The sequence below is a fragment of the Panthera onca genome, chromosome B1 (assembly GCF_046562875.1).
Source record: "Panthera onca isolate mPanOnc1 chromosome B1, mPanOnc1 haplotype 2, whole genome shotgun sequence".
Lineage (NCBI taxonomy): Eukaryota > Metazoa > Chordata > Mammalia > Carnivora > Felidae > Panthera > Panthera onca.
Genome location: NC_138342.1, coordinates 38,248,589 through 38,392,767, shown reverse-complemented (window position 1 = coordinate 38,392,767; position 144,179 = coordinate 38,248,589). Strand labels below are relative to the sequence as shown.

Genomic DNA, 144,179 nt, shown 5'->3' with positions numbered 1-144,179 from the left:
AAGGGTGAAAAGGAATTAATGAGGTAGAAAAATTAAAATTCAGAAAATTAAAATTAAAAAAAATAGCAAAAGTAAAAAATTAAAAATACACACATACACACAAATTCTAATAAATGATGCTAGATCCTAGGTGTGTTTTGTTCTGGGTGTTGACAGTGGTTTGACAGATTAGAGAAAAACTGGGGGTGAGGGGGAAAGGAAATCGTTTGAGAATTTGAAAAAATGAATACGCTGATGTAGGCTAAAATGAAATGATCGGAGTAAAATTGTATTTGAAAAAAATTAGACAAAAGTAAAGAATACAGTAGAAAAAAATAAAGAAAAATATTTTTAAGTAACATTGAAAATAAAAATGAATTTTTTTCTCTTTCTGTATTCAAGAAAAGAAAAGAAATGAAAAAGAGAAAAAGAAAAAAAGAAATTGTTTGAAAATTTGAAAAAGTGAATACACTGTAGTGGACTAAAATAAATGATGGATAAAACAGAATTGGGAAAATTTATATAAAAGCAAAAAATAGAGTAACAATATATTTTTATTAGAAATTGAGGGTGAAAATGAAGTTTTTCTCTTTCTGCATTCAAGAAAAAGAAAAGAAACAAAAAAGAGACAAAGAAAAAGAAAGAAAATCATTTAAAAGTTTGGAAAGGGGAATACACTGAAGTAGACTAAAATAGAATGGTGGAAGTAAGATAGAATTTGAAAAAAATTTACACTAAAGTAAAAAATATATTAAAAAATTAAAGAAAAATGTTTTTAATAAAAATTGAAAATAATGAATTTTTTCTCTTTATGTATTCAAGAAAAAGAATAGTGCAAAAGAGAAAAAAAAGAAAATTGAATAGATGGACTTGCTAACAGATTGAAATAAGAGTGAAATTACTTCGTTTTCCCCTAAAAGTGAGACTATGTAGCACTTTATAGTCCATAAACTAACTAGGCGGTGAGATTTGTGTTCTTGAAGAACGCGTTTGGCACAGTTGGGCGGGGCTCAGTGTAATGGCTCCATTCTCCACTAGATGGCCCTGCTAACCAACTGACATGGAGTGTTGTGGTGTTTGTAGGTGCATATGGTCATGCGCGGGAGTAGTGAAAATGACGTCACCCAGCAACCCAGTCTCTAGTATCAGAACTCTGTTCTCCCCAGTCAGCAATCATGCACCTGTCCTCTGTCTTCAGCTTTCATCCACTCCCGCTTCTTCACTGTCCGTGACCAAGCCCTAGGCAGTACCTCTTTCCTGAGTTTTGTCTCAGATGCAGCTGTTTTCCCTGGCCCCTTACTTCTGAAGGACTGTTGCTTTGACCTGTTCCACTCCTCTGTGGAAAGTTCTTAGTGAGCAATGGCCAGATGCTGGCTGCACCCAGGAATGCTTGCAGGACCCTGCTGCTGCCAGTGGCCCGAGACTGTGGCTAGGTGCCAGCCCACCACAGAAAAAAGTTCGTGAGATAGTGTAGCAGCAGCTTTTCAGGGATTATGGAAAATCACAACACACATCTGGCACCAGGCTTCACCCTTAAGGACCTTGTTCCAGCACCAGCGAATGTGGCCATTTTCTGGGGTGCTGGGACCAGGTGGCTTCAACGGTCTCTACCAAATGTCCTTCCAGCAGTGGAACCGCTTTTCCCCATGTGGCCCAAGAACCTCCCGGACCCCACTCTGTTCCTGGGGATTCGCCCTTCCCACCAGAGAGCACTGCCAGGTATGGAGCTGCGGAGTTGCAGCCTTTGTGCTCCCCTTGTTTACAGTCTTAATGGAATCTAAACACTCTCCTTTGTCCTTTGTCCTTTCTCCCTTTTTAGTTTAGTCCCTGTGGCTGTTTCCAATTTTCCACTTTCTCTCCAGCTGCTTTTGGGGAGGGGTGCTTTTCCCGTATTCTCTCCCTCCCCCACCCCCAGTCTCTGTGCTCTCTCCCCCTGCAAAAGCGGCTCCGTGCTTGCCGCCGGCTTCTCTCTCCCCAAGTTCTCCTCTCTGCGCCACTTACCTGCTGAATTCTGTGGTTCAGGTTGTGCAGATTATTGTGTTAATCCTCCAATCAGTTTTCTAGGAGTGTAGGATGGTTTAGTGTTGGTCTGGCTATGTTTCATGGACATGAGACACACAAAAAACTTCCATGCTGTTCTGCAATCTTGGCTCCTACCCCTAAAATGTCATTTTTTTTAAGAGAGGCCTCTCTAATGCCCCTGACCAAGTCATGTCTTATCTCTATTCTTTCTCATAGTACCTTCTTCACAGGGCATCAACATTTTAATTACAATTCATGTAAAATTTTATTCATTGTTTGACCCACCCACAAATATATCTAACTTATGGAAGGCTAAAAATATATGTTTGTTGTGTAAATAGAGGATAATTTTGAGATGCTTAGTTCAGTTTAATTATAACCTCATTGATTTTTTATTGACACATTTTTCTTTTTAAAAAACTTTTTTTAATGTTCATTTATTTCTGAGACAGAGAGAGACAGAGCATGAGTTGGGGAGGGACAGATAGAGAGGGAGACACAGAATCCGAAGCAGGCTCCAGGCTCAGAGCTGTCAGCATAGAGCCCAACGCGGGGCTCGAACTCAGAAACCATGAGGTCATGACCTGAGCTGAAGTTGGTTGCTCAACCGACTGAGCCACCCAGACGCCCCTATTAACATACTTTTCTAAAACAATTAAGGATTCCTGTCCAGTGCATGGAATCCATAATACATTTATTATTTAACACAGGACTTAGCAAGTCATTATATAAATTTTTATAGTATGCATAAAATTTCCTAATAACATTATTAATAACTCAATAAAATTTATTTCACTCTCAATACTGTTTCATGAAAATGTTGAATATGAAAAAAATAACATTTTAACTCATTCTATATTGAAAACAATTATAAAAGAAGACATGAATAGATACACAAAGAAATAACTTGTAGACCAGGGGATGCATCTAATATAAGACAAACTCAGTCTTATTTAATGAGGACAATTATTACTCAATATAATAAAAAATATGATTGTTGGGTTGCTTTTTAGAAGACTTTATTTCCTTTTCTTATTATAAATTCTGTAGTTCTCACTGGTCAAAAAGATGTGTGATATATATATATATTTACAATGGAATATTACTCAGTGACCAAAAATAATGAAATCTTGTCATTTGCAACAATGTAGATGGAACTAGAGTATATTATGCTAAGTTAAATAAGTCAGTCAGAGAAAGACAAATATCATAAGACTTCACTTACATGTTGAATTTAAGACACGAAACAGATGAACATAAGGGAAGGAAAGCAAAAATAATATAAAAACAGGGAGAGAGACAAACCATTAAAGACTCTTAAATACAGAGAACAAACTGAGGGTTGCTGGAGGGGTTTGGGGTGATGGGATGGGCTTAATGGGCAAGGGGCATTAAGAAGAACACTTGTTGGGATGAGCACTGGGTGTTACATGTAAGTAATGAATCACTAAATTCTATTCCTAAAATCATTATAACACTATATGTCAACTAATTTGGATGTAAATTTTTTAAAAAAGATGTGTTTATTATATATAGTTATTTTACTTTTAATGTTTTATAGGAAACTGGCATAAGGAATAGCAGAAAAAAAAAGACTTAATTTTTAATGTGACCTGCTTGGACGTCATTTGATATTACACCTCAAAATATTAACTATTACCTATTACCTCTACCTTAGTATGTGAAAAACCATGAAAATTTTAGATAAAATTTTAGGTTGCTGAACTTTCAATAGATTGATTTGAGAAGAATTAAAGTGTTCATTTAATGAGCTTAAGCAGTATAACAGAGTTGTGAGTAATACAGATTTGTAAGATGTACTTTGATTCAACTCTTGGCTCTGACCTATAGTGCCTTTGTGAAGGAAAATGAAATACACCTTGTAAATCTTAATTTTCTATGAATGAACAGAAAAATTAAATTCTCTTCCAAGAGCTATTTTGATATTGAATGCTAAACTAAATGCTAAACACATGGCCTGGGGCAATGACATATAAAAAATTAGCTTTAAGGAAGCTTCAAGAAACATGATTGGTAACACACCCAAGGCATAAAGAGTTTAGTGGGACATATTTTTCTACCTACTTAATTTTTCTTTTGCTTTGAAAAGACATGAAGACATTTATGGCAATATTAATACTTCATAAATATCACTAAAATCAGGAGTCCATTCACAAAGTAGCAAAGGCTTTATAAATCCTAAGCAGCCATAAGCTGGTGTGTAGAGCCTCTATGAAGAGGCTTATTAATCAGGTTTTCATATCTATCACACACGGATGTCCAAGTTTTCAAGATTTAGAATGTGTTAAAAGCCACATAAAATAAGATATCTTCTGACTATAATATTTCTTTATTTCATTAATTCTTTTGATATTTCATGTTATCTCAAGGAAAAGAAGTGATTAATTGCCATTGACAATTGACAGGAATTCAAACATTACTTTGCAGTGTGAGTAAGGAAATCCTAGTGCAAAAAGAAATCTGGTTAATCAAATGTTACAAATAGGTTTTATTGTATCTTAATTCCTATCTTTAGACTTTATCTTACCACAGAATTTCTGTAAGTTACATGACTTTTCTATGAATGACCATATACATACTTCTAAGTAGTCTACTGGCAAGTACAAACACATGTATAACTTCTAGACTTAACATAAGTAATAATCAAGATTAGCTACACAAAATGATGAAATGAATGCTACCATGGTAGGAATGAATTTTTGCTGACCATAAACTTATAGGAAATATAATCCTTAATGATTAACAAAACCTTGAAATATTTCTATATTTCATTAACACTGTTATGTCTAATGTTGCATTTGAATAATTTCCTATTAATATAATGCCTTATAGACTTACCAAATTACTCATACCTTGTCCTTTTGGATAGCAGACTAGATAGTTATGGATAATAATGCTATTATCCAGGGACAGTGGAAAAATGAAAATTTTATAATCAGGTTACCTCAGGTCAAAGTAAGAGAATAAAAAATTTTATGTTGGTAGTTCATGTCCATTAAATTCCAGATTACTAAGGCACTCTGATAAATTCTCTGTTGAGCAACTTTAGAATTGGGTCTAGATAATTAAGAAAATTATGTTTACAAGAATTGAAGAACAATTTAAAATTGTCATTCATCTTTCTGGAGTATATGTCTTAGGGGAAGCATTCTAAGCTGACGAGTAAATGTGGGTTTGTGCTATCTGATGCTGTGTGAGACTGTGAGAGACAAAGCATCTGCAGAGAGCTCCTAATACTTGGGAGTCTATTAGGGAGCATATTGCTTGCAATTTTATTGTTGGTTTAAAATTGCTTATTTAGATTAGGTCCTCTAAAATAGAATATGTTCACTATTATTGGAAACATAAGACAACATTTGAATTTAGATTATCATGCACATATTTAAACATAATTGTAACTTGCAGGAAATCACTAATTATCTTTCAAATTGACTTCTTTTTTATCCCTAAAATTCAATGCAATGAGTAGTGTTCAATGCTTATGTGTTCTGACATGTACTGGTATGAGTGGGCAGTTAAATACAGTGTTAACTCTTCAGGAAATTAATAGGAGGTTAACATGTATCATTCACAATATTTGTTCTAGTTTTAGCTATACTTGCACACACATGTATCTAGTCATAATTCACATAAAATGAACATATACTATTATGCTGATAGAGGGTATAATTTCTACCCTCGCTGCTTTGGTCTAAGTTATTTTTAACTTTTCCTTCAATGTCTATGATATCTTCTTTGTATAAATAAGAATGTCTTACATTTTATAAGAATGTACATCTTAATTTCACCATGGACCTCAGACACCTATATAATTAAGGAAACAGTAAATTGAGTGGCTAATGTTCATAATGGAAACATGAAAAAAAAGCAAGCAAAACACTGATTCATGACTTTACCAATTTTCCTTATCAGCTGAATAAATTATATGATGAAATTAATATAGTCAAAATAATCTACATATTATTAAATAAAATATACATTGGCTAAGATATTACCAATAGAAGGCACAGAATCTGGTAGAAGAAAAAAATAAAACTTCTTCACCAACAGGATTTAGAAATAGACATTAACTGAAAATGTTTGGAAAGGGTACCCAGTTAAGATATTTAGTATTCTCTTTTCCGCCCCCTGATTTTGGAGGGTTCTCTCGCAATAAGGACTCAAACTCAGTAAAATATGAAAATAAGAGTGAAATTCATTCACACCACAAACAACTATTCATTTTGCACCAATTATTGTCAGTAACTATTTTGGGCTCTGGGAACACTAAGATAAAAAAGACAATTAATGTTTCACAGAGCTGTAATAAGTAGACAATTGTTAACATAGTTCAATGAGTTCTTTGACTGGGATATTTTACATTATATTACTGAGTATTAAAAAGGGAGCCCCACCAACAATTGGGGTCAGTGAAGATACAGTGTGAGAAATGGCATAGTATATGAGACCTGCAGGATGAATAGAGGTTAGCCTGATAAAGAACTTGTGTGGGGTAAGAGGAAGTGTCTGAGTTAAAGGAAACAGTACGTACAGAAATATAGAAAAAAATACTGTCACATTCCCCTCTGATACCTTCTTCAGATTTAAGACATCCATCTTCCTCCCACTAAGAATTATCTACCATCAAATTCTCAATTCTGTATCCCTTCCTGGGAATTTCCATCCACTGCCCAAATCTGCCTTGCCTAGGGTTATACTGTCTCCCAAAGAACTGTTCATTATGAGTTGATGTGGCAATATCAACATCTAATCCTCCTTGCTACAGTTTGAGGGAATCTAAAGAGACATCGTAGCTCCAAAGTTTTCTACATTATTGGCTAAGAGCTCAGTTGTCATCACATCGTTGCTTAGGTTTTCTCTACTTCCAACTTTTGCTGGCCTTAACCCCTTACAGGTATATTCTTCTAGAACGCTCCCTAATAAGCCATTGGCACACAACTCTTCATCTCAGTATCTATTTCCAGAGTACCCAGTCTAAGGGTAGCACAGAAGTGGAAGATAACATGACATCTGAAACATGACTAACAAGGCTATGGTTTGGAGATTTAGGCAGAAGCAAAAGAAATGAAAGTGGAGAAGGAAGTGTGAGTCAGCTTGTCTTGGAAATCTTGTTGAAAAGTTGTTATAAAAGCAATGGAAAGGGGTTGAAGTGTTTTATGTAGAAGAATGACACAGTCACATTGGAATTTCATAAGATTACTCTGGCAGCTGGATGGATAATGGATTAGATAAAGACAAGGGTGAAGGCAAAGAGACTGGTTAAGAAGTTGCAGTAGTATTCATTGCAAGAAGTGACATCTGAACTAATGTGGGGACAATGGGGAAAGAGATAACTGAATGGGTATGAAATCTATTTTGGAGTTAGAATAGACAGAAATTAATGATTGGATGTGTAGGGAGACAAAAATGTAGTTTCAAATAAAGCTCATATGTGTGGCATTGTGGTTAAATGATGGTGCCGTTTACGGAAATAGAGGAGGAGTGGCCTCTGTTATCTTTGTAAGTAAATTTCATTTCACTAAGTTTAATATATGTTTCAGATTATATACATATATACATATTATATACACACAAATATGTATGCAATACCATGTAAAGAGTAAGGCCTTGATAACATTAGAATATGAATTTTAATTGATAGGTTTGGGTACAAAAAACCCTAAAGGGAAGGTAAAGGAAAATAATAAAGGGGCAAGCAACTTGAAATTCCTTGGAGGGGATTTGAAGAAAATGCATAGGAAGAATATTGAATTAGACCAGTTTAAAAAATATTTCTTGTATAACATGGAATCTGGGGGATTTAAAACATTGAGGCTATCAACTTTATAATTCTCCTGGCTTTCCCCTAAAATTATTGACTTTTGTGGATGACTGTTGCAGCATCATACATTATACTGGAGTTCAAAGATAATGTCTGGGGAAAGCATAAGATCTACTCCTGTTATTGCTATCCTTTTATTATTAATTTTTAATGAAAAAAGGCAAGTTCTCTACTCCACAAAAATTCATCTTACAGTCCCTTACCAAGAATTATAATATGTAGCTACCTCTAACTGCAACAGATCAAGTGCCTATCTTTCCCATTTTTAATAATTGAGATTTGCAAAGAGGAAAAGAGGTTGGGAATTGGATGGATTGGATCAATCATCCCAGTGTCTGCCACAGCCTACCCTTTGTATTCCTAATCTTTAAATATTTGCTCTTCCCACATATATCCATTGCATGAAAAACTTTGGCCTAAATACCATTGCATTACTTCATCAAACTTCAGGCCCGGAATCAGTGTTTAGCAATCTAAAAACTAAACAAGTTATTTGTCCGGGACATCTAACATAACAAGATAGAAAACATGGGATTCTTAACTGGATTTTTACTGAAAGGGCTTTACTTTGACAAAAAATATGCAAAGCCTTTTTCTTATCTGAACTCCAGATAAAGTTGATCCTCTAATATTAGCTTCAGCTTGAATTACAGAATAAGCTGGATTTTGAGACTTTAAATCCAAAATTATGGGACTCTTACTCAATTTAGTTTGCTAAAGACAGAGTGCTTTTCATGATTAAAAACATATTGTGTGTGATTTACTTTCAGACTACCATTCCTTTTTTGGCTGGAAGTTGCAAGAAATAACAAAGATGCTCCGATATTTTTTCTCCCTATAATTTTCTTTAATTACATGACATTGGTCTGCACATGGCCTGATTCAAGGCTATTGCATACCCTAACTTAAGCAAATATTTCATCACATAATAAAAGTCACCAACATTTAGATCAAATTGCTTGGGCCTTTGTTAACCAAATCTCTCTATCCCCTCCACTTAATTTGTTACATACAACATCTTGTTGTAGACATTACATAAAGGTTTTGCACATTTCTAATTAGGTGTATTCATAGGTATTTAATTATTTTGGTTGTTACATTAATAGAATCTACTTCCTCTATTTCTATTTTCCATGAGGATATTGCTGGGATAGAGAAAAGATGCTAATATTTGATTTTCATCTTATAGTCAGTCTTCTTGTTTATCTTCCTGAAATCATTCTTGATTTCGATAGTACCATTGCTGGTTCTTTTAGGTGTTCCAGGTCTAATATCATATTTCTTACTAATAACACTTGTGGAATATTAGCTTCCTCAGAAAATAATGTTTTTCAGTACCTTCTTTCCTACTTGAAATCTATTTTAGTTGTATAGCATTATTATAGCAGTTTTCTTTGTTTATTTAGCCTCTCTTAGTTTGTCATCTTCTGTTACTTTGGCTCATATTGAGTTCTACTTTAGTTTTTAAATATGGTCTAAAATTCTCTCATTTTAATAATTGAATTTCCCTTTTTCTCAATTACTGACATTACTAATCATTCTGGATTTAATTTGTTTTTTATTTTTTATGATTTTACTGTTTCTGTTTTCCTCTTTGTGAATTTTGTTAAAATCATAGTTTTCTCATTTTTTATTTTCCCTATATTAGATGGATAACATAAAGTATTTTATCACTTTAAAGACTTAAACTATTTAGGGGAGCCTGGGTGACTCAGTCGGTTGAACATCCAATTCTTGGTTTAGGTCCAGGTCATGATCTCACGGTTCATGAGATCAAGCCCGGAATAGGGCTCTGTATTGACAATGTGGAGCATGCTTGGGATTCTCACCCACCCTCTCTTTCTGCTCTATGTCTATGTCTATGTCTATCTCTATCTCTAATCTATCTCATCTCTATATCTATCTGTCAAAATAAATAAACATTTTATAAAAAGACATATCATTTAAACATTTGTGAAATTGAAATGTGTGTCTCTTCATTGATGGTGTCATATAATCACAGTCAAATGGAAGTCATGGAAGAGCTGTCCTTACCTTTTCATGCATGACCTTTGTCATATAATTTCATATTATAGGTAATGCAATCACTGGTACCACATATTTTTGGTGCCACATATTTATATTTAGTTATGTATTAAAATATCTATAAAAATAGGATGATCCCCACTATTGAGATGTAAAGTTACTTTGGAAATTAACATGGAAACAGTGAAGGGGAATAAAGTTGATATTGGTGAAGAAATATCTTCTGGTGGAGCAATGAAAGTAATTCCATATTTTCTTGATGAATAACAATAAATGATGTAAGGGATCCAAAAAAAAAAAAGAGACCTGAAAGCAGATTACGCTGCATCATGTTTTGTAACTGAGATATATACAAAGGACTCTTTATCACATACCGAAAAAGAAAGCACCAACATCAAAACTTGTAGGATGACTGTCAGAAGCTTGGAAGGAAACACTGGAGAAAATGCTATCATACCAATCCTTATGCTGGCACAGAATATGCTGTTATACATAATTAAAAAAAAAAAAGAACGGGGACTTTGAAAGTTCCAATTTAAAAAGTTACCTGAAAGATTTGGACTTCGAATGTGAAAATGTTTTAAGACAAACTGTTTCTTACATTTTTCTTGTGATGATGGTGGCAGAAAGATAGGATACAATCAGTACACCTAAATAATTCTTAAATATTTAGAATACATATATTTAGAATACATGTTTACATGCTAAGACATAAGTGTATTGTTATTGACAGCATATTTTTCTTTCTTAATCAAACATAAAGTATGGTGCATCTTCAAATTAATGACATAGTTTTGATGATTTACTTTTTGAATAATCACTTTTACATTTTTTAGTATTCTTTTGTCTACTTTTCTAACAAATTGCAGAGCAATTTGATAGGTAAAGTGTGAATATAGAAACAGACAAGAAATGACTATTTGATGAATTTTTAAACATTTTTAAAAGTTTATTTATATACATTTAAGAAAGTTACAATAACTTTTATAATTATGCAGTAGTAGCTGTCCATTTTAGATGTCTGTGTTGTGAAAAAAAAAACCCTTACCCACAACTCTTTCACTATAAATGAGTTGGTAGATTTGAGTTAAGCTACAGATTGAGTGTTTTATTGTGGTCTTTGTATTAAGAAAGCTTTTGCATATGAGGTGAGTGACAGAAGCCTCTGTGGTTTTCAACTGTTATTTTTCAAAGAGATGGATTCTTTCATGTAGTTAATCCCACCTGTCCTGGAAACAAGTTGTTTCATCTAATTGGAGGGACAAGTGTTCACTTGCACCCTATAATATGTAATAATTCTGCTTTTCAAATGAAATTCATGATCGTCCCTACCTTCTCTACAACTAAGAATCTATGGGACAAGAGGTCCCAGCTAGGGAAAAATTGTCATAGTTCCTGACATACATTCCTTGTTCTCTAAACTCAGAATTGTTAAGTGTTCTCCAACCATATTACAGCAATGTTTGTAAAGATAAATAATTTGCCATTACTGATTTGTGTATATAGATTTGGATTTCCAAATTTGCATTTCCCAAAAATACATTCTCTGTGAGAGTAGTTACCTTTCCACCTAATAGCATTCACAAGACCTGGAAGTCTTACTTTCAGTTTGGAACACCTACTAGAGTTACATTGCCAGGACTAGATAAGACTTGAAAATATTTTCCATTTCAAGATAGATAAAGCCTTCCCACACAGCAGGGTTCTACAGTAGAATCAACTAGTCCCCAAGGGGAAAAAGTCTTTAACACACACGTTACTCCATTCATAGAGATATTGAAGTAATCAAGGCTATATGAATAACTCAGATGGGACAAAATGGTCAAGCACAGGAACCAAAAACTAGAAAGTGGGATTTGCGAAGCTAAAGTCATTTTGGGTAATGTTACAGACTCCTAAAGTTTCCTCTTCAAATCAATGAAGACTCTACACAGCTTTATAACTAGCAATATGTATCTGAATAAAAGTAATATCCATACAAAACACACACAACTATAAATTCATATATATGCACATGTTATTTCATCTATAATATATGGAATATGTTATTACCTACACAAGATACATATATTCAGTGCATGTATGTCTTTTTCTGCTAATTCTTACCTGTAGTGATTCCTTTATTTCTGACAAATCACTTTTATATGTTGTAACTTAGTTTCTCTTCACAGGCAGCATTTTTTATTAATTCAGATGAGAAAAACTGAAAGATCATGAAACAAAAACCAAGATGTAACAATGATGAAATGAAGAGACTAAAGTGCTTTGAATTTTTTCTCTCTACTATATTGCTAACATTTATTATTGCTGAGGGCATGAGTACTGATGCCTGATCATATGCTTTAGGGCCAGACAATTGGTGTGGTAGGCAGGATATTAAGATAGCCCCAGAAACTCCCCTTGTGAACATGCCCGGTGTAATCTCTGATCTTTTGAGCACAAGAGTGATGGGATGGGATATATCAGTATGTCGGTGTATGTTGCAGATGAGGTTTTGCAGCTGTAAAGAAGGTCCATGTCACTTCTCTTTGACTTAAGTAAAAGGGAGATCATCCCAAGTGAGCTTGACCTAATCCCTCGAACTCTAAAACAGGTCAGAAAGATTGAAAACGAGAGAGAGTTTTCTGGAGGCCTTGCAGAAAACAACTAGGTTGTAATCGGCCTGTGAAGGGAATCATGTGGCAAGGACTTAAAGGCAGCTCCTGGGAGCTAAGAGTTGTCTCTGGTCACCAGCCAACAAGCAAAAGGGGACTTCAGTCCTACAACAACAACAGGGAACTGAATTCTACATATAACTGGAAGCTTGGAAGAAGACCCAAACCTCATGTTTTCAGCCTGTAAAGATTTTGAAGAAAGGACTTAGCTAACCTGTACCCAGACTTGTATTCCACAGTAACTATGAGATAATAAATCTGTTTCATTTTAAGCTATTGTATTTATGATGATTTGTTATTATCATGCAATAATAGAAAAGCAATTCAATTGGTAAAGCACATCATGTTTGTTACGTGTAAATAGAAGAGTGGTATGTATGCATGCATGTGTGAGTCTAAATTTCTACTTGTTTCTAATAAGAGGACCACTGTTATGTGTTAGTGTAAAATGTCCCACCTTTTCTGTCGTCTTCATTTCTGAAGAAATTTCCTTGGGAATTTTCAACCCATTTTCATTGAGTCTGGAACACTATGTATAATTTATCACACATTTTCTGTACAAAGGGCACATCACTTCTGTCATTTCTTTGAAGTAAATTGTGGATGAAAACTGGAATTTCTCAGGGAAAATAATCCCACAGGTGATTTTCTTTTTAGTCATTGACATTGCCTGAAAGTTCCTTTGATATTTTTTGAAACAAGTTATTTACCTTATTTTTTTTGACAGTTGTAATCTAATTTATTCCTTAGAAATAAAAGCAAAGATAAAATATAAACTATGAGACAGACAAAAAAAACAATAAGCCAGATTATCACACTTTATGCCATGAATAGAGCACCCAATGTGTATTGGAAAATTATGTACATTTATGAATAGTTAACCTTTCTTCTTGATGGGTCTCAACTTCCCTATGTACTTCTAGAAGCTGATCTCATCAAAATGGAGAATGGTGGGGATGGGCTAACTACTAACATATGAAAATGCAGTGACTCTGTCACTTGAGCTCTGCACTTTCACAGCTCCTAGACTGTATAAATGATGCACTTCATTGAAACAGGTGCATTTTTATCCTTTTTTAATAGTCAGGCAATAAAAGCATAGCCTCAGAAGTTTTCTAAGTATAGTCATGTGTGGAAGAATATAAAGAACAGAGGTAGTCAGGGGGATGGCCATCTTTCTTTTTTTTTTTTTAATTTTATTTTTTATTTTTATTTTTTTTATTTTTTAATATATGAAATTTACTGTCAAATTGGTTTCCATACAACACCCAGTGCTCATCCCAAAAGGTGCCCTCCTCAATACCCATCACCCACCCTGCCCTCCCTCCCACCCTGCCCTCCCTCCCACCCCCCATCAACCCTCAGTTTGTTCTCAGTTTTTAACAGTCTCTAATGCTTTGGCTCTCTCCCACTCTAACCTCTTTTTTTTTTTTTTTTTTTTCCTTCCCCTCCCCCATGGGTTTCTGTTATGTTTCTCAGGATCCACATAAGAGTGAAACCATATGGTATCTGTCTTTCTCTGTATGGCTTATTTCACTTAGCATCACACTCTCCAGTTCCATCCATGTTGCTACAAAAGGCCATATTTCATTTTTTCTCATTGCCACGTAGTATTCCATTGTGTATATAAACCACAATTTCTTTATCCATTCATCAGTTGATGGACATTTAGGCTCTTTCCATAATTTGGCTATTGTTGAGAGTGCCGCTATAAACATTGGGGTACAGGTGCTCCTATGCATCAGTACTCCTGTATCCCTTGGATAAATTCCTAGCAGTGCTATTGCTGGGTCATAGGGTAGGTCTATTTTTAATTTTCTGAGGAACCTCCACACTGCTTTCCAGAGCGGCTGCACCAATTTGCATTCCCACCAACAGTGCAAGAGGGTTCCTGTTTCTCCACATCCTCTCCAGCATCTATAGTCTCCTGATTTCTTCATTTTGGCCACTCTGACTGGCGTGAGGTGGTATCTGAGTGTGGTTTTGATTTGTATTTCCCTGATAAGGAGCGACGTTGAACATCTTTTCATGTGCCTGTTGGCCATCCGGATGTCTTCTTTAGAGAAGTGTCTATTCATGTTTTCTGCCCATTTCTTCACTGGGTTATTTGTTTTTCGGGTGTGGAGTTTGATGAGCTCTTTATAGATTTTGGATACTAGCCCTTTGTCCGATGTGTCATTTGCAAATATCTTTTCCCATTCCGTTGGTTGCCTTTTAGTTTTGTTGGTTGTTTCCTTTGCTGTGCAGAAGCTTTTTATCTTCATAAGGTCCCAGTAATTCACTTTTGCTTTTAATTCCCTTGCCTTTGGGGATGTGCCGAGTAAGAGATTGCTACGGCTGAGGTCAGAGAGGTCTTTTCCTGCTTTCTCCTCTAAGGTTTTGATGGTTTCCTGTCTCACATTCAGGTCCTTTATCCATTTTGAGTTTATTTTTGTGAATGGTGTGCGAAAGTGGTCTAGTTTCAACCTTCTGCATGTTGCTGTCCAGTTCTCCCAGCACCATTTGTTAAAGAGACTGTCTTTTTTCCATTGGATGTTCTTTCCTGCTTTGTCAAAGATGAGTTGGCCATACGTTTGTGGGTCTAGTTCTGGGGTTTCTATTCTATTCCATTGGTCTATGTGTCTGTTTTTATGCCAATACCATGCTGTCTTGATGATGACAGCTTTGTAGTAGAGGCTAAAGTCTGGGATTGTGATGCCTCCTGCTTTGGTCTTCTTCAAAATTACTTTGGCTATTCGGGGCCTTTTGTGGTTCCATATGAATTTTAGGATTGCTTGTTCTAGTTTCGAGAAGAATGCTGGTGCAATTTTGATTGGGATTGCATTGAATGTGTAGATAGCTTTGGGTAGTATTGACATTTTGACAATATTTATTCTTCCAATCCATGAGCAGGGAATGTCTTTCCATTTCTTTATATCTTCTTCAATTACCTGCATAAGCTTTCTATAGTTTTCAGCATACAGATCTTTTACATCTTTGGTTAGATTTATTCCTAGGTATTTTATGCTACTTGGTGCAATTGTGAATGGGATCAGTTTCTTCATTTGTCTTTCTGTTGCTTCATTGTTAGTGTATAAGAATGCAACTGATTTCTGCACATTGATTTTGTATCCTGCAACTTTGCTGAATTCATGTATCAGTTCTAGCAGACTTTTGGTGGAGTCTATCGGATTTTCCATGTATAATATCATGTCATCTGCAAAAAGCGAAAGCTTGACTTCATCTTTGCCAATTTTGATGCCTTTGATTTCCTTTTGTTGTCTGATTGCTGATGCTAGAACTTCCAGCACTATATTAAACAGCAGCGGTGACAGTGGGCATCCCTGTCGTGTTCCTGATCTCAGGGAAAAAGCTCTCAGTTTTTCCCCGTTGAGGATGATGTTAGCTGTGGGCTTTTCATAAATGGCCTTTATGATCTTTAAGTATGTTCCTTCTATCCCGACTTTCTCAAGGGTTTTTATTAAGAAAGGGTGCTGGATTTTGTCAAAGGCCTTTTCTGCATCGATTGACAGGATCATATGGTTCTTCTCTTTTTTTTTGTTAATGTGATGTATCACGTTGATCGATTTGCGAATGTTGAACCAGCCCTGCAGGGGATGGCCATCTTTCAATCTCCAGCAATGACCATGGTGACCATCTGACAGAGTAATTGTTAAAAGTCTTTTTTTTTCTCTACCAATATAATGGCACATGCATAAAAGAATGCACAACTAATGCACAAATGGATAAATAATAAATACGTTATTCTCATTTCCATTATGTCAAGTGAGGTTCAAGGCCCTTTCGCTCTAAGAAATTCCATGGTGCCAACTCTATATCTAATTAGATATTTTATATCACTTAAAAAAATATTGTCCTGTTTTCTTTTGTAGTCTGGAAAAGCAATAAAAACATATCTAACTTTTAATGTTATATAGTATTTGATTAGATTTTGAAATCACTCTCAGGTTTAGCAAGACTGTGTCTATTTGGTAACTTTCCAGTCTTTGTGTATGTTAGAAGCTAAAAAAAAATCTGGAAAGCAAGACTAACCTTCTCTTGAGCATTTATTGGATAGATTGCATAATGGTATTCTAAATTAAACCCCTATAGAAAAGTAAGTAAACACCCAAAAGTCTTGGATAATTTCAATATTAAATAGTATTTTCAAAAACAATATTCTAAAATAAAAATAAATATGACTTGGTGATACCAGCTCTATGGGTTTTCAATAAACTTCATTTATATCTTTTTTTTCTGCAACTAATACTGATGTTTCTCCCCTGATAGCTATCTTATAGAATACTTTTGGATATTGACCATCTTGTCTTAAGATGAAAATTCTCTTTTATTTTCAAATTTGTTATTTTGTTGCTTGTAAAGAATTGCATTTTTGTGGGATTTTTTGGTAATATTCACTTGTATGTGGAATATAAAAACAAAATAAAACAAGCAAAAATAGACTTATATATACAGAGGACAAATTGGTAGTTGCTGGAGGGGAGAGGGGTGGAGGGATGGGCGAAATAGAAGAAGCAGATTAAAAGATACAAATTTCCAGTTATAAAATAAATCAATCAATCACAGGGATAAAAAGTACAGCATAAGGAATGTAGTCGATAGCATTGTAATTAATTTGTATGGCACAAGATAGTAATTACACTTATGGTGGTGAACATTTTGTGATGTATATAAATATTGAATTGATATACTCCTGAAACTAACATAACATTGTATGTTAACTATACTTCTATTAAAAATAAAAAAAGATTAGGGGCACCTGGGTGGCTCAGTTGGTTAAGCATCTAACTCTTGATTTTGGCTTAGGTCATGATCTCAAGAGCTCATGGAATTAAGTCCTGTATTGGGCTCTGCACTGACATCCCAGAACCTGCTTGAGATTCTCTCGCTCCCTCTTTCTCTGCCCCTCCCCTGCTCATCAGCTCTTCTCTCTCTCTGTCTCTCTGAAAAGAAATAAACATTGAAAAAATAAAAAAGAATAAAATTCATTGCATGAAAAATATTTAATGATTATCTCACTACTGAATACTTATAAATATTTACACTTGTTGATCTTACATTGAAGTGAAGAAACTAATTCATAATATTACATAATGGATCAGAAATGTAAAATAACTATTATATTTCCACTCTCTGCAAAATATATTAGTGTTAGTAATGAGTTTATCCTTGGATTATAATGATCATATAAAATGAACATGACATTGAATTCAGTTTTATTCATGGAATAAGAGATGATTTCATGTATGAATTTTAATACATATCTCCAACACAAAAATTTTGTTAATCTTAGTCAAATAATTATGTAAAACTTAAAATAAGAAGAGGTTATTACATAAAACAGAAAGACATTTCAGGTTAAACTGAGCCTCAGAAAATATTAGAAAAATTAAACCCAGTAAAATGTTATTTTACCATAGTCCTGTTGTTGCTTTGTTGCTTTGCAACTACAAATTGCTTTATCAATATACCAGTGACACTTTAACAGGGCAATTTCCAACTTTGTGTACATGCTCAACTTACCAGAGTCTTTGCTGAAGATTCTATATCGACTACAACTGAGAACACTGAGATTATCTGAAGTAAACTTTCTCAAGTTTCCTCTTGTTTATATTAAAATACTTATGTTTTTTTAAATATAATTTCATTACATTTTAATTTAAAAAGTGTTCTCTTCTGATCTAAAATTAATCTCTTCATGTTTTGATTTTATGCCATCTTATATATTTTTAATGAGTTTTCTCTATCTCTCATGGATCTTCCTTTTCATGATCTATTTCCTCTTTTCCAAATGCCAAAATTCTAAAAGAAATTAGAATGAAGCAAAACAAAAAGGAAAAGAGAATATTCTTTCTTTCCTACTATTCCTGAGCTAGTATTCAGTTATTTTTCTGGTAAAACACTTACATGGGCTCATTAATTCTACTTCTTAGCCACTCATTTGCTTCTTTCACACTTGCAATTTGGTTTCTGGTCCCCATACTAATTAAACTCTTTTATCTAAAGTAACTAATTTTAAAAATATGTTCTTTTTACTCCTTCTGGCCTTAGGGCTGTGATGGATATTTTTTAACCTTATTTGGTTTAGGGTTCAATATTAAACTGCTCCATTATCCACTCCACCAGCATAAAGACTGAATCAAGAGATGCAGCACATAGGCAAATGGGCATCAAACTTCATTAATAATAAAGCTGACTGGTGAATTAGATTTTAAGTATAGGGTCACAGTGAACTTCGTAATATTATGCTCCTTAATGAAGTAGTAGGGAAAGGCTGTATGTACCTTCCACAAACATATTAATCAGAGCAAAATCTCCCATGAGTGAAATGTATAAAGAAACACCAATAAACTTAGTCAACCTTCGAAAGGGAAGCTGAAGAAATTAAAACTGTGGTCACTGGTGCTCATTTCTCTTCTTGCTGTTCAAGACTGTGTTCTGTCCAGCATTTATTCACTTTTGGCTTTTGATTATGCCTTATTCATTCTTTGATCACTCTTTTTATACTCGGGTCACACACTTCTTAGAGAATGTAAGATACCTTTTCTTGAGTCTCGGCTTTCTTCCTTTTATAGTTTTATTATTATAAAGACGAATCTATTTCTTTCCTCCTTGAGGTCAAAGATGACACTGTATTCACTGTCATGACAACTTTAGCACCTAACTCAGGACTTGACCCATAATAGGTTTTCCGTATATTCTTGTTGAATTCAATTTGTGAAATCTCAATTAAATATAACATATACTTTTTAATAAAAAGCTCAACTAAATATTAGTTATAAAGGTTCACTTAGATATCTGTCAAAATTTCAGGCTTAACTCCTGATCATCATTGTTCTGTGCTTTTAGTCATAGTTTGGGCTAGGACCCCTTATTTATGTGTTTGTCCATAGTATCCAGTAATATAAACTGCACAACCATTGGATTCCAGTCAGGAACTTGAGTGAGGTTCCATGGTTTGGGGTTCCCTGTAGGGTTCCATGGGTAGGATTCCAGGAATTCTTACATCTCTAGTGCACTGAAGTGTTTGCTACTCAATAAAGATTTGTTGAACTGGATTCTAGCTTTATTAAAAGGAACATTGATGATTTTAAAGCCCTTAGGGTTTCAAAGAACTAAGATGGAAATGGCTGATGGTAGAGCAAATTTGAAAGGAAAAAGAAGATATGTTTTGGGGATACTAAGTTTGAGTTTTCTATGAAAAGTTGCAATAGAAATAATTGAATCTGGAATTTGAGTCTGGAATTCAGGAAGAAAACCTGAGCTACAGATACCACTTCGGGGTTCATTCATACATAGTTGTGAGATCAAAAAGGAAATAAGTGTAGAGAGAAAAACAGTGGCACAAGTACTATCAATCCTTGAGACATTCCAAAATCAAGATGTTCCATGTAACAAAGAGGGGGAACCAGCAGTGGAGATTAAGAAGAAACCAGTGAGAAAGAAAGAAAACCAAAAACATATGGCATCAGATCAAGTGAAAAGATAGTAACTAGGAATAATAATCTGTCAAATATTACAGAAATCAGGAACTGACAATTGGGTTTATCAACAATGGACTTCTTTGGTGAACTTGACAAGGTCTGATCATAATGTGTCGAACATGGAATAAGAGAAGAGTTGTAGACACTAAACATGCATCACTCTTTCAAGCGGTATTGGTGCAAAGGATAAGCTGGTCAGAATAACATGGTTGAGGGAAAGTCTGAATTTTTTTTAAGTTGGAAGAAATGTCATGTTTGTATATTACTGAGGATGATCAAGTACAAAGCAACACACACACACACACGCGCACACACAACGTTGTAGGAGAGGAAAATGTCATTGAGCCAATGCCTTTAAGAAGGTAACAGGAAAATTAAAGTGATGCGTTTCTAGTTTGCAATAAAGGATGAAATCGCCATTATTTAGGCTGAGGGATTGGTTTCAGATAGGTGCAAATCCAACATCAACACAGTGATGAAATATATCCTGCTTGCTCTTATGAAAAGAGCTGCAAAGTCACATGACAAAATGTGGGTATGTAATTTTATAAGGAAGGAGTAAAGATAATAATAGTCTAATCTGTCACATCAGGTTAACTCCTTTTATTGACCTGTTCCATTCTCTAGTTATTAAAAGATTAAAGACTAGAGATAACTAATCTAATGAATGGGATTTAGGACAAGCAAACAAAATCAAATCAAATAAACACCATTTAACCCCTTCAGTTATCTTTCCATAAAAGACTGATAGTTTAAATAATGCAGGTGTTTTGACAATAATTTAATTTATTTTATCATCATCAGCCCTTCTAAAATAATTTTAAATTCTCTGTTTATGCATTTGGGATTTGAATCCTAACTCCTATTTTTATTGCCAGATTTCACCCACCTTATTATTCTGATATATTCAAATAAAAATTGTGAATGCTAAATGCTACATTTTAATATAAAAATCCCAGATTGAAAATTTGGGAACTCATTCCAACTCTTAACATGTCTCTTAGTCAAGAAAATTATTATTATTTTTTTAACGTTTATTTATTTTTGAGACAGAGAGAGACAGAGCATGAACGGGGAGGGTCAGAGAGAGGGAGACACAGAATCTGAAACAGGCTCCAGGCTCTGAGCTGTCAGTACAGAGCCCGACGCGGGGCTCGAACTCACGGACCGCGAGATCATGACCTGAGCCGAAGTCGGCCGCTTAACCAACTGAGCCACCCAGGCGCCCCAAGAAAATTATTTTTTTGTGTGTTCATGTTTTGTTCGTGTAATAGACTACTTAGATAGCTCACTCCCTTTCTTACCATTTAATAGTTTTATTTTTAAATTTAAACGAAATCTATATACAAGAAATAACTGAAAGTTTTCTTATTAGTATTTATTTATTGAACATCTGCATTCCTAGTACTGCTCATTAAAAGAAGAGTGGAATAAAAGAGTTGAACTCCTGATCTCAAGAGCTTTATATTCTAGTTACATAAAAAGCTAAAATGTAAAACATTTAGATAACAATACAAAGCTATATATGAGCAAATACCAAAAGAGATGGTGCACGTAACAGGTGATTCAATATAGAGAGAAACATTTGGGCTGAAATGATCAGATAGGTTGTTATGAATGAGGTATAAATGATGTTAAGTTTCAAAAAATCAGGTACCTATTTTGTACCAGCCCCTTATAAATATTGAGGATGAATACAAGGCATTTCTGACATTGAGAAGATTTTACTCTGGTGGAGGAGAGGAAAAAACACAGGCAATTATAAGAGAACTTTCAAATGCATAATAAAAATATGATAGAGATATACCAAACATGAGGCTGCAGTGGTGAGTGTGAGTCAGAATGGTAGATTATAAAGGTTTCTAGGATATATGGCAATATCCATGTAGTATCTAAAAGTCTGTGTTGCTGAGTTTCCCAGGATGAATAGGAGTTAACCAAGGAAAGAGATCTGAATCTGTCACTAATACATTCTTAACAATTAGTAAATTGGACTGCTTTTTGGGTGTTGAGTTTTATAAGTTCTTTATCTTTTGGATACTAACCCTTTATTATCATCTCACATCTATCAGAATGGCTAAAATCAACAACACAAGAAACAGTAGGTGTTGGCGAAGATGTGGAGAATGGGGAACCTTCTTGCACTGTTGGTGGGAATGCAAACTGGTGCAGCTGCTCTGGAAAACAGTAGGGAGTTTCCTCAAAAAAGTTAAAAATTGAACTGCCCTATGATTCAGCAATTGCACTACCCAAAGAATACAAAATACTATTTCAAAGGGATACACCCCCCCCATGTTTATAGCAGCATTATCTACAATAGCCAAATGGCAGAAAAACCCAACTGTCCATCAACTGATAAATGGATAAAGAAGATGTGGTATATATATACAGTGGAATATTTCTCAGCCATAAAAAAGAATGAAATCTTGCTATTTTCAATGACATGGATGGGTCTAGAAAGTATTATGCTAAGTGAAATAAGTTAATCAGAGACAAATACCATATGATTTCACTCATATGTGGAATTTAAGAAACAAAACAAAGAAGCAAAATAGAAAAAAAGAGAGAGAGGCAAACCAAGAAATAGACTCTTAACTATAGAGAATAAACTGATGGTTACCAGAGAGGAGGTGTGTGAGGGTTAAATAGGTGTTGAGGATTAAGGAGTGCACTTTTTGCTGTGATGAGCACTGGGTATTGTACGTAAATGTTGAATCACTATATTGTATACCTGAAACTAGTATTTTAGTGCATATTAACTAACTGGAATTTGAATAAAAACTTTTTGTAAAATGATGCTTGGTAAAATAGAATCTGTGTTCTCTAGGGAGAAAAACCGTAGGAGATCTAGAACTTGATGTGCAGGAATAGGGGATAAGTCTTCCTACTACCCCTTCTTTCATAAACCTATGCTAGTGTCCCATCAAGTCTTGAAACTAACCTTTATTGAAACAAACTTCTAAGAATGTTAGGTTAGGAATAGTTAAATGTTTACATTAGAATTCATAAACTATAATTAGAATAACCAATAGGCTAAATGGTCTGTGTTGATGGATAGTTAAGCAAATCATGAATTAAAGTAGTCAGAAGAGGTAGGGATTTCTCAAAGATCTTTTTTTATTTGTTTGTTTTTTTTAAATCTCAGTGTTGTTATGTAACTGGTTCAATACCCAATGTATAATGAAGCCAATGATTGATTAAATTATGTGGATATGTAAAATATTCCCTGACAAGTGTATAGACTATATTCTACATTCTTGTGATTTGCTATGCATTTCATACCAATAAAAAACAACTAGTCAGTTGGATGAAATTCAACATCTATTCACAACTTCTAAAGCAGTAATGTGAAGTAATTAGTTAATGGTGTCAAATCCGAATACAAGGAAGAAAAAAGAACACTGTTGGTTAAACAAGCTATTGGCAAAATCCATTTAATCGTATTTTAAGTCTTCATAGGAATGCTTAATTATGAAGAAACTATTTGAACTTTTTGAGTTATTTCCTCAAATAAAACTGCATGTACATTTTCTATGTAAAAACCTTAATGTTTAAAAATCTTGATATAAGCCACAATCATTGTGGCAGCAAGAACTATAAATCTATTAAATACTTTCAGTGAAAGTTCATTTCTAGCACCTAAATCTTATACTTCTATCTTTTCTTTTTTATCAAGAATTCAAAATAATTTTTTGTAATGGCTTTCAGAAACACATTGTAAAAATGCAATGACACAGAAAATATGAATTATTGCAAATTCAAATTATTAATTTCCCATATGAATCACTGATTGAATATATTTTTCTATAAGTAGGTAAGTGTGGACATTTAAGCATAATATTGATTTAAAACTTAAATTCTGATATGCAAGTTCTTTTCTAAATTAATGTAAAAAAGATGCCCAGAGGGCATGATCCCTTCTATTAAATTTGATCTTTACTTTTATACTTTTTTATTTCAATGTTTATTTATTTATTTTGGGAGAGAGAGAGTGCACGTGAGCATGGGAAGGGAAGAGAGAGGGAGAGAGAAAATACCAAGCAGACTTTGCTATGTTAGCACAGGACCCAATGCGGTGCTTGATCCCATGAATTGTGAAATCATGACCCGAGCCGAAATCCAGAGTCAGACGCTCAACTGACTGAGCCACCCAGGCACCCCATTATTTTTCTACTTTTAATTTAATTAAAATTTATATTTTGGACCATTTCAATGATTTTTCTTTAAGCTATGATTTTGGTTTTTTAAGAGTTCTTTTTAAAATCCTGTCCAACATCTTCTACTATATTTGGTTATTGCCCTCCCAAACTTCCCTGGTTAGCATGTTGATAGGTGTATCAGGTCATGAAAAACATCTATTTATGTATTTCCTGTTCTCTAGCTCATTCTTAATTAAATAAAAAAAATAAAGTAAATTAAAAAGAAACACTTTTACTAGATGTGCGTTTTTTTGTGTGTTTGTGAGGGAATATACATACCTTATTCTGATGAAAAAGGTTGCTTGTTATTCTGGATAAGAATTTATCTGAGTTTCAGATTTTCACTAAGTTAACATAGTTCTCCCAGTACAGTAACTCAGGCTTGCAAATTGTTCTCCTCTCTCTTTCATCCAAAAATAGTTACTGGGTCTGTCCACTTCTCTTTATACATTCCAATTTTATCTCTTCCTATTTGAACTAATCTAGTTTAAGTCTACCAATGGAAACCTGGATCACATCTGGTCTTGCTCTCTTGTTTTCATTCTGACTGTCTCCAATCCATTTTGAACAGCACTCCTGGGTGAGTATTTACATAACATTATGTTTTCACATTTATCATGTTATCCTCCTAATCAGAACACTGAAAAGGTATCTCATACTTGGGATGTCTGGGTGGCTCAGTTGGTTAAATGTCTGTCCTGATCTCAGGTCTTGATCTCAGGGTCCTGAGTTCAGGGCCCACACTGGGTGTGGAGCCTACTTTAAAAAAATGTATCTCATATGTTATAGGATGCTTTTCAATTTCTTTAATATGTCATTTAATGTTATATACCCATTTTAGTCTCCATTGTTCATCCTAGTTAGTTACTACAGTATGTATTTGGGCCATTTGGAAAATTATGTGTTATTTGGAAAATTAAATAAAAAGTAATAACATAATAACAAAACTAGAGTATTTTTAATATTTAAATCCAGAAGTATGTCTTGCTACTAAATCATATCTTATTTATGTATGTGCTCAATAAATAATCAATAAATGAGTAAATATGGTATCAAATTGTTCTTATGTTAGCATCTATTTTACCTGGTGATATCAGCATTTTTTCAACTCCAGTGTATTCTCATTTTTTGAAAATAAAGCTATCTGGTAATTGTGAAAAAGAAACTCAAAGATTTCCAGGCTGGGTGGTCTTTGGATCACAATAATGTTAATAATATTACACAGTCAATGATAGTTGTAGTACCATTGTATGGTGACAGATGGTAGCTCCATATGTGGTGAGCATAGTATAATGTGTAAACTTCTCAAATCATTGTGCTGTACACTTGAAACTAATGTAACATCGTGTATCAACTATACTCAAAAATTTTTTTAAAGTAAAAACAATTGATAGATAGATATTGAGCACTAGATAAAATATTCCATGAAACTTTGGAATAAGGCTTTTGTTTTTCTTTCTACCTTTCATAGCTTGGTGATTCAATATCTTCCAGAATGCCAACATTTAGTTTTATGATTTATAAAAATAAGAAATACACAAGAATTTATTTATTATACTTATTATTTTTATAAATATTATAAGTTTAGTTTTCCTTTGAAGTTTTTCTTTTAGTAGAGTCGACTTGTACAAATCCATTATCATATTTTTTTAAATTTTAAGATACAATTCTTATATATTTAATGTCATTACCTTTATTAATTTAGTCTTTGAAGGCTTAGTATTATTTCTTTTCTATCTTGCAGGTCTACATTTTTGTTTTAAACTGAGATGATATTTATTGATTTATTATAACACGTACTTATGAATTAAACACCATATAGCCATATAGAAAGTGCAATCTAGATTCCATTGTCCACTAGGTGTATGAACACTGGTATCTGATATCTTAAAACTGAATTTTATTATTGTATAGAAGGAAAATAATAATTTGTTTTGAATATTGAGTAAGACAACTCAGATACATTAATTAAAAGGGCTTGCTACATAGGAAATGCTCAATAAGTCTTTTTTCCTTCAACCCATGTTATAATTATATTCATAAGAAAATGTAATTATTGATGCCATGTAGTGTGACTTCTAAAAAAATCTGAAGGCAACATAAAAAGGTAGGAAAGAAAAACATAGTCTGAAGACATAAAACAGGCCCTGTTATGACAAAGAATTTAAAATTGTCAGACAGGAAATTTAAAATAAATACAATTTAATAAATATGTTTAATGTTCTAAGGAAAAAGGTAGATAGTGTACAACAATAGGTGGGGAGTATAAACAAAGAGATGGAAACTCCAAAAAAACCCAAAAAACAAAAAACTAAAAATCAAAAACACTGTAACAGGCTCATAAATACAAAGAACAAATTGGAGGAGGTGGGAGTTGGGTCAAATGAGTGAAAGGGAGGAGACATACAGGCTTCCACCTATAAAATAAGTCACAAAGATGAAAGATACAGCATAGGAAATACAATCAATACTTACCTAGAAATGCAGTAGCAGTAGGAGGAGAGAAAGAATAGAGAAAAATATTTGGCCCCATTCAGAGAATGTTCCAAAACTCACAACAGACACCAAGGCATAGTTTCAAGAAGCTCATAGAACACAAAATGGAGCAAATACAAAACAAAAACAAACAAAAACAAAACAAATCTATACATAAGTATATGATACTCAAACTGCAGAAAAAGAGAAACTTCTTAAAAGAAGCCAGAAGAAAAATATACCTCATCTATTGAAAAGCAATGAATTATAGTGGATTTCTCATCAGAAACCTTTCAAGCAAGAAAAGAGAAAATGCTTAATGTATTGAAAACAAACAAACAAACAAACAAATACCAAACAATTAGTGAAGGATAATAGTGTCCTTCAAAGAGTGAAGGAGAAATAAAGAATTTCTCATTCAAACAAATACTGAAGGAGGCAGTCAACAGCAGATCCACACTGCAAAAAAATTTAAAAAAAAAAGTTCTTCAGGGAAAAAGAAAAGAAATATATAAGTCAGAAACTTGATAGCTAAACCTCGGCAAAGAAAGGGAGAACATTAGAAAAAGAATAAATAAAAGATGAAATCGATGTATTTTATTTATTTATCTATCTATTTATTTATTTATTTTAATATTTATTTTTAAAAGAGATAGTGAAAGCAAGGGAGGGGCAGAGAAAGAAGGAGACAGAGGCTCTGAAGGAGGCTCTGCGCTGACAGCAGAGAGCCTGATGTGGGTCTCGAACTCACACTCTGTTAAAGAACATCTACAAATAACCTACAGTGAACATCACATTTAATGGTAAGAACCTATAGCCTACACTTACAATATCAGACAAGGCTTTGTTATACCCTGTGAACATTACTATTTAACATCATAATAGAAGTCCTAGTGCAATATGAGAAGGAAAGAAAATAAAAGGTATACAAATTGGGAAGGAAGAAACAAAACTGTCTTAGTTCACAAGTGACATGTTTTTGTATAAAATTTCAAAGGTTCAATTAACATCTCTTGTAACCAAGAAGCAATTATGGCAAGTTACTAGGTCTAAGGTTAATATACTAAAGTTAATTGCATTTCTATCTACCAGAAATAAACAATTAAATTAAAAACATAGTACCATTTAAAATACCACCAAAATATAAAGTACTTTAGGATGAATCTAATAATATATGTATGGAATCTATATGTGGAAAAATTATGATCAAAGACATCAAAGATTTAAACAACTAGAGGTATATTTCCATAGTCCATGCTCATGTCCTGGAAGACTCAATATTGTAAAGATGTCAATTCTACCCTAAGGGATATATAGACTGAAAGCATTCCAATGCAAGTGTCAGCAAGCCCATTTTCTGTACATCAATAAACAGGTCTTAAACTTGTGTGGAAAGACAGAGATGAAACAAAACAGCAACAGAATAACGAACAGAATACTGAATAAAAAGAAGGAATTGGAAAAATGGCACTACCACCAACTTCAAACTAACTCTAAAACTACAGTAACCAAGGAGCAGCCAAGATGGCAGAACAGCATGGAAGTTTTTTTTTCATCTCGCGTCCATGAAATACAGCCAGATAAACACTAAGCCATCCTGCACACCTGGAAAACTGATTTGAGAATTAACACAATAACCTGTACAACCTGAACCACAGAATTAAGCAGGCACATGGTGTGGAGAAGTGAACTGGGGGAGAGAGAAGCCACAGAGAGCAGGGGGCTGTTTTTGCTTGCGGAGAGAGGACAGAGACAGGGGGAGAGTAAGGGGAAAGCACCCCCCCCCAAAAGCAGCGGAGAGAAAGTGGAAAAGTGGAAACAGCCACAGGGACTGAACTAAAAAGGGAGAAAGGAGAATGGAGTGTGTTTAAATTCCATTAAGACTCTATAAATAGGGGGGAGTGCAGAGTTTGAAACTCTGCAGCTCAATAACCGGCGGTGCTCTGGTGGGAAGGGTGAATCCCCAGGGGCAGAGTGGGTTCTGAGAGGTCCTCGGGCCACATGAGGAGAAGTAGTCCCACTGCTAGAAGAACATTAGTTAGAGGCTGTGTGGCTACCTGGTCCCAGCAGACCCAAAGAACAGCCACATTCGCTGATGCTGGAACAAAGTCATTAAGGGTAAAGCCTGGCACCAGATGTGTGCTGTGATTTTCCATCCCTGAAACCTAGCTGCTACATTTTTTCTGGGGTGGGTTGGCACCCAGACACAGTCCCTGGGCATCGGCAGCAGCATGGTCCCATGAAGGTTCCTGGGTGCAGCTGGCACCTGGCCATTGCTCAGTGAGACTTTCCCCCAGATGATCTGAGCAGGTCAAAGCCATAGTCCCTCAGAAGTGAGGGGTCGGGAAACAGCCGCATCTGAGATAAAACTCAGGAGGGAGGGGCCGTCTGGCAACCTGATGATTTGGTCACAGACAGTGTAAAAGTGGAGAGTGGACAGAGTCAGAGACAAAGGACAAGTGCCCGATTGCTGGTCAGGGAGAGCACAGAGTTCTGATACTAGAGACTGGGTATCAGAGTGACAAGATTTTCACCCCTCACCCCCATGCACGTACACACCTATAAGCACCACAACAATCCACCCCAGTAAGCTAAGCGGCGCCATCTAGTGGAGAATAGAGCTATTACACTCAGCTCCACCTAACTGGGCCATCCTTGCTCTTCAGGAACACCACAAATCTCTCTGCCTGCTTAGTCTACAGACTATAAAGTGCTTCATAGTTTCACTTCTAAGGGAAAAAGGTGTAATTTCAATTGTATTTCAGTCTGTTTGCTAGTCCATCTATTCAATTTTCCTTTTCTTTTTTTTTATTTCTTTTTTTCTTGACAGAAAGAGAAAAAATTTACTTTTATTTTCAATTTTTTATAAAAATATTTTCTTTATTTTTTTCCACTATATTTTTAATGTTTTGGAAAATTTTAAAATTCTATTTTACTTCCATCATTTCATTTTATTCTATTTCATTGTATTCGTTTTCTCAAGTTTTCAAACATATTCCTTTTTTTTCTTTATCCCTTTTTGCTTTAATCTATCAAGCTTCTTTCAATAACCAGACCAAAACACACCAAGGATCTCGCATTACTTATTTGATTTTTTTTGTGTGTGTTGTTATTAATTTTTTAATTTAATTTTTTTTACCTTATCAATTCCTTTTCTTCCTTCAAAATGATGAAATGAAGGAATTCACCCCAAGAGAAAGAGCAGGAAGAAACAACAGCCAGGGACTTAATCAACACAGATACACGCAAGATGTCTGAACTAGAATTTAGAAGCATGATAATAAGAATACTGGGGTCAAAAATAGATTAGAATCCCTCTCTGTGGAGATAAAAGAAGTAAAAACTACTCAGGATGAAATTAAAAAATGCTATAACTAAGCTGCAATCTTGAATGGATGCCGTGGTGGCAAGAATGGATGAGGCAGAGCAGTGAATCAGTGATATAGAGAACAAACTTATGGAGAATAAAGAAGCAGAAAAGAAGAGGCAGACTAAGGCAAAAGAACATGATTTAAGAATTAGAGAAATCAATGACTCATTAAAAAGGAATAACATCAGAATCATAGGGGCCCCAGAAGATGAAGAGAGAGAAAAAGGGATAGAAGGGTTATGTGAGCAAATCATAGCAGAAAACTTTCCTAACCTGGGGAAAGACACAGACATCAAAATCCAGGAAGCACAGAGAACTCCCATAAGATTTAACAAAAACCAACCAACAATAAGACATATCATAGTCAAATTCACAAAATACTCAGGCAAGGAGAGAATCATGAATGCAGCAAAGAAAAAAAAATTCCTTAACCTACAAGGGAAGACAGATCAGGTTCACAGCAGACCTATCCACAGAAATTTGGCATACCAGAAAGGAGTGGCAGGATATGTTCAATGTGCTGAATTGGAAAAATGTGCAGCCAAAAATTATTTATCCATCAGGCTGTCATTGAAAATAGAAGAAGAGATAAAAAGTTTACCAGGCAAACAAAAATTAAAGGAGTTTGTGACCACTAAACCAGCCCTGCAAGAAATTTTAAGGGGACTCTCTGAGGGAAGAAAAGATGAGGAAAAAAAAGGACCAAAAGCAGCAAAGACTAGAAAGGACCAGAGAATACCACCAAAATTCCAACTATACAACAAACATAATGACAATAAACTCATACAATTCAGTACTCACTCTAAACGTTAATGGACTAACTGTTCTTATCAAAAGACGTAGGGTAACAGAATGGATAAGAACACAAGATTTGTCTATATGCTGTTTACAAGACACCCACTTTAGATGTAAAGACACCTTCAGATTGAAATTAAAGGGATGGAGAACCATCTATCAAGCTATTGGTCAGCAAAAGAAAGCCGGAGTAGCCATACTTATATCACAAAATCTAGACTTTAAAATAAAGAAGTGTAACAAGAGATGAAGAAGGGCATTATATCATAATTAAGGGGTCTATCCACCAAGAAACTAATAATTGTAAACATTTATGTGCCAAATGTGAGAGTACCCGAATATAAAAATCAATTAATCACAAACATAAAGAAACTCATTGATAATAATACCATAATGGTAGGGGACTTCAACACCCCACTTACAACAATGGACAGATCATCTAAACAGAAAACCAACATGAAAACAATGGCTTTGAATGACACAATGGACCATATGGACCTAACAGATACATTCAGAACATTTCATCCTAAATCAGTGGAATATACATTCTTCTCCAGTGCACATGGAACATTCCCCAGAATAGACCACATATTGGGACAGAAATCAGCCCTCAGCAAGTACAAAAAGATCGAGATCATACCGTGCATATTTTCAGACAACAATGCTATGAAACTCAAAATCAACCACAAGAAAAAATTTGGAAAGGTAACAAGTACTTGGGGACTAAAGAACATCCTACTAAAGAATGAATGGGCTAATCAAGAAGTTAAAGATGAAATTAAAAAGTACATGGAAGCCAAATAAAATGATAACACCACATCCCAAAACCTCTGGGATGCAGCAAAAACAGTCATAAAAGGAAAGTATATAGCAATCCAGGCCTTCCTAAAGAAGGAAGAAAGTTCTCAGATATACAACCTAGCCTTACACCTTAATATCTGGAAAAAGAACAACAAATGAAACCCCAATCTAGCAGAAGACAGGAAATAATAAAGATTAGAGCAGAAACCAATGCTATCAAAACAAAACACAACAAAACAAAAACCAGTAGAAAAGCTCAATGGAACCAGAAGCTGGTTCTTTGAAAGAATTAACAAAATTAATAAACCACTAGCCTGTTTGATCAAAAAGAAAAAGGAAAAGACCCAAATAAATAAAATCAAGAATGAAAGAGGAGAGATCACAACCAACACAGCAGAAATAAAAACAATAATAAGAGAATATTATGAGCAATTATATGCCAATAAAATGGGCAATCTGGAAGAAGTGGAAAAATTCCTAGAAACATATAATCTACCAAAACTGAAACAGGAAGAAATAGAAAATTTGAACAGACCCATAACAGGTAAGGAAATCAAATTAATAATAAAAAATCTCCCATAAAAAAGAGTCCAGGGCCAGATGGCTTTCCAGGGAAATTCTACCAAACATTTAAGGAACAGTTAACACCTATTCTCTTGAAGCTGTTCCAAAAAATAGAAATGGAAGGAAAACTTCCAAAATGTTTCTATGAAACCAGCAGTACCTTGACTCCAAAACCAGACAGAGACCGCACTAAAAAGGAGAACTATAGACCAATTTCCCTGATGAACATGGATGCAAAAATCCTCATAAGATATTAGCCAACAGGATCCAACAATACATTAAAAAAATTATTCACCATGACCAAGTGGTATTAATACCTGGGATTCAGGGCTTGTTCAATATCTGCAAAACAGTCAGTGTGATTCATCACATCAATAAAAGAAAGGACAAGAACCATATGATCCTCTCAATAGATGCAGCGAAAGCAATTGACAAAATACAGCATCCTTTCTTGATAAAAACCCTTGAGAAAGTAGGGATAGAAAGATCATACCTCAAGATTATTAAAGCCATATATGAACGACCCAACGCTCATATCCTTAATGGGGAAAAAACTGAAAGCTCTCCCTCTAAGGTCAGGAATAAGACATCCTTGTCTTGTTCAACAAGTATTCTTGTTGAATACTGTTATTCAACATAGTATTGCAAGTCTTAGCCTCAGCAATCAGACAGCACAAAGAAATAAAAGGCATCCAAATTGGCTAGGTGCAGGTCAAACTTTCACTCTTTGCAGATGACATGGTACTCTATATTGAAAACCCAAAAGATTCCACCAAAAAACTGGTAGAACTGATCCATGAATTCAGCAATGTGGCAGTATATAAAATCAATGCACAGAAATTGGTTGCATTCCAAGACACCAACAATGAAGCCACAGAAAGACAAATCAAGGAATCAGTCTCATTTACAATTGCACCAGAAACCATAAAATACCTAGGAATAAATCTAACCAAAGAGGTGAAAAATCTATACTCTGAAAACTATAGAAAGCTTATGAAAGAAGATGAAGAAGATACACAAAAAAATGTAAAAATATTCCATGCTCCTGAATAGGAAGAACAAATATTGTTAAAATGGCAATACTACCCAAAGCAATCTACATATCAAATGCAATCCCTATCAAAATAACACCAGCTTTCTTCACAGAGCAAGAACAAATAATCCTAAAATTTGTGTGGAATCAGAAAAGACCCCAAATAGCCAAAGCAATCTCAAAAAAGAAAACTAAAGCAGGAGGCATCACAATCTCAGACTTCAAGCTGTATTACAAAGCTGTAATCATCAAGACAGTATAGTACTGGCACAAGAACAGACACTCAAATCAATGAAACAGAATAGGGAACCCAGAAATGGACCCACAAATGTATGGCCAACTAATCTTTGACAAATATTCCATATTCAATGGAATAAAGACAGTCTCTTCAGCAAGTGGTGCTGTGAAAACTGGACAGCGACATGTAGAAAAAAGAACCTGAACCACTTTCTTACACCATACACAAAAATAACTCAAAATGGATGAAAGACCTCAATGTAAGATAGGCATCCATCAAAATCCTCGAGGAGACAGCAGGTAAAACCCTCCTTGACCTTGGCTGCAGCAACTTCTTACTCAACATGTCTCCAGAGGCAAGGGAAACAAAAGCAAAAATGAACTAGTGGGGCCTCATCAAAATTAAAAGCTTCTGCACAGTGAAGGAAACAATTAGCAAAACTAAAAGGCACATGACAGAATGGAAGGAGATATTTGCAAACAACATATCAGATAAATGGTTAGTATCAAAAATCTATAAAGTCTCCAAAGAAGACATCCAGATGGCCAACCAACACGTGAAAAAATGCTCAACATCACTCATCATCAAGGAAATACAAATCAAAACCACAATGATATACCACCTCACACCTGTCAGAATGGCTCACATTAACAACTCAGGCAACAACAGATGTTGGCAAGGATGTGGAGAAAGAGGATCTCTTTTGCACTGCTTGTGGGAATGCAAGCTGGTGCAGCCACTCTGGAAAACAGTATGGAGGTTCCTCACAAAAATTAAAAATGGAACTACCCTATGACACAGCAATTGCACTACTAGGTATTTATCCAAGGGATACAGGTATGCTATTTTGAAGGGGCACATACACCCCAATGTTCATAGAAGCACTTTCAACAATAGCAAAGTATGGAAAGAGCCCAAATGTCCATCAGTGGATGAATAGATAAAGAAGATGCAACTACATGGATGGAACTAGAGGGTATTATGCTAAGTGAAATTAGTCAGAGAAAGACAAATATCATATGACTTTACTCATATGAGGAGTTTAAGATACAAAACAGATGAACATAAGGGAAGGAAAGAAAAAATAATATAAAATAGGGTGGGGGACAAAAACATAAGAGGCTCTTAAATATGGAGAACAAACAGAGGGTTACTTGAGGTGTTGTGGGAGGGGGTATGGGCTAAATCGGTAAGTGGCATTAAGAAATCTACTTCTGAAATCATTGTTGCACTATATGTCAACTAACTTGGATGTAAATTAAAAAAGTAAATTAAATAAAAATTAAAAATAAACCTACAGGAACCAAGATGGCATTCTGTTGAGGAAGGGTACATAGGACAACAGAACAGAATAGAGAGCCCAGAATAGAGTTGCATAGAGTCAAAGGAGCAAAGGTAGTCAATGGACAAAGGATACTGTTTTCAGCAAATGGTGACAATTGGAGATTCATATGACAAAAAGAAGAAAAAAATCATGACACAGATATTACAGCTTTCACAAGAAGTTAAATGACAATGGGTCACGGACATAAATGTAAAATGAAAAACTCTAAAACTTCTAGAAGAAAAGAGGAGACATCTAGGTGAACCCGGGTTTAGTGATGCGTTTTTACTAAAACAGCAAAAGCAAGATCAGTGAAATAAGAAATAAGGTGGACTTTATTAAAAAAAATAACTTTTTCTGTGGAGCCAGCTCTATAAGGGAATGAAAATACAAGCCACTGATTGGAAGAAAATATTTGGAAAACATATATCTGATTAAAACTTGTACCCAAAATATACAAAGAACTTTGATATTCAACAATGCAAAAATAAACAATCCAATTAATTTAAGTGGGCAGACACCTCACGTACAGTCTGAACAGACACCTCGCCAATTAAGATAGACAGATGGCAAATGAGCATATGTAAAGATGCTCAACATGCTGGCAAGGATGTAAAACAACAGGAACTCTTACTCATTCCTAGTGGAAATGCAAAATGATACAGCCACTTGGGAAGACAGTTTGGCAGTTTCTTACTAAGCTAAACATATTTGTAGCATATGATTCGAAAATTACTCTCCTAGATATTTACCCAAATGAGTTGAAAATGTGTGTCCACAAAAAAGTCTGTTCATACATGTTTACGGCAATTTTATCCATAATTTTCCCCAAACAGAAAGTAACCAAGACACTCCTCAGGAAATGAATGAATAAACTGTGGTATATCCATTAAATTAATACTATTCAGTGATAAAAGAACAAAACTGTCAAGCCACAAAAGAGACACGAAGAGATCTTTAATGCATATCACTTAGTGAAAGGAGTCAAGCTGAAAAGGCCACCATGCCCTAAGAGATCTAATCTAAGATTGAAGTGGACAAATGAGGCCATTCAACTCAGATTTTTGTGACTTCTATAACTGCAGTTTTTACTCTACCACATTTCTATAGAAGAAGGTTTTAGATTCACCAGGAATTTAGGGGCATTTTTCTAAATTGCGGAAACGCTATACTGTAGTAGAAACAGAACCTAGAAATAAGCTTCCCTGCGATTGCCTTACATATCTGTAGGAAAACTCTGAGATCTTTGAATACTGATGTGACTCTCAGGACTCGGTTGTCTTCTACTCAGTCTCCTGAAGGACCAAGGATGCCATGGAACTATTTCTGTGCACTTATATCCTTATTCCCAATATCCTTCGTACCATTCGTTCTTGCTGCATAATAAGTTAAAGAGAAGTCTGCTTGAGCACCGTCTGGCAAACTGCCATTGAAACTTGTGAAAAATTTAACAAATAGTTATTGGCTTGGTCTGGACTAAATTGAATCATTTTAAATGAAAGACTGCAATAGGCCCCGGGGAACTATAAACCAGTATGCATGTCCTTAAATGACAGGCTGCGGAATGGATAATAAGATTTAGGTCTCTGTCCACTTCAGTAAGCTTCCTACTTGGAGAACTGCAGAACTATTTTTATAAGGGAAATCATGCTTGTCTAATCTACTAGTATAATTTGAGGATGTAAATAAATGCTGAAATGCTTAGACCTTCACATTTCTTTGGCAATTTCCTATACAAAGACAATTTTCCATGCAAAGATATGGAATTGAGAATGTTTTACCACAGAGATCTTCTTGTGACATGAAAAACAGAAAAGATGACATATCTTAGGGCAGTGTTGTGCAAGAGAATCATAACATGAACCACAAAAGTCATTTTGAGTTTTCTAGTAATCATGTTTAAAACAGTAAAGAGAAACAGGTGACACTATTTTAATGACATATTTTATATAACTTAATCTTTATATCCAAAAATTCATATAAAATTATCAATATAAAATGTATGAATGATATTGTTTTATAATATTTTTTCATACTAAGTCTTTGAAACCTAGTATGCTTTTACAGCGCATCTCAATTTGGACTAGCCATATTTTTTTGCTTATTGGCCACACGTGGCTAATGGCTGCCATATTAGTGCGGGCTTATAGCAATATGTCAAAGAGGAAAGAAAAACTACTTTTAATGATACCCACTAGTTTCTCAGATCCCTGGGAACACACAATGCCTATTATCATTGGAGAACATGTGAGAATATACAGTTAATAGTAAGGCAAAACAGCACATCTAATGTCTCAAATGGGCACAAAAAGACCTTCAAATTACTTGCTCAACTAGGAATAGGATGTATTCTCCATAAGGCTATGTGTGTTCTGTCACCTCATAGCTCTCAAAATATCCATTGAATGAATAAATGAGAGCCAAGGAAAGAGCCAACCTTCATTCTCTTGTTTCAGAATCCATCAGTCGCTGCTCTAAGATCTCACATTGCTTTTGACAAATACACTTCTGCCCATGCCATTCTAGGACGCAGGCTTCTCCTGATTTTCTAATACTAGCAACCAAGAGTTGAGGACTTCGGCTAGTGAAGATGACTGTGATATTTCGGATCCTGGACCTAGATATTCTCCATCATTTGCCTTTTTCTTGAACAACACCTTAAGGAAAACAGGTGGAAGAAGAAAGGAGAGCAAAATACAGAGGATAAGATAAAAGAAAGTGAAGGAGAAAAAAGGGGGCAAAGTAGAGAAGTAAAAGTGAACGCATACGGATAAGTGGTAAAGCAGCAGATAAAAAGGAAGAAATAGAAGACGAAGAGAGTGGAGGGAAAGTGGGATATCTCAAGGAAACTTCTCTAAATTTTCTAATAGAAAAGACATATAAGTCATTTTATTCCTCTTGGAAAAAAAACATACCAGTCTTCCCCTCCTTCATTCTCCCTGATTCTTGCTTTAACCAGGCAATCAATTTTTGACAAATTAAACTATATAGCCATTTTAAACATCATTAACTTTGTTTAAGGAGTTTCGTTTTCAGTTAATTTTATAATATCATGGATGATGAGATCTGAACACCAGTAATAATGTAAGATAGGCAGTTATCTTTGTAGACTATTTCCTGTAGTTATCTGCATAATGTATTACTGTTAATAATTTAAAAAATAAAAATTCACCTTGCATACTCAGAAAGTTCAATGAAATGAACACTCTTTGCCACTAATAAGTTCTGATACATCACTGAGTCTTGATCTCCTCATTTTTAAATTTCAGGATAATAAACTACATCATAGGTTCTTGTGAGGCCAGATGAGATAATAGATGCAAAGAACTTAAATACATTGCACGATAATGATGCTCAATATTATTCACATTAATAATAATAATACATAAAATTAGGTATTACTGGATTAAAGAAATGGTCTTATCTGCAGAATATTATTGAAAACATAAATATAGAGATGCTTCTGATAGAGCAGGCACGTGTACATGTTTTGGTACATGTTTGGTAGAAGGAGGGGGCTCAGCCTTGCCTATCTAACAATTTATAGTCCTTCCTACTTCTTCAAGGGTGTCCTTCAGTTGTGTTTTTTGAAAACCCTGAGTATCTGAGAAAGGTCAAAAGATCTGAATCACATCACCTTGAAAGGTTTTTTGATGTTTTTTTTTTTTTTTCTGAAATTCTAAGATCGACAGCTTTAAAAAAAAATCTAGTCAGCCTTCACACTAGAGATAATGGTTCATTTAAGAAGACACACAGTAAAGCTAGCAAGGTCTTTAACAAGCTGACTAAACTTAAGGAATGAAGGAGAATACTTGGGGGAATAAATAAAGAAGTAGGCAAAGAAGGTTTAGTATGATACTCTATTGATGAGAGATATCTCTTAGTACTTAGAATTATAGAGAGATTGGATATTGTAAACTTATTTATAAGTTCTGGAATGTATTGAGGAGATTCCAGCTACTTAGATCACTGTCAGTCATGAGATAGATGATTGCAGATACAAGGGTGCTCGCTATTTATTGTTTGTAGTAATATGCATACTGCATACTTCACTGCTCTATTGAAAAACGAGCTTCATTGTTCTGATGTCCTATGGTTGTTCTTCAACCTGAATTCTGCTGAGGGGTAGGCGGGGGTTGTATTGCTAATAACAATTAGAGGTTTCCTGATTGTATAATTATCATTGTTGGCAGATTATGAAGTGTTCTGGTCTGTTGTGCATAAAATCTATTCTCACAATCTTAAAAATGCATTCTTATTTTGAAGCAACTTGCTGTATGAAACATGATTTGTTAAAGACATTTTTAAAAATCCATGGCAACACATGTTTTATAGAGTAGCTCTGGATTACTCACTGCAGAACAAATCCTATGATGCACTTGGCGTCGTGGTTCTTTATTTGTCAATCCTCATGTTAATATTAGTGAAAAATGGATGGAAATCAAACTTTTGGGTGGTGCTTGAAAGAGTCCATCAAAATAAGAAGTTGATTGGATGTTTCCAAGGACTAGCAATTAGGGAAATATGTGAGAATGATTTTATTTAAACCCAGTGATTGCCAATTAACAAAGCGACTGGTAATCACTAAAACAAATTACATATTTATTCTTTAAAAATATTTTCCTTTAAACACATATTTTTCTGGTTTCAGCTTTATTCATTTGGATTAAGAAATCCTTCCTTCCCAAGGACATTAAAATATTGCTTCTTTATTATTTAATATTTTGTATTAATTTGCTGAATATATATTAGGTAGATTATAAAATCTCAGAAATGAAAAATGTATATTTGATTACAGTCTTCCCACATTTGTCTTCTACTTACTAAGGTATTATACGATCTAAGAAGTAGAAGAGCAGGGTGCCCGGATAGCTCAGTCAGTTAACCATCCGACTCTGGATTTCAACTCAGGTCATGATATCAGGGTTTGTGAGTTCAAGTCCCGCATTGAGCTCTGTGCTGACAGTGGAGAGCCTGTTTGGGATTCTCTCCCTCTCTCTCTGAACCTTCCCTGCTCACTTTCTCTCTCTCTCTCAAAATACATAAACTTAAAAAAAAAAGAAGTAGAAAAGCTGTTATCTTTTTGTTTACCTTCCAAAGATTTCTTCGCAAATATATGTCAATATGAAAAGATACTACATTATGCCTTTTATAAACACATTTTAACATTAGCTTTGTACAGTTAAACTTTGTTTTTCATTTAAGTCTAAGTTTCAATTTAAAGATAGACGTGCTTATAAATTTCTAAGGTTTCAACTTTTAGAATTTCATCATAAATAGAAAATTCTCCAAAATCATTGATTATTCTCTCATTGTTCCATGCATGTGGATGTCCAGAACTCAGGTTTGTATAATTATCTATTTGCCTACTTATCAAATGCCATGTGTTAAATTATTATAGCTTTATATTTCACTGTTAGAACAAATTTCTTTCCCTCTCTCCTCTTCCTCTTATTCAAAATCATCTTGCCTATTAGTTGTTCTTGATTCTGCCATATAAATTTTAGAATTACCAGGTTCTGTGTGGGAAAATAATCTAAGTAGAATTTTTACCAGAAAAGAGAATTATGTAATAACTTAAGATAGGAAGTGTTTTGTGTAGAATATTTAAGGTAGTTATCTGTACAATGCACTATTATTAATAATAAAAAAATTAAAAATTATCTTGAACAATCAGGAAGCTCAGCAGAATGAACAATTGTCACTAGTAGGTTACCACATTTAACAGGGTCTTGATTTTTATAAAATTGGGTATTTCCCTTAGTCTATCTCTTAATTTCTATTCTTTTTAACATTTCCATATTAATTTTCTTCATAAGGTTGTTGTTCATCTTCTGTTAAATTTACATTTAATAGATTTGATGTTGGTTTGTTTTGCTTTTGGCAGTCAATATTTGGCTACAAACTTGTCAGTATGGAAGAAAGAGTGTCTTTTTTAGACTTCTAAACTAAGAAGGACAAACCTTTGAAGAAACAAATCCCACATGAAGATTACTGAAAGAATTAGTGTGGTGTTTAGTGGATCCTTTAATTACCACAGTAGGAACCAATCAGCCAAATCCAGATTATAGGGAATTCTACATTTTTTTCTCCAGAAATTCAAGTATCATGAAAATAAAGGGAGGAGCACTGCAAGAAAACAAAAAGTAATTGAGTGGCACACCAAAAAATATATAATCCATGCTTTGTGGATCCTAATTTGAACAAAACAACAGTAAAAAGACATCATTTGAAACAATTGGGGAAATTTAAGTATGTATAGTACATAGCATTTAAGATTTATTGTTAATGGCTTTATGATTTATTTAAACATGTCTTTATTGAGCATACTAATGTATATAGGGAGAAATGACATGATGCCCAGACTTTCCTTTTAGAAAGACACACACAGTGGTGCTTGGATGGCTCAGTCAGCTAAGCTCTGACTTGACCCAGGTCATGATCTTGTGGTTCATGAGTTCAAGCCCTGATTCAGGCACTGTGCTGACAGCTCAGAGTGTGGAGCCTGCTTCAGATACTGTGTCTCCCTCTCTCTCTGTCCCTCCCCACTCAAGCTTGCTCTCTCTCTCTTTTTCTTAAAAAAAAAAAGATAAATAAACATTAAAACACACACACACACAACAACAACAACAACAACAATTCTAAGGGGTGTGAATAAGGGTTGCAATAGATGTGACTCTGAAGACTGAGAAAACAAGAAACATGATTGCCAAAATACTAATAATTGTTAAAGCTAGTAAGGGCACATAAATTTAATTATGCTGTTCTTTCTCTTTCTCTATACCTATTTGAATTTTTTTACAGTAAAACTTAAAATTTTGTTGCAAAGTCCTGCATTCAGATTGTTTCGCAGGAATCTTTCATTTAACATTCAACTGAAAAAATACAATTGAGTATTGTAAACTATGCATTATAAGAATAGCTTTTACAAGAATAAATATCTGGAACCCAAAACCCGAATTGAAAAGTAGGCAAAGGATATAATCATATAGTTGGCAAAAAGAGAAATATAGTTTTGCAATGGAAAGAGGTGGCACTTCATCTATATAAATAAGAGAAATACTATTTGAAACTACAGTATACATTTTCCTCCATTATTTTCAGTAGTAAATATTTTCTATCTTGCAATATGGCCGCAATTGAGGAAAACATGTATTTTCAGATATGATTAGGAAGGGAGTAAATCATTCAATCTCTTTGGAGTGTATTTTGACACTAAATTGTTAGGAATTTATCAGAAAGAATATCATGCATCTAATGATGTCTGTGCTGACAATGAATGAAAAGGCACAAAGTTTATAATAAACACTGAATTCTTTAGATGAGGACTAATGAATTGTTTACTCCTACGCAATGTAACAAAATGTATAGATAGTGATATGGATTAATTTTCAACATGTGTTGAGTGAAAAGAAAGGTAAATACAATGTGTACAAACTAAATGTGTGGACAACAATATCTGCACTCTTGAGTGTGTGTATGTGTGTGAGTGCGTGTATGTGGTGATACTCTCAACAATCAGTCATGTTATGTGCATGTTCTGTTCTGTGCTACCTGAGATGACTGGGTCACTGATACTTTTGAAAATATTAAGAATATTTATGAATTAAGAATATTAAAATTTTTTATGTAAGGTAAAAGAAGGAAATGTTATTCAGAAAAAATATTATATTCCTGTAGAAAAATAATAATATACTGTAGGAAAAGTGCTTAAATTACCTAAAATGCACAATATTATTTAAAAATAAAAGCCATCACTCATGATTTAAAAGCTGGTATCAGCAAGTTTCTCCAACTGTTCTTTTCTCATCATGATGTTCCACTAAATTTAGAAAAAGATATTGCTATTCCCTTGAAGAAACCAAGGTTAATAAAGTGTAGTTATATTTTCACACCTGCATATCAGAATAGACAATGTAGGAAACATTTTCCTTTGTTCTAGGTTTCTAAGAAAATCTTCTCAAAGATAGCAATACAGGGTTTAGATTGGCTTACAGTTTGGGTCTATTTTAGATACATAACTATTGAAATCCAATTTGAAAAATTTTGCTTTTGATTAAGTTTGAAAAATTAACTTTAGTGATATCCTGGTGCTCTAAATATGAAGAGATCAAGTGGATTTTTTTAAAGCTGTCTAGAAAACAGAATGTAACCATCTAAGACAGGGATTTCATTGACTTTTCATGATACAGCATGGTCACAGTAACTCTTTTCATTAATATTCATTACTTATGTATAACATTTACTTTTTATGCATGGAAAGATGTAACTATAAGGTTCGTTGTCCCTCTAAGAAAGTAGCATTACTTCAAAAAATGCAAAAATTAAAATACTTCTTAAATTCATATCTTGTAAGTAGTTTATGATGTATAGTTTATGATGCAAGAGAACTTTAAGCATATACTGCCTGCGTTGGCTCAAAAACTACTGCAAAATGCTTACATACAACTTATATTCTTGATTTTTAGCAATAAGAGTCACGGGAAGAAGAACAGAGATTGAATGCCATCAACTTAGTCAACATTAGCATTTGTCGTTATTCCTTAGAGCACAGGTATGCTGAACCCAATGACAACTAGAGATATCAGAGCACCTCTTGTGATATTTATTTACTGTCACAACTTGATACTTACCTTGCCCACATGACATAATTTTTTAAAGAACCTAAGGAAAAATAAGAGGATAAATATACATAATAAATTAGTACGTAGGGAATAACTTCATTCGAATGAGCTTTTTATTGAATCAAATTGCGTGTTCTGCATAAAGTTAAAGACTGTTAACAAATTACTACTGGTAGAATTGTGCATTCCGGTACTCATTGCACTGTGTTAATTCAAACTACTTTCCATGTGGTCACCGTTAGGATAACCAATCACTCATGATAAGTAAAACTTATCACTAACATTCTAAATTAGGATTCTCTAGTATGAATGAGAAAATTCAGTGAATGGCACATAGTTCTGCATTAAGTATTAAGCCAGGAATTCAGTAGATATTAGATATTTCAATAAGCCCTTCATTCCAAATGCATCAAAAATGAAAGAAGGTGGTATTAATGAAATGTTTTTTTTGTTGTATTCTAAAGATACTCTTGGGGCACCTGGTGGCTCAGTTGGTTAAGCGTCCGACTTCAGCTCAGGTCATGATCTCATGGTTCTTGAGTTCAAGCCCCATGTTGGGCTCTGTGCTGACAGCTCAGAGCCTGGAGCCTGCTTCGGATTCTGTGTCTCCTTCTCTCTCTCTCTCTCTGTCTCTCTCTCTCTCTCTCTGCCACTCCCCTGTTCGTTCTCTGTCTCTCTGTCTCTGTCTCTCTCTCTCAAAAATAAACATTAAGAAAAAATTTAAGATACTCTTAAATTCTTTTTCAGTGATATTTATTTGGTACCTTGAAAGGGAATGCTCCATGGGAGCAACAAAAGAGGCTATTTTGAAGAGCGATGTCCCTTTTTATGAGAGAAGAAAATCCTTAGGTCAATGGTTTCTGTCAGTGAAAAAATTAAATTATAAATGACTATGTCAAGGATACTGCCTTTAAACAGAAACCAACTCAAGTAATTACCAAGTCTAAGTAATAAAATCGGATAATTTTCCTTCAATCTCATCATGGTTTTAGCAAGTCAAATGTGAGAATTTAAATGTAAATGGAAGTCTTGAGTCAAAGCAGAAGCTGGGAGTTATAATTAATAATGAAATATCAGTCATGTGCCTCAAAAACTAAACATTAAGGTGTGGTATATAAGTTGTGTTGCTGTTGAATAAAATGCACTGACTTTTAAGAAAATAACATTAAATTAAGATCAAGTGAATGCAATATGTTTTCTTTAACAGGAATATCTTAAGGAATCAGGAATTACAAGAATACTCTTGATTATCAAAGCAGGAGTTTGAAAGGAGGTTTTTGTTTTTGTTTTTTGTTTTTTGTTTTTTTACAAATTAAATGTATCTAACTAAATGTAATGAACATTTACAGATAGCTCAATGTGTTAAACTCTATTTCTTATTTTAACTTTGGACAAAATTTCCAGAATTATTAATATACATTCTCTTAAATGTAATTTGTATGTAGATATTTGCCCAACTTCTCCTTTGTTCATTCAACAAGTATTCATTTCACAACTATGATATTTGAGGCACAAAAATGCTAAAGCATGACAGGGATAAAATATGCATATAGATATTTGTTAATGTGTCACTTCATTCATTCAACAGATATTTATGTGAAATGTATTATGTATGTACATATGTATATGGCATATATAAACTTTATATAAGAGGATTTGATCACCTGAAAATTGCCTAACAATTGAAGCATTTAGATCAGTGAGGCCAAGTTATCCTGCAGTAATAAAATTGCCCCACCCAAATCTCAGGAGCTTAAAACCACAGAAGTTTTTATTTCTTATCATCACACTACATATTTTGGGGGAGGGGGGTCAGCTGTGGCAGCTGTTCCTGTACTGTCACTGGACTACACCCAAGGACTCAGACTGATACAGCAGCCATGCTTTCAAATACCACTGGTCACTTTGGAAGAGGAGGAAAAAAAACAACAAAATGAAATAATTTCTAACAGATAGTTCCTCTATAATAAAGTTACCAACTAAGTTGTGTGTGGGTGATACAAAAATGAAGAGGTTGAAGGAAGAACAATTCTTACAAGGCCTTCTGAAACAGTGAGATGTCAAACTCCTCCCACACTTGATAAGGTGTAGAAATTAGGGAGAATTCAGTGAAATAACATCTTACCGGTTGCTAATCTGATGTCTGAAAGCACTTTGAAAATGACTCATTTGCGGACATGGAAAATAACTGGAACAATATGAAAGGACACCTGCTGACTTAAAGCCAAAATCGAACATAATTTAAAATAATCATGTAGGTCTTTTCAAATAGCCAAATTTCACACTGTGTTGCTCCTTATGAAGCATTGCTATCTGAATATTAAGGATGCTTGTTTCTCAATTTAATTGCATAATGGAATGAGTAAAATGGAATACATAGGAATTGATTGGATATTTTAGCATTAATCTATAAATTGTCCCTACAAAGAATTTTGCTGTATATTCACAGTAGTAAGGGTTTCATTAAATACATCTTTAATATCTGGGCTTTGGTACAACAGATTTGCTGAGACACAAGACTGGAAGTGATTCAATCTAGAGAGTTCCTAAAGATTTACTGCAGAAACTTGAATTGCCCCAGAAGCAACTCTGCAGTCTGAATAATCAGTTAGCCAAATTAATGTATTTTGTTCCTCTTCATACTCCAACTGCTTTTGCTAAACCTAGCTGGAGGAGAGAATGGAGATAATCAGCTAGTTTTATAAACCTGTAATACATTCATGTACTTGACATTCACCCAGGCAAAAAAAAAAAAATACAATTGTCATAGAACACGATTGAGTACTGTTGTAATGCAACTTAAGAAACAGTTACCTTAATACCAAATACTTGATTTTGTGTGCACTCCAGCTAAAAACTGGTTTTCATAAAATGGATGACCAAGATGTATAAATAGAAAAAGAACTCATGATTGTCATCCCAAAACTAACTGTGGCAAGAACAGAGGCCAATAAAAAGTAGAAATATAAGTTTAGGAGTGCCTGGGTGGCTTAGTCAGTTAAGTGTCTGACTCTTGATTTCCCCTCAAGTCATGATCTCACAGTTCATGAGTTTGAGCCCCACATGGGTTCTGCACTGAAAGCACAGAGTCTGCTTAGAATTCTCTGTCTCCCTCTCTCTGCCCTCCCAACACGCTCTCTGTCAAAAATAATAAAGATTTAAAAAAATCTTTTTAAAAAAGTAGAAATATAAGTTGAATGATGGTCAGTTTTCTCATCCATGAGATCTTCTTTGACTTTTTCATAAACCCAATCTCTCAGACTTCTATTTTTTTTTCATTCAGATTAAGACAGTAGTTTTACATACATACTTGATAATATCTGTCTGTCATAAAGTTGCAAAATATCTACACATCCATGAAAAAAAAACCTAACTGTTTAAAAAACTAGTCTTTATTTAAGTTTCAGCACTTTCTTTCACTCATTCTCGCATCATGCAATGGGCAGTGGTTTGCTTTGGAAGCTAGGTTGCCATAGAAACATAGTTCTGTTGATTCATTAGCAGAGAACATATACTGAGGGTTTTTATAATTCTGGAAAATGCACTTACAGGACACTGGGACTGCACTTCAAAATCGACATGGAATAATATAGGATCAAGTGGACAGATGAGATGCTACTTGGTGCAGTGGGGCAACATAATTATACTTCCAACAGGTTCAACAATTATGACATGCTGATACTTGTGATCTAATTTTGAATTCAAACAAATAAAGTTATTTTATTTCACAATCCCAGACTTCAAGCTATACTGCAAAGCTGTAATCATCAAGACAGTATTGTACTGGCACAAAAACAGACACTCAGATCAATGGAACAGAATAGAGAACCCAGAAATGGACCCACAAACGTATGGCCAACTAATCTTTGACAAAACAAGAAAGAATATCCAATGAAATAAAGACAATCTCTTCAGCAAGTGGTGCTGGGAACCCTGGACAGCGACAGGTAGAAGAATGAACCTGGACCACTTTCCATGTCTTTTGAAAATTGTGCAGTGTATCTGACCATTATGATATTAAGATGGTGCAGAAATATGAGAAAGAGAAAGATTAGCTCATGTATATAAACTCCTTTAAATGTGAAGTGGGTCAAATATGAAAATCAAAACTCCAAAGGCAAATGGTGAAATTCATATACAATTTTTGCTACTAAATTGTGTATTTGATGAAAGTGTCAATAGAACTGTAAAAGATAGCAGAATGTCAGCAAATACCAGCTGTCTAATAAATACTTGTTAAGTTATATTGAAAAAAATATCTCCTATATGCATGGTCTCTCTGGAAGGGAAGAATGTTTGTGTAAGCATGAGCATTAGTGAGATAATACGTATCTGTATTTCAGAAATGAAAAATATTGGGAATAAAAGTAAATGACTAAAAGATGAAAATTATAACAATTCAAAGATAGTCAAATTTCATGTGTAAGCCTTCAAAGATTAAGAATATTATATATTTAAGCCTGTATTGGTTTAGGGATTAACCTTAATTTACTATGTTACTGAATTTTCCTTAGAAATGTAACTGGTATGACACAAAGCAATCTACATATTCAATGCAATCCCTATCAAAATAATACCAGCATTCTTCACAGAACTAGAAGAACCCTAAAACTTGTATGAATAGCCAAAGCAATCTTGAAAAAGAAAACCAAAGCAGGAGGCATCACAATCCCAGACTTCAAGCTATACTGCAAAGCTGTAATCATCAAGACAGTATGGTACTGGCACAAAAACAGACACTCAGATCAATGGAACAGAATAGAGAACCCAGAAATGGACCCACAAACGTATGGCCAACTAATCTTTGACAAAACAGGAAAGAATATCCAATGAAATAAAGACAATCTCTTCAGCAAGTGGTGCTGGGAACACTGGACAGCGACAGGTAGAAGAATGAACCTGGACCACTTTCTTACACCATACAGAAAAATAAACTCAAAATGGATGAAAGACCTAAATGTAAGACAGGAATCTATCAAAATCCTTGAGGAGAAAGCAGGCAAAACCCTCCTTGACCTTGGCTGCAGCAACTTCTTACTCAGCACGTCTCTGGAGGCAAGGGAAACAAAAGCAAAAATGAACTACTGGGACCTCATAAAAATAAAATGCTTCCACACAGTGAAGGAAACAATCATCAAAACTAAAAGGAAACCGACATAATGGGAAAAGATATTTGCAAACAACATATCAGATAAAGGGTTAGTATCCAAAATTTGTAAAGAACTTATCAAACTCAACACCCACAAAACAAATAATCCAGTGAAGAAATGGTCAAAAGACATGATTAGACACTTCTCCAAAGAAGACATCCAGATGGCCAACTGACACATGAAAAAATATTCAACATCACTCATCATCAGGGAAATACAAATCAAAACCACAATGAGATACCACCTCACACCTGTCAGAATGGCTAACATTAACAACCCAGGCAACAAGAGATGTTGGCGAGAATTCAGAGAAAGAAGATCTCTTGCATTGTTGGTGGGAATGCAAGCTGGTGCAGCCACTCTGGAAAACAGTACGGAACTTCCTCAAAAAATTAAAAATACAACTACCCTATGACACAGCAATTGCACTACTAGGTATTTATCCAAGGGATACAGGTGTGCTGTTTCAAAGGGATACATGCACCCCAATGTTTATAGCAACACTACCAACAATAGCCAAAGTATGGAAAGAGCCCAGATGTCCATCGATGGATGAATGGGTAAAGAAGATGTGGTATATAAATATACAATGGAATATTACTTGGCAATCAAAAAGAATGAAATCTTGCCACTTGCAACTACATGGATGGAACTGGAGGGTATTATGCTAAGTGAAATTAGTCAGTGAGAGAATATTTGAGAACAAACAGAGGGTTACTGGAGGGGTTGTGGGAGGGGGGATGGGCTAAATGGGTAAGGAATCTACTCTTGAAATCATTGTTGCACTATATGCTAACTAATTTGGATGCAAAATAAAAAAAATACGTCACTGGTATGGATTTTGATTTATCCTGGATTAAAAAGTGTATCTTTTCATTTTAGGATTTAAAATTTTTTTCTTAAAATTTTCTTATATAACAAAATGTAAATATGGTTTACAAATAAAGAGTAACATTGTTATTTATGTTTAAAAAATTTTTTTAAATGTTGGATGTTTAAATGTTGGCTTAGTCAGTTAAGCGTCCAACTTTGGCTCAGGTCATGATCTCAGGATTCAGGAGTTTGAGCCCTACATCAGGCTGTCTCCTGTCAGTGCAGATCCCACTTCAGATCCTCTGTCCCTATCTCTCTCTGCCCCTCCCCCCACTCATGCTCTTTCCCTTTCTCTTTTAAAAATAAGTAAACATTAAACAAATTTTTTTGAGAGAGAGAGAGAAAGTGTGAGTGGGGAGAGGGACAGAGAGAGAGAGAGAGAGAGAGAGGAGAGAGAGGGAATTCCAAACAGTGTCCATGCTTTCAGCATGGAACCCACCTTGTGGAGTTTGATCTCAGGAACCATGAGATCATTACCTGAGCTAAACTCAAGAGTTGGATGCTTAACTGACTGAGCCACCCAGGTGCCCTGTTATTTATATTTTAACACTATGTGTTTTGACATGTTTTAAAAATATGCCTTTCTATATATTTTAATTATTAAAAAATTATATATTGTCGATGATACTATATTTCTTCACTTACATTTGAATGTGCATTTCAAGCTTAAGTCAACTATGCAAATAATAATCAGACCCTGAAGTCATTCAAACCATATTATTTCAGGAAAACACAGCATATATCTCAGTTTCTCAATGCTTTCACATGTACATAATATCCAGACCAATATAGTTATATAAATGACTCTCTGCTAAATAGAAATTTAGTAATTCAGTAATTTTTTTGAAAAAAATCACATTCATGGATCCAATAACTGCAACAGCATATGGCAGGGACAAAAATATAAAAGTTTTTCAGTTAGATCTTAATGCAAAGGCCCAATCTTTCAGAGATTGTTATATGACTCTCTGAAAAAAGGTTTCTTCTCCTGTAACAATAATGTGATGGTAACATTCACTTACACAATCTTTTTTGCCTATTGTATGCCAGGCATTATTGTAACAAATCACTTATATTAATTCATTTACCCTTGCAACACTTTGGAGTAGGTATTATATAATCATACCTACTTTACAGAGAAAGACATAGGTACAAGAAACTGATTGTCCTAAGGTCCCCTCAGGACGTAGCGTCAAACAAAGGTTTGAACTCAGGAGTGCTGTCTTCATGTATTTTAGGTTGGGTTTGTGAAGAATATGCACACATACATACACATATAATGTTTATCAAGCCCTAGGTATTCACATTAGTAAATCTCATAGAAGCATATAGGCCGATGTACTTGAATTAATTCAACAGAGTTACAGAACCTTGCATTATCAAAAGAAGGAAGGAAGGAAGAAAGGAAGGAAGGAAGGAAGGAAGGAAGGAAGGAAGGAAAGAAGGGTTAGAGGGAGTGAGGGGAAGAAAAAGGGAAGGAAGGCACACAGACAGTTTAGAATGAAATAAAAGTAAAACAAACAAACAAAAAAAGAAGCTTCATAGAATTTAAGTTGTATGTAATCTAAACCTCATAATATGATGCTGATGGGCAATTTTATGTTGGAGATTATTTTCCATAAAGTAATTTTATACTATCTTTCTTCAACCGTTCTTTGTATAGTAGATTGTGTTATTTTTCACAATTCACTGCTCTATCACAGTTTGATAATTTTATGTCCTTTCCCTTTGAATATGATTTAGAAAATGCCTCATTTCTTTGCCTTATTGTTGACCCTGGCCATAGGATCTTCTTTGGTTATTGGAATGTTTGTGGCCATGAAAAATGCCATTCCCAAAGAGAGCTTTAAGTTTATTTGAGCTGCTTGCCTAGGTTCCCTCTGTTCCCCATCTCTCCCTCTAAGAGTACATCCAGAGATAGGTTTCTCCTTCACCCTGGTCCTATAGAGGAATTATAGAACCAAAGTGACAGTTTGGAGTAGAGCTACAGCTGACCCACAACCCACATTTAGCTTGAAGGAGGAATTAATGTTCATTGACGTAGAAGTCACATGGATTTGGAGTTTTTGTTGTTGTTGTTGTTATGCAACATAGCCTAGCAAAATTTACTAAAGCATCATGACAATTTCCAACCATTTATATCCCTGCTTAAAATATCTTTCCTTATGACACATCTCTGTATATATTTTCTATAGCCATTTCTTCAGGCATTTTTTTAAAGTTTATTTTGAGAGTGAGAGAGACAGCACGACTAGGGGAGGAGCAGAGAAAGAGGGAGAGAGAGAGAGAATCCTGAGCAGGCTCCCTACTGTCAGTGCAGAGCTTGATGCAGGGATTGAACTCACAAACTGTGAGATCATGAATGGAGCTGAAACCAAGAATTGGATGCTTAACAGACTGAACCACACAGGCATCCCTCTTCAGGCTTTTTTTCTCACAAATAATGCTTGATAATTTTTTTTTTAGGTTTGGGTTTTTTTTAGGTTTCAATGTCTGAAATTTTAATACAAATCCCAGAAGATTATAATATGAATGTTCTGGAAACCTAATTTTCAGAAATCAGTGATTGCTATTCCACTTCTTTGTTTTAATGTTTATTTATTTTGAGAGAGAGAGAGAGAGAGAGAGAGAGAGAGAATGCATGAATACACATATGCAAGCTGGGGAGGGGCAGAGAGAGAGAGGGAGAGAGAGAATCCCAAACAGGCTTCATGCTGTAAAGGCATGGGCTCCATCTCATGAACCAAACCATGAGATTGTGACCTGAGCCTAAAGCAAGAGTAAGACTCTTAACCAACCGAGTCACCCAGGTACCTCTCCCCTTATTCTTACTAAAGCATTTACTTCAGTGAAATTTCTCCTTTGCAAATGCAGAGTAAAGTGGCGTCTGAAAACATATATTTTCTTAAATGTGCATTAACCATGTTCATAGGTTTATCAGTATTCGTAGACTTTTTAAAGCTTTTTAAGTTCATTTTTATTCGTTTTTCATATCATAAATTTTGCATATGTTCTATAGAAAAAAGAAAACTGCTGTGAAATGTGTAATAAAAAAGTTAAAATTCCCCAACCCCATACAACTCTCTTTAACATTACTTCCTCTGTGGAAGCTACTAATAATATTTGAGTGAATCATGCTCCCTCATATTGTCTATGCATAATCAAAATCAGTATCGCCCTCACTTTAAATTTTGCTCTATACTCACTAACTCTGACTTATCTGTCTCTCTTTCTCTATCTATTATCTATCTATCTGTCTATCATCTATCTATTATCTATCTATCTATCTATCTATCTATCTATCTATCTATCTAATCTATCATCATCATGATCTATACCGTCTCTCTACCTACCAACTTACCATCATCATCATAATGTCATCTATTTACCTTCTGAAACTTTTTATTTAAGCAGAAACATACCCTGAACTCAGTTCTATAATGTATGTATTCATTTAACAATGTATTGTGGATTTCTTTTCACATTAGTAAATGAAGAAAATACCCCATTAAAAAAAATACCAACATAGAATTACCTTCTGTGGATACTTTATGCTTGATTCAACCAGACATCTACGGATAGACATTTGATTTCTATGTCTTACTCTTACAAACACCACTGAATGAAAGTATAAGCATACACTTACAGAATGCATTCTTTTTTGAGAAAGAGATGTTTATTGCATATCACTTTCTGTATAATTTATTTCCACTTGTATACATCAACTGATTTAGCATCTAAAAAATCACTATAGCTTCAAAATCTTCTTGGCAAATAGTAGTTTATGACAAGTGGACTTGCTATCTGAAAAGGAAATTTAAATACTGACTAAATTGGTATGTTTGAAATGTCCCTCATTATAGTTAAATGATGAGTTTTGCTCTTTTGATGTGAAAGCAGCAGATAGGATAGATGGCAATCATTATGCTAATCAAGCTTCTTTTTCCATTGCAATCTCAGTACATTCACTTCTTTGCACATTTTACTTTCGTGCTGAGATTACCTTTCATTAAAATAAAACTTAATAGTGACCTCTATAACCTACTCTATTAATAAAATCTCTTCAGTATTCTTCTCTTTTGGTCTTCATTGAAGTTCTGATTGTATTTTTGATAAAGGTTCACTTATATTTTCCAGGAAGCATTAAGTGATTTAAGTTTTTGAGGATTTCTGCAGTGAACATAATATACCACATTGATTTCTACTCTACTTATACCTAGGCAACCACTTGAATCTTACTATTTTATTATTATTTTTCTTTTTTCCTTATTATTCATTAGCGTAATTATTTCTTTAATTTTCCCCTAGTTTTCTTTAGATGCACATGCCGAATAAATACAACATAAATATATTTTCCTAATATAAAATACCAAGATTCACTCTGATGACCTGATTTGGAGATATACTTTATGATAGCCTATTACTACAAACAGATACTTGAGCGAAAAAATTAGCAGTCAGTAGAATATATAAAATTTGTCAAATGTTTTGTTTTCCTGAGAAAGAGTTATTAAAGATTTAAAGAAAATTTAATGTGCTACATTTAGGAGAATTACGTTTCTCTTCTATTTTTCTACCTTAGTTTATATAGACTAAAAATTTTGTTTTCTCATCACATGTGGAGTTCTGGAGAATTAGCTCTGGCTTGTTTTCTCCATCCTTTTCTTAAAATTTTCCCTAAAAGAGAAAAAACTGTGGCTTGGTCAGATGTGAATGAATCTCATCTCACATTTTATCAGTGAGTGAGAATTTGACTTTTTTTTTTCTCTTGATCTACATTTGTTCAAGGAGATGAAACAAATACTTTCTTCTTAATTTTCTTGTTATTTTAAATATATGCCTGTGAGCTACCTGTCTCTTTGTTGTAAGATGACCAAGTATCGTCCCCTTGGGGTTAGGTCCTCTCTCTCTGTGGTCCTACTCTCTGCCTATGACTCTGTATAAAACAGTCAGCTAGTGTCTACACAGTAGAATATAACTCTGGCAAAAGGGAATGGTGGTACACCCCACCTAGGGTGGAATTTTTTTATTTTGGTGACTTTGAGAAGATTGACCGACCATTTTAATTATGGCACTTACTCAGATTCCTTTTGAAGGAGAAGTGTGTCCTGTCATTGCTAACATTTTTATTACTATAGAGATGGGGACTTCATGATCTCCATTAGGAGTTTTCGTTGTTTTATTTAAGCCACAATCATAGCTGGCCTTCTTACCCTGCACAACTGAACACTGTGAGGTAATTGTCTAGGCTGCACATAGTAGAAACCAGATAATTATTGAAAACAAATTACATAGAAAAAAAATTGGTATATTGTCCTATTTGTATGGAGAAAAGTGTGTATTTAGAAAGGAAATATAGTATTTCCAAATTTGTATGTGTGAAGCAACATAAACTCTCCACAAATCATTTTGCTATTTGCGAATCTTTTGCTTTCTATGCTTTCCAATCTAATTTTATCTTATTTTTATTGATTATTTATTGATTAAGATTGACATGCAATAAATATTCTCTCCATGTGTGCATATGTAATAACCGTTCTCTCCAATTCGCAAATGTAAATAGTGTGGGAAGGAGGGACACATATTTTCTGATTTGTTTTAAAAAATCTCAATGTACGGGCTAAGTTGTCTGCTTCTACTCATAGGATTAGCAATTCAAGCCATTTTAGATAGTATCAAAGATTAGTACAACCCCTCTGAATAATTTGTCATGAATCAATTCTAAATAATGGAAGTGGATCAAGTATTTACATGTTCGGTATGTCAGTTTGAGAAGAGTGCATGATGACCACTACCTACTACCATCACCATCACTCACACATCTGTAAACAAAATACACCCAAAGCAATACTTATCATTGCATAAGCATAAATTTGTGGCTCTTCCAATCCAAGTTTTGACTTAGTGATCCCTTGCGTGGTTCTGTGATTCCTTGTTTTGACATCCAGTATCAATATAAATCAGCCTAACCTAAAGAGTCTGGCAAGCATGTTAAAAAAGCACTTTCAAACTTATACTACAATCCCATATTACAGTTCTAATTTTGCATTTATGCTATTTTTAAGATATGTTAAATAGGGAAAAAACAATGAAAGATTAGGCTAGAAACATTTTGTGTTCCTGTTTTCATTCTTTCATAAAAGAGCATTTGATATTTTCCATGCACAAATATATCTAAGCAAAGTTATTAATGGCTCTAAAGAATATCTCATTTCAAGCTAAAATTAATTTAGAACAGAAGCGAACATGCTTTCTATAATGGAAATCTAAGGCCTCTTACATGGCTCAGTCAGTTAAGCATCTGACTCTTGATTTCGTCTCAGGTCATGATCTCATGGTTCATGAGACTGAGCCCCATGTAGGGATTCTCTCCTTTCTCTCTGCCATCCCCCACTCATTCACACACTCTCTTTCTCAAAATAAATGAATATGTTAAAAAATAAAATGGAAATATAAACCTCTCTTATGTTAAAAGTTCCAGTTTTTTTCCCCATTGGTAAAATTTTCAGCCTCTTTGTTACTAATTCCAAGAAAAATAGGTTACCAATCCAAATATGTGTATGCAATACAATAAGAGAGAATAAGATTAAGAATACAGCCAAAACACATGATCAGTTATGCTGCATTCTGGATAAAGTAGAAAAATTGAATTCTTTAAAGAATATTGGAATAATTACAGAAAACCTGTTTCCTAAATCATTCCATAATACAGGTTAATGCAGCTACACACTAAAATAGATTTTCCTTCTTATAATTAGTTCTAAAATGTAATTATTTTATGAAATATGTAATTTAATTCCATGGGATCAAAGATTTTTACAAATAGATAAAATGATATCATAGTCAATAAAATATTTTAAAACTTTAATTATCTGACTCTGCAATGTTAAAATATTCTACTCTCTAATCACATATAGAATTAAGTGAAACTGCAACTTGGCAAAGCTGGATGTTATGCTGAAATGTATGAGACTGCATTAAAGCAATCTACCTGGAAAGATAAGCAAAGAGTATAAAAATGATTGGAGTTAATTAATATAGAAATTAAGTTGACATATTATTTTGGCCTATTCAAAAATGGTCCTTATATTTTACTTTATAAGAATCACTGCAGAGTCATCTTCATTATTTTTGTCATACCTGCCTGTCATGATTATTGTCATTATAAATAATCAATGAAATGTTACAAAGCCAGACAGTTGGTTAATTAAGTAACTAAAGCAGAGAAAATATTTTAAATGAGAATTTAGAGGCATTAAATAATTCCTTTAAAACATGCTACCAAGATTAGTTCTTATAGTCATAGTGTGTTTGTGGTGTGTGTGTGTATGTGTGTGTGTGTGTGTAATGGGTGAATAAATGTGTGTGTTTGTGTGCCTGAGAAAAAGAAAAGAGTAACAGACAGAATAAGAGTCAATTAAGGGTATGAGTGCTTATAGATTTTCAAATTCATTTTGTTTTAGATTATGCCAAATCTTGCATTTCAGCTGCAAGTAGATAGTTTCACCATTTGTGCACTTCAGAGCACTGATATTTAGAGTTAAAATGAAATGCAATAGCGAATAATGAATAGTATTTAAAATGGCTACCTACTAAAGAACATAGATTCCTTTGATTATTATTGAATAGCAACTTGCAGTATGAAAGGGAGATTTGACTAACAATTTGGAGATACAAACTCTACTTCCAGCTCTGACTCGATCTCATTTTATGACTTTATTTAAATAACTTCACTTACCTGATTTCAATTTCAATCTATAAACATATATTTTTATTTTAACTATGCTACATATATTCATTACCATATATATGTATGCAAATAATTTCTTAGATATATTATAAAGGTTTGATGTCAGAAACCTCTTACGGTATTAAGAATATGAATGATGGAGTTAGAATTGATTTTTTTAAGTTTATTTATTTATTTATTTATTTATTTTCAGAAAGAGAGTGCACATGCACACATGCACGTATGCAAGGGAGGAGCAGAGAGAGGGAGAGAGAGAATCCCAAGCAGGCTCTGCACTGTCTTAGAGTAGCTGGATGTCGGACTGGATCTCACAAACCACAAGATCACAACCTGAGCCAAAATCAAGAATCAGACACTTAAATGACTCAGCCACCCAAGCACCCCTGGAGTTAGACCTGATTTTTAACATTCACGTTTCAAAGATTGCAATAAACATCTAACTTCCAGAATTATAAAAGTAAAATGGTATGTCATTTACCAAGTATGCATGGAATTGCAGTAACTAGTTAATTTCAAAACTAAAACCTAAATAAATTGAAACTTGAAAAAAGTAATTAAAACCCAAATAAATAATACAAAGCTATTCACACATAGATTTGGACAAATAGAGAAATATTTTTCCAAAAAGGCTTAAGATTTTCTGTTAATATAGAATTTCATTCAATAAAAAATATTCTAAAAGGAATATAAAGTATCATTGTAAGAAAAACATCACTATAAAACTAACAGTTACATTTGATTTTTTAAAAATTCTTTCATTTCTGTAGACAGAAGATGAATACAAATATACTTATTAATAAAGGTACAGAATAAACAATTTTAGCTTGTTACAAAAGCTTATTTCATTCGTATATCATGTAAGCAGGTGCCTGTAACAATTCTTTATAGTTTATTCATTTTTTTCTGATAATATGGTATATGGATTGATAAACATTTATTACTTTGAGGATAAAGACTTGACTTTAAATAAATAATCTGATATTATTAATATAGTAAGTATTTTAATTTACATACTTAAAACCTCACTGAAGCATTGAAATGTTATCATCTACCATATTAATATCTAAATTGAAGTTTTGGGAAAGCATACTCATTTCAGAGAGCAGAGGTAGAATTCTTGATCTGACACGAGCCAAATGCCAGGCTAATGTAACGGAAATGCTCAAATAAGAGACAGGCAATCGCAGAAGTAGAAAGACTGAGATCAGACTAGGTTCAAAAGCTGATGGAAGCCAAAGAGCCTAGAAGAGTAAAGCGATGGAGCCAGCAGTCCACAGTGATTCTCATGGACAGCAGACGGCTTATTCTGCATCCTTTGAAGAGCTGAATTTTTTACTTTATGGCTATGCATTCACTAATGACAGAAAGAAAGAGCAGAGCTCTCCAAATCTGTGATTTCACTGAATGCTCACCTGTCCTCTTGCCCCAGTATGCAGAATGTGTAAAGAGAATGCCTGCGGTACTTTAGAGGCTTAGGAGACAAGTTAAGAGGTAACTGGTGGAAAGAGCAGTGCAGGTAAATGTGCCATAGCAGCCAAGAGACTCCTGTTGTGTTGATGTAGAATGTAGGGCAAGGAACAGCTGAAAATGAAGCTGGACTAAATGCTAGAGTTCTTAATCTGAAGGATGATAGCTTCCTGCTTGGAAGATGATCTGTTGGATAAAAAAAAGATTAATTGAATGAAAAAACATGATCTACAGGGGTGCCTGGGTGGCTCAGTTGGTTAAGTGTCTGACGTAGGCTCACAGTCTGACTCATGATCTCAGGGTTCATGGGTTCGATTTCTGCATGGGGGTCTGTGCTGACAGCTCAGAGCCTGGAGCCTGCTTCGGATGCTGTGTCTCCCTCTCTCTCTGCCCCTCCCCCACTTGTACTCTGTCTCTCTCTCTAAAAAATAAACATTAAACATATTTTTAAAAGTGAAAAAAACATGATCTACTAAATGAAGGATTTTAAAGAAGAGAATAAAATGATGAGTACCTTCGTTTGAACAATTATGTGAGGAACGTACTGGAATCAAAACAGAATTTGTAAAGAAAGGACCAGAAGGTGTGCATTCACTGTTTTTGTTTCCCCAACCTCTAAGTTCTTGTCTAATAATTTACTTCTGGAAACTGCCTACCCACCGGTGTCAGTCTGTATATGTTGGCTGGAGTTAGCTTGCTGACATTTTAGAGTGGGCCTGTGACTCAAAGCCAATTTGGGCTACACTTAGAGGTCTAGGAATGAACTGAGAAAATGAAAATAGAGCAGATAACAGGAAAGAAAACAAAATGGGAATAGGAGAGAGTAAAAAGTAGTCCTGAATATATTGCTTAAATTCCTGCTTGTAGTTGGAGGAACAATTAAATATCACTTTTTAAAAGCCAGCTTGGATTGAGTTATATCACTTTTAACCAACCACGTCTAATATGAAAGTCTAATATGTAAATCCAGGTGAAAGTTCAGGTACCATAATGCTTTCTTTGCTATGGTCCTATGAGTTCCTCAGTTTCTCTTTCCCACTAGTAACATCCCATAAAACAATCCTGGTTGTAGCTCCTAATACTGCCATCACCTTTTAATATTTAAAGTTCAGTTGTACATCAGACTTAGAACCAACTGAGAATATTCTTCTCTGGAGTCACAATATCTGTTAGCCAGTCACCTTTAGGTTCCCCAGAGGGATAGCATCATCTAACTGGTAATCTCAAATGCACGTAAGAACTGTTATTCCTTTCCATGTATCCAGTAATTCAAAGTAGGTCAACTTTCTATCTGTAGTTACCAGAACCCTTTCTTTGATCTATTATTCAGCTACTCTGGTAGTACCTCTTCATAAGACGTAGTATATTCAAATATTACTAGAAACTTTGCAATTCGGTGCCATTGTTTTGAAGGTAGTCTGTAAACACTTTTTGGATCTTAAAAATCTCTACTTTTTTAATATACCATATAACATAGCAGTTGAAATGTAGAGATTCAGGAGACATACTTATTTTTAGGTCTGGTTCCATCTGAACTTCGGTGTCACCACTGTGGGCAAGGTACTCAGTATCTATAGATCTCAGCCTTCTGATCTGTGTAATTTGTATAACAATAGCATGATTTAATATGAGTGTCATGAACAAGTGTATAAATAACTGAAAAGAATTTAGCACCATGTCTGAAACATGCTCAGAGGCAAATGAATTTTAACTGTTAAGAAACCATATTCTTTGTGTCTGAATATGGGTCTTAAAGAATTATTCCCAATAAAAAAATAAATGGGCATCATTTAATAACAAGAAGATTGTACAGTAAGCTGTAAAGTAAACGTTTCCCTTCTAGGTGATTTTCTGAAGCCTCAAGGAACATAAATATGAAGGTAGGAAATTAGAAGAAAAATCTTCATATAATAATTGATTTGTTGAGGGACGCCTGGGTGGCTTAGTTGGTTAAGCGTCCAACTTCAGCTCAGGTCATGCATGATCTCACCGTTCCCAAGTTTGAGCCCTGCATCGGGCTCTGTGTTGACAGTTCAGAGCCTGGAGCCTGTTTCAGATTCTGTGGCCTTCTCTCTCTCTCTGCCCCTCCCCCACTCATGCTCTGCCTCTCTCTCCCTCTCTCTCTCAGTAATAAATAAATATTAAAAAGAATAATAATAACTGATTTGTTGAAAAAATCTCACTAAGAACCTATCCATACAAACACACAAAATTACAATGATATAAAAGGAATATACATATGATTAATTTTGGGAAATAAATAAAAAGAAATGAAAACCATTTTTGTGTTATGGTGGCAGCTTTATGAGGGAACTTATTTTTAAAATTTCTTTTAGTTTTCCAATATTTTTTTTTTTTTTATTTTTTAATATATGAAATTTACTGTCAAATTGGTTTCCATACAACACCCAGTGCTCATCCCAAAAGGTGCCCTCCTCAATACCCATCACCCACCCTGCCCTCCCTCCCACCCTGCCCTCCCTCCCACCCCCCATCAACCCTCAGTTTGTTCTCAGTTTTTAACAGTCTCTTATGCTTTGGCTCTCTTCCACTCTAACCTCTTTTTTTTTTTTTTTCCTTCCCCTCCCCCATGGGTTTCTGTTACGTTTCTCAGGATCCAATATTTTAAACATGCTTTTGGTGTCACGGTATGTGAATACTTCCTTCTTTGTTGAATAAGTACCAAGTAGCATAGTTTTACATCAATGGCTTTTTCTAGATCATTTGTGTTCATGTGTGTTTATTTTAGGGGTCATCCGTAGACCTAATTAAAAAGAACTTGATGGCTTCTCCTGAATATCTAATATCTAAGTGTTCAATTTCAGTAACTCTGAAAAACAGTCTAAAGAAGAAAAACAAAATAAGACACCTGCTATTTCCCAGAAGGATCCTTTTCTGTCAAGCTCTAGCATACTTAATCTTCCTCCAATTGTATTTTGGATTTCTTTTGTGGATATGAAGCTTGAAAAAAGAAATTAAATACCAAAGCATGCATAGCTAGATGATTCCTCAATTTAACATTTTTAAACATTTTAATTATAAGATTAGAGTCTTTCTATTTCCTAAATTCCATTCTAAGTATTTTAATCCTTTGATTCTTCAGGTATTATAGAATAATTTAGGTTCATATTCAATCAGTCTTATTTAAAGCTTTCACTCAAATTATGATTTCTCTGTACAAAATGGAAAAATAAAGTGGATGATGCAATAACTCTCACAGATACAAACACAAGGCATATTCATTTCTGCCCTCTTTAGCTTTGTGCGCTCTGCTTGTCTTATTACATTTTTACTTCCTCCTTTCTTGATGGTTATGCTCTCATAATTCTCATCTAAACAATTTAATTTAATTTTTCTTTATTCTGTAAAGGATTGATATCCATGAAATGGAAAAAAAATCCTATTTGGAGATATACTTGTGGTTTAATGGGACATGGTGTTGTGGAAAGATTATGGACTTAAATGCATGCTCTCAATTACTCTATCATGTATTAGAGATGGGTCTTTTCTCATACATGTTAGAAGAACAGATAAGAAGAGACCAGAATAATCACTTATCATTATTTACATGTGCAATGCATCTAAGAAATATGTAACTAGAAATAAACAGTGATAAGCTAGTCTTGAGACTGGGAGAAGATCCCTCTCCTTCAGAGGAAGAAGGACCTACTAATGTTCAATTGGGTTTTAGAAGATTCTAGTAGATAAATCTTACTGAAGAAGCATTGATCCTAGAAGTAAGAAAAAGTATTCCTTGGCCAGAAAGCAGGATTTTCTCTCTCTTAAAAAGTTGCTGAGTATAGAAGTCCATGGATTGTTTCCAGGATTTTCATGAGCCAGATAAGCAAAACATGCATGTGACTGTCTCTTTCTTTAATTTGGAAATTGCTCATAGGAAACCATGATTTTTGTCCATGTCTTGAAGGTGTTTATGTACTTATTATAAACAAAAATATGTGGTATGAGATATGATTTTAATTCTTATGAATTCTCATTTTTCTTATTATGCATTAGTATGAAAGCAAAACCAAAGATTAGCATAATTGAAATCACTTTCTTAGTTGAATCCAAACTTGATTTTGTATTTTTGCATAATCTTGTCTTTGTTTTTCAGCCAGTGAAAACTTATTTTTATAAGAAAATATAAATAAGTGTGAAGGCCATATTTTTCTGTGCTTGTGTTAAAAAAAATCATTTTCTGGGATGCCTGGGTGGTTCAGTTGGTTGAGCTCTGACTCCTGATTTCGGCTCAGGTCATGATCCCAGGGTTGTGAGGCCAAGCCCTGAGTCAGGCCCCGCAGTGATCATGGAGCCTGCTTGGGATTCTCTCTCTCCCCCTCTTTCTCTGCCCTCCCCCAAAATAAATAAATAAACATTAAAAATTCATTTTCCAAAGTAATAGAGTAAATCATATGTTAAAAATACACTTAAGTGTAATTATTCTGGAGATCTTTGAACATTTACTTTCTCAAAATTTCCATAACGCCCAGAAGTTAACAACTCTTATTGTAAACTACTGGGCTGTGTTCCGGACAGCCTATGCTGAGAAGCAGAACAGTGCATGTAATTGTCAGAGTCACTCAGTCTAGCAGATCTGTTAATAAATCCTTGCGGGTATATAAATACACAACTAAGTATGCATAAGTTATTAATGACTTTAGGCAACATAAACTTAGGCAAAACCAGGGTTATGATAACCTCAACCTGATTATGCGGGTTTATTTTAACAACATCTTTACTGAGATACAATTTACATGCCATGCAATTCATCCCCTTAAACTGTACAATTCAATGATTTGCAGCATATTCCCAGATATGTACAATCACCACCACAGTCAATAATAGAACATTTCATAATCTGAAAAAGAAACACCATGACCTTTAGCTATCATTCTCTTATCCCCTATCCCTAAGAAACCATCATTTTAACTTCAGTCTCTATAAATTTGCCTATTCTGGACATTTCACATAATTGGAAATATATTCTATGTGGTCTTTGTTTTCATGATTCATCTATGTTATAGCATATGTTAAGACTTTATTCATAATATCCCATTGTATGAACATACCACATCTGTTTATCTGTTCATCAGTTGATGGACTTTGTGTTTGTTTCCAAAATGGGGCTATTATGAGTAATGTTTCTATAGACATTTGCGCACACTTTCTGTGGGGACAGATATTTTCATTTATTTCGGATATATACCTAATAGTGGGATGCTTCAAAGGCCTCAATCAAGAAAGTGAAAAGACAATCCATAGAATGTGAGAAAATATTTTCAAATCATATCTCTGATAAGCGACCTGAGTCTAATACATAAATAACTCTTATAACTCAATAATAAAAGGATAAATAATGAAATCAAAAAGGAGCAAAGAATGTGAACAGACATTTATCTAAAAAAGATATACAAAATGGTCACTAAGCACATGAAAACATGTTTTGACATCATTCGGTCATCAGGAAAATGAAAATCGAAACCACAATGAGACACAACATCACACCCACTAGAATGACTGTAACTAAAAATTCTGATGATAACCAATATTGTCAAACTGTGGTACATCAATCAGAAGCTTCATATATTGCTAATGGGAATGTAAAATGGTGCCACCATTTTGGAAAAAAGTCTGATGGTTCCTCAAATTGTTAGAGTTACCATATAATCATATATTTTAAAATTATTTTCAGCTACCTCTGGTGGTAAACTCATGAATTATTTTCACAAGAACTGCATCTTTGTCAGTTTGTATCTTCAGGATAATTGCTGAAAAACATCTGTGGCAAAATATCATATAAGAAATTCTTTTCATCTTGTGTAATGTGGTTTTCTACCGGTTAAATGAAGGAGACCCTGAAGAATTCACTGGCCATATTAACTTCTCATCCCTGCATAATTTGTAACAGGATAAAGTAACCAGACATAGATGTTTCAGGATCTGGAGGAAGATAGATGTGCAGGTGAATCAGAACTAAAGTTGGTGGGAACTGATTGTAATAAAAGGAGATTTTTAATTATAAACAAAAATCACATTTAAATTTCCCATTGATTTATAAAATCTTGCCTTCTGGTCTCACGTAGTCCATGGCAATCTACCCGTGATTCCTTTACAATATTTTTCAGATCTTTTATAACCCGGTATCAGCCATCATGGTTCATTAAAGCACCACTGCAACAGATCAAAAATCCTTTTGATTTTCCTTTCAGCCTCTGGCCTCTCTTATCCATCCCATATATCACAGTGCAAATGTTCCTCAAATGTCTGTTTGCCTCTTAACTGTTCATTTAATCAAAATAAAACCTCTAGTAAGGTCTTGTAACCATTGGATAGCTATTCTTTATATATCTCTGTACTCTAACCATGCAAATATAATAGGAACCTCATATATAGCCCTTATCTATTTGAAAATAATACATATGCCATGTTTGTTTTCCTTCATTCAAGTTTTTAGCTGAATTTTTAAAGCAAGGCTTAAATGATTTTTTTTATGTATTTGACCTGACAAAGATTAATAGCTGTGTGTCAAAGACCTGCTATTCAGGGCATAAAAGTTCGAGACCATTATGTTCGCATTTAGTATTATATTATTCATTACTATAAAATAATCCTTGTTTCATATACCATTTTTTTCCTTAAATACTACTTCAATAAGTGTTAAAATTACAATCCTACTTTCCTTTGTCAGGTTTACGCTTTATCTATTTTTCTTAGATGCCAATGCCATAGCAATTTTTTTCACATTTTCCCCTTCATTGCTTATGAACGTTTTAATTGGAGTTTCAAAGAAATTAAAACCTGCTACTGATTTCTTGACAAGGTCTGAACCCAGAAAACACCTTAATATGTTATATACTTCAGTATGAGGTTTTTAATTCATTTTTCTGACTCTCCACAAATGTTTAAATTTTATATAAAAATGTCAAATCTCCTATACACTTCTTTTCTTTATAGAGCGTATAATTCGATTATAACTTACAAAGAAAAAAAGCACTTAGAATACTTGTCAGAAAATATAAACTCAAATTGTCTGCACTCCAGGACCCATCAAAAGCTTAGGGAGAAGTTATATAGAGAGAAGTTTGTGTAGAGGTGCTGAAGAGTCCTCTATGCTCTCTTATTGTAAGGCATGTTCTTCAATTGAGTACATAACTGAATAGAAGTATAGGTCCTCACAGAATCATTTTGCAGGAATGATATTTAATAGCAAAATCTTGACTTCTTTAATTAGTACAAGGAATGGTAATAAGAAAATCACTTTCAGACTTGACACAAAATTATTTCCAAAGACATTACCAGAAAGCAACATTAGAAAATGTTCCCCAATGACAATGAGAACATTAATTTATAACCAATTCCTATTAAAATTTCATCTCTGAAAAAAATATTTCTCGGGGCGCCTGGGTGGCGCAGTCGGTTAAGCGTCCGACTTCAGCCAGGTCACGATCTCGCGGTCCGTGAGTTCGAGCCCCGCGTCAGGCTCTGGGCTGATGGCTCGGAGCCTGGAGCCTGTTTCCGATTCTGTGTCTCCCTCTCTCTCTGCCCCTCCCCCGTTCATGCTCTGTCTCTCTCTGTCCCAAAAATAAATAAAAAACGTTGAAAAAAAAATTAAAAAAAAATATTTCTCTACTGAGTAATTTCTAGCATTTAGTTTCCCCTTTTGTTTTGGCTATCAGTAAGTTTATAGCCAAAGTTTATTTTTGTCCATTGTGTTAGAGAAGAGACTTGTGGGTGGAGACTATCGGAAGTTCCATAAACCAAGCTGAGTGGCAATCTTTGAGCATTTGCTATTTTCTTGCTTGATCTGTGGGGAAACAGAATTAAAGTGTGTCCATTGAAAGAATGGAATTAAAATATATCAGTTGGAAAGCATGACAGGCTAAATCCATCATCTAGACCAGGTAGAATATTTTTAAAAGGGAAATAAAATAAATAATAAAATAAATATGTAATATGATCTTCAGTTATCTGGAATTGTTTAATTCTTGCTACTTTGTTTATTTTTTATTTTTTTTTTAAGTTTATTTATTTGGAGAGACAGAGAGCCTGGAGGAGAGGCAGAAAGAGAAGGAGAGAGAGAATCCCAGGCAGGCTCTATGTTGACAGCACAGCTAGTCTCACGATATGCTGGCTACTTTGTAATATCTCTGTTGGAAAATAGGAGAAGGTCTTCTCTTAGCAAGGAAAATTACAGTTCTGTGTCATCAGTGTCAATCAGTGCAAAAGAGGGACATAGACCACCTTAAAAGAGAGAAGCACTAGGCATGTTCTATCCATAGGGCTTTGTCTGTGTGTACCTTCTAATACGCCATATGTTCAATTCTTTTATTTTTTTAAATTAATTTATTTTTTAATTTACATCCAAGTTGGTTAGCATATAGTGCAATGATGATTTCAGGAGTAGATCCCTTAATGCCCCTTAACCTTTTAGCCCATCCCCCCTGCTACAACCCCTCCAGCAACCCTCTGTTTGTTCTCCATATTTAAGAGTCTCTTATGTTTTGCCCCCCTCCATGATTTTATATTATTTTTGCTTCTCTTCTTCTATGTTCATCTGTTTGTATCTTAAAGTCCTCATATGAGTGAAGTCATATGTTATTTGTCTTTGTCTGACTGATTAATTTCGCTTAGCATAATACCCTCCAGTTCCATCCATGTAGTTGCAAATGGCAAGATTTCATTCTTTTTGATTGCCGAGTAATACTCCATTGTATATATATACCACATCTTCTTTATCCATTCATCCATCGATGGACATCTGGGCTTTAACCATACTTTCGCTATTGTTGATAGTGCTGCTATAAACATTGGGGTGCATGTGCCCCTTTGAAACAGCATACCTGTATCCCTTGGATAAATAACTAGTAGTGCAATTGCTGGGTCGTAGGGTAGTTCTATTTTTAATTTTTTCAGGAACTTCCATACTGTTTTCCAGAGTGGCTGTACAAGTTTGCATTCCCCCCCCTGCAGTGCAAAAGAGATCCTCTTTCTCCGCATCCTCGCCAGCATCTGTTGTTGCCTGAGTTGTTAATGTTAGGCACTCTGACAGGTGTGAGGTGGTATCTCATTGTGGTTTTGATTTGTATTTCCCTGATAATGAATGATGTTGAGCATTTTTTCATGTGTCAGTTGGCCATCTGGATGTCTTCTTTGGAGAAGTGTCTATTCATGTCTTTTGTCCATTTCTTCACTGGATTATTTGTTTTTTGGGTGTTAAGTTTGATAAGTTCTGTATAGATTTTGGATACTAACCCTTTATCTGATATGTCGTTTGCAAATATCTTCTCCCATTACATCATGTGCCTTTTAGTTTTGCTGATTGTGTCCTTTGCTGTGCAGAAGCTTTTTATTTTGATGAGGTCGTAATAGTTCATTTTCACTTTTGTTTCCCTTGCCTCTGGAGACCTGTTGAGTAAGAAGTTGCTGCAGCCAAGATCAAAGACGTTTTTGCCTGCTTTTTCCTCAAGGATTTTGATAGATTCCTGTCTTACATTTAGGTCTTTCATCCATTTTGAGTTTATTTTTGTGTATGGTGTAAGAAAGTGGTCCAGGTTCATTCTTCTGCATGTCGCTGTCCAGTTTTCCCAGAACCACTTGCTGAAGAGACTGTCTTTATTCCATTGGATATTCTTTCCTGCTTTGTCAAAGATTAGTTGGCTATACATTTATGGGTTCATTTCGGGGTTCTCTATTGTGTTCCATTGATCTGGGTGTCTGTTTTTGTGCCAGTATCATACTGTCTTGATGATTACAGCTTTGTAATATAGCTCTTCAACTCTTTTAGAGGTTTTAACTCTTTAAAGACCAGAGATCTTACAATTAGAAAGCTAACAAGCAAATTCTGGTAAAGTATTGTTACTTAAATTTATTCTGTGTAAAATAAAATCTCTCTAATAATTCCAAAATTTCCATATCGTGACATGAAAAATGTTTTTAATTAATTTGTTAATGTTGAATAATTTTGAAGCTTTGCTTTTCATGATATATAGTTCATGGTTAAAATGTAGTGTAAAAGTTCTGTGTCTTTGATACTGTTTTTTTGTATTGGATTAACTTTTAAAACATGAGATACTTAAAAAAAATCTACCAGAAAAATCCAAGGAGAAAGTTCATGTTTTGCATTAGATTGGAAGAATATTATGGAACATACCAGGCCATACTTGTACCTGATAATGGTAAGCCATAAAACCAACGTCATGGAACTAAAAAACTGACAAAACGAAAAATATTACAACATTTTGAGGTGCCTGGATGGCTGTCAGTTAAACGTCCAACTTCTGCTCAGGTCATGATCTCATGGTACTTGAGTTCAAGCTCTGAGTTGGGCTCTGTACTGACAGTTTGGAGCCTGAAGCCTGCTTTGGATTCTGTGTCTCCCTCTCTCTCTGTTCCTCCCCTGCTCATACTCTCTCTCTCTCAAAAATAAATAAACATTTAAAAAATAAAAAAATAAATATTATAGCATTTAAATATAGAAATATGTCAAATGAAATGAAATAAAGTAAAATAACTATGTTAAATAAAAAGACCTTGTGTCCAAGCACTCGTATTTAATTGAAAATCTTTGGCATATTTTTTTCATGGTTCTTGTCTACAGCTTTTAAAATGTGGCCATGAAGAAGTGTGAATCATCTCTGTATTTCTGAATAAAGCTAACCTAAATTAAAGAAAAGGCATGGCCACCTATAACAAAAACTAATAAAACAGTGTTTCATGTGTTAGGTTTTAAAAGAAATTGTCTAGAATAATAGACAAATACTAATATCACAGAATGAAGTGCTAATTTGTAGGAATATTTATAGTTTAAAAAAATTGGAGGAATTTGGGACATCTTTAAATGTAGCAACTTATTTTCTGGAATCTAGGTAAAATATTTATTATGAACAGCAGGGGAGTACAGTGGTCTATCCCCAGTAGATTCACTAATTTCACTCATTCCCAGGTCTTTATTTCAAAGATTAAATGATTTACACACAATCTGTAGATAACGTCAGATTCCTTGTATAGTTAAATATCAGAAAAATCAAGAATAGGCTTTAAGAAGAATATGACCAAAGACCAGTTAGTACATAAATCATTTTTTAAAAATCCAGAATATAACTTAAAAATAAAGTCCAAACAATCTGGTTATAGAAGATTGAGAAAGTTCAGTGAAGTTGGAACATACTGAATTGTCAGCATCCCAACTGAAATTGCCATTTCAGTGATGATACTTTTGTGACTGTTTTGAAATAATATTTGGAATAACAGAAATATTAACATGTTATGAGGGTTATAATAATATAGCAATTCAAAGTACTCTTACTGTTCATGACAACAATCCTGGTAATGAAAAACTTTAAATAAAAACGAAGAAAGTAACAAAGGAGAACTTCCTTCCACATATCATCCAGACCTACTAAAGAGAGATATCCCAATTTTCTACAAAATAAAGTTTCTCCCAGAAATTAAAAGACATTGACTTCTTACCTGCCTCTAAATATATTGTTCTCTCCAAAGAGCTTTTAATAGAAGCTTGGCTACCCAAAAGAGAATGGGAAAAATTCAAGGTGCCAATGCTTTGTTTAGTCTCTGTAACACTTGCTCAGTCTAGAAAGAGACAAAACGATGAATGCTTATTGATTTTAGAATAAAACTGACCTTCAAAACCACAATAAGCTTATGGGTTAATTAATAAAATTCAAGTATTTCACCTCCAGGTCTGGAACAGGAGAATTTTTTATCAAACAAACTATCCTAAACAAAATAGCTAAAGGAAAATTCTTGAGATGGAAAGGAAATGATAAAGTAAGGAATCTTGGGAAGATCAAAATGGATGAAATCACAATGTAAAAAGTGAAAATCCAAGTAAATACAATAAACTCATGAGTTTTCTAAATTATGTTTGGCTGTGAAAGAAAATATTATAATATCATCTGATGTGATTCTTGAGTATGTAGAGGAAATGTTTAAGACAATTATTTTAAATTGGAAAAATGTAAAGAGACTTAAAGGGACATAAATTTTCTACACTTCCTTCAAAATGGTAAACATAAATAATTGTGATAAATTATACATGGATAATGTAATACACATAGCAACTATTAAACATCTGTACAAAGAGAAACACTCAGAAATAATATAGGTAAATCAAAATGAAATTGTAAAAAATAAAAAAAAAAACTATGAAAATCCATAGGAAAACAGAGAAAGTAAAGACAAAGAAATGAAGAACAAAGGAAATAAACCTAAGAAATAAAATGCCTCACTCAATCTCTAATCAATAATTACATTAAGTGGAAATGCTCTAAATATACGAAGCAAAAGTCAGAGATTGGCAAATTGAATTTAAAAACCCACACGATCCATCTACATGCTATGTACAAGAAAATCACTTGAAATAATGATACAAGAGATATTGATACAGACTCTGAATTCATTAAACTCAACAAATATTAGGGGCATGGTGATGAATGACAGTTACATTCTAGTTTATTGTATGTATATTGTTTATTGATTGCCCTTAATATTGTAATATTCAAACCTAAGGGAAAACTATAAGTATATTCTTCTTAAATATCCTAAAACATGTTATTTCATTTTATTTCTGTTCTTTCTCATGGTTTGGACTGTCCAACATTTGGGTTATCTCTGTCTTTTTCCCTCAAAATTTAGACATTCTCATTAGTTTTATACAGTAAACAGTTTCTTATAATTACTCACACACTTATCATTATTTTCTTTCTGATTATTTATTTAATTTCATATTTTCTCAGACATCATTTACCATTTTCTTGATATATACCCTTTAAAAGTTATTTTAGCAATGTGGTGTCTAGGTGGTTCAGTCGGTTGAGTGTCTGACTCTTGATTTCGGCCTAGGTCATGACCCACACACAGTTCGTGGGTTTGAGTCCCATCTGGCTCTGTGCTGACAGTGTAGAGCCTGCTTGAGATTATCTCTCTTTTCTCTCTGCCCTTCTACCACTCACTCTCTCTGTCTCTCTATCCAAATAAAGAAACTTACATTTTCTTTAAAAGGTTATTTTAGCAAAGTCCATCATAGTAAATTGTTAGTTTCTTTTAGTATAAAATGCTGTATTCTATTTTATTTCATGAATTAGTATTAAGCTGAGGTTATAAGGTGAAAATTTCCTTCTTTCTGAAAATTTGATATTATTCTGTCTTCTCACTTTCACTGTTTCTATTGACAATGTTTGTATTGATTTGTTATGTTTTCAGGATAAACTATATCATCTGGATATTTTAATATAACTGATTTTAACATTCTGTAGTTTTACTATTATGTAGCTTATATTTTATTTTATATATGCTGCTTGGTGTTTATTATGGTTCTTTAACTATAAATTAAAGTATATCATCATCTATGGAAATATTTCACTTCAAATATTGCCTCTTTTACAGTCTCTCTTTTCTATTTTGGGACTCTGATTACATATATATTCCATCCTCTATGTCTTTTATTTTTTATTTCATATTTTCTACCTCTTTCTCTTTAATATCTTGTTATGGAAGACGTCTTTGAATGTAAGTTCCAGTTCACTAGTTCTTCATGTCTACACTTAAAATATCAAATTTTGGGGGCTCACAGTTAAGCATCCAACTTTGGCTCAGGGCATGATCTCATGGTCTGTGCTTTCAAGTTCTGACAGCTCAGAGCCTGGAGCTTGCTTCGGATTCTGTGTCTCCCTCTCTCTCTTCCACTTTCTCACTCATGCTCTGTCTCTCTCTCAACAATAAATAAACATTAAATAAACATTATTTTTTTAAATGTCAATTTTTTTTCTTGATATCATTTTTTTTTAAATATCAATTTTTTCCTGCAAGGCTTATGGCTTTCATTAATTAAAGTTCTATTTTCTTAAATACGTCTTGTTTTTTCTAATTTTATTCCATCTTCTATATCTTCATACAGAATATTTTTAGATTTCCTATCCAATATTTCCAATACTTCATTTTGAATTAGCTCTAATTCTAGTTAAGCAGATAGTATATTAGAAACCCAGATAGACCCTTTAAGTCCATCCTTAAGATCTCACTAATTCTAAATTGTTAATACCATATCCTTTTTCTACATTTTTAAAGATTTTTTAAAAAATAAAAAAATTTTGAAATTCTTATGGCTCTTTTGTCATATTTAAAGATACATTACTTATCTAATATTCATAGATATATCAGCACTTGATTTAAGAATTCCCAACAATGATAGAAAGTGAGACCTCTCACCATAAATTGGTGAAATTATTGGCCCAAGTTGTTCAATATTTTAACCATATAGTGTGTGTGTGTGTGTGTGTGTGTGTGTGTGTGTGTGTGTGTAAGTGGTCTCCCAGGCTAGGAGAACCTCTCACAGGACTCTTATACATTAATAATCACAGATTTCACATATCATAATGAAAGATACAAAGCAAAATCAGCAAAAGGAAAAGGCACATGGGACAAAATCCAGAGGAAAACAGGCACAATCTTGCAGAAGTCCTCTCCTAGTAGAGTCAGGCAGAATGTGCTTAATTCCCTCAGTAACCAGTTGTGACAATGAATATGAAATACTTTCTACCAGGGAAACTCACCAGAAACTGAGTGTCTAGAGTTTTTCCTTGGGACCATTCATATAGGCACCCTTTGTCTAGCAGGTACCACATTTCAAGACTATCAGTAGGAAATAGGTATTCACAGAAAACCACTTTTTTAGAACAGTTTATGCACTTCGTGAGCCATTCTCATCAGTTACGATTTTTCCCATGATTGAAGTTTCTAGACATCGTTAGTAAAAGGACAACTCTTCAAGCAGATCTTTCTCAAGATAGCAGTATCAGGTCTTCAATGTTAGCTATTTTCTGCCACTGTGTTTGTGTCTGTGTTGTATGTTCCCACTTTAATTTCACTGAGAAAAATAATAGAAGAAAATTTTCATGTATTCCCAGAAGCACATTTACCAAACCATTGTATATATACCCATATGTTCTCAGTTCTCCCCTAATACTCCAGATTGTTCTCTTTAAGACCAATTGCTCTGCTTGTAGGGCCTATTCCATCTACTCTCATTCCTCCCTCTCACTACTCTTAGCATACAAACACCCTACAATATTGATATATGAAAATCAAACAAAAAAATCCTTATATTTAGTAAGTATAATAATAAGAATCCCATTACCAAATCATCTTTAGATCACTCAAATAAATTCCACATGATTAAATATTCTTTTGCTACGGGGGATTTTCTTACTTTTAAAGATTTATACTCAATCCCTTACAAAGGTAGTATTTGCATTATCTAATTACCTAATTGAAATATAATAAAATGGTAGGTATTTCATACTTATGCATATAAATTTATACATATTCCACTTAAAATCTTTAAAATGAAACAAAATTAAGTTCAAATCACGGCTCTGCCATCAAGTCATCAGAGTTATTTTTTAACCAGGAAAAATGTGAATGCAGTCCCCCACTACCACAAATTTTGCAGTTGAGTTTCCCACATTTGGAGAAATTGCACATCGAGAGTGCAATGGATAAGCCTTGCCCTTGGAAAACTAACTTCATAATCACGGTATCTCCCCTGCCAGGTATTTCTCATTTTTTTTAAGTTTATTTTATTTATTTTGGGAGATGGTGGGTGGGGGAGGGGCAGAGAGAGAAGAAGATAGAGAATCCAAAGCAGGATCTGCTCTATCAGTGCAAAGCCAGATGCAGGGCTAATCCCATGAACTCTGAGTTCATGACCTGAATCAAAATCAAGAGTTGGACACTTAACTGACTAAGCCACCCAGTTTCCATAAGTCATCAGATTTTTAAGTCTGAAAAATTTATATTTAACTTTTCTAAACTTCAAATCCTATAATGTGAAAATTGTCATAAAAATTATCTGGTGTATTCATGTTTATGAATCTCTAATATTGCTATAAAGCTTGGAGTATCATGTGTTAGTCTATATTTTCTTCCAATCCTTGCACATTTCCCCCAAAATATCTTTTGCTGATAAAGAATGATTGAAAAAATCACAGAAATATTAAATTATTTAGATGGAAGTTTGTATTAAGGGCTCTGTCCCTTGATATAGCATGATGTTCATTCAGCTTTTAGCAGTTAAGTTCAAAGAATACACGTGAACTCCTTTACTGAATCTTATCTTACCCCTACTGACACTACATGCTAGAGCTTTTCATTTTTATGAGCATCTGGGAAAGCCATATGCCTACCGTGTTTTAATTCTTATGTATTATGTTTATTGTGAAGCACATTTTTAATATAGCCACCCTGCAGATAATGAGTATTAGACTACTTTTTCTCTGTTTATTCTTTGTCAGAAGCTTACGCTCTGTTACCATTGCAACATGTGTTTTTAATAGCATCTTAATTTAAATAGATTAATTTAAAATCCAGGTTGAAAGCAGAGGTGCAATAACATATTTATTTAGAAACAGCTTTTGTAGTTTTACAAAAAGCCTAAATTATCTACTTAGAAACAGCTTCTTTATTTCTAAATTTCTATAAACGGAATTGAATTTAACCTATAGATCAATTTGAAGGAAATGGAATCTTTACAATGCTGAATGTTATAATCCTTACAGATAATGTTTTTCTCTAGTTATGTTTGTATTTATTTTAGCAGTCAGATATTTGCAGTTGTAGAGATCTTTCAAATATTTTCATAAAATTATACTTAAGAGTTTTATGTTGTTGAATTCTTTTATAAAGGACATTTATTTCTTATTTCATTTTACAAACATCCATTGCTAGCACTGAGATATACAATTGACTTTTACATATTGATTTTTTACCCTGTTAACTTATTAACTTATGTGCCTTTTTTGGGTACATTTCATGGGATTTTTATATACAGACTATTTTGTAGTTTATAAACAAAGGTAGCTTTATACTCGTTTCTAATGTGTGTGAATTTTTTTTTCTTGCTTAAGACACTGGTTATGATTTTTCTAAAGTTTTTCTTTTAATATTTATTTGTTTCTTAGAGAGAGTGCAAGCAGGGAAGGGGCAGAGAGAGAGGGAGACACAGAATCTGAAGCAGGCATCAGGCTCTGAGTTGTCAACACAGAGACTGATGTGGAGCTTGAACCCACGAACTGTGAGATCATGACCTGAGCCAAAGTCAGACAGACCCTTAACCAACTGAGCCAACTAGGCACTCCAGGATCTTAATGCAATATCATGTGGAAGTGATAACAACAAATATAATTGTTTTACTCTTAATATTAGAGAAAAAAACACTCCCTCTTTCATCATTATCAGCTGTAGATATTTTGTGTATGTTCTTTTTGGGGATGAAGAAATTTCTTTCTCTTCCTTGTTTGCTGGGGATTTTTATCATGAATGAGTGTTGAATTTTGTCAAATGCTTTTTATACATTTGTGCTATTGCCCATTTTTTTTTCTTTTATAGTCTCTAATATGATAAATTACATTGATTTGTTTTTCAATATTAATTCAGCATCTTGCACTGCTGGGATAAAACCCACTTGGTGGTCATAAGTTATCACTTTTATTTATTGCTGGATTCAGTTTGCCAACATTGTTAAGGATCTTGTTATCTACATTAATACAGAAAAGTATCTCTTTATAATGTCTTTGTCTGCTTTTGATATCAGGGTAATAGTAGTCATATAAATGAGTTGTATAGTATTCCCTCATCTTCAATTTTGTGAATAATTGTGCTAGAACTCGAATTATTTTGTCTTGCCTCCAGGCTCTTTAACTTTCAGACAAATTATCTTTATGCCATTAACAACTAAGATATCAGAAAAAGACATATCAAATTTTTAGACATGTTTTCTTATATTGGACAATAGGATGTATAGGAGTGTGAAAACTGACTAAATTAAAAACAACTTGAGTCCTGTGATTGCCTTAGTTTATTTACTATCTGAAGTTGGCTTTCAGGCCATAGCACAAAGATGAGGTAACCAAAATAGTCCCTTATTTGTTGAAGAGAAACATATAGTTCAATGAGCCAGAAACAGAAAGAATGTGTGGATAAAATATTGAAAAAGAGAAAACTAGAAAGAGAACTTTAGAAATCAATGTAGGAGTTTCTTTAAATCTTTCAGTCCTTATTTTTGCAAACATTGGGTGAAATTCCATAAAAACTCAAAGAAACCACCAGAACCCAGTAAGCCAAATAATTTCTGTAAATCACATGAGTTGAAGTTCTCAACAACCAGACTAGAGAGGCCTTGTATTACATAGAACATAAGCAGTGTCTTAAAAGGATCATGCTTTGAGAGTAGATCAAAATTAGGCCCAGAATCTAAAGTCAAGTATACTTATTTACAGTTTTTTAAAAGCATTTTGATGTATCATCCATCTAGGTTTTATTTTATGAATGGTGTTTGATAGAAATAGGTGTATATGAATATGTAGAGTGTGTATACGTACATAATATATGACAGTTTCTTTGTACTATTAAGTCACATTACAAATCAAAGTCAGACAACACTGGAATATTATTAAGTCAGTTACTTGGGCAATTAACAAGAGTTTTATACTTCTTTTCCCTGTACTTTTTAATTTCCTTTAAAATGGGAATGCTACTTTCTGTCTATTTGTGTTGTCACCAAAATATATTCTTTCTTGTTTATTAAGGCCAATTCAGTTTTTTTTATTTGAACTTCAAAAGAAGAAGGGAAGGACCTAGAGGGTATCATGCTAAGCAAAATAAGAAAGAGAAAGAAAAATACCATATGATTTCTCTCATATGTGAAATCTAAAGAAGAGGAAGGAGAAGAAGAAGGAGGAGGAGGAGGAGGAGGAGGAGGAGGAGGGGGAGGGGAGGAGAAGGAGGAGGAGGAAGAGAAGAAAAAGGGGAAGAAACAAACAGCAGATTCAGACTTATAAGCACAGAGAACAAAATGATGGTTGCCAGAGGGGAGAGGTGGGGGGGGGGGATGGGAAAAAGGGTGAAGTGGAGTGGAAATACAGGTTTCCAGCTATGGAATAATGTCATGGGAATAAAAGGTACAGCATAAGGAATAGTCAATGATATTGTAAAAGCACTATATAGTTACATATGGTAGCTACACTCTGGTGAACACAGCATAACATATAGAGATGTAGTGTCATAATGTTGTACACCTGGAACTAATGTAACATTGTGTGTCAACTATACTTGAATAAATAAACCCCAAAGGAGTAAGGGAGAAAATAAAAAGCTATTATAAATCTTATAAATATATACAAAAATATAAGAAGAGCATGATTTTCATAAGAATAGAACTGTTAAGCATAAAACAGAAGAACAAATGGATCTTGAAAGGTAAAATATACTCTTTGGAATGAAAAAAAAATGAGTGAGAGATGAGATTAATACCAGATGGGGCATATCAGAAGACAGGATCAGTGAAGTTAAAGGCATAGAACTTTACCCAAAATAAAGTACAAAGTAACAATAATCAGAAAAGAAGGTTAGATTATCAGTAAACTCTGGGAAATATTTGATATTCATGGCAATAGAAAATTTGAAAAAGGAATAATGTAACTAACTAAGTTTCAGTAGCTCAAAGAACTTTAAACAGAAAAACACAAAGATAATTGGATCAAGACAGATCACAATCAAATTGTTGAACAAAATTGATGGAGAAAAATCTTGAAAGCACATAGAGAGGAAAAAAATAACATATTATTTGTAGAAGAGAAAAATATGAATAAGAGTTCATGTCTCAAAATCCTGTATTCTAAAAGACAATGGAATGGCATCTTTAAAGTAACATCAAGAAGTTTTTCCATCATTTCCTTTGTGAAATCTAGTATTAGGCAGTGTTTTTTTTTTTAATCTTATCACTTTATATGTTGGAGATATACTTGCCTCCTCTCATAATTTTTACACTGGTTAGTTTTCAAGTCTGACCTTAGGTCAGACTTACGGACCATAAGAACATTGCCACTAATGTTGCTTTAAACATTTTATAACTAATGCCTATTAATATTAGCATTTACATCACTATCATTTACATTTCCCTGTATCATACAACTCTGTTTCTATGTATTTGGGAAAAGGTGGTAAAGACAGGAAAAAGGGATGCTAGTATAAGCAAAGATATGTCACTTAGCCAATGAAAAATACATGTATTTATTTTTATAAGTATTTTTAAAAGACAACTGATTCAAATACCATTTTATTAAAGAGTTGTACATATCAAAAAATAAAATATGTTTAGATACCTATAAAATTCAAATTCATAAACTTTGCTTGTGAATTTTTTTATTTTTCACAAAGTAATGGATGAAATATGTGTGAAATTATTAACATCATAAGCCAGTAAAATGGATATTTATTTAAACCTTCAGCTTTTAAGGTCCAAGGACATTGAGAATTATGTTTAGAAAAAAGAGGTTCTCGTTTGCATTGAAGTAAATAAACGTCAAAACCCAACCATAAGTACAAGATCTGACTTCCACCACCTCCATAATTTTAAAGTGTAGAATAATTTAGGAATGAGTAAGAAAATGATGAAGTAAATGTGAGCACGTTTTTATAATGTTATTACAATTTTTAAATAATATTATTCAGAAGGAACCACTTAGGCAACTTTTTTTTTTCTTTTATAAAAGCCTGATATAAAAGTTTCAGGAAGAAAAATATGTGAGGGGCACCTGAGTGGCTCAGTCAGTTGAACATCTGATTTCAGCTCAGTTCATCATTTCATGGTTCAGGGGTTTGAGCCCCCATATCAGGCTTTGTGCTGACAGCACAGAGCCTGCTTCAGATTCTCTGTCTCCCTCTCTCTCTATCCCTCCCCTGCTCATTCTCTCTCTCTCAAAAATAAATAAACATTAAAAAAATATATGCGATATATGTAATATACAACATAGAAAACATCTTGTTTTAACATTATAATATTTAATACTACAATGTTTAATATTAAGCATTTAAAATATTTAAATATTAAACTTAATATGTAAACATTTAATACTATAAACATGTAATATATAATATAGTTGGAAAACACTATATCTACATTTAAATGTTACAATACTTGGCACCAAGAAAACATCTGAGGAATCCAGATATTATTACTCATTTTTAGTTTGTCCTGAAAGCCTGAAAAATTTTACAGTATAACTTAGAGGGCTTGGAATTTTAAGGCATTTGAATCTTTTTCTTATACATAGGTGATTTGGTCATTATTATTTTAGTCATATTCTGTTTATTTCTTATAGCTTATGCAACATTGGACTGTTAACTAAAACGCTCCGTGCCTTAGTTTCCTTGCTAGTATAAGAACTCATTATTATCCTAAAAACCAGTAAGAATTAATGTGTTATTTACTATGTGTCATAAAATCCTTAAAACAGTGCATAATTACTGTGGAATTACATAATTACTCAGGTCATGATCTGGTGGTCCATGAGTTCAAGCCCCACATCGGGCTCTATGCTGATAGCTCTGAGCCTGGAGACTGCTTTGGATCCTGTGTCTCCCTCTCTCTCTGCCCTACCTTGCTTGTGGTCTGTCTGTCTGTCTCTCTCTCAAACTAAATAAATATTTAATTTTTTTTTAATTAAAAAAGAGGGAAATATAAATAATACAGGCAGGCCTACCTCAAGAAACAAACAAACAAAAAAATTCAAATGAACAATCAAAACTTACACCTAAAAAAAGAATTAGAAAAAAAAAAAAAGCAAAGTCTAAAGCCAGCAGAAAGAAGGAAATAATAAAGATTAGAGCAAAAATGAATTATAGAGAAACTAAAAACAAACAAAAAACAATAGAATAGATCAATGAAACCAGGAACTAGTTCTTTGAAAAAATTAATAAAATTAATAAACCTCTAACCAGACTTAACAAATAGAAAAGAGAAAGGACCATATAAATAAAGTCACAAATGAGAGAGGAGAAATCACACCATGAAATACAATAATTATAAGAATACAATAAACTTTATGCCAACAAATTGGACAACCTAGAAGAAATGGATAAATTCATAGAAATATATAAATCACCCAAATTCACACAAGAAGAAACAGAAATTTGAACAGACAAATAACCAGCAAAGAAATTAAATCAGTAATCAAAAAAACTCCCAACAAACCAAAGTCTAGGACCAGATGGCTTCATAGGTGAATTCTACCAAACGTGTAAAGAAGAGTTAATATCTATTCTCAAAATATTCCAAAAAAGTAGAAAAGGAAGGAAAACTTCCACTTTCATTCTATGAGGCCAGCATTACTTCAGTACTAAAATCAGATAAAGACACCACTAAAAAGAGACCTACAGGCCCATATATCTGATGACTACAAATAAAAAAATTCTCAATAAAATACTAGCAAACTAAATCCAGCTATCCAACTATACATTAAAAAAAATCATTCACCACTAACAAGTAGAATCTATTCCTGGCTTGCTAAAATACTTCAACACTTGCAAATCAATAAACATGATATACACCACATTAATAAAAGAAAGGATAAGAATCATACGATCATTTCAACAGACACAGAAAAAAAAAACATTTGACAAAGTACAGCATCCATTCATGATAAAAATCTTCAACAAAGTATGTGGGGGGGCATATCTCAACATAATAAAGGCCATCTACTAAAAATGCACAGCTAATATTATCCTCACTGGGAAAAAACAGCTTTTTCTCTAATGCCAGGAACAAGACAGATGTCCACTCTTACTACTGTTATTTAACATAGTACTGGAAGTTTTAGCCTAGCAATCAGAAAAAAAGAAATAAAAGGCATCCAAATCTGTAAGGAAGAATTCAAACTTTCACTGTTTGCAGAAGACATGATAGTATACATAGTAAACCCAAAAAACTCCACCAAAAAACTACTAGAATTGATAAACAAATTCAGCAAAGGTTCAGGATACAAAATTGACATACAGAAATCTGTTGTATTTCCATTCACCCATAATGAAGGAGCAGAAAGAGAAATTAAGGAATCAATCACATTTATAATTGTACCCAAAACTGTTAAGATACCTAGAAGTCAACCTAACCAAAGAAGTTAAGGACCTGAACACTGAAAACTAAGAAACACTGATGAAATTGAAGATGGCGCAAAGAAATTGAAAGACATCCCAGTCTCATGGTTTGGAAGAACAGATATTGTTACAATGTCTATAATACCCAAAGCAATCTACATATTTTAATGCAATCCTTATCAAAATACCACCAGCATTTTTCAGAGAGCTAGAACAAACAATCTTAAAATTTGTATGGAACCACAAAAGACTCTGAATAACCAAAAACCCTGAAACACAAAGCTCGAGGCATCACAATTCCAGACTACAGGTTATATTACAGAACTATATAATCAAGACAGTACGGTACTCGTACAAAAATAGACACATAGATCAATAGAACAGAATAGAAAACCCAGAAATGGACCCGCAATTATATGGCAAATTAATTTTCAACAAAGCAGAACAGAATATCCAATGGAAAAAAGTCTTTTCAACAAATCGTTTGGGGAGAGCTGGATAGCAACATGCAATGAACAAAACTGGACCATTTTCTTACATTAAACACAAAAATAAATTCAAAATGGATTAAAGACCTAAATGTGAGAAAGGAACCCATAAAAATCCTATAAGAGAATACAGACGGTAACTTCTTTGACATTGGCAATAGAAACTTTTTCCTAGATATGACTCCCCAGGCAAGGAAACAAAGGAAAAAATAAACTCTTGGGTCTAGATCAACGTACAATACTTCAGCATAGTGAAGGAAACAATCAACAAAAGTAAAAGGTAACCCTCTTAATGGGAGAAGTTATATGCCAAGGACATATCTGATAAAGGGTTAGTATCCAAAATCTATAAAGGACTTATATAACTCAGCACCCAGAAAATGAGCAATCCAATTAAAAATGAGCAGAAGATACAAATAGACATTTTAACAAGAAAGACATCCAGATGGCCAATGGACACATGAAAAGATGTTCAACATTTCTCATTATCAGGGATATACAAACCAAAGCTACAATGAGGTATCACCTCATACCAGTCAGAATGGCTAAAATCAACAACACAAAAAACAACCAGTGTTGGCAAGGATGTGGAGATAGGGGAACTCTCAACCATTGTTGGTGGGAATGCAAACTGGTGCAGCCTTTCTGGAAATAGTATGGAGGTTCCTCAAAAAGTTAAAAGAGAACTACACTATGACCCAGCATATTATACTTGTAGGTATTTACACAAAGAATACAAAAATACTAATTGAAAGGGATATACATATCCCAATGTTTATATATAAGGGATATGCACACCCCAATGTTTATGTATATATATGAATATTATATATTATATATAATAATATAATTATATTATTTTAATTATTATATATTTTAATTAATATATATTATATATAATAATATAATAATATTATATTATTATATATATTATATATATTAATATTACTCATCCATAAAAAACAATGAAATCTTGCCTTTTGCAACAACATGGTTGGACCTAGAAAGTATTATGCTAAATGAAATAATTCAGTCAGAGGAAGAAAAATACCATAAGATTTCAGTCAAATGGAATTTAAGAAACAAAAAAAAATGAGAAAAGGAGGAAAAAAGAGGGAGAGAGGCAAACCAGGAAACAGACTCTTAATTATAGAGAATAAACTGATGACACTAGAAGGGAGCAGGGTGGGAAGGATGGGTTAAATAGGTGATGAGGATTAAGGAATGCACTTGCTGTGCTGAGTACTACGTGAGGTATAAAAGTGATCAATCACTACCTTGTACATCTAACACTAGTTAGATGTACACTAGTTATGTTAACTAACTTGATTTAAAATAAATTTTTTAGAAGTTTGAAAAAAGAACATTGTATAATATTTGAGAAGGCTTTCACTCCTATAAAAAGCAATAAAGACAGGTAATGGGATGAGAGTGCTGGGTTAGAATTTTAAATGGGATGATCTTGGTAGGCCATCACCAAGGAGGTGCATTTGAATAGAGCTGAAGCTAAGGAAAAGTAAAGCCAGGTGGCTGTTGTGAGGAGAACACTTGAAGAGAGGAAATAATACAAAAGCCCTGAGGCAGGAGACAGACGCAACTTTGAAGAGACTGTTGTTTCTTCAGTACGGCTGAAACAGAGAGAGTGGGGGGGTAGTACCAGAAGATGAGGTCAAAGAAATAACAGGGTCAGTATATTGTGGTGTGGGTCCACTGGGCTAAAGGTAAAAATTAATAAAAGGAAACCTCATTTAAAATGAGGTCAGAAGGCCAGAAAGGGGGTGCTCTCACTTTCTACCACTCCAATTGCAGACTCCAACAGGAAGACTTTACCTTGCATTCTGAGCAAGCAAAAGCTACTTTACAACTGCAGCAGGAGGAAGAGTCTCTCATAGCTCAGCAACAGCCCAGCCAATGAGAGAAGTCACAATTCAGCCAATAAAAAGCCCCTACACTTCAAATTCCCAATTTATTTCAATGGATTTTTTTTTGTTTGTTTGCAACAACACATCCCCAACATGCCTCACCCTTCCCTCTATAAAAGAGTGTTCTCCTTTATTCTCTGGATGTGCCTAAGGTTTTGCTGAAGCTTGGCCACAGTGGCAATTCTCGGTTATCCCCCAAATGAACCCATTTTTGCTGGTAAAAAAAAAAAAATCAAATTGCATGAGTTTTGCTTTGTTTTTAAATTTCTTTAATGTTTATTCGTTTTTGAGACGGCGGGGGGTGGGGGGGAAGAGAAAGAGAGAAAGAGGTGGTGCATGAGCAGGGAAGGGGCACAGAGACAAAGGGAGACACAGAATCTGAAGCAGTCAGGCTCCAGGCTCTGAGCTGTCAGCACAGAGCCTGACGTGGAGCTAGAACTCACAAACCCTGAGATCATGACCTGAGCCAAAGTCAGAGGCCCAACTGATTGAGCCACCCAGTCGCCCCAGATTGTAAGGGTTTTTAATATATCATAGACTATTTATAAGAACCAAAAGATGTATGTGTGTGTGTGTGTGTCTGTGTGTGTGTGTGTGTGTGATATGTATCTCGCTCCCTCTCTCAATCTAAAAATTAGATGGGGTACATGAGTGTGTTTTTCAGTACAGAGGAAAGAATCTTTAAATAAGAGATTTCATGGGCAAAAGAAATAACTTTTTAGGTTACGACAATGACATGCTTCTGAGTGTGATAGAACACATGACTCTTGGTCTCAGGGTCATGATTTCAAGCCCCACACTTGGTGTAGAGATTACTTAAATAAATAAAATACTTTTGGGGCACCTGTGTGGCTCAGTCGATTGGGCATCCAATTCTTGATATTGACTCAGGTCATTTTCTCACAGTTTGTGGGATCAAACTTGGGATTCTCTCTCTCTCTCTCTCTCTCTCTCAAAATAAATAAATAAACATCGTTTTCTAAAGACATGCTGCCAAGTGCAATGGTTAAAGTTGTGTCTTGTACAAACCTTCACCTTCCACAGACGGTTGATCCGGCAAAAGTGAATACAGTTAAAAGCATCCATTCTGAGACTCAAGTAAATATTTAATTTTTCCGTTTCTGTTGTTGGGGGCATGTTGTTGTTTTTGTTTTTTATATCTGTTTCGTTTAAGCTTTTGTGTTCTTATTGTTGCTACTGTTAGTCAACAAGAAACAATTGGAACCAGGAAGTTTCCAATTTCTAAACTTCCACTGATATGAAAGACAAACCCAATACCTAATAACCAAATTTCCGGGAATAATAGACCATGGATACACTACAACATTTCTAATGGAAGCCTTATTTAATTTATTCTTTCAAGATGTCGAAGTAGTTACGATATTCTCATGTTGAAAGAACTATTGCATGTTAGCATTTAACAGCGAAGACGTTGCAAGTGTTTATCACGTTAGAGAATTAATCACATGTAAGGAAATTAATTATTTGAAAAGTACAAATGGAAAATTTAGTCTTTTAAAATCAACACGGTCCTTTAAATGTCACGAAAATTATAATACAGACTGTGCTATCAAATATATATAAAGTTCCAAATATGTATGAATTTTGTTTGCCCTTCTAATTAGTTTGAAAAGGCATTGCTACCTCTTTATGGAAAAAATATGGGTGACATGAGATGATCCTGAGAATATATAATTATATGCCATTTATTCATACTTCTTCTATCTTACTTTGGAAAGAAGAAATGATTTCTATATAAGTAAATGAAATATGGAGGTGTTAACTCCAAATGCCTCTTCTCCATGCTGCTCAGGCCATCTTTGCCAGTTAATGAATAGATAACAACCAATTTATGTGAGGTCTCCAGAGAACCCATAAGATGAGTATCACAACACTATAAAATCATTTTCGTTCTTTGTAGTGCTAGAAACTAAAAGAGAATTCACAAAATTTCTAGTATATGAAGAGTTTTTGCCCAAAAAACTGACAATTTAGCTTGTTTACCTCCCTCTTCATAACTATTGTGATTTTTTTAAAATTTTATTGTGCCCTTAGGAATTGATAGTGGTAAATGTGAACCTATCTTTCAGTGATCATTATATTAGTCTCTTAAATTGATATGAAACATGATTCTAAATCATACCTCACAAATTTTTTAACTTGAGATGAAATGCATCACATAAATCCAGTTATCAATGATTCAGTTTAAAGCCATAGAAGTGCTGGGGCACCTGAGTAGCGCAGTAGGTTAAGCCTCCGACTTCGGCTAAGGTCTTCATCTCACCGTTCATGAGTTGGAGCCCTGCATCGGGCTCTGTGCTGACAGCTCAGAGCCTAGAGCCTGCTTCGGATTCTGTCGATTTCCTCTTTCTCTGCCCCTCCCTAACTCACACTCTGTCAGTCCTCAAAAATAAACATTAAATACATAAATAAAGCTACACAAGTGCTTTATAATCACTCTGAGATTTCCTTGCAAATTACATAAGCTGGAGTAACTAAATACCTTAGTTATCTGATATGAATATTCTCAATTTTACCTTATTTCTGTAAAGGTATATGCTTTTTCTGAACTTAAGATTTCCTACTTAAGAAATGAATGACTTCTTACTAGACATGTTGCTGAAGGCAAAGGAAACAAAAGCAAGCATGAGCTATTGGGACTTCATCAAGATAAAAAGCTTCTGCACAGCATAGAAAACAATCAACAAAACTAAAAGGCAGCCTATGTAATGGGGGATGATATTTGCAAGTGATGTATCTGATAAAGGGTTAGTGTCCAAAATCTATAAAGAACTTCTAAAACTAAACACTCAAAAAGTAAACAACCCAGTTAAGAAATGGAAACAAGGCATGAATAGACACTTTTCCAAAGTTGACATCCAGATGGCTAACAGACACATGAAAAGTTGCTCAACATCACTCATCCTCAGGAAAATTCAAATCAAAGCTACAATGAGATACCACTTGCCAGATACCACTTGCCAGAGTGGTTAAAATTAACAACACAAGAAACAACAGATGTGGGCAAGGATGCAGAAAAAGGGGAGCCCTGTTGAGCTGTTGGTGGGATAGCAAAGTGGTTCAGCCACTCTGGAGAATAGTATGGATGTTTCTCAAAAATCTAAAAATAGAACTTGCCTATAATCCAGCAATTGCACTATTAGGTATTTATCCAAAGAATATAAAAATACAGATTTGAAGAGGTACATGCACTCAAATGTTTATAAGCAGCATTGTCAACAATAGCCAAACTATGGAGACAGTCCAAATGTCCATCAACTGATGAATAGATAAAGAAGATAGAGTACACATATACAATGGGATATTACTCAGCCATCCAAAAAAACAAAATCATTCTATTTGCAATGATGTGTGCGGAGCTAGAATGTGTTATGCTAAGCAAAATGAATCAATCAGGAAAAGATAAATACTATATAATTTAACTCATGTGGAATTTCAGAAACAAAACTGATGGACATATGGGAATGGGGGAAGAGAATAGAGGAACACCACAAAAGACTCTTAACTATAGAGAACATACTGAGGGAGGTTTGGAGGGAGGGAGGTTGGTGGGAGATGGGCTAGTTGGATGATGGGTATTAAGGAGGTTACTTGTTGTGATGAGCACTGGGTGTTGTATGTAAGTGATGAATCACTGAATTCTACTCTTGAAACCAATATTGCACTGTATGTTAACTACCTAAAATTAAAAAAAAAGATACAGGGCATGGTCTATAACTGCAACTGCAAAGCAAGATTAATAGGAATTAGGGCATAAACTGTTAAATAACTATCCTGAAGGTAAGAATACACCCAAACTCTGTATGTTCACTCATTGACAAATATTTTTGGAACACTTCTTTAGCATATTGTTCTAAGGACAATTCTAAGAGCTAGGATTACAGAAGTGAATAAAACAGCCCCAATCCCTACCCTTAAGAAGACTTCACACAACTGGGAGAGAAATTGCAGGAAATTAATACACACATAATAAATGTGTATTAAACATATATATGATAATTTCAGTTGTTAAGTGTTAAGGAGAAAATGCAGAAAAAATGGAGAAATGTAAGGGGTAGGTAAGTCTTTTTAGATTTTAGGCTGGGTTAATCTAAGATAGGTGACATTTAAGTAAAGGTCCAATAGCAGTAAGGAAAGAAAACATGTGACTATGTAGGGAAAGAAAGTTTCAGAAAAAGGAAGACCAATGCTTTGTAAAAAGGAAGACCAATAGTTTTTGCAAGAAGTCTCTTAAGCTACTTTAGACAGAATCCCTCCACCCCTGATTTCTCATCACCCTCAACAGTTGATCAACTTCCTCATCCCTACCATTCTCTGAGGTGATTACCTGATCACTCTCACCTGCCTTCAGCAGCAATTCTGTTTGACATGATTAGCAAAAATTCCCCCTACCTTTGATGTCTCCTCTAAGGAATTTCCTACCCAATGATCCTCCAAATTGCTCCTTAACTATAAATCCCCAGTTCTTGAATAAAGTCTCCCTTCTTGTCTTACTGATTGTCAGAATATTTTTTTCTTTAATAGAGTCATTGGTTATTATCAGTCTAATGGACTTCAAAAAACTAAAGATAATCTATGATGATCCAATAATTTTTTTTCATGTTTATTTGTTCTTGAGAGAGATATTGAGAGAGAGGGAAAGAGAGAATCTGAAGCAGGCTCCAGGCTCTGAGCTGTTGGCACAGAGCTCAATGTGGGGCTCGAAGTCATGAACCATGAGATAGTGACCTGAGCCAAAGTCTAATAAAACTAATCAAATTCATGGAGAAAAATGAAAAAAAAAAAAACGTGATTTTTTTTACAGTAATAGAAATACTTATACTGGATTATGTAGGGCTCAGTAGCTGTAGCTTCCAACATTTATTCTTCTTGACATTAGGAATAATTCAAATAAAGAAGTTAAAATATTTACCATTGAATAAAATAAGTGCTTACTCCATCTATAAAGAAAGATATTAGATTGGATGTTGCTGGATTGTGAAGCTCTAATGATTGCTACTAGGGGAAAATTAGCTGTTACAAAGGAAGTATTAAGATGATTCACAATGGGAGTCTGATTTTCAAATGAACTCAAATTATGAAGAGAAAGAGAAAAAAAAGTAAAGCTCACGTCATTGCTGAAAAAAGAAATCTTACTGGCAAAATATAGGAGGAAAAAAGTGCTGAATCTAAAGACTATGTTAAAAGGGCCAACCAAAGAGCAAGGTATATGCATCAGCTAATTAACAAAGCAAGAAATAAAAGCTTTGCAAAAGCATTATTGAGGAGCAAAGCCTTTCATGGAAATTAATTAATACACACGGTAGGCAAAGACTGAGGATTTGTAGTGTATGACTTCAAGGCAGAAAGAGTGCTAAAACACACCTACAATCTCAGAAGGAGCACAGATGACACCACAGTGGCCATTACTTGCTTGGCTCTCTGGGTAATGGAGCGCATTAGTTTGAGGAACTGGAATTATGTGTCAGAATCCCGTTAGATAACATTTATAACTCATGTGGACAATATTCCTCCACAGCACACATTGTGTGCTACTGAACAGTCCTCTGTGTATATGGGTGTTTAATTTTAGAGTTTGGATTGTCTTAAAAAAATTGACTTGACTTTATTTAAAATCCTGAATTTAAAAATTCCTCTTTCTTTCCTCTTCATCAGCAGTTCCCAGAGTGATCTCTGCTTGAAAATACAGTAAAAATTCTGGTTTCCAGTTTTTTTTCCCTAACACTGTTGACTTACTGTGTTTTTTATCCTATCCTGAAAATAACAGTTTTCAAAGGGTCAATCATTTTGAGTTCTGTGCAAATAGCCTATTCAATCAACTTCATCCCAACCCACTTATGGGCCAGCTAATGCATAGTATGATTGATTCAATTAAGTATTTTTATCAATCAATAAGGCTTTTCATGAGGTGCTTGATTAAAAGTTCTGTGGTTTCTTACAAAAATAATTAAAATCATGGTAATTTCTGTGTGTTTTTTTGAATTATTACTCTACAAAAAAATTTTGACAATTCAATATGAAAATTATTCTTCCTTTTTCTGTTATGATAATTCATGACTGGGACCCAGAGGAAGTTAAAAGTGAGATGAAAATGTATACTTTGTACACATGGCTTAGATCTTTTGATGTTCAAATTTTCTAGAAGGACTTGTCAGCATCTCCTGACACCATATTACTGCTGGTACATTAGGACACCTGCCTTCCAACACTGTGATTGAGAAAGCCATATCACTTGGGAGTACAGTTGTTTTCATTTATTTTGATAAAATTTTATGAGTAATTGCTAGTAGTTTCTGCTGTTACTGCTAGCTATATATTCTCGCAAATTTTAACCCCAAAGCAGTATTTATTTTCCTAAAGGGAATAGGTTTATAATCATGGATAGGACTCTTAACCAACAACTCATCCCCTCTCAGAACAACTGACCTTGAGTGGAGGTGGGTATATTTGATAATCAGAGTTCCAGAAATGATTTTATAATTTAGTTGGCTTTACCACTACCTAAGGCATATCTGGCAATTTAAAGTTCCATAGCTACTTTGACCTACCTGCTGAGTCTGGAGTAAAATTTTGAGATAGAAAGTCTAAAGACTTTCTAGCATTGGTGTCAATAAAACCCCTTTTTAGCATCAATATGAAATGAGTGGGCCTCTCAAAAATTAAACTAACCTTAATGCTATCCTAATTAGGGGACAGGTTACGACCTTGTTACTGTCTATAGGTCTTTTGTTCAAATTCATGACTTGATCCTTCTGCATATAAAATCAGCTAACTTGATGATCTTGGTACACATTTCCCTAAGACTGGGTCAAAGTGCAAATTAGAGGGTCTGCTCAATATCAAGCTCTAAAGCATCTGTTCTTGATGGTGATTACTGAATTAATTCAAATGACTTCATAGTTCCGTGTTTAATCAAAATTAATGAATTCATTACCAGTGCACTGATTTATTTGTGTGATTAGAACTAAAAAGGTCATTCTCATCATTTTTCACCTCTTTTAGTCTTGGTTTCTCTATTAAGGAGAGTAGATTTAATGCCTCTTGAAAATAAATGTTTCTTTTCCTTATATTGTGTGAATCAATTTAATTCCCTATGAATAGATTCTACTCAGCTTTTCAATAAGTTTTAAAAGGATGTACTACAAAGGAAAGCCAGTGTGTATCTATTTTCTCTAAAAGATGTCCTGAGAAAGAGTTATGTGCCCCCACAGAGCTTTAGGAACATTTCTGTTATTGTTATCTGACAGTGTTAAAAAATTCCCTCTTACAAGTGTCCATTTCTTTTCCTCTTTCTCTCCCCACTGAGTCTGAATTTGTAAAGGAACTCTGTCATATATTTTATACTCTTTGTGAGCAGTGAGTGATAGTACTTAGCAGTTGCTCAATTATATTTACTGATCAAATGGATGGAATGATTACATTATACAATTGGATTATAAACCAATTTATACTTTCTATACCCTACAACTGTTTTTCTTATGCCAGGAAACTATTGCCTTGCTCTACTCAGGGAATAAGCATCACATCAAAGTGAAAGGTAAAGGACAAAAAAAAAATGTGAAAAGCTTGTATTATTTTCTGTTAGGGAGATGAGATGATGATAAAAGAGAAGATAAAACACATATATGTAGGGTCCCTTCTTCTAATAGTTCCTATTGCTGCTGTATCAAATCACCACAATATTGGCACCTTAAAACTCACAAACCTATATTCTTATAGCTCTTGAGGTCAAAAATCTAAAATGGGTTTCAGTGGAATAAAATCAAGTTGACAGAGCTGCATTCCTTCTGGGGTCACTAGGAGAAAAGATGTCTTCTTGCCTGAACAGTTTCTCAAGGCCACCAACTTTCCTTTGCTCAGGCCCTTTTCCTGCATTTTCAAAGCCAGAAATTTGTGGCTGAGTTCTCATGTTGCCATATGTCTGGGTTTCCACTTTTCTCCGTTATGTCTGGGTTTCCACTTTTCTGCTTCCCTCTTCTAGTTTTTTGAGGGTTCTGTGAGTAGCTTGGACTTATGGGTATAACCTAGGATACTCTCCCCACCTCAAGGTCCATAATTTAATCACATATTCAAAATCCCTTTTGCCACGTAAGGAAATATACTCATAAATTCCAGGGATCTGGACATTAGGCATCTTCAGGGAGCCATTACTCAGCCTAACACATATCCTATTCCAGATTGTAACGAAGTGTTTCTCCACCAGGGAAATGATTTTGAGACCATTTTTCTTCTTTATAACACAAGAGAAGAAGGAAATGGCATTTAGTAAGCACCAGCAATGTAATTAGAACTACTCTGTTACTTTCCCATAAATTATCACAATAAGCCATTATATGCTAAGTATATATGGAGCATTTCCATGTAGCTACTTTTCCATATGTAAGCTACTGGGCACCAAACGGTTACCTAGACCAACGTGGCTTTCCTCTGATGCACTGAATATTCTAGTTTGTTTGATGATAATAAAAACAAATGAATGAGCAAAAACCAAACAATTTCATTGCTTTAGAAGAATGTTTTACAAGGAGAATAGACATTGTGACTTATAAAGTAATGTGCAGAGGTTTTCTTTAATTACAAAGGTAATATGTAAACACTTTTTTATATTAAGACTGAAAAGTGAAAGTCATTCCCAGGAAGACTTGATATGTTATTACTCTCATAGTAAAAAAAAAAAAAAAAAAAAAAAGTGAGGATATAACGGAGTAATTTGTCTACCTCATATAGCTATTATAATAGCAAAGTTGGAATTAAAGTCCAGATCTGCTGGCTAAAAGTAAAATCATTTTGTGAAACCTAACTGGCATTAGGTTGTGGCTACTTTAACTGGACAGATGACAGCATAGAGGGGTGTGAATTTGCATCCCCTCTTCCCTGAGGGCATTTGGCAAGGATATTACTGATTGCCACAAATTGGGTAGATGCGTTACTAGCATCTAGTTGGTCAAGACCAGAGATACTATTAAACATTCCACAGACACATGACAGTCCCTCTCCCTACAACAAAGAATTATTCAACCTAAAATAGCTGTGGTGTTGAGGTTGAAACAGACTGATCTATATGCATGTGGTGAACAATGGCAATTTTAAGAAAATGGGCATGTCGTCATTCTGGAATTGTAGAAATGAAATTATATAATCCATACAAAGCATATGTAAAGTTACTAGGTAGCCAACAAATGATGGTAATTATAACAAGGGCAATATTGGTGATGATGGTGATGATGATGATGACACATAGAAGGTGTGGGAGTGAAGGAAGAGTCTTATTTGACAGAGGCTTTGTGTATACTCAGAGACTCTGGGTACACCTAATTTCAGTTGACAGATACTACGCGGCTGTCAAATTTTATTAATCCTGTAAAGACCTATGTCCAGTGTTAATCTAACTCAAATATTTGTTTCATTGTATACTTGCAGCCGCAACTCTTTTTCTCAAACCACTGATGAATAGATCATTATGGCTAGTCCTCTTTTCATTGACAATCTTGATTGGTGTTGTGCGGAAATTCGGTGTTTACTGTTAATGACTCATCTTTAAAAGTGCAATTGGTGAAGAAGATGATAAAACCTTACATTTATGTTGTGCTTTACAATTTTCAAATATTTTCATATGTATATATCATTTGCCCCCAAGTAATCCTGTAAATTATTCATGCCAATTCTTTCCAACACTTTTCCAATATTATGTATAGCAAATCTAAATCATGTGTCTCTTTACTATTTCTTAAGATATTATGGTTGCAATGAAAATCTATAATAACCACATTCTCTGTAATTAATCTAGATTTTTTTAGTAGCACAGTGATTATAGTCTGCATTTTATTTAGGAATATTCAATGTTTTTTAATATATTTATTCATCATTTAAAAAATAACACCCAGTGCTCATCCCCCCTTAATGCCCATCACTCATTTTCCCCACCCCCATCAACCCTCAGTTTGTTCTGAGTACTTTTGGGTCTCTTATGCTTTTCCTCCCTCTCTGTTTGTATCTCTTTTTTCCTTCCCTTCCCCTATGATCATCTGTTAAGTTTCTCAAATTCCATATATGGGTGAAATCATATATCTGTTTTTCTCTGACTGACTTATTTCACTTAGCATAATATCCTCCAGTTCCATCCATGTTGTTGCAAATGACAAGATTTCATTATTTTTCACCGACAAGTAGTATTCTATTGTATATAAAAACCACTTCTTAATCCATTCATCAGCTGATGAACATTTGGATCTTTCCATAATTTGGCTATTGTTGATAGTGCTGCTTATAAACATTGGGGTGCAAGTACCTCTTTGAATCAGCATTTTTGTATCCTTTGGACAATTTCCTAGTAGTGCAATTGCTGGGTCCTTGGGTAGTTCTATTTGTAGCTTTTTAAGGAAGCTTCACACTGTTTTCCAGAGTAGTTACCCAAGTTTACATTCCCACCAACAGTGCAAGAGGATTCCCCTTTCTCCACATCCTCACCAACATCTGTTTTTTCTTGAGTTGTTAATTTTAGCCACTCTGACCATTGTGAGGTGGTATCTCATTGTGGTTTTGATTTGTATTTCCCTGATGATGAGCAATGTTTCATGTATCTGTTTGCTATCTGGATGTTTTCTTTGTAAAAGTATCTATTCATTTCTTCTGTCCATTTCTTCACTGGATTATTTTATGTTTTTAAAAATATCTATTATTACCTGTTCCCTGAATTTTATTTTTTATTTGTATATAATTTTTATGCTATAATTTTTATTATATAAGTTTTATATAATAATTTTTATTATTTTTATTATATTTTATATAATTTGTATGTTATATATATTTATTTGTGTATATATATATATATATTTAGAGAGAGAGAGAGAGAGAGGTATAACACATACACAGAAAAGAGAGCAATGCATAAACCAATAAATAAAAAGGTTTTCACAAAATACAACATAGTGTAACCTTTACCAATAAAGAGAAAGAATATTACCAATCCCCTAAAATCTCCCCTTTGATCCTTAAGTCACTGTCTCAAGTCATCATTTTAATGGGGTAAGATTTACATTACAATAAGATGTATTGTCTTAGTTGTCCAGTTGCATGGGATTCAACCATTTATATACCAGTGTAATGGCGAAATCATTAACCAAACAAGATCCAGAACATTTGCATCACATCAAGAAGTTCCTCCACACTCCTTTCTTATCAATATTCTTTCCTCATTCAGGCAATCACTTTTTAATTTATATCATCATAGATTATTATTTTTCCTCTCTCACTGTATATACATAAAATAACAATGTAGTTTTGTGTGCAGGTATGTTTGTATGTAAGAATATGGCTTTTTTGTGCAATATGTTTTTGAGTTTCACCCATTTTGTTGCAAGAGTAATTAGTTTGTTACATTTTTTATTGCTGAAATGTATTGTGTGAATATACCATAATCTTTTTATCCAGTCTCCATTGGATGGACATTTGGTTTATTTCCAATTTTAGGTTATTATAAAAATGATCCCTATGAACATTTGTGTATGTATCTTTTAATGAACATATATATGTGTATCTTGGACAAATGTCTGGAAGTGTAATTGCTATGCTATACATGGAGGTATGCCAAAGCTGCTAGGCAAATTTTAGTAATAATTCTAATCTTTCATATCTAAAACACGATCAATGAAGAAGCAAACATAATTGTTTTATTGCATGTCATAAACAAAGTTATCATTTAAAAATTATGAGAAAGCTTTTTTTTATTAATGTTGATCCTTATCTCAGGTACTGGGGACTTTTCATAAATTAGAAATTAGGAGTGTTAAGAGTGACAGAATACAGACTGCCACTCTATTTCTTACATTAAAATATGGATAAAAATGACAATTTTTAATTATCTCCTATGAATGAAAAATGAACATTTCTTAATTATCTCCTACATAGCATAAACTACAGTAGACACTTTGAAAGCATCAAAGACAGCTCCTTCATTCTATAGTATTTCTACAGAGTAAATTAAAGAAATAGATGGTACATTGGTTTACTATTGCTGCAGTAACAAACTACCAAAAGCTTACTGACTAAAAAGAACACAAATTTATTACCTTATACTTCTATAGGTCTGAAGTTTGTCACATCTACAGTTGCTGTGTTTTTCTCAGCCCACAATTGCAGTACTTGTCTACTTAAAGTCAAAATTGGTCAAGAGTGCTTAGAAATATCCCAGTGGATCAACCACCTGTTTGCCAAATTTAAGTTATCTGCCTCCATTATATATTAGGAGAACTCAATTTTCCAAATGATCAGGGTACATTATCTCTTCTGGGAAAAGAATTTCTTTCCTTGCCTTTTGGTTCTCTTGGTATTAGAAGACTAATGCGACCAACCATTAGCTATAGTTCAACATTTAAATAACTAGCCATTTCTCCTAGTTGAAGTGTTTCCACTTTCTTACACCATACACAAAAATATATTCAAAATGTATGAAAGACCTAAATGGGAGACTGGAGCCATTAAAACCCTACAGGAGAAAGCAGGCAACAACCTCTCTGACCTGAGCCACAGCAATTTCTTACTTGACACATCTCCAAAGGCAAGGGAATTAAAAGCAAAAATGAACTATTGGGACCTCATCAAGATAAAAAGCTTCTGCACGACAAAGAAAACAATCAACAAAACTAAAAGGCAACCGACAGCATGGGAAAAGACATTTGCAAATGACATATCGGGTAAAGGACTAGTCTCCGAAATCTATAAAGAATTTACCAAACTCAACTCCCAAAAAACAAGTAATCCAGTGAAGAAATGGACAGAAGACATGATTAGACACTTTTCCAAAGAAGACATCCAGATGGCCAACAGACACATGAAAAGATGCTCAGCATCACTCATCATCAGGGAAATACAAATCAAAGCCACACTGAGGTAACACCTCACAGTGGTCAGAGTGGCTAAAATAAACAGGTCAAGAAACTCAGATGCTGGTCAAGAAACAGGTCAAGAAACTCAGTCAAAGCGGCTGACTTTGGCTCAGGAGAAATGGGAACCCTCTTGCACTGTTGATGGGAATGCAAACTGGTGCAGCCACTCTGGAAAACAGTTTGGAGTTTCCTCAAAAAATTAAAAATGAGGGGCACCTGGGTGGCTCAGTCAGTTGAGCGTCTGACTTCAGCTCAGGTCATAATCTCATGGTTTGTGGGTTCGAGCCCCACGTTGGGCTCTGTGCTGACAGCTCGGAGCCTGGAGCCTGCTTCAGATTCTGCGTCTCCCTCTCTGTGCCCCTCCCCAGCTTTCTCTCTTTCTCTCAAAAATAAATAAAACGTTAAAAAAATTAAAAATGGAACTACCCTATGATCCAGCTATAGCACTACTTGGAATTTACCTAAGGGATACAGGAGTGCTGAAGCATGGGGGCAAATTCACCCCAATGTTTATAGCAGCAATTTCAACAATAGCCAAATTATGGAAAGAACCTAAATGTCCACCAACTGATGAATGGATAAAGAATATATATACCATGGAATACTACTTGACAATGAGAAAGAATGAAATCATGCCATTTGCAGCAACGTGGATGGAACTGGAAGGTATTATGCTGAGTGAAGTAAGCCAGTCAGAGAAGGACATATATCACATGTTTTCACTCATATGTGGATCTTGAGAAACTTAAGACCATGGAGTAAGGGAAGGGGAAAAAATAGTTACAAACAGAGAGGGAGGAAGGCAAGCCACAAGAGACTCTTAAATACAGAGAACAAACTGAGGGTGGTTAGGGGTTTGAGGAAGAGGGGGAAATGGGTGATGGGCATTGAGGAGGGCACTTGTTGGAATGAGCACTGGGTGTTATATGTAAGCCAATTTAACAATAAATTACATAAGAAATAAAAATAAATAAAAGTTCTCCAACTGAACCACTGAAGCGACTGGGAAAAGAGTGACTTATATTTCTACTTTTGGTTCCTGGACCCATGCATTCTATTTATTGGAGAAACAGAGTAATATAATATTATTAATTTGAGGAGTTTTAACATCCTAGGGGATAGTGTCACCAACTTGCATCATGTCATCTTTAAGCTATGTCTTAGTTGCACATTGAAAGACTGTTTTATTGCTCTTTCACTCCTAAATCTGGTGGTGTGGTATGTGATAGGAATAATGGATCCTATGGTCTTGTGAAAAATGCCACACCTTCTTTGTTGTATGGTGGATTCATTGTTCTAGTGTATTGATTCCATATCAAAGCATTAAACATTCTGTAATTCACTGAGAGTGGTGCCACCTGAGGTCTTACAGGAAAAAAGAAAAAGCCAATTTTAAACAAGATACATCACTGTCCCTGCCAAGGTGGAAGAGAAACAATGCCATCATTTGTCATTAAGTAATAATTTACTTATTTTATGGATGGAGTCATGTTGGTCTTCTTTGGTGGCAAGCTGGACGTTTGGTAAGGACAGTACATAGATCAATTGTTATGATTATAAGTCTATGCTGTTGGAATTATGCATGGCCTCCCTATATGTTACTATGGCCTCATAAACTCATTGTGTCAACAACACTGGGGTGCCCGATGACATAAGCTGGATCATTTTAATTGGCTAAATCATTTTGTCTAATTGGTTGTTTAGTGCTTCTATGGTGGATGCTATCTAGTGAAGTTTAGCTTGCAAGACACAAATTTTTACATTCCATTCCCACTGCAGTAGGTCCATCCATATACTTCCATCCCTGACCTCCTTCCAGTTATTCAGTTTTTTTTCTCTCCAGTTGCCTAAATTCCCAAGCTGCTCACTGTTGTCCATGAGTGATAATTTTGACCACTTTTCTTTTCATCCAAAGTAGATGACCAAAAATTCTTCCTGAAGATCTTCCATTGGGAAAATTTCCCCTCAATTCTCTCTTTCATGGATACACCTGAGTGAAGCTATAATGCATTTTTTGAACTTGTTCTACCATACAAACCACCAATCTGTGAGAAGAATTTGATCTTTTTCTCTTTCATTAGCTCCTCATAAGGGACCTCACACACAAAATAGTCATAGTCAAAGTGGTAGAAGACACGGAAGTCCTAGCCATCTTCTTGTGTAGTTTGCTGTGACTTCTGTCTTTACTAATTCCTGATATTAGATTTAGCACTTCCATATTTATAATATATTGTTCCTAGGCCCAACCTAACTGAGTTCTGACAGAACTTAGTGCATGAGGGACAATTTGAGCTACATGGTTACTTTCTTCCCTTGATCAGGGACTCCATCTCTAGCAATGCCCAGTGGCAAGACAGGTTTTTGTTGTTATTGTTTGCTTGTGTATAAATTAATGATGTATAAATTGTATGCTGCAAATGACATGATTTTGTTCCAGTACCTTAGAAACACACATTTTGGTTCTCCTATAGCGTTTCCAAAAAAATACACATGACAATTTTTCTTGCCATATATACCTGTAATACTATAGAGCCCTTTCGACATGAGATAAGAGCTAGAATTGCTTACACCACAGCATAGAGCTGTTACACAACACTTTTTCCAATCATAGCTTTACAAAGAAAAGAAACTTTCCATGGCACTCAGTAATTGAGCTAAAGCTGTATTTCTAAGTGCAGATGTGCTTTGTCAAAGTGTGAAGAAACTTACTAGGCATTGTGCTTCTTATTTAGTCCTGTGAGAAGTTACATGAAATAATTTGTACTTTATTTTAGAGGGAGATGTCCTCATAACCCCAGACCACTGTGCATCAAAATTTTTGTTAACATGATAGGCCTTTCATACACCTTCTTGCTCAAACAGGTCAAATGGCATGCTGTTATGGAGACAATGGACTAATACGTTGTTCTGTGGAAGATCCAGGTGGTCTAATTCCTTTTACTTGAACTATAGTAGAGGGTGGTACAGCCCTATGACAGGCTGTAAATAAATATGGTTTCCATCATATATGAATTTAAACTGGTTTTGAGCCTCTGTCCTGATAGATACAATGCAGCTGTGATAATGTCTTGTACTGTGGTAGAGGTAGAGCCCCTCCCTAAGGAATGTGGTGGAGGCTTTCTCAGAACAAAGGAAGGCAACGTGGCCAAATCAACTCCTATACATGTATGCATAGCTCTGACAGGATTCTGACTGTGTCCAATCAGACTATATGTGTCACCATATATGGGAGACAAAGAAGTAGAAGGTTCTACTATGTACTTGCATGAAAGGTTACATTCATCTGCACCTGGGGCTCAGCTTTTTGGGGCTCATCCCTCTGATCCTGTGCTAGCACAAATAAAAATGCTTCCTGGAAAGAAAGGCCTCAGTGTCCCATTCCTCTGTGCGAGAATCATGCTGCAATACAAAAAAATATTTCATTAAGTTTTCAGTAGTCCACCATCATCCTCAAGATCCATCCTGGTTTTGAAGAGTCAGGCTAATAAAATTGAATAGGATGTGATAGTAGTCACTACTACTCATCCTCACTTTTTTTAAAGTGTATTTATTTTGACAAAGAAAGAGATTGCACACATGCACGTGCTGGAGAGAAGTAGAGGGAGAGGAAGAGAGGGAATCTCAAGCAGGCTCTGTGCTGTTATCACAGAGCCCAACATGGGACTTGAAATGGCCAACTGTGAGATCACCACCCGACCTGAAACCAAGTTGGGTACTTAGTTGACTGAGCCACCCAGGCACCCCACTCATCATCATCTTTTACATCTTCAAGATGGCACCACTTTCTGCAGTTTTCTCAGGGATTTTATTTTATTTTTAAAATTTGTTTTCTCCAGAAGATTGAGTCACATTTAGAGGTTTCTACTTAGGCTATCTGACTACAGTAGTTCTTACTTCACTAGCAAATGAGCCAAAGTAGGGTGTCTGCAATGCAGCAACTATCTCTTTTCCTATTATATGATCCAAGAAAAAAAAACAAAAATAACCACTGTGTATGCCAGTAGATGTACATCATGCTAGACTTTGCACAGGACTCCACTTACTTGTCTACAATACACTTCTACTCTAACAGGGAAAGCATGATTATGGTTTGGGCCCCAGATATTAATGTGAACGGCCAAGCAGGCTTTGAAATGGTGTTGTCTTTTTGCCCTCTTGTATGCTTAAAACTAACTAAATGGCTGTAGGCTGCAAATTCATTACCATATATATTGCAATGAAACTGTAGAGTCCCTCTTCTTGGGGACTTGAATTCTCTTCCAGTTAATAGGTTTTGGATCAGAAAACCAGCTAATTTTGGAAACTAAACAACACATTATGACTTTTGGGTAAGTTGCCCTCAGGCTCTTGATCATCTGTTCTTGCTTTCTTTTGATTTTATGGATTCAGCATCACCCTTTCTGTCTGCCTATGTCTCCTGCTGCTGGGGATACCATTTTCTTTTAACTATTTCCATATGTCTCTGTGAATTATAACCTCCTGCTGCTATTCACCCTTGCCCCTCATTAGACCTATCTTTCTTCTGATATTACCTGCTACCACTTTGCTTCCATGATTTCTGGATTCTGCCATCCTCATAACTATCAGGGAGCTGAGCTCAGCCTGTAATAAAACCACTTATTATCATCACTGGCTTAGAGAGAACAGTCACCAGAAATTCGGAAATCACTGAATTTCTCAATTTTGTTTCTGTCCCTCTCAGGAACAAATTCCTTAAAGCTTTAGTCTTAGCACAGAACACAGGCAACTTGTGGATTTATTAGTCTTTTTAAAAACTGTCTTAGTGAGGCATAATTTATGCATAAAAATCACATATGTTTAAAGTATACCACTTAGTAATTTTTGACATATGCATATACCTATCAAACCACCACTACAATGAAAATAACAAACATATCCATCACTCCAAAGTTTTTTTAAGTCTCTTTTGTAAATCCTCCTTGCCACTAGGGCCACAACAATGTCTCATCTCTATACTATCACTGAATTGTTTTTTGTTGCTATAAGGTTAGCTTGCATTATTTTTGAATTTTAAATAAATGGGATATTTTATAAGCTATATTTTAAAAGAGTAAGTTGTACTGTATGCAAATTATACCTCACAAAAACTAATTAAAAAATTAAATATTTGATCAGTTTGAAAAGTGTTTCTCCTTTAGCACAAGGTCACACTGTAATCGGGATTCTCCCACAGAGAGACAGGACACCGAGGCTTTCTGTCAAGGAAGCAACTTTATTCATCATGCCGGCACAGGCTCAGTGAGTTCGTACCCAAAAAACTAACCCTGAGAACAGTGAGGTGTAGCCTTTTATGCAGTTTCTACTTCTTTGTCTCCCATTTATGGTGACCTATAATCTGATTGGACACAGTCCACAGTCAGAGTTATGGATATGTGTATAGGAGTTGATTGGTCCACTTTACCTTCCTTTGTTCTGAGGAGGCCTCCACCACATTCCTTAGGGAGTGCCTCTACTACATCCCCCCCTTTGATACTAGGACCCCTTATTTTGGGTCAAAGAGCATCCTCTTGGTTTAGAGGTTTATATTTCTGTAACGTCATCTCCTGAATGACTGTTTTCCTTTCAAACACAATGAAGCTGGAGACAGACCATATAACCAGGAGAATTAGGCAAGGTAGAATTAAGCAAGTTCCCAATATCAAGAGAAAAGTACCTGTGAGGGTTTTGAATCCCCTGAAGGTTGAAAATCATCCTCCAAATAACTCTCCAGGGTTCCAACCCTTCCAGGTTTGGACTGGGACATGGGCGATGTTTCTCATTCGATCTGTGATATCCTCTATGACTTTTCTTTAATCATCTCACTTTTGGCAGCAGTTGCTTAGGTTAAACTTTCCAAAAACTTCTCCCTCAGAAGCAAGCAGGTAATCTAAAGCCAAGTGATTTTGATAGCATTGCACACTTTTGTTTGCTGCTTGGCTAGTAAGTTAAGAGCTCTGACAGTTTCATTGGTTATAATTTCTACAACTGTCTGCAGTCTGATTACATGATTTAGCATGTAAATGGGAGTGCAGTAGCCTCAGGACTCTGCCCAGGTGGCAGGGCCATAATACTGGATTATATGTTCAGGAGACCATTCATCATCTTTGCCAATTTGTAGGGCACATCATTTTCTTTGAGTCTTGCTGTCCCCATACACTTGGACTCTCAAATGTTTCCCTCTGGCAAGTGGGAGCAGGAAGAAAGATGGGTGAATAGTTCCCAGCACACATGACCCTCATTAGCCTGAGGGAAGTACTATACAAGCCGTCCTTCCACATATCCAATATAGTTCAGCTGGGGCCTGCAATTCAATCGCTGTGTCGACATTGTCGTCATTTTCAGAGATGAGAGAAGTTAGACAAAGGTGGGGATCTGGCTCAAGGTGCTCTGGGGATGCCCACCATTGGGTTTCCTAAATTGTTGAGTTATAAAATCTTTGGCCTATGCATGTTGAGCTTCCAACAGAGACAGTGAACTTCCTTCTCCACCAGGTAAAGCAGGTTTTTCCAATAATTGAGGTTTTTAGAAGCCAACCCCAGTAGTAGGATTGGGGTATTCCGTTCCAGTATAAGGTTCATGGGGATCTAATTTTCAAGCTTTCCATGGTCATTGATTCCCCCATGTTGATTCCCCCACATATGTAACAAGCAGTGACCTTTAGAGTCTGGATTACGGTCTCTGCTAAGGCTAGAAACAGATTTTTTGTCATGATGGAGACAGGAGGAGGGCCCTTTTGCATTTCTTCATACAAGGAATGAAAGACCTGGTGGATCGTGATCTTATGTGTGACAGTAACTCTCCTAAAATACAGCATGGTTCCTGGGTCTGTGTCCTGTCCATAGATAAGGATACCAATCTGGCAGTCCGTTTTCCATTTTGAATCTCCTCGGTCAAGGATGGTCAAATTAACAGGGTTACATGTTCCAATTGGCAGTTTGACTTAGCCACACCCTTTAAGAGGAGTGCTGTTTTGTCTTTAGTCTGCCAGATGGTCCATGTGACACAGCTCCAATAAGGACAGATGGATTCTGGTGCTTGGGGCCAAGAACCACATATACTAGATCCCTCACACATGTATTTATCATTGAGTCGATACTCAGGTTCCTATGTCAGACCTACACATGGCAAACCATATAGCAGTGTGTCACCTATGGCTATACATATATCAAAGAATATAGATACTGGCCAGTTTGGATTGATAATTTGAGTTTTGCTGATTAGTCAGCCTACATTGGCGGTGCCTGTCTTGAGGTGACTCCAGACCTCTAGCCGTTCCTCCATTGGGGAGTACTGTGAGTTGAAACAAGTGTATTGACTCTCCTATTGGCAGATAGAATAGGAGGTCTTATTGTTTATGCAGGTCCCCAGGATCTTTCCCTGGCATGAGAAGTGGGTATAGTATATAGTAAGGTTCAAGTGATTCCCTGGCCTGACCTGGTTACGTGAATACATGGGTCATATGATGAGGAATCTATGTCTACAGAAGGGGTCCAGATTAGAAGCAGCCAATACCAATGAAGCATCCTATCCACAAAAGGAAGGTGAGTGCTAACAGAAACCTGTCACCACACTCCCTGCTGGCCACGGCAGCCTCTGCAATCCTATGGTGAAAAGTAGAGCAAGAATCACAATAGCAGCGAGAAACAAGGGGTGACAGTGCATCACAGTAAGGAAAGAGATATAGAAAATAAGGACAGTCTATTTGTTCCACCAGACCATCGATTTCTCAAGCTTCTGCCATGCATAGATGAGTCAACTTCCAGAGAGACTAAAGCAGGGCTATAGTCTCCCAGAGCCTCTGGAGTTGTAGATTACTTCTTCTGTATGGTCAGCTTGCATGGCATTGATGGATCAAGGATACACTCCCAGTTTCAACATGCTGGCTTCACTCTGCTGTGAATCCAGGAACCAACTTCAGGTACCTTTACTTCAGTAGGAGTGGACAAAATGACAGTGAATGGGCCCCTCCAGAGGGGTTTTAGGGGATGAACATTCCATTTCTTCATCCATACAGCATTTCCTGGTTTAAAAGGGTGAGCATCTGTAATCAGACTCACAGGTAATCACTCTCTAACCCAGCGGTGTAAGGTGGTTAGGGTAGAGCCAAGGGCCCACATCTGTTGCCTTAGGGTTAGATTGCCTATCTCATTTAGATCCCCCCATATGCCCCTGATAAGGAGGAGAGGGTGCCCATAAAGGATTTAATAAGGGGAGAATCCCATCTCTTACTTCAGCCTCCCACTTGCAGCTTCAGTCTGCCTCCCTGAGGATCCCTTACTTCTCTCTGCCTAATGTTAACCCTTTCAGTACTCATTCCTCCCCCTGGAATAGGGCCCCTAACTGTCCTGCCATTATGGAAGAGGAATGATGACAGTTCTGACTTCTCCAAGCTGATTAGGGACTGTGTGGTAGTACAACAGTTAGAGTCTACCCAAGGGTTGGTGGAGTGGCCCATGGTATGGTTCTACAAGAAGGCTGGCAAGCATGAGGTGGCACAAACACTGGCAAACACAAAAAGAAAAACACAAATTAAAGATTATACTGACAAACAAGATGGCATCTTAAGATAATGTCCCCAGTTTTCAAATAAGTAAAACAATCCAGGAAAGACCCTGACTTTGTCCAATTATGCCCAAATGTCATCTATCAATTCTAATACTCTGTGAGAATTATGGATTATATTGAAACAACACATGTCAGGGAATCTTTCATAACCCAGGTGATGGAGGAGCAGTAAGCAATCAATTGTGGCTCTATTTCCCCCAGAGTCCAGCCCTAACTTTATTTAATTTTTTATTTAAAGCATCTAATGCTTGTGAGGCGTTATTTACACTTTTGTTGGTTATAAGCAGTTTGCTTTATTTCAACGTGTTAAACTTTTTCAAGATCTGGGAGTCCTTACCATTATTAATTTGCAAATTTTTAGGTAAGTTGAACCTGGGTATTATTTTATAAAGCAAAGCTTGTATTATTTCTTGTGCCTTCCCCATTTTTTGTAGGGGAAGGCCTCTACCCAATTAGTAAATGTATCAACCCATACCAACTGATGTTGGAATTCCTTTGACCTTGGCATATGAGTGAAACCTAATTGTCAGTCTTCCCTGGATAGCCTCCAGTTCCTTGATTACCTGGGAGAGCAAGTTTGTGGTTGACAGGATCATATCTGAGACATACTTCACAGGTTGATACTACTTGCTGAGCTTTCCTTGACAAACTTTTCCCAGTAAACATCCTTTGGGCCATTTGATAAGTTTTATCCCTCCCTAAGTGGAAGGCCTGATGTAGTGCTTTAGTGATCTTTTAGTTCTGTAAGCTAGATAATAATAATTGCCCCGCTCTGTTTGTAACCATCCTGAGGACTGGAGTCAGTGTTCATGAGTCAGACTTCAGTTTATTTCCTTGGGAGAGTAGGTGGGATTGAGTCTCCTTTAATAATTGATATAGTGGGCAAGCTATTTTCCTGAGCCATGCTATCTACTGCCTACAATATCCAGTAATTCTCCAAAACTTACACAATTGTTTATCTGTCCTGGAGTTAGTAGCACTATAGTTTCGAATTCAGTTATAGTGCCCCTCCCTAACAAAGGAGTAAGGATTTCCGGTATTATCAAGAAAGAATGAGAAAATATTAGTTTTCCCTAAATGCATCCCAGGGGCTGGGAGAAAAAAATAGTTATAAGTTTTCTGGAGATGCCTCTAATCATCATGTTGCATTTGGATAGTTGGCCTGGAGTGGAAAGGAGGACAGAAAATGTGGCTCCAGTATCAAGAAGAAAATGAACCAGCCTTTTAATTACCTGAGTTTTCCAGTTACCCAATGTTCCGGGGTTCCAATAGACAGTTGGTTCCAGGGAACCACCCTGAAGAGCCCCAGGCCCCATCAGTCCCTTTTAAGGATGCTGGTTATCTGAGCCCTCAAAGATGGAGGTCTCTGAGGGCATTCAGACTTCTAGTGACTGTCTCCACATAAGGGGCATGGCTTGTGGGACTTTGACTTCTGTTGTCCCTTCTGATGGCAGTCTTGTTTCCAGTGCCCTCACTGGCCACATAAGTGGCATTTGGTGCCAGGACCTCAAGAAGTCTGGTCGGACGTAGTGTGTAAGGCCACGACTAAAGCCTCAGATTTTTCTTAAGCCTTTTTTCCTGTTTTATTGTTGTTGTTGTTGTGTTGTTTTGTTTGTTTTGTTTTGTTTTTTAATTTTGATTTTGGTTGTGATATACCCAATTGGCAGCTTGTAAGAGCTCCTCCAGGGTCCCTTCCACCCCGCGGTCAATTTTTCCATTTCCTCTGAATATTTAGGGCTGATTGAGTAACAAATTTGTCCTTTAAAATCATCTCAGCCTTAGGGGTGTGAGGGAACATAGCCATATATTTAATGAGAGCCTCCCTTGACCTCTCCAGGAAGGCCATTGGGTTCTCATTCTGTGTTTGTAAAATGGTGGCTAATTTAGCATAATTTAAGGACTTAACCTTAGACCTCCTTAATTTCTCTAAAGCACAAGCTTGGAAGTGGTGGCAATACCATTTCTTAACAGCATGGTCATAGTCCCAACTAGGATCTTGGGATGGAACTGCCTGGGCCCTAGTAGGATACTGTAAGTTCCCTAAAGGACCTCCAGCCCCAGGATAATTAATGAGTTTTTTTTTTTCCTTCTTTCAGTTTGTGGATCAAAATCATCCCAGTTTTTCAGAGTGCATCCCAAAGGAGTATTGGCCTTGGTTGAGAATTGCCTATCTGTAGGAAAAAGGAGGAAGTGGCATCCCCTTCCTTTATTTTCCATAGCTGGCCTGGAGAAACCTCATCTCCTCACCTCGATGGTTGGTCAGGAGAAGCCTCATCTCATGGCCCTGTGTTTAGGCTGGCTATTCGACTGGCAGCCAAAAGTTTTGCCAGTCTTGTGAGGTTCTGGGAGAAGTCACTCTTATCCAGGCTTGACCTTACCTCTGAGAGCTGACCTTGTTTTTCTTTATTTCCCTATCCCTTTGTTTTCACTGTAAGACTTTGGGGGTATCAACTGTGACCAAGCAAGACTTCCCTGGTTATAGAATGATGTACTAATTTTATTTTTGCCCAAAAGTAATATTCTTTAAAAATATATTTTAAAAGGCTGGTGAAAAATACTTTTTGTAAGGATAAAATTGGCCATCAAGGGGGCTAAAAGGGCCAAAGTCGAGGTCTGTTCCCTTGCCTTTTCAGCAGTGCCCACATAAATATGTTCCAGCAATATGGATATCCATTTTAGAGCATGTAGGTTGTTATAAATTGGCATACACTGGGCTAAGTGTAGCAAAATGGCTCCTATGTATTCCAGTAAAAGCCCTTTATTTATCATAGTCATCTATCCTTTATATGGCATAGGCATCCATTCTTTTACTAAATAGAAACAACACAAATGTGGAGTATTAGGAAGCTGGCAGCGAGGACATCATCACTGTCTCCCCAACCATTGGATCAAAGGAAGGGTAATTTCAACCAAGGCTTGAATAAAACAACTCAAAGGGCATGCTGTCCTGCTGTTCTGCTCTTTTGGTTAAAATTATATATTTTTTCTATCTTTTTGGGCAGAGGGGGATAAAAAAACTTTGTTTGCCTCTTTTTTTTTAATCGAAAGCTTACCAACAATCCAAGAACTTTGCCTTTTTAACAGAGAGTAAAGCAGAATTTTAATCTTGTACCAGTGTGCTTTTAAAATCCATTTATTTTAGAAGGACAGATATCATATGTTTTCACTCATATGTGGATCTTGAGAAACTTAACAGAAGACCATGGGGGAAGGAAAGGGGGGGAAATAGTTACAAACAGAGAGGGAGGGAGGCAAATCATAAGACTCTTAAATACAGAGAACAAACTGAGGGTGGATGGAAGGGGTGGGGGAGAGGGGAAAATGGGTGATGGGCATTGAGGAGGGCACTTGTTGGGATGAGCACTGGGTGTTGTACGTAAGCGATGAACCATAGGAATCTACTGCAAAAACCAAGAGCACATTGGACACACTGTACATTAGCCAATTTGACAATAAATTATATATTATAATAATATATATAATATAATATAATATATTATAAAATAAAATAAAATGAAATCCATTTATTTTAATCTTGGTCCATCCTGACCACATATAAAATTTCTTTCCAAAGATTTCCCTTCATACACCTTCTACAACTTATCTTTGCTTTCAGATTTTGACCAAAGCCCTTTTCTCCAAACAACCAGTCTCATTTAGGACAAAATTACTTTCTTTTACCTTCAACAAAAATGTATGCCCTTTCCTTATATCTTTCTTACATATCTTCTACTTTTCTACATACAGAATTACTTTCCTTATTTTTGCCATTCTTAATTACATTTAGAAATTTAACTCTTAGAAATCTTAGTCTCCAGTGAAAACTAAGTAATTCTAGACAATCTCCCAAGAAATGTAGCAGTATTCTCACCCAGAGAGACGAGACACTGAGGCTTTTCTATCCAGAAAGCACTTTCTTCATCGTGCTGACAAGGCCTCAGTGAGTTTGTACCCAAAAACTAAGCCCCGAGCTCAGTGGGGTGTAGCCTTTTATATAACTTCTACTTCATTGTCTTCCATATATGGTGACATATAGTCTGATAGGACACAGTCCAGGTTACAGAGTCATGTCAGAGCTATGCATACATGTATAGGATTTGATTAGGTCATGTTGTCTACCTTTGTTCTGAGGATGTCTCAAACCACATTCCTTAGGGAGGGGTTCTACCACAACACTGCTAAAAAGTGGTGCATTTGGGGATCCAACTCAGCCAGCCTGACTTCAGAACATTGTCTTTTTTTTTTTTTTAAGTTTATTTGAGAGGAAGAGAGAACCACTCAGGCATCCTGAAAATAGCAAGGCTTCAGGTATTTTAGGAGTCCTCTTTAGCATTTCAAAGGCCTTCTAGAGGCCTCTCTTTTGCCTTTACCTCTCCCAATTCAATAGTGTATCACCACTCTTCACAACCCTAAGGCATCTCTTTCTGTCCACGGGTCCTGTCCCCTTGCCTTAATAAAATCATCTTTTTGCATCAAAGATGTCTTTAAGAGTTCTTTCTTGGCTGTCAACTCTGGACCCCACCACTCCAAAACCTCATAAGCATCAATTATGTCCTTTGAAACTTAAATAAAAAAGGCTCACACTTCATAAACATAAGAATTCTGTCAGAGGACTTTCATGAGTTTTCTTATCTTTTTACTTCACCAAAGACATAAACACAGTTATTACAAGTAGTTCAGTTTAAAAAGCCTTATTATGTTAAGAATTCTAAAAGTGCACAATTGTATTTGGGTGATTATATCTATCTATCTATCTATCTATCTATATATATATCTATATATATATCATATATGTATATCAGTGCAGCGCTAAATGCAGGGCTCAATCTCATGGCCCTGGGATCATGACCTGAACTGAAATCAAGAGTCAGATACTTAACCCACAGAGCCACCCTTGGTGCCTCAAATTACATATTAATTTACATCAAATATTATAAATGATAGTAACCAAAGATTATACAGTCATAGAATATAGGCACTTAATGAAATTCTAAAGATTATTGATCTAATGTCCCCAGTTGGCATCTAAGGAAATCAGAGTCCATAAAGCCACACAACTTGTTTGATATTACAGAGTCCCTTAGTTGAGGAAAAGTTAAAACTAAACCCCAAGTTGTCTGGTTTGGACAACTCTCTCTTCATTCATATATAATAATCTTTGATCTGAGAGTCCATGCTGTTCAGAATATTTGAGAAGAGACAGAATGATATTTGTAAATAAACCATGAGGTAATCTGCTTGAAGGGCTCTTATCTATATTGATTTCTATATTTACCTTCTACGAAATGTATCCCCGTTGAATTATGAGAAGTTTGGCAGAAGAAGTAGAATATTGGAAGAATTACCATAAAGGCAAGCCTGATAAGAAAATTAGAAATTCTGACAGTCATGTTTTGGAATATTGGGTAAATCCGTTAACTTCAGTTTTACTGTAGACTAAAACTCTATTTACATATTGCTACATGGGAAGAGAAATGAGATTTCATCCCTGAATTCATGTAAAAAGGCAGGAGCACTCTCTTATTGCCTATTTCTAAGTGGTGAGTGAGGTTGCTTCTTGTATGCTTGTTTGTCCTAGTACCTTGAAGGATATTGTCATCAGATAAGAAGCTTATATACATCTTATGGCAATTTACTGAGTATGCCATCCATATTAAATCTTGTTTTAGGAAAAGTAACAGTGTCTCCACATTGTTAATGATGGTTTTCAAAATAAGTTTAGACGTTAATTATTAAAGTTATACCAACTTCTCTAGTACTGGGGGTGGTTAGTGAAAAGTATATGATTTTTGAAATTTTATAAGGTTTAGCTTTACATTAAAGTAAAAAGAAAAAAAAAGGAGGAAGGCAATTTGTTTAAAGTTCGTATGTTCGCCCCAATTATATTCTTATTGTTGGATGTAACCTTAATTTTTGTTCTTTCATAAATCACAGATAGCTAGTGATATTGTTTGAAAAGGGGTCCATTATACAGTACAAACATATAATTTATTTGCAATTAAAATTTTTTTTCTGTAACAGAAAAAATGAATAGTGCCTATTATGGATTGAATTGTGTCCACCAAAAAACATATGTTGAAGTTCCAACCCCCAGTACCTCAGAATATAATTTTATTTGGAAACAAGATTATAGTAACAAGATTTGGAACCAAGATATGTTATTAGCCAAAAATGAAGTCATACTGAAGTAAAATGGGCCCTTCATCCAATGTGGCTGGTGTCCTTATAAGAAGAGGAGAAGAAAGACAGAGACAGAGATGGAGATACCTGAGGGGAAACACAAAATGACAAAAGAAGAAGAGACTGAAGTGCTATCATTGCGAGAGAGAGCACGTGCACATTCACGTGAGACAGGGGCGGGGCAATGGGAGGAGGAGAGAGAGACTCCCAAGCAGGCATCATGCTGTCAGTGCAGAGCCTAATGCAGGTCTCAATCCCACAAACTGTGAGATCATGACTTGAGCTGAAATCAAGAGTCAGATGCTTAACTGACTGAGCCACACTAGAGCCCCCCCCTCCGAGTATGTTTTAAAACACACATTAACTATATCACTATAATTATATCACTACCATAAATGAGTCCATCTGGTATTAATACTGATAGAAATAGGGCCAAAATTACATTACATTTCCTTGAAAAGATATAAAAAGGAAAAGAAAGGCTGCATGGTAGCATATACTTTATCTAAAACTCTATTTTTGCACAAAATTCTGTCAACAGGAGTGGCAAATTCTCTTATACTGAAAACATCCACAGGCTAGAGGGTAGAACCTTAGTGTTTTGGTTTTGGTTTTATTTCGTTTAATTTTTCTTTGTTTTGTTTTGTCTGAACTCCACCATTAGCAAATACTGTGTTTTTAAGTAAGTCAAATTTATCTTTACTCACTTTCCTCTTTTGTCTAATTAGCGTAGTGACATTTGTCCTCCCTATCTGACAGGGTATCTTAGAGTAATGTTTTCTCACATTTACTGAAATCTACAATGTGGCAATCAATTTGCTAGACCAGTAGACCAGGTACAAAGATGAAGGAGTTTGACACCCACCATTAAAGACAATGAAAATTACAGGTAAATGTGCCTTGCAGAGTTAAAATACTTAAATAAATTTGAAGTGGTTTCAATCATCATATCTTTTATTAGCTTCAAATTAATATTCTGATAAAATTAATAACATCAATAAAAACTGTAGTACAATATATAAAACTTGCAAGATAAGTATAATTGAACAACAGTTTCATACAGAAAGATTTCCCAGAAATCTGGGAAGCTCTGAATTAAATATAAACAATAAATGCAAGATAAAAAATGAACACACTTTTTCTAAAAGAACATGTAGTGAGGGCCCCTGGGTAGTTCAGTCATTTAAGCATCTGACTTCAGTTCAGGTCATGATCTTATTTGGTCATGAGATGGAGCCCCTCATCAGGCTTTGCACTGGGCATGGGGCCTGCTTAAGATTCTCTCTCCCCCCTCTCTTTTTATCTTTCTCTCTCTCTCTCAAAAAAAATCTTTTTTTAAAAATTTACTTTTTAGGGGCACCTGGGTGGCTCAGTCGGTTAAGCGTCCGACTTTGGCCCAGGTCACAATCTCACAGTTTGTGACTTCAAGCCTTGTGTCAGGCTCTGTGCTGGCAGCTTGGAGCCTGGAGCCTGCTTCGGATTCTGTGTCTCCCTCTCTCTCTGCCCCTCCCCAGCTCATGCTCGCACTCTGTCTCTGTCAAAAATAAATAAACTTAAAAAAATTTTTTTAAATGTACTTTTTAGGGGTGCCTGGGTGGCTCAGTTGGTTGAGCGTCTGACTTTGACTCAGGCCATGATCTCACGGTTCATGGGTTTGAGCCCCACAATGGTCTCTGTGCTGGCAGCTCAGAGCCTGGAGCCTGCTTCAGATTCTGTCTTCTACTCTCTCTGCCTCTCCCCCCAACTCACGCTCTCTCTCTCTCTCTCTCTCTCTCTCAAAAATAAACACACATTAAAAAAAATGTACTTTTAAAACTATTTCCCCAAAATTGCATTTTATCTTGGGTGATTAAAAATGAACTCTGTAGAACACACATTGGGATATTCCAGTGAATAGAAAAAGCTTTGCTTAGTAAGCTATATTCAAAACACTGGAAGAAAGTGTGCAAAGAAAAGTCATTTGAGCATATCGTTCTTGAAGCCTCAATGTTACATAACTGAGGTTTTAGGAATATATTTAACCTGAATTTTTGAAGCTTCCACCATTTGATTACAGCTAATATAGGTGATATTTGCCCAAATCAAATTTGACTTGATTCTTCTGGCCCACAATACTGCTACATATTTATTTCTAAGATGCAATCTATGCTAAATTTGAGGAAACACACAAAAAAGTTTATTTTTAGGAGCTAGTCACATTTTTAGGATCTAGTATTTCCAAACGTAATGTCAGTTTTAACATATTAGAACCCAAAATGCATCATAGCAAAATGGATATTTAACTGCACACTCCTTTAGAAAAAGTCATTCATTGACCTTACCTTATTGTATGATAATTTATCACACTTTCATAAAAAATAAGTTCAGCCAAAATTTTGAATTACTAAACTGTAGGCATCGACCATGTTTCATACTAATGTTTTCCAATCCCATTCCCAGGGGTTCAGAACATGATTGAGATTGGGGAAAAAGAATTCTAGCAGTGTTTTGGGAATTGGAGCAGACAAGAAAATAGCTCACTTGGTGCTACAGGCTGTTCCAGAATGTTTTTATTGCTTCATTGAATGGGGATGGAGGGAGGCTTTAAGGGAGCAATATGGTTGGGGATGCAGCTAGGATACATTTCTTGGAGATGCAGTCCCCGATCACTTCATAGGAGAATAAGGCTTTTGCGAATTTTTTAACAAGGACATAGATAGAGTACTAATAACTTGGGGGCTCAGAGACTCTCTTACCCACCTGTTGACAGTGCCACTTATTTCTTCCCAGGGTCAGAGAATAGACCCTGAGAACAGTCACAAAAGGCTATCTGTTTTCTAGTTCAATAGCAAGAATAAATAGTTGGATGCTAATATCATCTCTTACGCACAGAGCTAAACATGAAAAGCAAGAAAAAATATTCTGTATAATTGGCAGGCAAAAATGGGGACATATAGTACCCTTGATTGCATGGCAAGATAAAAAGGGCTTTCTTGAGAAAAGTGTCATATGTCTGATTATAGTTTATTTTCCCACATTGGTAATGGCAGAGCCCTAGATTACACAGTTATGAGCTAGAAAAGTATGGCATCCTATTCATTCATTTGTTAATTCAATCAACAACATGTCCTTGAATGCCTAATGTCTCCTTCGATTATATTTACTGATAATACAATAAATAAAAAGTCATAGTTTCTCATTGTAACTCTTTTACTGTGAAATTTGTCAAAGAGATATAAAGACTTAAAAAAAGTAGAAACAATACATTTCCACATAACTGCTGTGACCACTTTAGGTACAAGAGGCTCTGGGAATACATGGGAGGAATAAGTCCTATTCAGTCTTGGACATTATTCATCTTTCTTTTGCTTAAACAATTTGTGATTAAGACTAATTTCAAATCTAGATGATTCAAATTATTGTTTTTAAAAGTGTTAATATTCACTGTGGTAGCTAGTGTTATGCTGTAGATAATTAGTGTTAGAACACAAAAATGGAAAGTTTTGACCTTAACAACACAGTTGTGAAACAACGAAGTCTGATGTCCCACTTAGAAGTAGTAAGAATTCCTCACCCATATGAATATTTAATGACACAAGAACCTCAACTAACACCAGAGAAAGACAGATTAAAAGAATGACACACAGGCACATCTTTCAACTGCTTAAAACCAAAAATAGAGAGTAAGTCTTGAAAACAACCAGAGCAAAAAGAGACAATGTACAAACTTCTCATCAGAAACTGTATAGGCCAGAATACCATGATAAGACATCTTTAGAGTGTGGAAAGAGGAACAAAAGCCATCCAGAATTCTACACCCAATAAAAGTATTCTTTAAAAAAGTGATTTTTAAATGAAGATTATCAGATAAGTGAGAGAATTAGTAACCAGCAAAACTTCACGACAAGAAGTTCTTTAAAAAATGACATAAAATGAAATATCAGACCTAAGAAAGAAAAGAAAGTCACGAGGAATGATATATCATTAAATTAAATTAAACTTTTTTCTAAACGTTTCTTTATTCATAAACTTGATGCAAGTCTGTAAAATTATACTGTACCTTGCCAAATAAATATTCAATGAAAAAGAAAATCCAAAAAACAAAGCACGCCAAATGTGCCACTGTCAATCTGTTAGCTATAAGGATATTAAAGAATTCAATAATGTATTCAAGCTGTAGCCTTAGGTTTAAAAACTTTAATGATTTAGAGAATTCTGCCTCGTCATTTGTTATCTGAGAAACTGGCAATCAGAACCTCATACAAATGTAACAAGTGAATAAGAATACCAGAAAATCTTTACTTCCTCTTAACCAAAATGGAATAAAAATAAATTAAACACCCGATAAAGAAGTGCCAAGTCTCTCAGATGTGGTTTACAAAGTTAAAAACTGAATATTAAATGCATAAGCAACACTTGCGAATTTTGTAACCGGTTTGTACAGAAAAAATGTACCTCCGGATTTCTTTTTAAAAGAATCTATTAATGAGTAGAATTTAAAAGAATCTATTAATGAATAGAATTTACTTTTAAATCAAATTGCTTTTCTGCATGTAATTTCCTTTAAAGATAATTAAATTTTAAATAAAAATGACAGCATTAAAAATGAAATTTATCACATATATTCAAATGAATTGCATGATTATAATAGCAAAAAGAGTGTGAGGGTAATAGAAGTATAGTTTGCAAGTGTTACAAATGTGAAGATTTTATATGAAGTGAGAAATGAAATGTGTAGTTTCCTAAGTGAAGTGTGATGTGGGAATAAATGGTACACTATTAATTCTAAGTAGATTCTAATAAGTTAACAATGCATGATGAAATACCTAAGTGATCAAGAAAAAGTATCGATATAAGGATGGATGGATGGATGGATGGATAGATAGATAGGATAAAGATAAAAAGGCCAATATAGGAACTGCTATGGAATATTGAAGAAAAAAAATAACTAAAAAGATGTCAAGAAAGTAACAACTGAGAAATAAAAGTAGAGCAGTTAAATGGAAAACCGAATGTAATATGTAATTTTAAGTATATTGCAAATGGACTAAATTCTCCAATTAAAGGGCAAAGAGTATCAGACTAGATGTAGAAGTAAGTCCTTACTATAAACTTTCTATGATACAAGAGGTACAGATGAATATATACCAGACACTTGACTGCACTGGTAAAACAGATTTTATTTGATCTGCTGCAGTATGGGAGAGAGACGTTGGTATAGAACTGAGCTAAAGTCTGAATACAGTGAGGACAGCTGGGGATTTATAGCCAATGTGCAGAGTGAGGGATCAGTGGAAGGAAAATTGCTAAGAAGACATAAAGGGTAAAGAGATTCTTGATGAATTGGATTATTGTTAACAACAAGGCAAAGACACAGACATCAATCTTGGGGGTGATGAACTTGATCAAATATCAAGGGTGGGAGGATTCTTGGTAAACTGATTTTGCAAGATTCTTTGCTAAAACTGGGTTGGACAAGTCAAGAGCAGGTCAGCCACTGATGCTGAGGCGTAATCAAGAAGAGGGCTCAGAGAATCCTAAGTTTGGTCGAGGAAAAAGTCTTTGTCATTTGTACTTTAAAATGTAAAAGCAGGGGTGCCTGGGTGGCTCAGTTGGTTAAGTGGCTGACTTTAGCTCAGGTCATGATCTCACTATTTGTGGGTTCTAGCCCCACATCAGGCTCTGTGCTGACAGTTTGGAGCCTGGAGCCTGCTTTGGATTCTGTGTCTCCCTCTTTCTCTCTGCCCTTCCCCTGCCCGTGTTCTCTCTCTCTCTCTCTCTCTCTCTCTCTCTCTCTCTCTCAAAAATAAATAAAAATTAAAATATAATAAAATAAATTAAAATGAAATGTAAAAGCAAAAATAGGATGAAGTGAAAGATATGAAAAGATACATAAAATATAAACAAACACACATGGAAGTTTATGTGAAGTATAGGACAGTAATAAGAAGTAGACTTTGAGAGGGGTGCCTGGGTGGCTCAGTTGGTTAAGCTGTTGACTCTTGATATCAGCTCAGAACATTATCTCACGTTTTGTGAGATCAAGTCCCATATCAGGTTCTGTGCTGACAGTTGAGAGCCTGTTTGGGATTTTCTCTGTCCCCCTCTCTCTGCTCCTCCCCTGATCATGCATGTGCTTGCTCTCTCTCTCTCTCTCTCTCAAAATAAATAAATAAACTTAAAAAAAGTTGACTTTGAGAAACTGAAACCAATATGTTACAATGATAAATGCATCAATCATCAGGAAGACATAATTTGTGAAAAGCTTCAAAATACTGAAAAAAAACATACAAAATAAAGGGAAAAAGGAAAAATTGACAATCAAAGTGAAAGAGTTTAACATTCATTTCAGAGTAGTAAAATAAGTAAAAAAAAACTGAGTAAGGCTGTAGAACACCTGATCAAAACTAACAACAAAATTTATTTACATGTTTTTACAGACACTACTTATCATAATGAGAGGTACAAAAATTAAGGAAATAGAAAAGTTATAAACAGTTCATAAGCCAAAGTTTTTTTTTCTGAAAAAAAAAAAAACAAAAACAAAACAATGAAGTTCATGCATTCCAACAAAGAAAAATGAGAAAAAATTATACTACCAATATCAAGGATGGAGTAGAAATGACCACTATAGATGTTATGCAAATTAAGGAATTGTGATGAAAGATTTAATAATATATGTTCAACAATTTAGTTGACATGGACACATTTGTTTAAAAAACAAATTTAACACGCATACTTCAAGAACACATTTAAAAATGAAAGTCATGTAGGGGTGCCTGGCTGGCTCAGTTGGAAGAGCATGTGACTCTTGGTCTCCAGATCCTCAGTTTGAGCGCCACATTGGGTGTAGAGATTGCTTAAGTAAATAAATAAATAAACTTAAAAGAATTGGGGGTGGTGCTTGGGTGGCTCAGTTGGTTAAGCATCAGACTCAGTGATTTCGGTTCAGGTCATGAGTTCGAGCCCTGCATTGGCTAGCAGATTTTGCTTGGGAGTCTCTCTTGCTCCTTCTCTCTCTGTCCCTCCCCAGTGCATGTGCACATTCTCTCTCTCTCTCTCTCAAAATAAATAAATAAACGTAAAAAAATAAATAGTCATATGTCTATTAAAGAACTAGGATCTTTATTTAAAGGGGGAAAAAAAGTACAATCTCTTATTTTCATTCATGAGTGCCGAAATAAAATTTAGGAAACATTTCAGTCAAACTCTTTCATAAAACAGAGGAGGGAACACACTTCAGCTCACTGTGAAGTCAGCATAATCCTGATAGTAAAGCCTGATACATTACAAAAATAAAATAGAGACCTAAAGAATATACCAAAAGAATATAGCTGCAAAAATCTTCAACAAAATTTTATCAAATAAAATACAGCAATATATAAAACTGATAATATTATGACCCAGTGAGTTTTACCCCAGGAATAAAAAGGGTTAAACATTTGACAATTAATCAATGTAAGTCAGCATTTTAACAAAATAAGAGATAAAAGTACATATGATCATTTTAATGGATGAAACAAAATTCAACACACTCATTATAAAATTAAACCTAAATTCTTCAATATCCATGATAAAATCACTAAGAAAATTAGAACGGAAGATAGCTTCCTCAAATTGTAAAGAACTTCTACTAAAATATCAGATAGCATCATATTAAGGGTAAGATATTGAATATTTTTATACCATATTCATGAACTGGGAAATTCAATAGTGTTAAGATGTAAATTCTCCACAAATTGGCTTATAGATGCTATACAACCATAACAGGATTATTTTTGGAGAAACTGATAAGCTGGTAGCAAAATTCAGATGAAATTTCAATAGATTTGGAATAGCTAAAAAGAACTTGAAAAATAAGTTGAAGGATTTACCCAACCCAATTTCACAACTATAAAACTACAAACATTTAGTGATACAGTGGTGAAAGGAGATACGGATCAATAAAACAGAATAGTACACCTTCAAATAGAGTCACATGTCTATGACCAATTGATTTTCCAAAAAGATGCTAAGGAAATTCAGAGGAGAAAGGGTACTCTTTTCAAAAAGAATATTCTTCAACAAATGGATAAAATAATTGAATTTTTATAATAATAAAATATGGGGCGCCTGGGTGACTCAGTCAGTTGAGCTTCTGACTTCGGCTCAGGTCATGATCTCGCAGCTCATGAGTTCAAGCCCCATGTCCAGCTCTGTGCTGACAGCTGGGAGCCTGGGGCCTGCTTTGGATTCTGTGTCTCCCTCTCTCTCTGCCCCTAACCCACTCGCATTCTATTTCCGTCTCTTTCAAAAATAAATAAACATTAAAAATATTACAATAATAATAAAATAACCTCAGTCTCAGCTTCACACTATACTCAAAAATTAACTCTAAATTGGTCATAGACGTAAACATAAAAGTGACATCTGAAATACTTCCAGAAGAAAACATAAGAAAAATATCTTTGCAAAATTGGAACAGGAAAATTATTCTCACCACATAAAACACCATTAAAAAAATGATGAATTAGACTTTGTAAAAATTAAAAAGAATTCTCTTTTCAAATGACACCAATAAAAGAATATAAAAGCCAGCTATAGATGAGAGAATATTCAGATTGAAAATATCAGACAAAGGACATGTGTCTAGAATATATAATGGATTCCTACAGATCACTAATAAAAAGTGGATGGTTCAGTCAGTTAAGTGTCTTGACTCTTGATTTCGGCTTCAAGTCATGATACCATGGCTCATGATTTCAAACCCTGTGTCAGACTCCATGCTGACAGTCCTAGAGATCTACTGTATAGCATAGAGCCTACATACTTAAAACTTTGTTAAGAAGGTGGATCTTATGTTGTAATCCTATCACAAAAAAATAATAAACATGATTAAAGAGGATGAGAGAAAACTTTCAGAGATGATGAAATATGTTTATGGCATAGACTGTGGTGATAGTTTCAAAGACTTATACATATCTCCAAACTCATCAGATTTGTATACATTAAATATACACAGCTTTCTGAATATCAATCATAACTTAATAAAGTGCTTAAAAATATATTCAAAACCATTATAGAGCAGGAAAATGAAATTAAAGCTCAATGCAATTTTCATTTCACACATGCAAAAGCTGCCAAAATAAAAATTGTTGGCAAGGACGTGGAGAAATTTGGTCCACTTATAATGCTGATCAGCGTGCAAAATTTGTACACCTACTTTGAAAACCAGTTTGGAAGTTTATTATAAAGTTAGGCAGTTACTACATAAGCAGTCATTTTACTGCCACACATGTACCTATCAGACTTATAAACGTAGTCCACAAAAAGTCTTATACCTAATTATTTGTAACATCACTCACAATATTCTAAGTGTAATCAACTCAAATTCCATCAACAGGTGAATAATGAACAAGTTGTGGTAAGTTAACACAAAGGACTACAGCTCAGTGATAAGAAGGAATACTCAACTCATAAATATAACAACATGAATGAATCTCATATACAGTTTGCTGACAGAAAGGAGACAGATACCACAGAGTATTGTATGGTTCCATTTATATAAATATTTAAAACTGGCAAAATGAATATATAGTGAAAGAAATTAGATTAATAGTTACCAAGGCAGACTGTTGGGTAAGATTAAGTGCAGACAGGTATGAGGAAATGAGGTGGTCATACTAGAGTATACATTTGTCAAACTTTCCACCAAAAGTTGTATGATTTATCATATGCATATTTACTTCAGTAAAATTCATTGTAAGACAAAGAGAAAAATCATATAAACTATTTATTTTCTCTTTATGTAAGAAATAAAAGTGGAAATTTGACTTGAATGGAGAATTGTAAGTACATTTTATAACTTTATTATTTATCTTAATTCAAATTATTGTGACACTGTAGTCATACATGTTAAATTTCCCTTGTCATTCCCTAGTCATTAGGTTCCTCTTTTTTAATGAAATGTTAATGCCTAAACACAATGTTAATGCTTGTACATTTTTTTGAAGGGCAATAATCTAAATTACTGTTCTCCACTTTCCTCAAACAAGCACTCAAAACCTTTGAGCATCTTTTCCCAGTCTGTACAAAGCCCAGTTGCTACACTGTCTCTCTTACCACTGGTCCTAGAAATAAGAAGCCACAAATCAATCTAGAGCTAGCCAGAAAACATCAGTACAAATCAGGAGGGAAGGGATCTGGACATCATTTCTTATGACAAAACATTTTTTTTTAAGGGAGGTACTTTGGGTCAAATAGCTAGCTTGAAGTGTTTGAGGCACTGACATGAAAATGTAGCTATAGAGGGCAAAATACCTGGCAAGATCCTAGTCAAGACAGGGAAGACCTTTCTAACAAAGATGTTAAAAATGTATACAGTTGCCACTTAATGCCTTTTGCATCACCAAAAATGTCCAACACTTAGGACGTGCATTAAACAAATGCCATCTAACCTAATAGAAAGGCAATGGACTTCAGATTCAAATAGTATTAAATTAGATACTGACTCAACAACTACTACCTAGGTCGTACTGTAGAAGTTACTTCTTTGGGCTTCATTCTCTTATATATAACATTTGATAATATTATCTTGGGTTGTTAGGAAGATTATGTATAATACATGTGAATCATTTGGCCCTTGTTATTATACTTTGTAACAATGTATAGATGGAGATTGCACTAAATTAGTTCAAAGTTCCTCTCCCATTCTAGATCATGATTTCAGATTTGGTGAGAGACCAGAAAAATACATAATATCACTAAAATGTAATTGTTTTTCTACATTACAATAATTTGTTTATTTTTGTATTAAACAGAAGTTTGTACAGAACCAGGATGAATAGGGTGTGTGTGTGTGTGTGTGTGTGTGTGTGTGTGTACAGAGAAAGAGAGAGACAGAGAGACAGATAGACAGATGGAAAGATAGAACAAAGAAAGAAGGAAGACAACCGATGAGTAAACTATGGACAGAGGAAGTCCCAGGAGGGGTAAGAGCTCTGAGTGAATGCAACGACCATGTTAGTGTCAGCTAAGCATGAGGGGACAAGACAATCAGACATAACAATGAAAACCATCATTGGGAGAAATAGCTGCCGAAGGTTCCACTGATTAAAACTTTTGTCTTCTTGAAAACGCAGAAGACAGCAGTCAACAGCTTTTCCACTGAGCTTAATTTATTATAGAATTTGATGAAGATGTTCCTTGTCTTTGAATCATAAGGCTTTTAGGTCTGTGATTACCTTTACAGGTCAGCTCTGTCTTATTTTTAAAATGTTTAAAAAAATGTTCCAAAGTTCAAATGGAAGAATGAATATATATTTAAGCATAAAATTAGATAAAAGCAGATTAACTTTATTCATCAAATGCAGGTATCCTTGTGTCTTCCCATGGCCAGCCCAGCATTGTGCTAGTTGTGATATGCAAATATACACTTTCTAACCTGGTGGAGTTCACAGGATAGGCATAATGATAGATACATACATGATTGTATAGCAAATAATACTTTGAACTATTAATCATTAAACTTTTCTTTCTCACTTTTCATCTATTTGACTCTTTTCCAATCATTCATAATTATCCATTATTCTTTGAGGAAAATTAACATTTGAGAGGAAGCCCTAAGAAGAACAATATTATTTTTTGTTTGTTTTATTTTAGAGTGAGAGAACATGCAAGATGGGTACAAGGATAGAGGGAGAGACAGAGAGAGAGAGAGAAATAGAGTGAGAGAGAGGAATAGAGTGAGAGAGAGATATAGAGAGAGGGAGAGGGAGAGAGAATCTCAAGCAGGTTCCATGCCCAGTGCAGAACCTTACACGGGGCTCAATTCCACAACTCCGAGATCATGACCTGAGCTGAAATCAAGAGTCAGATGCTCAACCAACTGAGCCACCTAGGCTCAACCAAAACAATATTTGGTTTCAATTTGTTTGTATTTTATTTGAGTGTTGGTTCTTCAGTACAATAAAGGAATGCTTAAGTGAATCAGGGCTTATGATAAAGAATGCAAAGAGAAAAGCAAATATAATACTGCTCTAGACTCCCTGGAAACAGACATGCAACATCTGGGCATCTGGATATATCTTAAGTGGAGACAAACTGGGGGAGGCTGGGGATGAGGACTCCTGAGAAAGTGGGGATGACCAAGTACAGTCTGATGCCCAAGTCAAGACATTTTGTAGAAATTGAGCTATCCTGGCACCATTCAAATGAGCATTGGGCTTATATATGAGTCAAGTCAACTCTTATTCTATAGAATGAGCAAAGGCAATTGCAAAAGCAATGCCAGTATAATCAAAGTCCTTGTTCAGTCAATCTTTCCAACTAAATTTCCAGAAAACTAGTAAAACTACTACAGAATTCTGACATTCAGAGAGCCAATAGAGAATAAGAACATATGTATAATTTGATATATGTACTTGGGTGAGGTTGGACAGTTATTAAAACGAATCTAGTTGTAATTGTAATTATATAAAATATTTATGTCCTCAAATAGGTTTATGGACCAAGGACCTTGAGAGCAGGACTAAAAAGAGGCAACTAAAAATCTAGAGAAATAAAAACTCTTTATTAAAGAAGCTGAGACATCATAGGATCTTAAAAAAGAAAAAAAAAAGTATTTTTTTGGAAGAGAGTCAGCAATGGATGTATAAAGGGTTAGAACTTTCCAAAAGAACCACGCGGAAGAGTGAAATTCATGTCCAGAGAAGAGTAAGTCTCAAGGCTGAATTTGTTTGTGGGTTATGGATCCATTTATGGCACTTCTGTCCTGCCATCCCAAATTGTTTAATGCTATAGAATGTTTTGTCAAAGCAGAATAGCTGAATAAATTGAGTATGGGTAAGGACAGAGAGGACTGGGAAATGTTATGAAAAAAGTCTTTTTAGTTTTTCTTACCACACTGAAGACCAGTGAAGAGAATCATCACGGAATGAGATGTAAACTTACATTATTTTTCTTTAAGACAGATTTTTTTATCCATATTTAAGACAGAAAAATTGATAAGATTCAAATGAGATTGACAAGTACATCAAAAGCTTTAGTTCAGTAGCACATGAATCAATCATACACTGACACCAATCCTTCAAAGCAAACCCTGTAAAAAAACATTTCTGGCAGAACATTTCTGGTATTATTAGCATGAAGATTTAGAACCAGACACAATTTAGAACCAATCACAAAAGTGAGGAAAGGTAAGATTTTTAACCTTAGACTGAAACACTGATAGGTTGATAATCATAAAGAAGTAGATATGCATTTAGGTCACATTATATGCCTGCTACTATTCTTTTTTTTAATTTTTTTTAATTTTTACATTTATTTATTTTTGACAGACAGAGACAGAGCATGAACAGGGGAGGGTCAGAGAGAGAGAGAGAGAGAGAGAGAGAGAGAGAGAGAAACAAGAATCTGAAGCAGGCTCTAGGCTTTGAGTTGTCAGCACAGAACCTGATGCGGGGCTCGAACCCACAAACCGTGAGATCATGACCTGAGCCAAAGCCGGAAGCTCAACCAACTGAGCCACCCAGGCTCCCCAGTGCCAGCTACTATTCTAACTGCTTTCATATTCAAATGCATTTAAATATCTAAAGGAACCCATGAGGTAAATAGGTAAATATCATTACCTTCTCACAAATGATGACACTTGAGTTCCAGAAAAATTAAAATCTTGCCTAATAAAACAAACAAAAAACTAAAGAAAAGTTGAGTAAGGAAAGTTGTTCGATGCCACATAGTTAACAAGTGCTTAATTTGATATTTGTTGTTAGATTCTTGTTAGATTTTGTGTTCTTATCCAAAATACTATATTGTTTCTCTAAATTGAATTTATAATTTAAATTCTTCTCAAAGGGTGTGATAAATGCCTCAACATTTTTATTTATTTATATATTCTTGAAAAATATTTGTGGAAGAGTTAAGATGGCATAGTAGTAAGGGGACCCTGGGCTTATCTTATCCCTCTCCCACACCTAGATCAACGTCAAACCATTTTGAACACCTAGGAAATAGATCTGAGGATTAACAGAGAAATCTGTATAATTTGAAGGAGAGAATGTGGCAGGTACATGGTGCAGAGAGGTGGCTTGGAGAAGAGAAGAGCCACGGTGCCAAAAAGGAGAGGGAGTCATTTTCTCAGAGAGGAGAAAGACAGAAGGAGAGAGCAACAAATCAGGTTTGTGCAAGAAAGCACTACCCCTGAAAGCAGCTGGAGAGACAGAATGAAGACATACACAGGGGACTCCACAAGAAAACTGTCCCCCAAAACCATTGACAAGGAAAAAAAGAGAGGGTTTTAATATAGCCAGGTTTTTTTTTTTTTTTTGGTTTTGTTTTGTTTTTTTGTTTTTTTGTTTTTTATAAATAGTGGAGCACAGAGTCAGAAATTTCAGAGTCAGCACCTGGCAGTGCTCTGGTGAGAAAGCAGGCAAAGCCCCCAGGAGTGGGCAGTGCAGACTGAGGATCCTGTGGGTTGCACAGGGAGAAGCAGTTCCCCTGCTTGGAGTGCAAAGGACCTGGCAGGCACCATCAAGCTGCCATGTTTACTCATATAAGAACAAAGACACCTCCTGAGGATAGCAAACCCTGGTGCTGGCTGCATGTTGCAATTTACCACAAACTCTGAGCCTGTGCTACACAGTGTTTCCAGGGACAAGCTGGCCCTGGCCATAGCACAGCGAGAACCTCCCCCAGATCACTAAGGGTCTGAACCACAGGGGTCTCTGAGGTGTGGGGTTTTGAAACAGCTGTGCCTGAGAGGCACTCTGGAGAGAGGCACCACTTGGCAGATGGACAGCTCAGACACAGACAGGGGGAGGGTGGGGAGCTGACAGAAACAGGGGTCAAAGGGTGGGTGACCGATCACATGTCTGTGAGGGTGTGAACTTCCCACTCTGGAGACTAGAATGTGAGGTGATGCCATTTTCACCATTAGCCCACCAACACTGATACACCTCAGTAAGTTAAACAGTGCCACCAAGTGGAGAACAGAGTTGTTACACCAAGCCCTATCCCACTGTGCCCTCCAGGCACATCTCCACTAGGGTAGGTTGGCCCAAGAATCAGAGAAGCAGACCCCTCCCTCAGAAGACCAGCACAAGTCCCTTCCACTATCTTAGTCTACTCACCATAGACTACTGCAAAGTTTCAGCTCTAGGGGAAACTGGATCTAGTTTCAATTAGGTTTTTTTGTTTGTTCCTTTTGTTGTTGTTGCTTTAGTTTTTGTTTTCGCTGATGTTATTTTTCTTTTATTTTGTTTCTTGGATACATAAAGAGCCAAGTATTTGTTTTTCATTTAATTTAAATTTAATTTTTTTTGATTTTTTAAATTTTTAATTTTTTTCTCTCTTCTTTATTCTTTTCTCTCCTTTTTTTTTTTTTTTTTCTATCAAACTTCTTGTAACAACCACACAAAACACACTTAGGATCTAGCTTCTTTTATTTGATTTTTATAATTTTTAAATTTGTATTTTATTCTATTATTATTATTATTGTTCTTTTCTTCCTCCAAAATGACAAGACAGAGTAATTCACCTCAAAAGAAAGAACAGGAAGAAATTACAGCCAGGAATTTAGTCAATGCAGTTATAAGTAAGATGCCTGAACTAGAATTTAATATAGCGATTTATGGATACTGGCTGGGCTTGAAAAATCACAGAAGACACCAGAGAATCCCTTTCTGCAGGGCAAGGTAACTAAAATCTAGCCAGGCCAAAATTAAAAATGCTATAACTGGGTTGCAAACACAAATGGAGGCCATAAAAACGAGGATGGATGAGACAGAGGAGCAAATTAGTGATACAAAGGGTAAAATTATGGAAAATGATGAAGCTGAAGAGAACAGGAAAACAAAGATCAGGGATCACAATGACATACTTACAGAACTCAGTGATTTATTAATACATAATAACATTCAAATCATAGCAGTCACAGAAGATGAAGACAGAGAAAAAGGGGCAGAAGTTTCTTATGAACAAATTATAGCTGAAAACTTCCCTAATCTCGGGAAGGGCACAGACATCAGAAATCCAAGAAGTACAGAGAGCTCCCATTAAATTCAACAAAGTCCAGCCATCATCAAAACATAGCATAGTCAAATTCACAAAATACACAGGCAAGGAAAGAATCCCAACATCAACAGGGAAAAAAAAGTCCTTAAACTTTAAGAGAAGACACATCAGGTTCACAAAAGATCTGTCCACAGAAAGTTGGCAGGCCAGAAAGGAATGGCAAAATATATTTAACGTGCTGAATGGAAAAGATATGCAGCCAAGAGCACTCTATCCAGCAAGACTGCCATTCAAAATAAAAGGAAAGATAGAATTATCCAGGCAAAACAAACAAACAAAACAAACAAACAACTACAGGAGTTTGTGACCATTAAACTATCCCTACATGAAATTTTAAGGGCACCTCTTTGAGTGGACAAAAGACAAAAAGACCAAAAGTTGAGGTGCCTGGTGGTTCAGCCTGTTGAGCATCTGACTTCAGCTCAGGTCATGATCTCATGGTTCATGGGCTCGAGCCCCGTGTTAGCCTTTGTGCTGACAGCTCAGAACCTGGAGCCTGCTTTAGATTTTGTGTCTCCCTTTCTCTCTGTTCCTTCTCTGCTTTCTCTCTCCCTCTCTCTCAAAAATAAATAAACATTAAAACAAATTTTTTTAAAGGACCAAAAGCAACAAAGACAGAAAGGACCATGTAGCATCACTGGAAACATCAAGTCTACAGATAACACAATAACACTAAATTCATATCTTTCAGTAATCATTCTGAATGTAAATGAGCTAAATGTTCTCATCAGAAGACATAGAGTATCAGAATAGATTAAAAACAAACAAAAAAACAAGATCCATCTATATGTTGCCTACAAGAGACTCATTTTAGAGGTAAAGACACCTGCAGATTGAAAGTGAGAAGATGGAGAACCATCTATCATGCATCCAAAGAAAGCCAAAGTAGCTATACTTATATCAGACAAACTAGATTTTAGTATATGTGCTGCCGAAGCGAGCTCGAGACAAACTAGATTTTAAAACAAAGACTGTAACAAGAGCTGAATAAAGGCATTATATCACAATTAAGGGGTCCATCCATCAAGATTTAACAATTTTAAATATTTATGCCCAACTTGTAGCACCCAAATATATAAATTATTTAATAACAAACATAAAGAAACTCATTGATAATAATACAATAATAGCAGGGACTTTAACCCCCGCCCCTCACAGCAATGGACAGATCACCTAAACACAAAATCAACAGGGAAACGATGGCTTTGAATGACAGATGGACTTAACAGATATATTCAGAACATTTCATCCTAAGCAACAGAATACACAGTCTTTTCCAATGCACATGGAACATTCTCCAGAGTGGATCACATACTGGGTCACAAATCAGCCCTCAACAAGTAAAAAAAAATCATGATCATTACTTGCATATTTTCAGATCACAATGCTATGAAACTTGAAGCCGACCACAAGAAAATAAAAATAGGAAAGCCCTCAAATACATTGAAGTTAAAAAACACACTACCAAAGAATGAATGGATTAACCAGGAAATTAAAGAAGAAATAAAAAAAAAATACACGGACTCAAATGAAAATGAAATGTGACAGTCCAAAACCTTTGGGATGTAGCAAAGGCAATCCTAAGAGGGAAGAGCATTGCAATTCAGATCTATCTCAAGAAGTTAGAAAGTTCCCGAATCCATAAACTAACCTTAAACCTAAAGGGATTACAAAAGGGAAAGCAAATAAAGCCTAAAACCAGCAGAAGAGAGGAAAAGAAAAGCAGTGCAACAGATCAACAAAACTAAGAGCTGCTTCTTTGAAAGAATTAATAAAATTGATAAACCCCTAGACAGGTCTATTAAAAAGAAAAGAGAGAGGACCCAAATAGGTAAAATCACAAATGAACGAGGAGAGACCACAACCAACACCACAGAAATACAAACAATTGTAAGAGAATGCTATGAAAAGTTATATGCCAACAGACTGGGCAATTTGGAAGAAATGGACAAATTCTTAGAAACTCACAAACTATTAAAACTGAAACAGGAAGAAATAGAAAATTTGAACAGACCCATAACCAGCAAAGAAATTGAATCTGTAATCAATAGTCTCCCAACAAACAAGAGTCTTGGGCCAGATGCCTTCCCAGGGGAATGGTACCAGATGTTTAAAGAAGAGTTAATACCTATTCTTCTCAAACTGTTCCAAAACTAGATATAGAAGGAAAACTTCCAAACTCATTCTGCAAAGACAGCATTACCTTGACTCCAAAACTACATGAAGACCCCACTAAAAATAATTACAGGCCAATATGCCTGATGAATCAGGATGCAAAACTTCTCAACAAGATATTAGCAAAGTGAATTCATCAGTATATTAAAAGAATTATTCACCATGATCCAGTGGGATTTATTCCTGGAATGCAGGGCTGGTTCAATAATTGCAAATCAATCAATGTGATACACCATATTAATAAAAGGATAAAAATCATATGATCCTGTCAATAGATGCAGAAAAAGCATTTGGCAAAATACAACATCGATTCTTGATAAAAACTTTCAACAAAATAGGGATAGATTGAACATACCTCAAAGCATAAAGGCCATATATGAAATATCCACAGCTAATGTCATCCTTAATGGGGAAAAACTGAGAGCTTTTCCTTGCCATTTGCAATGATATAGATGGAACTAGAATGTATTGTGCTAAGGGAAATAAGGTAATCAGAGGAAGACAAATACCATATAATTTCACTCATATGTGCAATGTAAGAAACAAAACAGATGAACATATTGGGGAGGTGGAAGGGAAGAGAAGGAAACAAACCACAAGGGATTCTTAAAGATAGAGAATAAACTGAGGGTTGATGGAAGGAGGTGAGTGGGGGATGGGCTAGATGGGTGATGGGTATTAAGGAGGGCACTTGTGATGAGCACTGAGTGTTGTATGTAAGTGATGGATCACTGAATTCACCTCCTGAAGCTAATATTGGATTGTATGTTAACTAAAATTTAAACTTAAAACAGGAAAAGAAAAAAGAAAAGAATTGTATTATATAGTGACAACAGAATACGTATGCTAATTATTGAATTTCTTTTAAAATGCTTTATTTTAAATTAATTGCCTACATTTTAAATGAGATGTTTTCAGTATTACATGCCTATAGAGAATACATTTTTAAACAATTAACTAATTTAAATTAATATCTAATGACATTGACCTCAAAATGTACTCTAAATGTAATTCTCAAATAACAGTATGCTTTGCCTCTTCTAGCCTAAAGCATGGCCTAGATACAAAAGCCATTTCTCTCTTTTTTAATTTCCTAAAAAGTAGAACATGGTGAGACATTAATATTTGGTAAACACTCAAAGCATTTTAAACATCCCCATTGTGCTTCATTCAGTTTTTATGTCTACTGAACTCGATAAAATATGATTAAAACAACCTTGAATCAGTTAAGTGTCACTGAATTTGACAGTTGACCTGAAGTAATCTGGATTAGCATTTATGGGATGAAATTCTGTGAGTCTAATTATTATTTTACAGCTTTATTAAAATGGTGACTGTTAACATTTTTGAAAAAAATAATCTGAATATTAATGATCATTTTAAATAGAATTAAAAGCAGTAGATTTTGAAAAAATAAAGATATACATAAATATTTATGAGATAAAGTCACCCACAAACATATTAGGGTGCTATCTTTGATGCATAAGTATGTTCATGTTATATTTCTGCATGTATCTGTATATAAATCTATATGAATATATATACATGCTCTATATATATATGTATATATATATTCTCTCTATCTCTCTATATACATATGAATAAGAATGAGCTCATACCATAATATATTTTGTTATGAGATTTTTTTTTTTTTTTTTTTGTGTACAAATGTTTTTTTTTTTTTTATTTTTTTTATTTTTTTTTATTTTTTAATATATGAAATTTACTGTCAAATTGGTTTCCATACAACACCCAGTGCTCATCCCAAAAGGTGCCCTCCTCAATACCCATCACCCACCCTGCCCTCCCTCCCACCCTGCCCTCCCTCCCACCCCCCATCAACCCTCAGTTTGTTCTCAGTTTTTAACAGTCTCTAATGCTTTGGCTCTCTCCCACTCTAACCTCTTTTTTTTTTTTTTTTTTTTCCTTCCCCTCCCCCATGGGTTTCTGTTATGTTTCTCAGGATCCACATAAGAGTGAAACCATATGGTATCTGTCTTTCTCTGTATGGCTTATTTCACTTAGCATCACACTCTCCAGTTCCATCCATGTTGCTACAAAAGGCCATATTTCATTTTTTCTCATTGCCACGTAGTATTCCATTGTGTATATAAACCACAATTTCTTTATCCATTCATCAGTTGATGGACATTTAGGCTCTTTCCATAATTTGGCTATTGTTGAGAGTGCCGCTATAAACATTGGGGTACAGGTGCCCCTATGCATCAGTACTCCTGTATCCCTTGGATAAATTCCTAGCAGTGCTATTGCTGGGTCATAGGGTAGGTCTATTTTTAATTTTCTGAGGAACCTCCACACTGCTTTCCAGAGCGGCTGCACCAATTTGCATTCCCACCAACAGTGCAAGAGGGTTCCTGTTTCTCCACATCCTCTCCAGCATCTATAGTCTCCTGATTTCTTCATTTTGGCCACTCTGACTGGCGTGAGGTGGTATCTGAGTGTGGTTTTGATTTGTATTTCCCTGATAAGGAGCGACGTTGAACATCTTTTCATGTGCCTGTTGGCCATCCGGATGTCTTCTTTAGAGAAGTGTCTATTCATGTTTTCTGCCCATTTCTTCACTGGGTTATTTGTTTTTCGGGTGTGGAGTTTGATGAGCTCTTTATAGATTTTGGATACTAGCCCTTTGTCCGATGTGTCATTTGCAAATATCTTTTCCCATTCCGTTGGTTGCCTTTTAGTTTTGTTGGTTGTTTCCTTTGCTGTGCAGAAGCTTTTTATCTTCATAAGGTCCCAGTAATTCACTTTTGCTTTTAATTCCCTTGCCTTTGGGGATGTGCCGAGTAAGAGATTGCTACGGCTGAGGTCAGAGAGGTCTTTTCCTGCTTTCTCCTCTAAGGTTTTGATGGTTTCCTGTCTCACATTCAGGTCCTTTATCCTGTTATGAGATTTTTAAGAATAAAATAAGTGATATACACTTCTCCTAATGAATATAAATCAAGTAGTATAAAGTATATGGAATAAAACTTAATCTTCTTCCATCCACATATTATATTAGTTCAATTACCTAGTTAGTGAGTAAATGCTGTAGGTTACACAAGAATTAAAAGTTGAAAGGAGATAGTCCCTGCTCTCAAAGACTTTTGTCTCTTGAGAAAAGAAGAAAAAATAAGGGGATTATTTTAGATGGCATTATTAGAAATTAGCAATGCATAAGAGAAAAAGGAAATGGTTATTTGATGTCGGTGTTGAAAAACATATAGAACATAATAACTGAAATTCAATTGCTAGAATAAGCTTATGCAATCAGATAATAATTATTATTTTAAATAATATATTTAAGATACTTCTTTTAGCTTGTGTTAAACTACTTGGGCAGCTACAACATAATACCATAGACTCGGTGGCTTAAACAACAGACAGCTCTGGAGGCAAAGCTCAAGATCTAGAAGTCCAAGACCAAGACACCAACAAGAAGGCACCTTCACCAGAAGGCCCTCTTTATGATCTGTTGACAGCCACCTTCTCCCTGTATCTTGAATGGCAGAGAGAACAATCTTTCTCTCTACCTTTTCTTATAAAGCAACTAATCCCATTAAGAGGACCTAGTCTCATGATCTCATCTCATCATAATTACCTCCCAAAGTCCCCATCTCTAAATACAGTCACACTGGGGGTCAGTGCTTCAATGATGAATTTGGGGGCAACACAATTCAGTCCACAGCACAGCTCTTGATAAAAACATTAGAAATGGAATGTGCATATTCCTTTTTTCAGAAAATGAATAAATGGGAAGATATGCATCCTGAAACAAGTCTCTAGCTCATAATGTTTCTGTGAGGCTTAAATCAAATCAGATAAAAGGTATGAAACTCTTAACACAAGCCTAGCTGTCAAAAATGGTTTGACCTTTATATTATTAGCTGCCAAAGGGTGAGCCAGGCATTTTTGATACATTATATAGACTTTTTTTTTTTTCAAAATAATTGTAAAAGGAGAGAAATCCTTCTTTCATAGTGAAGAGATTGTGACTCGGAGAAGTTAATACCCTTCCAAACTCATGCAGCTCTTCAGGGCTGTAGTTACAATTAACATTATTGTTTGACTCCAATGCCCAGGCTTTATATATTAAACCAAGACATCACTTCTTTCTACAGGTATTGGTGATTTACATTTACAGTCATGTGTCTAATATTTTTACAACTTTAAAACTTACTGAGAAGAGGGCCTATGATAGAACATACCAGAAACTATGCCACTTTCAAAAAGTGATAATTCGTGGTGTACATCAATTTATTGGTGACCTTGAAGATTACTATGTGGCTATAGCAGGATGTGATTTTGAAGGTAACTGATATATTGTTGGGTATACAATATTATTTAGTATCAGGAAAACAAATCATCAGATTTAATAAAAAAGAAAAGTGACCCACTTCTCTAGGGAACACGATAGGCCTAAATGATCAAGTGTAGTAGAAAATGCTTATGAGACGGAAGGCAATTGAGTGAGTGACGATTAAGAAAACAAAATGTGTAAGGAATACTTGGCCCCTGGTAAGTTTTTATTCTGCCCCATCTGCTCAAATAAATTACAATACGAATGATATACCCTGGTTGAATTTGGTTTTATAACATGGAAGATTTCTTAAGAGTCTAAGAATGAGGGAAGTATTAGTTCTATCATCTATGGGAAGTAACGGTGTGGTTAAGGAAGATGACTTTGGAGTCAAACACCGTATTGGCTACATAATGTTGTTAAATTCCGTAATTTTTTTTGCGTTTTTTAATAAGATGAGAATAACAAGACCTACCTCATAGTTCTGTTTTATTGTTTAAAGAAGATAAAACGTAATGTGTAAAATACTGAGCTCTGTGCATATGCACTAGTATGTGAAACAAAGCCTTTACTATTTATGCTTCTTAACCTGGCTCATTATATCTGTGGCTTCCTTGACTCTTTCAACAAGCATCTTGAAAAACATATTACATTGTGATTTAAAGAGACTTAATCAAATCCATTCTTATTCTTGTCACAAAAACTAAGCTCCTCGATGGGTCGAGACTCACCAAGCAAGATACTTTAGCATTTTAGTGAAAATAGTTCCTTTTGAGAATATAATGAAAGCTGTGTCTGTTGAGCTTAGCAGGTATAGAAGTGCTCAGGATAATGAGCTAAACTGAAAGTAACAACCACGCCTCTATTCATTTACTGTAAGAGTATAAGCAAGAGGCCAAAAGGAAAGGCCCAGGCTCCCTAGTGTTCCATTCCTGCCCCTCCACCCCAGAATGGTAATGGAAGAGGGTCAGGTGACAGGCAGCATAGGTGGGCTGAACCTTCCTACTGCTGCGGAGCATTGAACAAGATGTCTGCAAAGGTCCTTCAGGGACCTGAGGAGCCGGAAGATGGAGAGGGGAAGGGCCAGCCCTAAACAAGCTCAAACTCAGAGTGGAGAAAAGTGCTTTAGCCAAGGCTCCCTGATAAGAATGCTTCAGATGGAGAAAACCTGGGCTAGAGATGCAAACATACTTATGAACTTAGCTAGTGTTGGCAGGCTTGAGTCCTTGACTGAAACTCCCCCCGGAGACTAGAATGCACTATATGTCGAGTTTACTGTGTGGAAGGTAACTTTTCCCCACGATGCCTAGGACGTGATGCTGTGTCTTTGCCTATGGTAAGGCCTAAAAGATCACACATAGGATTTTGGCCAGAAGCCAGACTCCTCAACACTTACATACACTTTGTGTGCACTATATTCTGTTTTGTTGTACTTAATATAAACAAACATATTATGTTTATTTATATTAAATAACATTTTGTTTAGTCCCATGAGAAAGTTAATACCCATTTTACGAAACAGATACAAACCAAAAGAAAAATCATTTTCCATCTGCACAAAAATACATTTAAACAAGAAAGACTCAGTTTAGTATGTGTAAAGCATCGACATTTTCCTGTGGTCATTTTCATGCCAATATCCATGTCATCCTTGGCAAAAAAAAAAAAAAAAGAAAGAAAAGAAAAGAAAAAAAAGAAAGATTATGCTTGATTTTACACGTGGAAATTATATATCCACAAAGATATGCAGTTGGAGCGTTAACTAACAATGAGGGCTATGTTTCCGGAGCATCTATTATGTGTCTGGTGGTGCCTAAGATTTTTGTTCTGTGTAATATGAGTACTCATGAAGGTAGAATCAGAAAAGAACTTTATTTTTCCCACTCTGCCTCATATATCTTCAAACCTAATCAGTGCACTAATTCATCCCTGACATTTGGTTATAAAGGCAATTCTGTGATTTTCCCCCCACTGTTAGATAATGAAATGGGAGTATCCATCCCAGCTTAATCTCAGTACTCCATGCCATTTAGTATTAAAGCTGCACCCCTCTGCCAGTTTGAGGTTCCTTTAGATTGTGATGCCTCCAAGAGGGAAGAGGGGTGTGGTTGACGTCTCAATTATTCTATCTCGTACTCCTTCCCACTTCCTGGCCAGTATCTTACAACCCCAGTACTGGAATTTTGAGGATGCAGAGAAGTCGTAATTGAAGGAAAGGTCTAAATTAATTAGCACAAAACAATCTGGCTCACATGTCTTCTAGATATGGCTAATCTGTTTCCTCCCTCCCTTTCTCCCCCTCCCTTGCTCCTCCTTTCTCTCTCCCTTTCTTCTTTCTTTCTTTCTTTCTTTCTTTCTTTCTTTCTTCCTTTTTTTTCTTTCTTTCTCTCTCTCTCTCTTTCTCTCTTTCTCTCTTCCTTCCTTCCTTCTTTTAATTGGGAGTTTTGACAGATCAATGCCTCTTCTCTGGCTGGCCATTTAAAAAGTGCCCTTTACCCCCTTACCCCCAAAAGTGAACACACATGCCTGCCTGTGCATTCCCCCCACCAAACACACGGACACACACACACTAATGTGTGTAATAACCTACACTAGCATCTTATTGCACCTTATGCACGGCATGAATTACTCTTGTTTGTAGTTAATTTGAAAAGGCCCCAGTATGGCTCAGTGACACACAGAGTATACAAAGCAAATGGGCACCTTCCTATAGGGAAGCACAGTTGTCTCCAGGCAGAGCCACGCCTCCTCTCTTCCACCAAGCGTATGGCTCTTAGCCTTATATTTCTGGGGTGCCTGGGTGGCTCAGTTGATTAGGTGTCCAGCTTCAGCTTATTGTTCCTGAATTCAAGCCCCGCGTTGGGCTCTGAGGCTCTGTGCTGACAGCTTGGAGCCTGCTTTGGATTCTGTGTCTCCCTCTCTCTCTCTCAAATAATTTTTTTTTTTTCCTTAGGCATGGTGCAAACTTGAAATGTGTTAGAATTCATGGTACAAATCCCCTGTTTGTACTGCCTTGAGGGCAAAGTGCTTCTGTTCACTTCCTCGTGTTTGAGATACGCGTAGCTCACCAATAATCCTCTCCAAAGACATTCCTCTCTTATAACTGTAGTCTTCTTAAGCCCTCAGTTGTGAGCTAGTAATGGCGGGACTTGACCCACATCAGTGGGCTGGTTCATCACCTTGCAATGTGTAGGGTGATGGGCAATTCTGCTCTTTTCTGAGGTTGTGTTGCTTCAGCGGAAAATGAGGGAGAGACAGGGAAACTTTAGCTCTCTGTTGTTCATATATAAGCACACAACATATGAGTCTCCACTGCTTTCTGGGCCTGGTGATAAAATGCTTATTTCAAAATCCCAATCTTACCTGAGATGCTTTAAATTGAATTTTGGATGTATTACTTCTTTTGTTTTCAAGCAAACAAACCAAAGTCTTTTTTGGTAAGGTCTGTGTCATTCTTACAGAATGAAAGCAAAATAAAAAGCTAAGGTGCTTTGGGCAGATTTAACCTTCAAAAGAATTTTGCAGATTTTGACTTTGCTTTCAGATATCTGTCTACATAAAAATTGTAAGACTCTATGACTCCATTCTAGCCTGTAACAGTATTCCCCTAAGTCACATAAGCTACAGTATTCCCCTAAGCTACATAGTTATGACTCCAAATGACATTCCTTCTGAGAATTTTGGGCAAAAATTCATAATAATTCAGTATCATATGTGGTATTGTTTATAGGGTTACACACACACACACACACACACACACACACAGGATATATGTATATCCTATACATTCATTATCAATATGGTTAAAAGCTTTGCCTTATAATCTAAAGCTTACCATATCCTTTCTGTCCATTTGTTTTGAGAGTTGGCTTTCACTTTCTCTTGGCCTTGGGGAAAAAAAGAGGAAACTTTGAAATTCAACTTGTGCTTTATGACTAGTTCCCAGACATCATATTCTATAAAAAAAAGAACTTTATTGGCTCTTTCTATTTTAAAGAAAAAAAATCATTCCAAAAAAATAATTCCAGCTCTAGTTCTGATTTAACTAACATCTATAATGGCAGTAGATCAGGTAACTCCTAGACCTATTGAAAGAGTCTTCAATCAATATAGATCGATGTGTGTAGTAAGTCCTGCTGAACCCCAGATCTCCAAATTAGATGTGCTACCAAATATTACAGATGGTCCATCTGAGTATAAAGTCCACTGATTTTGTTTCCAAGCTAGGTTTAGGTGGTTCTGTCAATCGACTGCTGAGGTTTAACCAAATTAGCATCTGTGAGCAATGAATATTTATTATTCCCAAGTTCCTGTGGATCAGTAATTCAGGAGTGGCTGAAGTGCATAATTCAAGACCTCTCAAAAAGCTGTATTCGGGATGTTGTCCAGAGCCGTTGTTATTGAAAGGTTTTACTGCGGCTGGAACATGTGCTACCAAGGTGGCAGGCTCAAGTGGCTCTTGAAATAAAGCCTCAGTTCCTCTCTGGCCTTTGGCAAGAGGGAAAAATGAAAATCATCTTGTCTTTTATGACCTAGCCTCAGAAGTCACACCCCATCAATTATGCAATATTCTAGTGGTTACACAGGTTAGCCCTATATAATGTGACTTCACAAAAGAGACTATTTAAGGGACCACATGAAAGGATTAAAACCAGAATATAGGGATCATTGATGCCATACTAGAACCTGACCAGCACAGTCTGCCCTCAGACCCCCAAAGATGATTCATGCTCTTTCCCACATGCAAAATTAATATATCCACTCTCATAGGCCATGAAAGTTCTGTCTCATTACAGAATCTGAGAAAAGTCTAGAATGTACTCATATAAATCAGGGCCGGTGCAGATGCAGTCCTTCAGATTTTGTTCTTTAAGTGCAGCTCTCAAATATATTTCTTTCTATTTGGATACTTATGATCTAAAGAGACAAGTTGTCTGCTTCTCCCCAAAAATACAGTTATAGAGGTGATCATCATTTTCAGAGGAATGCTGGGACATCTCCAAATTAGAAGACAGAGTATTACTTTTCACGTCTCCTATTACAAAGGAGAAAGCTCAATTCCTGGTGGGCTTCCGAGAGTTTTGGAGATAGTACATTGCACATTTAGGGAAAATGTTCTGGCTCATATAAAAGTGTGCTAACACTTTTATAAAAGGGCTAACAGCTGTTAGTGGAACCTGGCACAGGAATTTGTTCTGCAACAGGCCCTAGCTGTGATACAAACAGCTCTGCCCCTTGAACCATTGAATCTGGCAGACACTTTGGTTTTGGTGGTATCAGTGGTGAGCAATGATTAAATGGACTATGAGACAGCATTCATAAAGAGAATCATACCCAGAACGTTGGGATTCTGAAACAAGTCTATTACATCTGCTGCAGAAAATTCAATGGTTTTGAAAGACAACTTCTGACATGCTCCTGGTTCCGGATAGAGACAGCATGCCTTATCTTGGGCACAAGTGGGGCACCTGGGTGGCTCAGTCGGTTGAGTGTCTGACTTCGGCCCAGGTCATGACCTCGTGGTTTGTGAGTTTGACCCCTCACATCGGGCTGCGTGATGACAACTCAGAGCCTGGAAGCTGCTTCAGATCTGTGTCTCCCTCTCCCTCTGTGCCTCCCCTGCTTGTGCTGTGTCTCTCTCTCTCTCAAAAATAAGTAAACCTTAAGAAATTAAAAAAAAAATCATGGGCACAAGTGACCACACATCCCCAAATCTTCATCATGAAATGAGTCTTACCAGTCCTACAGAATCATAAGATGAGACACACTTAATATTTTAAGTTACATCCGGATTGTAACATAAGCAGGGACATAGGGCGCAAACACTTGAGCAGCGAGGTAACCAACCTCTAAGATAGTCCACGTGATCCTTGCTTCTTGTATTTCAGACCTTGTGTGACCCCTTCCCATATTGTAACAGGGTGGGTCTGTGTGACCAGTAGGATTTGGCAGAAGTGATGGTACGACACTTCCACGATAAGGTCATAAAAGACACTAGGACATCTGTTTCTATTCCCTGAACTCTCTCTTTTTCTCGTGGGTCACTATCTCTGGGGATGTTCGGTTTCCATGCTGCTATCAGCCCTCTTGGAAGACTTACCTGATGAGTAGCTGAGGCTTCCTGCCAATATCCAGGTGAGCAAAATTGGAGTGGATTCTTCAGCCCCGGTCAAGTGTTCAGAAACTATAACCTCAATTGATAGCTCTGTTGCATCCTTTTGAGTAACACACTAGATTAAACTATTCTTCATAGGAGGCATGAACACTGATTAAAAATGTTGAAACTAGTGAAATAGTAGCTGAACAGGAAAACATACTTTTAGTTATGGAATTAATAAGTCATGGAAATAAGAGGCACAGCATAAGGAGTATAGCCAATGGAATACCGTAATGGCATATGGTGATGGATGGTAGCTATACTTGTGGTGAGCATAGCATAACATATAGAGATGTTGAATTACCATGTTGTATGCCCGAAACTAATGTAACATTGTGTGTCCACCATACTCAAATAAGAAGTCAATCAATAAAAGAAAACGCATTGCTAAACTTGTCTCCTCAGAGCAAACTCTGCCGATGAGCTATATGAGCATATGACTTCCTGTTGTTCATATCTCCCTCTCTTTTTCCACATAGTCTACTTTCCTTAGAAAATACTGGTGTTCTTAACTTGGAAAAACGATACGTCCCTGCTGACTCACTAGTAATAATAACAAAATCAGATGTGACCTTTTAGTCTAATTTTGTGGGACTTTGCTCATTGCTTTGCCAACTATTCCTGAGCATTGTTTATCCCCACAGCATATGCTTACTTTTCTCTATGACATGGAAATAATTTGATTTTCTAAATGTAACATCCATTGATTTCTTTTATCTGAGAAAAAACATGAATACTTTTTATGATTACAAATCAATGTAGTTGAATATGTTTTGGAAAATACTCAATACTATAATGAAAGAAATAATGACCATAATCTCACTTCCCAGAGATAAACACTGTATCATTTTATTTTCTGTTTTCAAATATTTTTATATAAGTGGCTACCTGGATAGATGGAAAGATGAATACTATACAGTGAGTGATACATGAATCCAGGACACTGTAACCTAAATACCTTCAAATATCCCCATTTCAGGTTTTTTTCCCCTTTAATTATTAAACCAAATAGCTAGAACCTATATACTATGTTCCATAACAATCCAGCATCTTCCCCTTGATTTAGGATAATGCCTGTGGGATAATTTTTTTTTTGGTACCTTTTACTTTAACCCTCTTTTCCTGCCTAAGGGATTTTAAGTGGTGGAATCCTTAATAGATTTCATAATCTGTCTTCACCATGTGTTACTTTCCAAAGGAGCTTTTACTTTTCTTCAATTACTGATTAAGTTTCTCATTCAGTTAAACTTTTGGTTATGTCACTTTGTTACTCACTCGTTTTTACTGATTGGTTTAACAAGTAATTATTGAAACTTTATTATACTAGCCACTATGCAAAGCATTATACTACAGAGGGGAGGCAGAAAAAATTTCCTTTAATCATAAAGTTAAAATCTCACTAAAATAAAAAGGTACAGGTGGAAGTTTGTGAGAATCAGTCTTTTGGCCCTTCTTAAATATATTTGAATATCATATAACATAGCTTGGTGGCAATGTGGGTATGGGAACTTAATGACTCTGACATCTTTCCATAAGAAAGTAATTATCTCAGTAATTTGAATTCTACAATTTATCACAAACAATTGGGTCTACCAGTTTAAGGCAACAATTTGAAATGAAATACATAATATTCATGAGAAGAACAAAAAAGATGATATGTTAACTTACTGATCCAGAATTCCACATGTGCTTGGAAAACATATTGCCATATAATTTAATATTATTTGTAAATAAATATTGAATCAGAGGGCTTGCTATGTCTCAGACATGCTTGCTTATTTCTTTACGGTAATAGTCATCTGTTCAATGGAGTTTTATAGTCAAACCAGAGTTATGGATTTATTACTTTTCAGTCTACATTTAGATTTATTTATCTGTTTAGATGTGAGAACAGGAAATCAGACAGTGAAAGGATACCCAGGGGATAATGACAAAAATGGTCACTTATATGCCATATTTTTCAACATGAGGTTTTTATATGTGTGTGCGTGGGTGTGTATCTATATCTATTCACCTATATATGCATATGTGTGTATATTTATATCTTATATATACAACTTGATTTATATAACTCACAAAACAAGTGGATTTGACCAAGTTTAAAACTCTGAAAAGAAGTTTGTTTATCTCACCACTTTGAACATATATTTTATATCACACACACCTCCAGTCTGATTCATTAGTGATTAAATACTTGTAAGTAACACTGTAAGTTAAAGCCATATTTCTACTCTCAAATATTGGTAATAATCAATCATTAATTCACTGTGATGTTTATTTCCATTTTGCCTTTTGTCTTGGTAAATATTATTTCAAGTTCTTATACAGAGAAAATAAATATTTTATGTATAACAATAGAAACACAACCAGATGTACAGGGGTAGAGATAATAATGGACATGAAAATCTTCATGCATTGTAGCAGATGCCTATTTGAACCTTCTAGATTTTATGTTCTGAGAAACACATAAGATGAAAAGTCGACTAAACCAAGGGAAGGGTCTGAGAACATAAACAATGCTGAACTTTTGCAGAAAACACCATTTACTAGTGTTTTATGTTTATCCAAGCCATTTAATTCTTTCCCAGAACTATACCTAAATTGGTCATAGACAATTCCACAAACATTTTAAAATGTCAATTATTCTACATCTAAAGTGATTTGGTTTAATGAATATTTTAAATGGTAATGGTGTACTTTATGTTGGGTTGTGCTTTAAGCATCAAATTAGATTGACTGCCAACTGAACATTTCATTTGACCTTATGATTCCTGTGGAATAAGTGCAAAAGGACATTTGTAATTATTGTAAATGAATTTAGTTCAAAAACTATTTTTACTATTTATTTAACATGGTGAGATATAGGAATACCCAGTAAATTCGAAACCATTAAAATATCTATGGGAATACACATAAAGAAAGAATCCCATTACCTTTAAAAATAAAAATAGAAAATCACATGATTAAAATATATATTTATTCATTTATTATATAATTTGAAATGTATTTATTCAACACATGCTATGTGCCAGACATCGTGCTAAGAGCTGGAGATAAAAGGCTATAGAAAAGCAAATGGACCCCTGCTCTAAATAATTATACAGATTACTGTGGGGAGAAAATCATTAATCATACAGTCACACTTATGAATATTTAATATTATACTGAGGTAAGTGCTCTGTATAAAGATGTATAAGTCTCTAAAACCTCATAATAAAGAAACTTCCCTAGATTGTGGAGTTTAGGAAAGGCTTCTTTAAAGTATGTGATGCTGAAGTTGATATGTTACAGATATTTAGAAGTTAGTTAGCAAGTACATAAACCCTCTGGTGAAGGCTAGACTATTTGAAGAACCAGAGAGACAGGGACCCTGAACGCGAGGGGAAGAATAGTATAAGTTCAGCTAAAAGAGGTAAAGCAGTGTCTAGAGAATGCACTTGAGTAGATTAAAAGCAATGTGTAGCCACTGGAAGATTTTAAAAGTATTAATAGTGGGGGTTGGGTATAATTTGAATTAATTTTTGTTTTTTTAACATTTTATCGTGTTATAATTTATATATAGTAAAATGTACCCTTTTTGGATGTACTATGGAGTTTGTTGACTACAGTCATGTAAAAAGTGACCCAGTCTACTTGTTGGAAATCTCACCATCTTCTCCAGCACATGGTTGTCTGGTCTGAAAACTGGTTCACTTCTAGACACTGGGCCAGGGATGTGACTTTTCAACTGGGACAATTGAGCTTGGTTTCCTGTCATTTACTCTTGATTTTTTCTGATGGCAAAAGCCAACTAATATCTTTATTGGCTGGCCTTTGTGACACCTCCTTGTATTAACCGTCTC

The 144,179-nt window shown here is 35.1% G+C and overlaps 1 long non-coding RNA gene and 1 pseudogene across 2 annotated transcripts; both read right to left on the bottom strand.

Annotated features, from left to right (window-relative positions):
- Window positions 1-64,741: 64,741 nt before the first annotated feature.
- On the bottom strand, window positions 64,742-138,656 carry LOC132693336 (uncharacterized). 2 transcript variants are annotated; one of them, XR_013554925.1, is made up of 3 exons: window positions 138,537-138,656; window positions 138,016-138,067; window positions 64,742-64,840 (listed from the first exon to the last, which is right to left on the bottom strand). It is a non-coding gene; the product is annotated as an uncharacterized LOC132693336 (long non-coding RNA). The 2 variants fall into 2 exon arrangements; XR_009616737.2 differs by lacking the exon at window positions 64,742-64,840 and adding an exon at window positions 100,047-100,333.
- On the bottom strand, window positions 74,093-74,246 carry LOC144616227 (U1 spliceosomal RNA; annotated as a pseudogene).
- Window positions 138,657-144,179: the final 5,523 nt, after the last annotated feature.